The sequence below is a fragment of the Thamnophis elegans genome, chromosome 4 (genome assembly GCF_009769535.1).
Source record: "Thamnophis elegans isolate rThaEle1 chromosome 4, rThaEle1.pri, whole genome shotgun sequence".
Taxonomy (NCBI): domain Eukaryota; kingdom Metazoa; phylum Chordata; class Lepidosauria; order Squamata; family Colubridae; genus Thamnophis; species Thamnophis elegans.
In genome coordinates, this window is record NC_045544.1 from 35,578,584 (window position 1) to 35,722,762 (window position 144,179).

General features: G+C 38.6%; 4 protein-coding genes across 8 annotated transcripts; 3 read left to right on the forward strand and 1 right to left on the reverse strand.

The window, feature by feature from the left end:
- Positions 1–2,983: 2,983 nt before the first annotated feature.
- On the forward strand, positions 2,984–20,715 carry VGLL2 (vestigial like family member 2). Of its 2 annotated transcripts, none has more exons than XM_032214972.1 (4): positions 2,984–3,064; positions 7,442–7,748; positions 18,587–19,093; positions 20,675–20,715. In XM_032214972.1, exons 1-4 carry the CDS (start codon positions 2,984–2,986, stop codon positions 20,713–20,715), a joined length of 936 nt encoding a protein of 311 aa, XP_032070863.1. The 2 variants fall into 2 exon arrangements, with proteins under 2 accessions (XP_032070863.1, XP_032070861.1); XM_032214970.1 differs by lacking the exon at positions 20,675–20,715 and adding an exon at positions 20,528–20,571.
- A 28,095-nt stretch (positions 20,716–48,810) lies between these two features.
- Positions 48,811–86,217, forward strand: DCBLD1 (discoidin, CUB and LCCL domain containing 1). Of its 2 annotated transcripts, none has more exons than XM_032215400.1 (15): positions 48,811–49,100; positions 55,884–56,096; positions 64,519–64,653; positions 65,820–65,871; positions 66,981–67,050; positions 70,969–71,102; positions 71,831–71,871; positions 72,464–72,679; positions 73,559–73,683; positions 74,860–75,007; positions 75,101–75,217; positions 76,090–76,180; positions 79,039–79,088; positions 80,421–80,540; positions 83,789–86,217. In XM_032215400.1, exons 1-15 carry the CDS (start codon positions 49,025–49,027, stop codon positions 84,286–84,288), a joined length of 2,088 nt encoding a protein of 695 aa, XP_032071291.1. In that variant the 5' UTR covers positions 48,811–49,024; the 3' UTR covers positions 84,289–86,217. The 2 variants fall into 2 exon arrangements, with proteins under 2 accessions (XP_032071291.1, XP_032071290.1); XM_032215399.1 differs by having other exon boundaries at positions 66,978–67,050; positions 83,789–86,216.
- Positions 86,218–90,755: 4,538 nt separating this feature from the next.
- Positions 90,756–111,079, reverse strand: GOPC (golgi associated PDZ and coiled-coil motif containing). 2 transcript variants are annotated; one of them, XM_032215401.1, is made up of 9 exons: positions 110,033–111,079; positions 102,320–102,484; positions 101,343–101,366; positions 98,011–98,186; positions 96,437–96,602; positions 96,016–96,111; positions 95,519–95,683; positions 93,753–93,930; positions 90,756–93,138 (listed from the first exon to the last, which is right to left on the reverse strand). In XM_032215401.1, the coding sequence occupies exons 1-9, from the start codon at positions 110,366–110,368 to the stop codon at positions 93,026–93,028; spliced, it is 1,419 nt and encodes a 472-aa protein (XP_032071292.1). In that variant the 5' UTR covers positions 110,369–111,079; the 3' UTR covers positions 90,756–93,025. The 2 variants fall into 2 exon arrangements, with proteins under 2 accessions (XP_032071292.1, XP_032071293.1); XM_032215402.1 differs by lacking the exon at positions 101,343–101,366 and having other exon boundaries at positions 110,033–111,075.
- Positions 111,080–123,093: 12,014 nt separating this feature from the next.
- Positions 123,094–138,338, forward strand: NUS1 (NUS1 dehydrodolichyl diphosphate synthase subunit). 2 transcript variants are annotated; one of them, XM_032216762.1, is made up of 6 exons: positions 123,094–123,719; positions 130,002–130,124; positions 131,039–131,191; positions 132,448–132,547; positions 134,620–134,754; positions 137,778–138,338. In XM_032216762.1, exons 1-5 carry the CDS (start codon positions 123,320–123,322, stop codon positions 134,708–134,710), a joined length of 867 nt encoding a protein of 288 aa, XP_032072653.1. In that variant the 5' UTR covers positions 123,094–123,319; the 3' UTR covers positions 134,711–134,754; positions 137,778–138,338. The 2 variants fall into 2 exon arrangements, with proteins under 2 accessions (XP_032072653.1, XP_032072651.1); XM_032216760.1 differs by lacking the exon at positions 137,778–138,338 and having other exon boundaries at positions 134,620–134,850.
- The last annotated feature ends 5,841 nt before the right edge of the window (positions 138,339–144,179 follow it).

Below are 144,179 nucleotides of genomic sequence, written 5' to 3' on the forward strand. Positions count from 1 at the left end.
TGACATGCATCCAAAATATTTTAATGACAATTAGGAATGTTTTCCTGCTTCAGCTTGTGTACCTTGCTGATGTTTGCAAGTCATGCTAGCACTATTTCAAATGTCATCACGCTGCCTTCCAGCTCATTTGGGAGAAGTGACTCTACAAGGCCAGCTGCCAGGAAATCTTTGGCCAAATACATAGGTGAACACATTCTTCTTTCCAATTCCTAGCTAGAAAACAACCGGTGGCAACTCCTATTTCCTGATGTCAGCAACCATGTATATTCAAGCAAGGAGGACCATCAGCTGAGCTGATCGTAAGAAAAACACAATCAATGATGATGGTCATTTGCCAGAACTAGCAGCCATTATAAGGTATTTCCAAAATAGATATTAAGCTATTGCATCAGTTACCACCTCTAATATTGTTTAATGAAGAAAGGTTCTCTGCAATAGGTGGGGTGTGATGCTCATGGGGACAGGAGAGGGAAATCTATCACCAGCAACCAAATCCTATTCCTGGATGGAGAATCTAGCTAGGGTGAGTTGAGGTTCAGAAGTGCCTTCTCTTAACAAATGTTGGAGTTTGGCAGGAGGTCCCTGATTTTTTTTTTTTCAGAATGCTGGTTTTACATTCATCTAGGTTGATTCCTAATGCTGAATTTCCATATCTGAAAACTAGATATGGATGCAAGGTTCTTCATGGGATTATCTAATCTTACCGAATGATGTGCCCATCACTACATCTTTGTATGGCCATCTTTAGGATGACCCAAAATGTGATAACCACTTCTACTTGATTTGAATGGCACAAGAGTTTCATAGTGGACATCAATATTGACTCTTTTCTTTCATTTAAAGGAAAACATTACCTTAGATTCTTAATAGAAAGCATGAGCCTTTGTTTGAGACAGCAGTTATTCCTTTCACCCACCTTATTGCCTATCATAATCTGTTCCTCGCAGTAAAGGTAAAGGCATTCTCAAGTTAAACTGAACTTCTAGGATTATATGAGTGGAAAACTCAGCCCATGCCCTTTTCTTGACAACATTATGGAACTGGTTTGTTATTTCTTTATTCCAAGATGTGTTCTCAACTTTCCAGTCTAATCTACAGTCCTGAAATTCTCAAGGGATCTCACATCCAAGGTCATTTCCCTACCAAAGACTTATAACATCTTCATTCCATCACTCAGTTATTGCTGCACTGAAATGATAAGATGTCTGTCCTTACTACTTTTATTCTGGCACAACAATGATTGGATTATTCTAGAATACCCCGGGGTGCTACTGGGGGGAAAAGTATTAACCAGGGCCAAGTCATTTTAGCATCCAAACTGAGACGAGATTGACCAGGTGCTGCTACATACTGAGATGCCTCTCCGAAATACAGTAAGGATATGCTATTCTGCATATACAGGAAAGAGAGAGAGAGAGAGAGAGTGGGAGGGGGAGAAGATATGCATGACTTATTATGAATTGATTTCATTTTTTGTATTGACTCTGGTGTGAAGTTAATTTGATCAGTTCTGCCTCGTTTGTTTACAACTGGTGTGAGGTAGATACCCATACCCTGGACCAGCCTCCCCTCTCTCTCCCAAGTTGGCAAAATGAACATGTTCTATGCACTGTTGTATGTGTTCCTGTTAATTTCATTTCTACAAGGCTATTTTGTTTTATTCTTAATTTGTATTGCTGCTATAACTCATTGGCTTTAAAACTAGTATTCCAGGTAGATGAATAAGGAAATGAAAGAAAAGAAAGTATTTAGTGTTGAGTTTATTGTGCATATACATATCTACACATCACACATATACACATTTTAAAGTCAGAACAGATTTTGAAATAGATAAACTAACATTGGTATAATTTATTAACATTAGTATATTACAATAATGTTAATTCATGGTTTCATAATTTGCTATGATTTGGCTGGAACAAAAAGAATCACATTAGTTTATTAGAAAAGAAAAAAGAAAAATAACCTAAATGTCACAAAAGATGTGTAACTTTCAGGTTCTCCATTTCAACAAGAAAGGAAGGGTAAGAAGCAGAGGATAAGAGCAAAAGGTAGTAGAAACTTCCAAAGTTAGGTTCCTTCTGGGTCCCCTTTACTAAATTAGCATCTTAAATTCTTCTGCCAGCCAAGGACCAGTTAATCATCAGTTCTCTATGCACAGATCCACAAAGTAAGCTTCACATTGTACAAACCAAGATTATGTGGTTACTTTATGGTACACAGTGTACAGAACCACAGCACCCCAGTTAGGGGAATCAAGTCAATCTATTAGCTGACCAGAACTAGGAAGGGATCCAAGCTGTACAACTGGGGGTGGGGAGAGGGTTCCACCGCCTTCAATCCCTTTCCAACGTCCATGCATTTTCAATCTGAATCTATCAAGGCATCCAGAAAACTCTTCCTAGTATGGAACGAAGAAGAGTCGACCTCCATCGTTCGGCCTCTATCTACTCATTCACCCCAAGCTCTCTCACTGCATTTCCAGATTTTGCATTTTTCTCAGGTGTTCGTGAATTGGAGGACTAGGGATGCAACCAATCGATCCTCGGCGAAGCCTCCAAAAGACGTTGCCGCCGCTGTTCTTCTACAGGGAAGGACGAGAAATTCAGCACCGCCCGGCCAGTACCCCACTCCACAACAGCCCAAAGCAGCGCGGCACGAGTGTCCGCGGCGCACTAGGACGTCCGGGGCGCGCGCGCACGCGGCTTCCCCATTGGTCCCGCGGGCTGGCCCGTCTCCGCCTCCGCTTGACGCCGGCCCTGCCGTTTAAATGCCTCCCGACGAGCGCCCGCCGCGCCTTTGGGTCCTGAGCTGGTGGGCTGTTGCGGCGGGCGCGTCGAAGGAGGGAGAGCAAAGCACGCGACTTCACCCCTTCCTAGTGGCCGAGGGGCTCGGCTGCTTCCCAGGCAGCCCCATGAAGAAGCCGCCCCTTGGCTTGGCCTCCTAGCCCGCTTTGCGGCGCCAGCCCCAGCCGCCTTTCGCCATGAGCTGTCTGGATGTTATGTACCAAGTCTACGGTCCTCCCCAGCCTTACTTCGCAGCAGCCTACAGTCCTTATCACCAGGTAGGTAGTGGACGGGCGCGTCCCTCCAAAGGGCAAGGTTGCGTGGGGGAGACTGGCCTGATACTGGTTCTATTCATCTCGGGGTTTATTCGCGCTGTCGGTCAATAGCTTCCTCTTTCCCGGAACGGATGAGTGCGGGGTGGGTGGGATAGTACAGTAGTCACCCCTATTAAAATGCTCAGACTACAATGGGGCTGGTGGTCTTGGCGAAGGATTTCGTTTCTTCCAGTTCTTTGTGTGGAATCCTTTGCGTAGGGCGCGCTGCTTCCTCCTGCGGACAACTCCGAGGGCAAATCCTAAGCGTACAGTTGGAAAGGCCTGCCAAATCGCTGGTGTAAAACCTTCTGGACGCCCGCGGGATCCAAGTCGCCACGATTGGTAGCGGCGGAATGGAAGATTCTTCCTTGCAACTATCGGTTAGCTTAGCTTTCAACTTAGAAAGGTGTGTTCAGAGCGCTCGCTCGGATAGCGAAAGCAGTTAAGTAAACCGGAGCCCGGCGCCATCCGAAATTCATCTACGTCAATTATGATTTAAGCAATTGTGGCATTTGTCCGCAAAAGCTTTTGCCACAGAAAACATTTACGTCCCCCTCGTTATTTTAAGATAATGACTTTATACCTAGCGATATACATAGAAGAAGGCGACGGTATAATATCGGGTTTTAGTAGCGGGATCTCACCTGCCTGTAAATCTCTGACCTCGAGATATTCTGCATACGTGTTAGAAATTTTTCGTGGGTTTCTAAAATCTAGCTAACCTGCTTTGCAGATTTTTGATACCTCCGCCCTCGGCATTGCTCTTCATACTGCTTAACCCTTTGTGAGAAAGAGTCGATACGAAATGGAACTGGTTCTTTCGTTTTTATTTAGAACCGCGGTTTCTGGTCATGCAGACGTTCCTATACTGTGCATTCGTGATAGGATATGACTGACTATTAAATCGCTAGCTGGATATCCTTTAGGATCTTTTGTTAAAAACAATGAAACTCCTGTTTTTAATCGCTTGAACAACCTTTAATCCATGTGATTAGAACAAGATTGTGCACCTAATATACCTCTTTAGATAGGATGTGTTTTATCGAATTCGTCCCGAGCAGGCTTAATATTGTTATCGTTGTTGTTTACAGTGACAGAAAAATACTGTTTAATTCTAAACCTGTTAGGATAAAAGAGGATTAAAAGAGGATTCAGAAGAAAATCGCACCTGTTTCGTTTCCTTTCCTCTCCTTTTGTTCAGAAATGATTAAGGAATGGGGCTGTTTGGGCTGCCTTCTTAGCAGTCTGAAGTCGCAGATATGAAGTGCCTAATTTATGCTTCCCAAGAAATCGTTAAAAATAAATTTGGTTTAAATCTTCAGGAAATAAATCAATTTTCTCCATAAAATGAAGTATTGTGAAGGCAGTGTATTCATTTGCTTGTTCCTTCTCCCCTCCACAATAAATTTCTCCCCGCTGCCTTACTTTATTCAAATAGCAACAAAATTACCCATTGCCATTATTCTGTATCGAAGAATACTTACTTGTAAACTCAGAACAAAGGGTCTTCACCGAGAAGATGCTCCATTTTCATTACCTGCTACCTTGTGGAATTCTAGCGGATTTTGCATTGGAATATTGTCAGAGGGTGTTTTGAAAACCAGAATGTTTTAGAATTCTGGGGCTCAGACATTATGATATTAAGGGCTGTAACCTGCAGTGGATTTTCAGAGTAAAAGAAGTAGATATGTGCCTGAGATAATCTGAACATCGGAATGGATGGATTCTGGGAGGGAAAGTTCTTAAGACTGAACAATTTATCAGCTTGTAATAATGTGCTTTCCCCTTTTCTGGGTAGCAGTGGATCAAATGACCTTTCTACATTTTTTCTTATCAGAATCCCCGGATCAGGACCAGTGCTCCAACATGTTACAGTTCCCAAAGGAAGACCGCCTGCAACATGTTGGGATAGGGAGGGCATCAGAATGTACTGGCCACCACAGTTAGTAGCCATTGGTAATAGGTTTCTCAGTGACTGGGAATCCTTCCAGTTGCCCTCACACTTGACTTTCGAGAGAAAATCATTGTTGACGCAGAGATTGGTCCAGCCTTGTTTGTTCGCTGACAAAGTCCCATTTGAAAGCGTTTCTCCGATTATGTTTTCCAGGCACTTAACATTGCATCCGAATCCAAATTATTTGCTTCGGCCGTTCCCAAAAGTAGCAGCTGTAAGCAGCTTAACCGCGGGAAAGCCAATGCGGAAAATGTTTAGCCGACTTTCGAGAACCTGGTAAATATAACCTGTTCCTTTCCGAAATATCTTTTCCCCTCTATTCGCCACATATTTTTTTTAGGAGCAATTTCTCCTCCCCCCCCCTCCCAAAAAAATCTATTTTGAAACGAACAAGTCTCTGGTCTCTTTCATTTCACTGTCTCTTCTTGTAACCAACAAGGGTTTTTCTGCTTGGGCTAAATATGGGAAGAGTCCCGTGACTTCAGGACGTCCACCTCGTGAAACGCCCCTCTCAAAATGCTCGTGATTCATAATGCCTAATTTTTCCCAAAAGAGAAATTAAACTAGGACCCTGCAGGCATTTGTTCTGAAGAGAGGGCAGCCTTCCGCCCAAGAGAGAGCAGTCAACTGGAACTCTGCCCCATGGTCCTTGAGAATCTGTACATTCGGGACAGAAGTCAAGGCTCTTCGAAATCTATTCTTGGTCGCTCATTGCGGTAGAATTGGATCTAATGAATCCTGTAAAAGTCGACAACCACAGTCTTTCTCGGAGGTCCAGGGTTCCCCCGGTTTCCAGAGGGTGAAACTTGTTAGATCCCAGCAGGGGGGAAAAACAGTCTTGTGGCTCTCTGAAGCCGAAGGCACAAAGTATGACTTAAATCGCCATCAGGTTCAACGATCCGTTTCAGAGTAGTTTTCCCTTACTTATACTATTCAATGTGCGGTTTTCTTGGATGCCCCTATGCTTTTCGTGTATTCTGGGCGTTTGATCTGCTAACTCTGTCAACGAGAAAATAAACTTGATTTAGAGTGGGAAATTCTTCGCTGCCTTTGGTCGTTTGGAATCGTTAGGCAATGATATATGGTGGTCGCCTTCCTTCTCCAGATGCGTTAAGTGGATGGCCTCCAGTTTCCCTTGTCCGTGCAGCTCCGCGCAGCCTTCTCGGCTCCGGCAAACAGCCCTCCGGCCCGTTCGAGGCCCCGACGTTTTTGAAAGGTTCCGCTGGCACCTGCCAGCCCGAAAAAGGAGGGCAGGCCGCGCGCGCTGACCGAAGATACAGGACCACGTTGGATTTTCCTTTCTCCGAAATTTCCACAGCGAAGGCGGGGGTAGAAACTCTCCCCGGGGAAATGAACAGGGTGGGCAGAAACTCCCCCGCGGCCAATGGATCCGAAGCCGAGCAGCCGAAGCTGCGGGCCCCTTCCATCCGGGCTTCGGAAAAGGCAGCGGGCGCGTCCTGGCCAGCTTTGAAACCCTTGAGAGGCGAGCGTTAGGCTAATATCCGTCCCAAATTGCCTCCGTCGAAGGAGACTTTCAAGGCAAAGACGTCGCCAACGAAGCCGCCACCTTGAAAACCGACCGACGGCTTATGGCTGTCTCTTTCTCTCTCTAGCCCTTTGCTTTCTAAATGGGCTAGACTACCACTCCCATAAGCCACGCTCCGCGTGGGGAGGAGTCATTGGAATTAAGTTAAGGACGCCCAAGCAGCTGCTGCTTCGCGCCTCAGAATCCCAGGCTCTCTCCTATTTTTCTCTAGGCGTGACTGGCGTCCCTGCCTGGCGTGGGACTCGTGGCAGCGGGAAGCCCCGCGCGCCTTTCTGACAACTCCTTTCCTCGAAGGCGGCGGGTGAGGGGAGCCTCTAAGTCGGCCGGCTGATTGGCGCGGCAGAACGGAACCCTTTCCTCGATGGTTTTCCCGCGCTTTCGCGGGCGTGTGTGTGATAGCTACTACAATTACCGCGGTGGAGACTCTCGATCAGGTCTCCAGGCGGCCACAGAGCTCGCGAGGGTGGTGACTATGTCAGTTTGCCAAACTGCTTCGCCTCTAATGGTTTTTCGAGTAAGCTTCACCCAGCCTGGTTGCGCTGATAAATGGTGTCTTATTGGCTTGAGGCGATTAGATGAGCTGAAAAAAAGTAGCTCGGGCGGGGGGGGGGGGGTCGCTCCCTCTCCGCCTCCCCCACGCAAGAGTGTTGTGGGATTGAAAATGAGAGCAGACCGCTGGTAAACCGCCTCGGGCTCCCAGAGGAAAGACAGGAGAGAAGGGCAAGTGTATTTTGTCGCTCCGAGACAGACACACACCCCACGTGTAGGAAATACTTGAGGCGGGAGGAGGGGAGGGCAGCGGGGGATCCCTGACGCTGACCGTTTTGCCTCCCCTTCACAGAAATTAGCCTTTTACTCGAAGATGCAGGAAGCCGCCGAGAGCGCCAGCACCAGCGGCAGCAGCAGCTCCTCCTTCTCCAACCACGCCGCCCCGGCCAGCATCAAGGAGGAGGAGTGCAGCCCGGAGAAAGAGCGCCCCCCCGAGGCCGAGTACATCAACGCCAGGTGTGTCCTGTTCACCTACTTCCAAGGGGACATCAGCGCCGTGGTGGACGAGCACTTCAGCCGAGCCCTCAGCCAGCCCAGCAGCTACTCGCCCAGTAGCGCGAGCCTCAAAGCCGTCGCAAGGAGCTCCGCCCCTTGGAGAGGTGAGCTGGGTAGTCTTCTTCGTCTCCGGCTGCCTTCGGGCTCGCTTTGCCCCTGTCACCTGAGGCTCAAGAAGATGCAACTCGCAGAGCATGGGTCAAGCGGTGGTCAACCTGTGGCCTTCGGGTCCTTAGAGTTCTAACATGAGAGTTATAATCTAAGGCAGGGCTCTCCAACCTTGGCAACTTTAAGCCTGGAGGACTTCCAATTCCCAGAATTCCCCAGCCAGCAAAACTGGCTGGGGAATTCTGGGTGTTGAAGTCCTCTAGGCAAAGTTGTCAAGGTTGGAGACCCCTGATCTAAGGCATCTGGAAACTGTTGCCTGCCCCATGTAAGTGGTTCCTTTTAGCATTGGCCACAAACGGGTATATTTCTCAGCTTGCTGGGTTTTGAGAGATTGTAGTTATGTGGAGATTTTAAAAACTAAGAAACAAAGAGTGTTTTTGTTGTTCGTGGATAGGTAATTGTTGTGCTATGCAAGTTTGGAATACTTTTAAGAGAAGAAGAATATTCCTATGACTGTAACATCTCCACTAGCAAATAAATGAGCCTTCTTTGGATGCATTATTTCATAGAATTCTGACCAGGACTGGCCCTAATGTTAGCCAGAATGAGACAGTCCTCTCCAAAAAATCTACGTTGCTTTGGGATGTAATCAATATTGCCCCATCATTTGTGTTGAAGAAAAGTTTTGCTATTCCTGATATTTGAGGACAAAAAGGCAGACGTCTTGCAGCAAAATGTCTTGGGCCATCTGATAACAGCTGCTGAAGAAATGAGGACTAGCAGGGTAGAATTTATATCTAGGGGATAAGTCTCTGAAATTCCCTTCCCTCAGCAGCTTTCCTACATGGTTAGAAACTTCCATGCTCATACTACCAAACTAAGGTGGGAATCTGTGATAACTAAGATTATTTTCAAATATAGATTGCTTTAAAGTACAGTATGCAAAGGAGATCAGAACTGATGGTCTGTGGGTTGCTATAATATACTTTAGTTACTATCAAAATGACTAAAGGCAACCAAGTTTGTGAGACTTACTTCATTTTAATAGAACTATCAATCATAGTCTGACATGATATAAAATGATATAAGAATAAAAGAATTTGAACCCAAGAATATGTTTTGAATGCAGAACTGAAAGAACACACACACACACACACCACACACACACACGATTGTCTCTTGTATATTTCATTTCCTAAGTAATTTCTAGAGGGGGAAAGAGAGACTTATATCTCCAGTCTCTGTGATAGAACTGATAAAGAGATTTATGTAAGCAACAGAATACTTTATTCTCAAATGTACCCACTGCCTGCTTCTGTTCATGTTCAGGGTGGATGGTTGGAGGGCGGACCAGTGATATTTCTGGATAAAGATTTATGGTTTGATCTGCCCAGCAGCCTCATCCATATAAAAACTTGCTTTGGAAAAAGAGAACAGAAAGCAACCTGCTTCACTTCACTTTCTCAGAGATAAGAAAGACCCCTGTGACTTTGCTCAATCTCTCCAGCCCTTCCCCCCCCCAAAAAAAAATATAAGCCCTGGTTCCATCCATTAATTAGAACAGCATAATTTTTCCAAATTACCCTCTCCTAAAATTAATTTCAGGCATGTTTAGAGGTAGGAAAACTCTTTTGTCTTCTTACGTTGATTGCTGTGTTCCTGTTGGCCACAGTGAAGAAACTTATTACTGTGTCAGAATGGTGCTCTGCTTTGGTCAAATAGAATTGTTTGGAATCTTTTCCACTGAATATTGGGTTGTGGGAATAGTTAATATTAGCTGAAAAGGTTGCCTGGTTCATGGATTATATTAAGCTATGGATTAATTTTAGCTTAGTGTCAGTGTGAGCCCAGAAGCTGTGGTGGGAAATCATAGTTTTATAGTTTAGTACACGGTGTTACTTAGCAATTCTGTTAAACAAATCATGGTCAGGCACATATGAATTAATATATTTAGAGTCATGTTTTAATAAAGCTGTGAAGTTATGTAGAGAGGAAAGATTGGTTAAGTAGTAATTATATCTTTTTTTTTCAAACAGTAAACTATGGTAGGTACATTCATTTATAAATCAGTTTATTTGGCCACCCATCTTGCAAATGCAATTCTGGGCAGCTAATAATATGTTATAACAATAAAAACCGATATTTGCAAGTATAAAAATGAACTCTGGTTGCTAAGGATGGATCCAATAAAACAACAGAGGTTGGTTTTTTTTCAGTGTACCAAAAATACTGCTATTCTTATAAATCAAGTGCATGAAGTACATACCAGCTTTTTACTTATAAAAAGGAAAACAAACAGTATTAAATATAATGTTCCTGTATAGAAAGATGTTTATAAAATTATAATGCCTTAACCAAGATTTGTTGAATAAGCCACAACATTCATTGTTGAAACATAACAGGCATTCATTATTATCTTTACAAAAATATTGCTTACACCAGGGGTATCCAAACTTTTTGCAAGGAGGGCCAGATTTGGTGAGGTGAAAATATGTGGGGCCGACCATTCAGCCTGACATTCTTTGAACCATTAACATTAATGTGCAGTGAAGGAAAAAACGCCAGCTGGCAGGGATGAGTGACAGACTGAGCCGGCAGGGAGAAGAGGCTGTGGGCCACTCAAAATTTGAAAACTGGCCAGGAGGGAGGATCCAATGTCACAATGATACAGACATGCGGTCCCGATGTTCCGAGACCGCAGCCGATACTTTTGCCGCTGGGTGGTCCAATCGGACCTAAACCGTCCCGCAGAGACAGTGAACAGGAAGAATATGTCTTGCTGATCTCAGGGACATCGCAAAGTCCCTGATCTATGCAAGAGAAGTTCTTCAAGCCGGCGACAAAAAATCTAGCCAAGGCTGATGAAGTTAGGGCGGCTCCAAAATGGAAGGATATGGAAAGAGAAAGTGTTTCCAGCTGGTGAGGAATTTTTACCATTTTAAAAAGAGACTGCCTATAAAAAAAATTAATTTAAATTGGAGAACAGAAGAAATAAGTGGTGGAATTAAATTTGGAATGGTTTTGGACAGTGGGTTATCTTACTTTTTAAATGCTATCTTCATGGATGGAATTTATGCAAGCCTTTTAAAACGAATGGATTAAGTTTTCTTCTAATTTTTTTTCTTTTATTATTCTTTGTAACCTATGGACTAAAATTCTCCTCTTTCATTACTGTGGGTGTTCTTCTAACTCATTCAAGAATCAGCCTTTTTTAACTTGAAATACAAAAAAGATACAAAAAGAAACAAAGAAAATTGCAACAATAACACTGCTACTCGGAGGCTGGAAGGTTTGTGTATTGGAAATGAAACACTCTTGTTTTTCTCACTGATTATCCTGGCTTGGCACTCCAAGGTCTTGCTGCTTGTTTATAGAGAGTGATAAGAAGAAAAGCATACAGATGTCCCTTTGAAGTATATCTTTAACCAGAGAAAAGTGAAAATAAAATGTTATTGTTAATCTATGCTTAATCTTATTAACTTTCCAAGATAGAGCAGCAGTGTTTGTTACCTGGAGAAAATGGCACAATTTCAACAGCAGAAAGAAACTTTTAAGTCTGCAAAAGATATTCTCAGAAATACAGAAATTATCAAATACATATGAGAGTATAGAGAAGAAGCTGGAAGACTTAGAGCATCTAACAGAAAAATATGATGGAGAAGTTGAGGATGTTTATCAAGTGGAAAAAGTGGTGGTTAAAACCCTAAAAATTGAAGAGGAAAATGAATATAAATAAATTAAATTTGCTGATATTTATGGTGATTGGTTTGTCTCTGAAAATGGAAAGAGTGGAATACTGAAAGAGGAACTAAATGGAGGAGAAATCTACCCCAGATGGCAAGATACAGAAGAAGAAAAAACAAAAGAATTTATGGATTTAAAGAGAGAAATTATATTAGCTATATCATTGATAACACTACTGACAATCAAAGATAAGCTGATTAAGGAAACAGAAGAAGGGCATCGAAATTACATGAGAGATTTTATAAGCAAGGAGTTACTAAGAGGAGTCCATACAAAGTTGATTAAGGAGATGTTTAGAGGACTGACACCACAAATGGCAGAAGATATGAGACTGTTTTGCTACTGGAAAGATACAGATGGAAGAGCACAATTTAAAACTAGTTAAACAGTGAAATTTGGTGGCAATAGATATAGTTAAATAAATAATTGATAATGTTACTAATGTATACAATGTGTAGTGTTTTGATAAGTAATAATTGGATATGAATATTGAATGGAACCGATGAAAGGAAGATTAGAAATCCTTTTGGATTATATATAAACGTTAATAAAAAAGAACTAAGTTAGATATAGTTAAAATCTTGATTATTAGGGGGGAAATGTTATGATACAGGATATAGTTAAATAAAGGAGGGATAAGGATAACAACGTATATATAGGCATGGGTACAACATAAGGAAACTGTATGTAAATTGTAAACAGTGATTTGGAAAGGAGGATTAGAAAATTTTGTTATTAAATATGGATGTTTAGCTAGAATAGGACATAAGGACTCAGTGTTAATGGAGGATTTTAGAAATAGTAAATGAAATGCCAGTATGTGGTTATGTATTAAATCTTGGTATATTTTATGATGAAGGACGTTTAAATAATTATAGTCAAATGAAAATGGAGGTATGATGATGGTAACATGTATAAATATCTGAGTTAAAATACTTGAGTTAATATGAATTGTTTGTTGACTGTGGAAGAGATGCACGAAAATCTTTTTGTAACCAACTGATACACTTTCTACAGTATGTAAAGAAGGATGTGTTGTGTTTGCTTTGAAAATAAAAAAAAAAAATTTAAAAAATTGAAAACGGGCCGCAATTGGCCCCTGGGCCAGACTTTGGACATTAATGGCTTACACCATATATTCTGAGAGAAATGGGGAAAAGAGCTAACCAGTCAATGGGCATGTATGAGATGCCCAGATGAGAATATTTCCTATTGCCAAAATCTTCTAAGAGGGTAGTTCTGGGGCTAGCTCTTTGCTGGGAGAACAAGACTGATTATTTTAGTGAAGCAATTGGTAGATGTGGGGGACATTAGGGTCCATCTTTGGCACAGTGAGTATAGCACTCAGGAATTGGGTCTTCTAGTAAATGTCTATGCCATTCTGATAATATCTGAAGACAAGCAGGTAGAGGAGGGCATTGGCATTGTTCTATGACTAAACTCATCTGGCTTTATTTAAGTCTACATAAACATTTTTTGGATGGAAGCTTGAACTAACTTGAAGGACTCTGAAGCTCAGCCCTCTTTCATTCTGTTTTGAAATGAAATGGAGCATCTGAGTGTCCTGCCTGATCATGGAGAATCCCTTAACATAATCCCAACATCACTTCATAAAAATTTGTCAAAGTAAAGTAAGTGTAAGTTTAAATGGAAAGCTTTTGCAATCACTGTCTTGATTTATTTCGTGGGAACCAAACTTCCTAACTGGAAAAGTGTGTCATTGTCGGACAGTGCTATTTCAGAAGCACCAGAGTTTCAAATTTCAGCCACAGCCATGAAGAGTGCTGTGGCACCTGAAAGACGAACACATTTATCATCATGAAAACTTTGGTTAAAGAGCAGTTCACCTTTAGGAGTCAAAACAACCTCTTTATTTTTATGCCTGAAATTTGTGCTGCTACAGCTGCCCGTTTCCTAAACAAAGCTAGGGAAAAGATATGTCTGAATACTGTTTGCCTCCCACTGGATATCACTGTGTCATTATTTTATAGCAGCAATACCAACATGCTTTTATACTGTACTGTCTTTTTCTGGATATTTTTTTTAAATTCCAGCCTTTGTATTCTCATCCAAGTACTAATCAAGGCAGCACCACTTAGATTTCAAGTCCTGATGAGATGCTCATAGAGAAAATTTAACTTAAATCATCTTCTGAGAGCCAAGCTGACATTAAAACACATTGTTCCAGATATATTGATCTTTCTTCCAGACTTGAATTTTTATGGAAGAGCAGAATTAGTAGTCCCTATTATTGCTTTTTCTAAACAAATAAAGAGAAACAGTATTCAAAATTAGCATGCAGTTTTTCTCTCTCTAACAGAGTTGGAGAACCTTTTCGGCACTGAGTGCCATAATGGAAGTGTGTGTGTGTGTGTGTGTGTGTTTGTGCATGCAGGAAACTGGAAGAGCAGCTGCCCAGTGAGCATGTGCATGCTGGGGAAATGAGCTTTCCATTTCCAGTGCGCACATGCGCAATGGCCAGCTGGTCTCCACACGCACATGCATGCCAGAAACCAGAAGAGCAGGTGGCTGGTGTGCATGCACACACTGGAAACTGGACTATCATCTTCCCAGTGTGTGCATGCACACTGGGTGGCTGCTCTTCTGGTTTCCAGCACTCCTGCGCATGTAAAGACCAGCTGACTGGCGCACCAGAACCCAGAAGAGCAATGGGCAACAGCCTGCATGCCCAGAGAGATGGCTCTGTGTGCCACTTCTGGCACATGTGCCATAGATTTGCCATCACGGCTCTATAATGTAACAACATACACAATAATGTATGACAATTCTGCCTGGTAAAAATATTATGGGTCTTAAATATTTCTGATTTAAAGCTTTAACATTCAGGAAAGTAACCAATTTGAAAGGGGAGTTTTAGACTCTTATGCTATCTTCCCTGGAAACAAACCCTGCTGAAATCAGAAATAATTATTTTTGGCCAAGTATGTATTGATTTGTATTCTTACAATGCATTGGTCTATCACGCCAGCCAGCCAAGTCTTGTCTTGGGGCACCGTCTGCCTGGAATGCAAATTATTAGGCATATATCTGCTCCTTGAAGCATTTGAGAGGGTGACAAATTCTCACTTAATCATCATAATTGCCATCACATACACCTTGGTGTAGCTCATTAAACATGGCTTGCCTATGAGCAGACCAAATTTTAATTCCACACATTATGCTAAACCAAAACAAACAAGTGATACTGAGGTAAACTATTATGTTTTGGGGTTATTATTATCATGCCATAAATAGCACACAATAGTTTATAAATTCTGGTATGTATGTTCATATAATGTGTGTGAACCCAGCTAAGTAGGATGGATAAAACATACCTTAGCAACATCCTTTGATTCCTTGCTGCTTAGCCAGCAGTTCCCAGCTCTTGCAGTTTGATGGATCAATTCATCTTTTAACATTTCCAGAATTTCATCCTAAAATACCTCAGAAAACACTTCTTTGGGTCTCTTAAATAATGAACTGTCCTCAAGTAAAAACTTTCAGTTAGAAAATGATATATGTCCTGCCATTTGGAAGAATTCACCACAACTTTAAGTAACCTTTTCCAAATCCATGTCCTCCATCTAGGAGTCTTGCATTACAGCTCCTGCAAACCCCCAATTAGCTCAGCTTTTTCACACAGCCTGGAATTATTAGAATTGTGGTCCCTTACTATTTATTTATATGTCACTCCACTCCCAACAACTGTGATTTCAGATAAAATTGTTAAAAAAACAAGGAAAAAAAACCCAACAATATAATTGAAGGGTGCCACTGAAGACTATTGTAATGTTACTCTTCAAGATAGAAGTTGGGATATTCCTCTTCATGACAATTTGTTCTCTTCTCCCTTCCACTAGATCAGAGCTGTCAAACATGCAGTCGGCGGACTGCTTGCCATGTCCATGCACAGTTTAGCGAAGGGGAAAAAGTCACAATATGTCATGTGATGACATCATGAAGACGCGGGTTTGACATCCCTGCACTAGATCCTAGTGAGCATAGTAACGTTTAGTTTCAGATGCATGACTGTAGTTTCATTCTGATGGCATGAGGTCAGCTGCAGAAACAAATCTACATGACTCACTACAGTTGATCCATTAGTGTAATACCCACTCCTGCGCCTATGGTTTTATGATTGTGAAGAAACATCAAAAACATATTTATTTGATGTGAAAAGACCAGTGGTGGGTTCCAGATCCTGTTTTAACTGGTACGATTGGAACAGGCCTGGCATTGCCCACAGTGCGCGTGTGTTGTACCTGCCTGTGACACCTCCGCAAGCCTCCATGACGCTCCAGGTGCTCGGCGGAGCGTCACCCAGGTGCCATACACTCTATGCACATGCACGGAAGCGCCAAAGGCTTAAAAGACAGGTAAGGGCAGCTGGGCCCTCTGGAACACCATACCGGAACAGTATTCAGTGCTCCAGGCAGGCTCCGGTATGCCTCTACCAGGGCGTACCTCCTGCAACCCACCACTGGAAAAGATCATCAAATACAGTACAGCCTTCCAGTGCGCACTAGGAACCTAAAGCAACCAGCAACACAAAGGATGGTGAAATGCCGAGCCAAGGGGAGTCTTGTGCTAATCTTATGCTGTTTAGGTGATTGTGTCCACTTTGTGTGGCTAATTCTGTCACAAAGTATTTTTTGAAAAAATTGCCAAGAAAACTGTAGGGACTGGTGAATCAAGTTGTCAGCAATCAGACTCAGTGGTGGCCACTATAGACACAGAAATAAAAAGAGACTGGTACTAAGAATGATTTTTAATTGATTAGTAACAGAACAATTTAATGCACAATACCAAACATTCATCTGATCCCAGTTCACATGCTATTTTTAAATGTAAGTATAATTTTTAAAATTGTGTAGAAATTTATATTTTGATTTGAAGCTAATGTGAAAGAATAAAAAGGTACATCGGCTTCATTCTTTGCATCTAGTCATGTTTTGAATAAGTCAGAAACAGCATATTTGTACTAAACTATGTTTTATGTTAGAAGTGCATAAACCATGATTGGGTTAACACCAAGTCAAAATATAACACACATTAGAGTTTCACATACAGCAGTGTATGAAACCAACTGTTGTTTTAAAAGCATCAAAGTCTTGACAATTCTTTTGTGGTACTAAACCCTTTTCATGTGTTCAAAAATAATATCCTACACATTTTCAGTGACATTCAGCTTGGGAGGAGAAAATTCACCTTCAAGTTGCATGTAAATACTCTCAATTTTGAACACCAAGGTTTTAAATTTATAAAGAATTATAACTATTTCAGAATTGAAAGCACAGCTCTGAGCCTTCCATTCACAGTTTCATGATATTCACTTCTGAAGAATATTTACTTATAAAGTATGGCATAGGGCCTGGGAATCTGAGAGGCAAGTTGTCTCCAAAAGTTTTTGCCTAGCCAGTATGTTTCTGTAGAATGGATGTATTCCAGTTCCTTTTCTTCAGACGCATGCCTCCTCTGTTGCAGCCCCTCCCTTCTGTAACAACATCCCCCAGACATAAAAGACAGCATCCTGTCTCCCAGGGTTCCAGAAAGCTTTGAAAACTTGGCTTTGGACCAGGGGTGGGACTGAAAAATGTTAGCAACCAGTTCTCTGCCCAGTTGTTGGGTGGGCATGGCCTACTCAGCATTCATCCTCCTCAGGCTCCAGAGGCTTTTCTTGACCGCCAGGAGGGTAAAAATGCCCCCACCCCCAAGCTCCAGAGGCCAGCAATAGGCCCATTTCCGGACTTTCGTAAGGCCCATTTTTTACCTTCCCAAACTTCCCAGACTTCCACGCAGGCCCTGCACTTACCTGGCATGATGAATGGGCCGCATGGAGACTCCTGGGAGGGTCAGGGCGGGGTGGGTGGGTCCAGCTGGTCCTTGCAACAACTGGCTCGGCAAACTGGATGCAAAATTAACATTGTGCATCCAGTTTGCCAGTGAATCGGCTGAATCCCATCCCTGGGGTTAAGTTTTATGATTTGTTCAACAGCCTCTGTTTTGTTTTGTTGGTTTTTTTATTTCGCCCTGGGCTGTCTGTTGTTATGTTTTCTCTAGTTTTGTTCATTACCCAGAGTCAGGAAGAGACAGTGTGAAATGAAGCACAGACAGAAGTTATTTAAGCTTTTATACCTGCATGATGCAAGTAGTTTTTATCATATTTGTTAGAACAAATGCTCAATGTGTTTTATTCAGTTTAGAAATATTAATAACAAAAAAGAAAGCATTCAAGTGTCACCTGAATAATCTAATGAGTCGTTTTACGGTAATTGCTTTTGTTTTAAACTCATATCTTGTAAGGATGCAAAAGGCTGGATATGTCCGTCTATTTGAGAACTCTTAGAAGAATAAACTTATTGGTCTTGGTTACAGAAGAAGAAATACCTAGAACAGTGATGGTGAATCTTTTTTGGCTCTTGTGCCATAAGGGGGAGTGCAGGGGGGTCATGCATGGGCATGCCACACCCATAATGCAATGTGCGACACCCCCCAGTGGTCGTGCATATAACAGGTGCTCCCCCCATTTTTTGCATGCTTTTTTCACCCTCCCCAGGCTCCAGAGGCTTTATTGGAGCCTGAGGAGGGCAAAAACAGCTTCCCCTATCCCCCCAGAGGCCCCCCAGAGGCCCTTCCCCGAAGGCTCCAGAGGACTAAAAACATCCCTACAAGCAAACTGGAAGTCTGTTCCCGAACTTCCGGTTTGCTCGTAGGGCCGGGTTTTTTGTACTCCTGAGGCTTCAGGGAAGCTCCTGAAACCTCCAGAGGGCTTCTCGGGGGCGGGGGGCTGTTTTCGCCCTCCCCAGGCTCCTTTAAAGCCTCTGGAGCCTGGGGAGGGCAAAAAATGGCTTTAAAAAAGGCTGAACTCAGCTGGCCAGCACACGCATGCACGCTGGCCAGCTAACAGGGCAACGCTTCGCTTTGCCCTGACAAATGGCTCCACGTGCCACCTGTGGCATGCGTGCCATAGGTTTGCCATCCCAGACCTAGAAGATACACGGTTGGTTGTATGTAAATGACAAAGAATAGAAATAGTTGTCGTCCTATCCTTCTAATGCTGCCTGTTTTGTCCTTATCTTTCTTTGTACAGAGGGATCTTTTCCCATGAGCCAGCGTAGTTTCCCACCCTCCTTCTGGAACAGCACTTACCAACCTTCCTCTGTGCCTGCCTCTTTGGGCAGCCCACTGGCAGCTACTGCCCACAGTGAACTGCCCTTTGCTACAGCGGACCCTTATTCTCCAGGCTCACTACACAGCCACCTTCATCAGGGCCCCCCGGAACCTTGGCACCCAGCTCACCACCACCATCATCACCATCACCACCCATACATCGGTGCACAGAGTTCTGCTTACCCTCGGCCCACCACAGTGCACGAGGTCTACAGCCCCCATTTTGACCCTCGCTATGGTTCGCTGTTGGTGCCTGCTGCTTCTGTGCGTCCCCACCGCCTCACTCCTGCCTCGGTGCCCACTCCAGTAAGCCCTCAGTGTGAGCTAGGCAAGAATGAGCCTGCCACATCAACATGGACAACGCCAGCTCCTTTTGCTGGTCCTGCGGGAGAGATGGCACAGAGCTTAGGGCTGAATGTGGAGACAGGTAAGACCTGGTAGGAAAAATAATTTATTGTGATCATGGGCTTTTTTTTTGTTTCTTTGTATACCAGAGACTCTAAGTGCAAATTAGGTAACTTAAGTCTTCTGCAAGCTTAAAGAACCATTTCAGCCCTTAAAAATCTTGATCCTCAGCTGACAAATATTCTGTACCCCAGCTTTAAGTTTTCATGTAATTTACTTGGCTGGTATTACCTAGAATGTGACCTGTTTTGTTACTCCAGCCACTGTAACTTGCTAACCATGCTTTGTGGTTTAGCATAATGTTAAGAACCCAGGCACAGCAGTTTTTTCAATCATCCTTGCTTAAACAAACCACGGCTTGTCTAACACAACGTGTGAACAAAGCTGTTGTGTTTCCTCAGCCCTCTCCACATCATTGGTTCTTCATGAGGGGACAAGGAAACACTCAGCATGATGACATCATGATTCATATTGCATCATGTTACCAGGAAGACAGGAGAAACAGAACACCAACAGTGTGAGGTCTTTTTTTGTTTCTTTCAGTAAGTGTCCTGAAACTCTACTGCAGTGTTTCTCAACCTTGGCAGTTTTAAGATGTGTGGGCTTCAATTTCCAGAATACTCTGCTGGCTGGGGATTTCTGAGAGTTGAAGTCCATCACTTCTTAAAGTTGACAAGTTGAGAAACACTGTTCTATCGAATGTTATTGTCCATTACTGTCAACTTCACAATAACACTGCAAGTTGATTTTATTTTTTTCCTATTTACTTTGGTCAAGGATCACCATGGCAACTATTTTTGATGCCAGAAGTTATATAAAAAGTCTGAGATTTGGCATTTTTCTATTTTTTTTAATAAATGAAGAAGTGAGTCATTTGTAAACAACTGTTTGAATACAGTATAGGCTATAATGTTTAGTAACTTGCCCAGTGGTTGTGCCTTCAAACATCTTAGATTTTGTAAGTTCTCACATGAAGTTAATCCATACCAGAGGCAGTATTCAGCAGGTTCTGATCAGTTCTGGAGAACCGGTAGTGGAAATTTTGAGTAGTTTGGAGAACCGGTAAATACCACCTCTGACTGGCCCCGTCTCCATATATTCTCTGTCTCTCCAGTCCCAGCTGATTGGGAGGAAATGGGGATTTTGCAGGAACTTTCCTTTTGGAGTGGGGAGGGAATAGAGATTTTACAGTATCCTTCCCCTGCCACGCCCACCAAGCCACACCCACAGAACTAGTAGTAAAAAAAATTGAATCCCACCACTGATCCATATGCCTTTATTCTTCATTTAACACTTCTTCTAGAAATAAGTTCTCGTGCTTTAAGTAACTTACTCTATTTTTGCAAGCATATGGGGGTATTTGGCTCTTTCTGTCTTTATTTCATTTCTTTTCTCTTCCCTATTTTTAATTTCCAACTTCTCTTTTTCTTTTTCTTTCTTTTCTCTCTGTTTTCAGGTTTGCAACCTCAGGATAAAAGCAAAGATCTCTACTGGTTTTAGATTCCACCATGACTTCCCTTCTAGTCAGACTTTTGCCTATGTAGGAGTGGGGACAGAGCCAAAGTCAAGTCAATTTGTAACAGCTTCTGATCTTGGTTTTCAGCTCACCATTATTCCTACTGTGCTGGATCGCTCCTGAGCTGAGCTGCTGGTTATAACCCTCCCTTCCTACGCACAAATGCCAGCTTCGTTCTTTGCCTCACGGTTCTGATAGCAGCATCTCACATCGAGACAAGAAAAGCAGAATGGCAAAGGAGCTAAAAGGCTTCTTCAGCTTGGCATTTCTTCTCCTAAAATGGCAAAATTGAACACAACAGCCTCACATTCAGAAGAACTGAGTGAAATGAATGAGGATGTGAAAAGCATTGACGTTAGGAAGCTGAAGGGTTTGTTAATATTAGTGAGGACAGAAATCGTACTTATCATTTGGCATTTAAAAAAAATGGAAGCAGCATGGAAGATATTTAGGCATTGTGAATGAAGCAAAGTAATTCTAAACTCTTAAATACATTTGGAACATTTTTTTCATAAAAGAATGGATCTTTCTAACTTCAGCGTGGTGATGAGTGGCAAGTGACTAGTGGGGCCACCTGCCTCCAGGCTTACACAAATGCAGCTGTTCAAGAGACAACTGTTCCAACTCCAAGAACTTGACAATCAAGGTGGCACTTCTCTGAGTTTGGCTCAAAAACTGCATAGGATAATACTTATATACATAGTTGTATATATAAGTTTTTTTTATACAAAAAACATTTAAGATGATAGAAAATATCCTTTAAAAAAACTCTTCCAGATTTCAGGAGAAACAACTGGAGTGAGTGGGAGGGGAGGGCTAACGGGGTAGACAAAAGACTTCATTTAATTATGACTTATGTTCCCTTATGACTTTTTGTAACAACCAGGAGACGGTCTCTCCTGTCTCTTGTTTTGAAAAGGATATACAGTATAAGAAGTGTTTATTTGCAGGGAAGATAATTAAAAATGTCTCCTTTAACTTTTGATTGTATTTGTTTTATGAAGTAGAGGGTGGAGATTTCAGATGCCCATTGGGAATCCCAATTCTCCGTATTTTTTAATTTAAAAAACTCCATTGATTTGTTTAACATTGATTTTGAAACCATCTTGATCAAGCCAAATAGCAAATTAGTCCAATATCTTGTTTCCCACCATGACAAAACCTACAGATCAATGGATAACAAGCCATAAATAGGCTATAGAGATGCAATAACCCTCTCCTTTTATCTTTAAGCTACTGCTACTCTTGAGATACAATGCTTCTGAATCTAGTGGTGACATAAGTATCCTGGTTTAATAGCAACTGACCGTCTTATCATTTCATTTCATTTATTCAATTTAGGCACTACCTGGCTCCAAACTGACTCTAGATATTCAGTAAAACCAAACAAAATTGGAATATACATTATAATAAAATTATAAAGTGCAAAGGAATAAGAATTGGGAGTTTTAAAAAAAAGAACAGATAGTGTTTTTTATTGACACCTATATATCCTCAAACATATCGAAGAAGGGGCATCAATAATCATATCCCAAGGCCTGGGAGAACATTCAAATATTCAAGGCTTTCTGGAAAGCTATCAGAGTGGAGTCACCTGGATAACATAGGAGATGGGCGGTTTCTCATATAATTTGGTTTTATGCCATGTAGGACTCGCAATCAGTACCTTGAATGACAGTTGGAACTAAACTGACAACAGTGTAACTCAGGGAGCAGAAGTGCCACATGGACATTCCTACTCATTCCCATTACTGCCAATGCCCCTACATTCGGTTGAAGCTTCCAAGTGATTTTCAAGGGTAGACCTATGTGTAACATGTTGCAGTAGTGAAGCCCTAAGGTAACAAGGCATCCGTGACTTCTCTTCCTGATCCAGTAAAAGATACAACGGGTGCACCAGATGAATAAAATTCTTTTTAAAAAATTGCCTAAGATTATATTTCCATATCATAGTGGTATCAGTATTTTTTGTTTTTACTTTGGATCCCCCACTGTGACTGTCATGAGGAAAAACATCTGTCCACTTTTTCCATACTCTGCATCATTTTGAATAAAGCATTACCACATCCTTTCTTACTATTCTTTCTAAATTTTAAAAAAGTGGACTAGAGTTTCCTCAAAGGTGAGTTGATTTTATCATTTGCTTGTTCTCTATATTCCCTTCCTGCAATACAGACAGAAGGAAGCACTCCCAAGTATTGTCCCAAAAATGCTTTTTCAAGAGGTAGCTGGACAAAGTTTTTCTTTGAAGACATTTTGCATTTCATCCAAAAAGCTTCTTCAGTTCTGGAGGATGGGAATGGAAGGATTTATATTCCTAGCAGAAGCTGGTCATTTCCATTCTTTTTAGAGAGTTGTTGAGACCACTTGGAGTTTGGGCTCACAAACCTCCAAGCAGTGGCTGGATTCAAAAATTTTTACTACTGGTTCTGTGGGTGTGGCTTGGTGGGTGTGGCATGGCTTGGAGAGTGTGGCTTGGTGAGTGTGGCTGAGGAAGGATACTGCAAAATCCCCATTCCCTCCAGATCAGTTGGGATTCAGGAGGCAGAGAATAGATAGGGACTGGGTCAGTCAGAGGTTATATTTACCGGTTCTCTGAACTACGGTACTCAAAATTTTCACTACTGGTTCTCCAGAATTGGTCAGAACCTGCTGAATACCACCTCTGCCTCCAAGTGTCTTCAACAACTCTAAAACAGACATGTCAAACATGCAGCCCATGGGCTGCATCCATCCCATGATAGGCCCAGAGTTGTCTCGTGGGTCTGTCCCAGAGATGGCAAGGGACCGGCCCCTGGCTTGGCATGCCCACCCAGTTGGATGCAATAAACAGGGCACACTCACCCCAGCCCCCAAGGGTAAACAAAATCCTGATACGGCCCTCAATGGGATCGAGTTTGACAGCCCTGCTCTAAAAGAATGCAAATGACCAGCTGTCTGCAAGGAACATAAATCTTTCCATTCCCTACCATCCAGTCAGAGCTAAGCTTCTTGGATGAGAAGCAAAATGTCTTCAAAGAAAAATAGGAACATCCAGTTGGCTCTTGAAAAAGCACCTTTGGGACAAGCACATGTATAGTATTTTTCCCAGAAATAACTTTAAATATACTATTCCAAATGAAGCTGGCTTTCAGCTGAAATTTTAGGGCTGTTGAACTTGAAATGTGATGCCCCCATGTCCTATTTGTGGTAGGTGACACTGACGACAGGTGATTTATTATCCCCACCTGCATTGCAGTTTGTTAGTTGCATTTCCACTTTTCAGTAAACTTGCTGAGATTATTCAGGCTGCATACAGAATAACTGTAACATAACAGTGGTTTGAACTTTATTTAAGAATACATTGATCTACATTATTGGTGCACAATAGGATGGACAATTTATTTTCTTACTGTATTGAAATTCAATTATCAGCAATGTAGGTAGCAAGGGAGATTCAAAGTTGTAGGGCAGGAACAATTAAGAAAGCCATAGGTTGCCCTATCCTAAAAGATACTCCTGTGACTTTTCCACCAATCTTTTTCCCTCTACCCATTCTTGGGCTATTTCCTACCTATTGTTTTTTTTTCCTTTCCTCCAAATCTAGAGTAACAAAAGCAGTTAAAGATAAACCCCAGCAGGTTATAATTTCCTATTTCATAGTAAATTTGGCAATAGGAGGTTTCCTCCATTCTCAACTTTTGTAATCTTTCCCATTTTCATCCAGTTTCATCTCTTGTCCTTGCTGGTAACTAGAGATAGCTGAAGGGAACTCTATCCTTGTTTGTATTTCAAATGTTTTTTCATCTAGTTGTAAACTGTGCACAACTGTTCTAAGATCTATATTTACAGAAGCCAAACTAGCTGTCTATTGCCATATGATGCCTCATTGGAAGAAGAGCACCACAAACAAGACAAGCATTATTGCAAAAGAGTCAACGTTTTCCCCCACGTGACAAAAGTCTGGATCCTATCTGAACATTCCCGCTGGCTATAATTCAGCTCCAGTTTATGAAATATGAAATACAGCCAAACAGAAACAGAGATTTGCCAGAGGTTCAGCTTAAGAATGGGTATCTGGAGCTTTGCAAGCATAGGAGGTGATAGGTACATGGGATAATTATTTTAACTAGATAAGGGTTTGCTGAATCTCTTTCTAAGCTAAGTGCTAATTATGAATTTCTTCCAGTGTTATAAAAACCCAATAGAGCAACCTCAGTAAAGAGAATTGTGTGCTGATTGAGTATAGATCTCACCAACTGTATTTTCAGCTTCTGCTCCTTGTACTGAAAACAAAGGAGGGGGAGGGAGTGGAGGCCAATTACACAGATCATTCCACACAGCCTGAATACTTTTTTTTCTATCTCATATAAGAAGTGGACATAATATTTGAAAACATGCCTAGTTCAACACAAATTGAAGACAGCAATTCATTTCTTATTTTGCCCTTTAAAAATCAAACAAAGGCAGTTATGGAGCTCAAAAAGAGCACCAAGGTTCTTGCGAAGAGAGTTTTAAAATACCAAAATGAATTTTGGATGTACTGCTAAAATATGTACAGACAGAGGTATCTTTAGGGGAAAAATACTTTTAACTGTTGCATTCAAAACAAAGCATTGTTATAGTTCATTCTGCATTTCAAATGTTCAAAATGGTCCATATTTACACATCTCTGGGGGAAGGGAAGGCCAATATTATCTTGGTACTGCAGAAGGGAAGAAAGAGACTGCACAACAATTTCATATGTTAAAGTAGTATTTGGAGCAATTCAAGCTACTGGGCTAGATCAATGTATACAATAGCACAAGTTCTACAATAGGGAGGGAAAAAAGACAGCAATTTTCAAGGTCACCATAACATCAACTTTAAAAACCACCACAGCAGAAATGTTAACAAAAAAAAGCAATCCATTTGAAACAGAAACAATCTTTTGGGAGGTGAATTGTAATAAGATTGCTCCCAAGAAGCCTGTTTTGCACAGACCAAGAAAAGCATACACAGATGAGAGTTTAAGGATACAGAGAATCCTGCTATTACAGTGTAAACTTTTAAAGCATTTACACAGATACACAGCTTGTCACGTGCTTTCTCTATGTAATTGTTTGCATGGACATTTGACCAAGTTGGTTCCTACAAATCCCAGGACTAGCTTATTTTGAATTCAAAAATCCAGCCAGACAGCAAAAGGCAGCAAAGAAACATAAGAAACGTGAACTTTTTGCTGGTATTGAGTGAACCACTAAGATAAATGCAACCAGCCAGGAAATGTCTCACCTTAACAAACTCAGTCTCCTATTAGATGAAAGCATCATATCATCATGATTGATAATATGCCATTTATTCAGAGCTTTCAAATATCCAAAATATTTATAATCTTAATAATTCTTTTAACACTGTTGACCCATCAGTAGAGACTATACAGAACAGATTGCTTCATGATTTGCAGGAGTCAGATTCAGCAGAATAGTGAAATGACTTACATGCCTCTTCATTGAACATTACAACTAGAAGGTATGACTTTGTAGCTCATCGGCCAACGACTGAAATAAGATCTCACCAGTGAAACTTTTCACTTCATCCATGCTAACTCACAGGAAGGCAGACTGCACTTTCAGCTGCAGCCTGCTGAGAAGGGCAGTACAAATTGACAGATGTGTGGGTGTAGGTAATTCAGAAATTCATCACTGGTTCAGCAGTCTCTCTCCAGGGTTTTTGAGTAAAAGAAAATCCAGCTATACCTGAAGATTAATCTTAGCACATTCTATGAGCAAAGCAGGTGTTTTCTGACTAAGTCTTGACCTAAAGCTTTTGTTCCATAATCCTTTCTTTAGGAGAAAGCCCCACTAAATTGCAGGCAAATAACTTCTAAATTGTTATGGCTGGGCTTTTATTTTAGTTGGACCTGGACCTGCATTTTAAGTTCCCTTTTTTTAAAAAAAAAATCCATCTTTGTTTCTTCTATCTTTCATGTACCTGTTTGTCTTTCCTCTCCATTTCATCAGTAAGAGGGCAATGGAATTATTAGATTGATGGCAGGGGTTGTTTTTCTGTTGGTGGTTTGGTGTAACTGAAATGTGGATATATAAGTACATAGCAGGAGATAGATCAACAGAAGCCTCCTCTAGTCAGGTTCAACCTCTTCCATGCACTGCAGCCCCCAAAATCCAATTGGAACCTTAATTTGGTATCTGTCTCTCTCCCCCTCCCCCAGCTTCTTTGCAACCGAAGCCCTGTAATGCTGCTTATTGCACAGTAAGATGAAAATGATTATTCTCTCTTGACAGACCTGCACAGCTCTCTCTGCATTTAACCAGGGCCCTTACAAGTTGGATCAGGGAAGAGACACTTGATAGCCGAGGCTTCCATGGTTGAAATATTTGTGAAGTTAACGCATAATCTGAAAGCAGAAGCTAATAAATTATAAGGTGCTAATTGGGGCCCGAGTGGAGCCGTCAATCACATTTCCCTAAACACACAGAGACCCTCCTAACCTAAAAAGGCAAGAGAGTCTCCAAGAACAGCTCCCAGTTGTCACCAGCCATGACATCCTGATCCGTCTCAACAAGGGCATACATAAGCTGTCAAAGCAGACCGTGTTCAAAGACGTTAGGTTGCAATCCTATGTGTGCTTTCTTGGCAATACCATTCTACACAGTACAGTAAAGCTTTTTCGGAAAATGTATCCCAAAGTTGTTTTTTCCAAGAAGTTCTTGTAAAGGTAAAGCTTTATACCTGGGAAGGTACTCCAAATCTAACTGTAGCAAGCAGCCAACTCTCCGTTTATCAAACATTTAGCAATCCTCCACCCACCCCTCCCTCCAGGAGAAAATTTCAAGGACGAAAACTCCAGTCTTATAACAAAAAAAAATTGGTTTTATTTCTTTGTAGAATTCTACAACTCTACCGCAAAGTTGGTGGTTGTTTTTTTTCCACGCAGGCAGCTGTTGATAGCAAAACAAATTGGTGTTCATATGCTGTCCCAGTTAATAAATTCTCCTTGTAGCCACACTACACAAAATGACATCTCTGTACTGAAATCTTCAGTAACAACTTATCACCTGCTTCAGTCATGAAATACTTTCCTACCACTAAGTATTTTCAGCTTCAAATGCATAACATTAAACCTACCATAACACAGTGGGAATAGCATAAGCTGTGAGGTGGAAGATCCCAGGCCGAATATGAACTTGGACTTGAAATTCTAGATGGCTTTCTCTAATATAAACACTTGCCTCCCTGATTGGGGCAAATGCCCAACATATTTTTGAGCAAACCTCTTGCACCTTGTGAATTCCAGACACATTTTTTCATTTACAAACACCCCGAGTACCCCAATAGCAGTTCTAGTTTGCGAGACCCCCTACCCCAAAACTTAGCAGACTCAGAATTTGTTTGGGTTTTGCAATATATACGTTAAATAAAGGAAGAGTTAAAATCATCAGTGAAGATTTATTTACTGTTTTCATTAACTTCCCTGCAAAAAATCTGTGTGTAGCTTTTTTTTTTTCCCCTGATAGAGAATGTCTTGGCAATGCAGTCAGGCATGGTATTTTTTTTTTTCTGTGGAGAATGAATCATGCGGAATGCTGGAATGCCCGCTTTTAGTTGAAGTATCTTCAGTTCTTCAATGTTCAATTGATAAAATCCGTCTTTTATCTCAACTGAGTGTTTGCTTGAGTTTTCCTCTGAGATATCTTGGATTAGGTTACATCTTCCAGTGTTCTTTCATTCTTTCTTTTTTTTTTTTGCTTTCCCTTCAAGATCATCCAATAGGAAAGAGGGGAAGGGGAAAAAAGCTAGTACCAGGTTAAGTAAAATTTCTAGAACCGATGACCGTGCACTCCTCTGTCATAAGGATTCATTCAGCTCACTTCCTGTTCAAGAAAGCAGCAATGAGGGTTGTCCTGAAAGTTAGAGCTTATCTATCTGGTTGCATTTTATTGCATTGTTAGGTCAGAGGAATAAACTAATGAAGTTTCTTTGAAACAGGAGCCTTTTAAAATAGCCACATCATGGCTTCCAAGTATACAATGATACCTTGCTGTAATGTTTCTGTTAGCTGAGCTATATGGAGGAAAGCAGCCATTATTTCTTGCTATATCTGGAGCCACTTAAGTCTATTTCAAAAGCTGCTCAACCATCTGATGCAGATTTTCAGGGTTGTTATGATGGAGAATTGACAGTGAAATAGCACTTTTAGATTCAGGCTATTGCTTTCTTCCCCCCATTTTTTTATTTTTTATTCTTTTGCATACCATTTTAAGTATACATTCACATAATATTCTTTTTTACATTTATCATTCTTATACATTTGTTATTCCATTTAATAGGTTATAATATACAGTTTGGGTTGCTTTATTTACCATCCCTTCCGCCTGTTGCAACTCCACCTTATTTTCCCTTTCTTTCCTCCCTCCTTCCCATTTCTACTTTCTTCCTTCCTCCTCTTCTTCCCCTTCTTTCTTCCCTTACCTCTCCCCTACTCCTACTCTCCTCTATCTCCTTCTCTTTCTTCCCTTCCACCCTCCTCTTCTTACCTCTTTCTTCTTTTCCCCTCTTTCTCTCATTCTCTCCTCCTTTCTCCCTTTCTTTTTCTGTTGTTATAAGTGTCTCTTTCAAATCTCAGTTTATGTTTACTTGGGATGGCATTTCCGCAAACCCAAATATAATTTAGTATCATTTCTTATTCCCTTACCTTTGCTAATCTATCCTATGTTCCTCTCCCTTTATATCTCGCTCTTGAATATATACTTGTATATTTAATATTTTTTTCCTATTTTCCCCTTCCCCCTTTTTTTTAATTTAATAGTGCATCGTCTGGGTTCTGTACCTTCTCCTTACTTTCTTTTCTAGCTTCCTTTCTCTAGCCAATCATAAAATCTTCCCCATGTCTTAAAGTACACCAATTCCTCTTTATCCTTTATTTTCAGTGTCAACCTGTTCATCTCTGCACAATCTAGTATCTTTATTATTATCTCTTCATCTGTTGGTAATTTATTTAATTTGCAATTTTGGGCAAATACAATTCTCACTGCTGTAGTTACATGTATAATCAAATAAGTATCCTCTTTCCTAAGTTTCTCTGGGATAATACCTAGTAAAAATATCTCTGGCCTAAATTCTATTTCTTGTTGTAACATTTTCTCTAGCCATACTCTTATTTTAGTCTAATATTTCCCTCCTTCTGCATATGCCCACCACATATAATAATAAGAACCTGTTGCAGGCTATTGCTTTGAGGACCAGGAAAAACTGTTTTATAAATATAGAAAATTTAATCAATTTTATGGGAATAAACATTGGGATTTTACTTCATATAAGAAAACAGTGATGAGGATGCTTCTCTTAGTGTAAGATCTAAGGAACAAGGAAGAAAAGTAATGCTGCAGCAGTGGTGGGTTTCCATTTTTTTTTACTACCAGGTCACTGATGCATGCAGGCGATGATTCTGTGCATGCGCACAAGCGTCCAGGTGGGTGGGCGGAGCCTCCTGCCACAGCGACTACCAGTTCGTAAAATCGAGACTGAAACAGCAGAAATCCACCTCTGTGCCGCAGTGCTGTGCATAATATATGTCCCTTCCAATTATTAGGATAATTATTGTTTTTAAAAAATCAATAATTTACCTTCTCCCTTTGCCTATCACTTCACACACATGGAGATACTGTACATGACAACTTACACTTTAAAGTGCTACAAAATAAAAGTTGGAAATGCTCGACTATATAAGGATAATTTTTCTGCCCTCTTTGAGCTATTTACTTCTTAGCTTCATGTATGTAAAGATTTGTGTCAACAAAATAATTGCCATGCAATTCAATGCATTGTTATAATATATACTGCAAGCATACCAGAATATCTGATGTTACATATGACAGTTTTTGCAAAATATAAAAGAAAGGCATATACTATCTTCTAACCACCTTCTTATGTTGTTATGCAATAATACCCATAGCTTTGAACTTTTAGACCTGGGGAATTGTGTCTGCAATTTTGGCATGTTTAGTTCTTTGTGCCCAGGCCCTGTTTTCACCAGTAATCTAGAGCATCTTTTAATTTAATCTAATCATTACTGTTGATATATAACAGAAATGACAGGCTTTAGCAATTGCTGGGTGTAGCAATAGCAAAAGCACTCAGACTTATATACCACCCCATGGTGCTTTGAAGGACTCTCTGAGTGGCTTACAGAGTCAGCATATTGCCCCCAGCAATCTGGGTCCTTATTTACAGAATAACAGAGTTGGAGGTCTTGGAGGTCTTCTAGTCCATCCCCCTGCTCAGGCAGGAAACCCTGTACCATTTCAGACAAATGGTTGTCCAATCTCTTCTTAAAAACTTCCAGTATTGGAGCATTCACAACTTTGGATGCAAGTTGTTCCACTGATTAATTGTTCTAACTGTCAGGAAATTTCTCCTTATTCTAGGATGCTTCTCTCCTTGATTAGTTTCCATCTAATTCTTCTTGTCTGACCTTCAGGTACTTTGGGGAATAGCTTGTCTCCCTCTTCTTTGTGGCAACCCCTGAGATATTGGAACACTGGTATTATGTCACCCCTAGTCCTTCTTTTCATTAAACTAGACATACCCAATTCCAGCAACTGTTCTTTATATGTTTTAGCCTCTAGTACCCTGAATATTTCCCTCTTAACATTAAAGAAAATGATGGGTGAGAGAGTTTGATCACTTTACCAACTTCGGAAGGATTGAAGGCTGAGTCAACCAGTTCAGGATCAAACTCCTGGCAGTGGGAATGCAGAGTTAGCCTGCAATACTGCATTCTAACCACAGCTCTGGATATTGAAAGATAACTATAAGTGACTAATAGGAGAAATGGAAATGGAAGGCTGAGTCAACATTGAGCCTGGTGAGATTCGAACTTCCAAACTGCTGGCAGCCAGCAGTCAGCAGAAGTAGCCTGCAGTACTGCATTCTAACCACTGCGCCACCACTGCTCCTTTACAGGTAGTCCTCGACTTACAACAGTTCATTTACGGTTAGGGTTAGTTACAAGTTACAATGGCACTGAAAAAAGTGACTTGTGGCCATTTTCATATTTATGACCCTGTGGTTACGTGATCAAAATTCAGATGTTTTGCAACTGATTCATATTTATGATGGCTGCAATGTCCCAGGGTCATGTGATCTCCTTTTGCAGACTTCCAACAAGCAAAGTCAATGGGAAAGCAAGATTGACTTAACCATATTAGTAACTTAATAACTGCAATGATTCATTTAACAATTGTGGCAAGAAAGGTCATAAATGGGGCAAAAATTACTTAATAAATGTCTCACTTAGCAACAAAAATTTTGGGCTCAATTGTGGTCATAAGTTGAGGACAACCTATATTTGTGCCTGTAACCAGGCTCATCAAGATAAACTGGGTTTATCTTGGTCCTGTCTCCCCTACTTTTCAACATCTACATGAAACCGCTGGGCGAGATCATTCGGCGGCACGAGATAAAATACCACCAATATGCGGATGATACCCAGCTGTATCTGTCCGCCCCGTGTCAACTCAATGAAGCGGTGGACGTGATGAGCCAGGGACTTGAAGCTGTTAGGGACTGGATGAGGGCTAACAAACTTGTGCTCAACCCGGATAAGACCGAGTGGCTGTTGTGTTTCCCTCCCGCCAATTTGGCAAATATTCCATCTCTCAGGCTGGGGGGTCAAACATTATACCCCTCAGACAGGGTCCACAACTTGGGAGTCCTCCTGGACCCACAGCTGACTTTCGAACACCATTTGTCAGCTGTGACCAGGGGGGCATTTGCCCAGGTTCGCCTGGTACACCAGTTGCGCCCCTACCTGAGCCGGGAGGCTCTCACAACAGTCACTCGGGCCCTTGTGACCTCTGGGCTGGAGTACTGCAATGTGCTCTACATGGGGCTGCCCTTGAGGAGTATTCGGCGACTTCAGCTAGTCCAGAATGCAGCCGCACGAGCGATTGTGGGTGCACCTCGCTTCACCCATGTAACACCTATCCTCCGTGAGCTGCGCTGGCTACCTGTCGATCTCCGGATACGCTTCAAGGTGCTACTTGCCACCTATAAAGCCCTTCATGGTAGTGGATCTGGGTACTTGAGAGACCGCCTACTGCCGATCACCTCCACACGACCCATTAGATCTCATCGTTTAGGCCTCCTCCGAGTTCCATCCGCTGGCCAATGCCAACTGGCCACCACGCGGGGGAGAGCCTTCTCGGTATTAGCCCCGACCCAATGGAACGATCTCCCCGTGGAGCTTCGTACCCTCACCACCCTCCAGACCTTCCGCACAGCCCTTAGAATCTGGCTATCCCGTCAGGCCTGGGGCTAAAGATTGTAACCCGCCCGAATGGTATGAATATTGCGTTTTAATCATGTACTGTCTTATATGTAAAAATCTGTCCCCCCCTTCCTTTTGATTGTGAGCCGCACTGAGTCCCCCCAGGGAAAAGGGCGGCATATAAATAAATAAACAATCCAAACAATCCAATCCAACCTGTGATAACATTTGTTTATTATTTATACCAACTACTCAGTAGGTGAGTTATTTTTAATTAATCTCAGTGCTACTGCAAAAGGCAATGTAAATCTGCAATCATTTAAGAAGAAAAAACAATATAGTTTCTTTTTGCGGGATTCAGTTTTTAAATTAATTTTACATGGTTAGACAATGGGTAGTACTGCTAGCTAAAGTTATAATTCAGAAAGATATATTTCTGACCCAGCTGAAAAGAAGGAAACCTGTTTTTAAACAAAATAAATTCCTCAGCCATGATAACAAAAAGCTAAGAAAATGTTTCATACTTGCTTTCCAGTTAGAATCAATTAATTCATTCAAACCTTTTCCCCAAATATGTCATTTAAATTTTTGATTAATGAAGATTGTCACAGGGACATAAAGGACAGACTATCATAAATAGACCCACCTAAGTATAGAACATGGAAAAGCAGTCACATTTCTTCCTTACATAAATAAGTAGAGGTGATGAGGTTAGCTAAATACAAATACGTATGATGTCACTGTGTTTTACCAGATATAGTATAGATTGTTTATTTTATCAAAATGACCACACAATAAATAAAATACTGCTTATCAACCCTTAGATTTTCCTCCTGGTTCACTTTTAAATAGTGCAAATTTCATTTTGATAAATGAATAGTTGTGATATTCACTATATGATACAATCATACACTTACAATCACTTATCAACCAGATGAAACATATACAGTTAAACGTATTTGTATACTTAAATACTGTATATGATTAGAAGTGTTTGTATACATACTATATACAGTTAAAAGTATACCTGTGTAAGTATACCTACATATACCTATGTAAGCAATTTCACTTATCTGCTCCTGCAGATCACAACATTTCATAAAAACAGTTTTTAAAACAGTCAGCATTTAAAATGAAATATGTTCACCTGATCAGGAATGCGCACACACACACACACACACACACACACACACACACACACACACTGCATGTGCATCAATAAAGAAAATCACACTGAAATAATATATTTTTATTTTATTAATCTAGTATTTTCCTCATTTGTGGAATTTAAACTTTCTTCTTTCCCTGTACCAAATATTTCTTGGAATGCAGGTCATTAGTTTCTTGGCCACATCATTGTACATCCAATCACCTATAGCTATGCTAGGAAATGATGCTCTCTGAGCAAATATTTTGCAGTGGAAATATCCAAATTTATCTATGTGTGTTTATCTCTATCCATAGCCATATACACATGCACACTTAAAGCCACCTTTATGGGAAAGAAATGGAAAACCATCTGGACTGCCAGTTAGGAATTCTGTGTTTACAGAAGACAAATGTATAAATTTATTGGGGAAGGCAGGAGTAAAAAAGAGAAGGTATGATGCTTTCGCCAGAAATATATTGAGAACAAATTGTTCTCAGAGATTAAGGACTATGTACAAAAATACCATAGTATGGGCCAAGAAGGAAGATCTACAATACAGATGTTGGTAGGAATTCAAGTATGTTAAGTGTGGCACAGCAAAGCAAGTTCTCGCTCGAGAATTCCAGCAGGCACCCAATGATAGATAGATAGATAGATAGATAGATAGATAGATAGATAGATAGATAGATAGATAGATAATAGATAGATAGATAGATAGATAGATAGATAGATAGATAGATAATAGATAGATAGATGATAGATAGATAGATAGATAGATAGATAGATAGATAGATAGATAGATAATAGATAGATAGATGATAGAATAGATAGATAGATGATAGAATAGATAAAGAGAGGGAGAGAATTTAAGATTTCAACCATATTTTCTATGGCTTATCCAAATCACATCCAAGAACCCCATGGACAAAAATATTTGTGTGCTTCGGGTGATAATTTCGACATAATACACACTGAAAACAGAAGAAGTATTTTATTTCATTTAAGTTCTGATGTAGGGGTAAAAAACAAACTGATGATACGAGATGAACTTCAGAATTTTGCTCTAATCTCTGGGCTACACCCTTTTTCACAAATCAAATTATGTGAGCTGGGCAAAAATGCTACAGTTTGAATGTTTCGTTATAGAGTGGACCATACTCCAATCATGGCTGTGTATCAATCACAGGTTTAATAAATAAATATTTAACTTTGCTCTTGTTTATCTGCACAACAACTCTAAAAGGCATGCTAGGTTCTCAAGAGAACGCACCTAATCCCCATTTCACAGGCAGCTTAATTCAGTACCATTTTGCAGTCTCTCTCAGTCTAAAATAAGTGTATTGTTTTCTAGCAAGGACAAGGTGAAAAGGATTCAGTTCCCGTTAAGTAGGAATGCAGATGAAAATCCTTTTAGCTCAAAACAGATGCTGATTGAAGAGGATGATGGTGAATGATGAGAGTCAGTCAGAAATGGTAAGATAAAAATAATAGTCGTTTTCAGCTGCTCTCACAGACCATTGATGCATAGTGGTTACTTTTTCTAATGGAGAATTTCTGGAACAGCTGGTCCCTGCAGGGAACTCTGGGATCTTTTCAGATCAGGTTGCATCCAGGCTTGGCTAAGCACCAGAGGATTTTAGGATTTAAGCAGCTGTAAATGTGGATGGCTACAGCCATTAACATGAATGGGGCAGTCGATGCTAGGCATGGAAGCATAGAGTAAAAGGCATGGAAGCATAGAGTAAAAGGACTAGAGGGAACTAAGAGTGATGTGGATGATGAGAAATAATGAATGGTCCAAAGTCACCTTTGGGGATTTGAGCCAGAGATTTGAAAATCTCAGTCCAGCACTCTAGTTGTTATACCACTATGGAACCAAAACTATAATCTCTCTCCCACTTATTTCAAAGTGGCTTATACTGAAATCAAATCACCCATTCATCTTTACAGGTAGTTCTCGACTTACGGCCACAATTGAGCCCAAAATTTATGTTGCTATGTGAGACATTTGTTAAGTAAGTTTTGCCCCATTTTACGATCTTCCTTGCCACATTTGTTAAGTGAATAATTGTTGTTGTTAAGTTAGTAACATGGCTGTTAAGTCAATCTGGCTTCCCCATTGACTTTGCTTGTCAGAAGGTCGCACAAGATTCCGGGACACTGCAACTATCATAAATATGAGTCAGTTGCCAAGCACCTGAATTTTGATCAAATGACCACAGGGATGCTGCAACAGTCGTAATTGTGAAAAATGGTCATAAGTCACTTTTTTCAATGCCATTGTAACTTTGGACAGTCACTAAATGAATGGTTGTAAGTTGAGGACTACCTGTATTTATTAACTTCTGTCATCATCTACATTTGTTTCAGTGGCACATATAAACGGATGGATGGAAAGGTGGATGGATTATAAACTGACAGGCAGACAGATGGATTGTTTCTTTAAAGTATTGTTTTACATAATTACAATATGGCTACTTAGTTGATCTATAATATTACAAATCATTAATCAATGATTTTACAGAAATATCAGTGATTTTAAATTTAATGAATACTTTATTAAAATAATAGCAAAATATTGTCTCACAAAACTGATATGTTAATGATTCCCTGATTTAGGATAGACTGACTGAAAGAAAGTCCTGTGATGTACCTAAGATTTCAAGCCTAAATAGTACATAGAGTGGCTACAGAGGATACCCAGTGAATTCAGCAGGATACCCATTAAACAGATTCTGGACCACATTATATATTTTCTACTGAGAGTGCTTTAAGTTCTGTATTGCACAGAAACTTCTAAGCTGTATTAATTTATACCAATGAATTGTAGCTATAACTATTGAGAGTCACCCATTTCTAGACTTCTGATTTAAAATGTATCATTTTATACAGATCAGACTAGATGGGATAATATATTTCTTATCTTTTTCAGATCAGCCCTAGCTGTTTTAATTCTGTTCCTATGGCACTTTTGCCCTTCATTTTAAAGTTTGAGCTCCTGATTTCTGAGCACATGTGAAAAAATCTGTCCTTTATTTAGGTGCCAATTTGAAAGCTGAACCCTTGAAAACCTAGCACTAGGTATCTGTGAAAGATGAGTCAACTTTTCCAGGCATCAGGCCCAATATTACAAGATGCTAGCCACTCACATCTTTTATTAATTTCAAAGGGTACTCTAAGTTCACAGCATCCTGGAAGATGGCTATATACCTTACTTATATGCTTCAGAGCAGATGGGGTATCAGATAATCCAGCTGGCCATAAATTATACTCAGATCACAATTTTGCTCTTGCCTTTCTTGAGAAATACAGTCAACAGATGACATCCAGCAGAGGTTCTTTGCAGGTTTCACAATTAGAAATAACAAATTGAAAATATTCAGTTTTGGCTTCCCTATACCTTCAGCCAATCATTAAGTTATCACCTACAATAGACTTGAATTGATTTGAATTAAGGAACTCATTATTCTTTTATCTATACATTATAAAAGTAAAATACCACTCCTGCATCATCACAAAATGTCCAGAACTGTAAAGTCTACAAACTTGAAATTTGGCCTGTATGTTCCTCTTGGCTTCTAGGTGCTCGCTTAGAAAGGATTTTTCAAAATGACTACCAGAGCAATAGTATTTCCTATATTATTATTAAAACACTCTGATGCTAAGGAGTTACACGTTCTACTCCCCCTCCCACCTGAAAAGAACTCTGTTCCAACTGCACTTGGGTGTAGGCATGAGCGTAGCGAGCATGACTCATCCAGCCTGAGGGCTGGGAGTTTGGAGAGGATCAATGGAGCCAGCCTGAGGGAGAGAAGGGGATAAGATAGAAGAGGCTTCTATGGAGCAAGCCTGAGGGAGAGAAGGGGAGATGAGAGGGCGATCATAACTACTCATTAATGTTCAAGCTTTAACTGTCAATTAATCAAGCTCAATCACATATTTCCATAGCGAAGCACAGGTATCCAACCGACTAGTAATATATAAAGAATATATATGCCAGCAATGAGAGGCATTACATTTCTTCACATAATTTCAGTTCTATCTTTCAACCTGAACCTCTAGACAAAATCTCCCTATGTTATTCTGCATCTCCAGGACTGCCTGCTAGCAAAAATTTGCCCATCATAATAATATACTGATGGGAAAGGATCCCACACATCTTTAGCCTGGCATAGAAGATGACAGCATATTCCCAATTCAGAAAGCAGGATCATTCTTTGTACTCTTTTTAGTTTTGACCCCTGTGGCCAGGAGGTCAAAATCTGTTTAGTGTGTATGTGTGTGTGTTTTATTTTTTGAAGCAATGCACTTTGGTTGTCTGACTCCACAAGAGATTAGTTGGCTGCCCAAGATCCAAGAGTTCTTTTCCTGTGGAAGGCTTAACTGGTTGAGAGAGAAGGAATGGCATGACCTTGGCAGGAAAAGCCATCTCAACTCAGCCAGCAAGTTTCTCATACTTTTTAGCTGGCTGTCAAGTATATTGCTGTGCCCTTCTACAGGGTTTCATTTTGAACTGTCAAATAATATGATCCCCAAGGAAATGAAAGTTACCAAGTCAGCGGAGAAAAGCAAGATTCCACATCAGAATTAGGGGCTGACTGATATTCCATTGCTAATGGAGAGCTGAGGTTTATCCATAGATGCTCATAACACCTCTCCTTCTTGGATTGTTGGAGCAACTTAAATGTGCAAATAATAATGTCAGCCACAGCACTAATGAACAAATTTTATCAGTCTGTACATTTAGTCTGTGCTTCAATGCTATCCTGCAGTATGTGTGGCAATAGCAGTTGCCTGGTTTTAAAATTTAGGCTGTTTGGGGTGAGGGGAGTGAAAAACTGTTTTATTATCAACTTGTCTGAATATGTAGCATTTCACATTGGCAGTGTTTTATTTATCAAAGGTGGCTTGGAAATTTAATAGAAGAACAACCCAGTTATTTGTTTCAAGATTCTTTCAGAGGCATATTTTTGTGGGATTGTAGAATAAAAAGCAATACTCACCACAAAAATGTGCAAAACAAACAAGAAGGCAAACAAAAGGATCCTATAGGATCAATCCAACTACTTACAATTGCATGGAGAAGATGCACTGGATTGCCGTATTTTTGGAATATAAGACGCACCAGAGTATAAAATGCACCAATGTTTTAAAGAGGCAATTTTTTTAAAAAAAGTTTTTGCACTCTGCAGACCTCCCAAAAACGGCCCCTTTTTCGCAAAAACAGGCCCATTTTTTTCTAAAAAGGGGGGCATGAATAGCCTTTAGGAGGCTTGTGGAATGCTTCTGGGGGCGGAATGAGCAAAATGCCCCGTGTTTTGCTCATTTCTGCCCTCCCCAGCCCCCAGGAGCACTCTGCAAGGCTTCTAAAGGCTATGCACAGCCATTTTGGTGAAGGGGGTGGGATTTCAGGAGGCAAAAAATGCTGTATTCAGTGTATAAGACGCATCCAGATTTTCAGCCTCTTTTTTGAGGAAAAAAAGTGTGTCTTATACTCTGAAAAATACGGTATATGAAGCTTCCTTATGATGAATGAGATTTAGACCCTGGTCTAGGTAATGTTACCTATTCAGATGGAGGTTCTTTAGGATTTTTAACCAGCATTTTTCTTGCAATCAAACCTTCTTAGTTATATCGCTAAATGTCTACGGTGATTCTCAGTCATCCAACTCATGGTTGTCCCAAAGGAGCTTTTTCAAGAGGCAACTGGACTTCCTGTTTCCTTTGAAGATGTTTCGCTTCTCATCCAAGAAGCTTCTTAGTTATAGATACTGAAGGACTGGCACATGGAATCTATCTCCAAAGGGGAATGAAATTTATTTACTTAAGAAAATTTATACTGCTGCCGAATTCACTCTCAGTGAATGCCGGGTGGCTTACAGGGAGGAAATACCAATACCAAACAATACAGCAAAACAAAACAAAACCCAATAACCCCCCACTCCATGGTGACAACTATGAAACAAGCCATTTATTTATTAAATTCATACAAATCTTTTCCTCATACGAAAACGAATTATTAAAAACTCAGGAGACCATGAGTTCGGCCATGGACACAAAGCAATCTGAGTGACTTTGGATAGTCACAAAGAGGAAGGCAATGGCCAAACCATTTTTTTGAAAATATTACCAAGAAATCTGCTGGGATTTATCCATGTAAGCATCAGGAATTATGTCTGTTTCAAAGGCATGTGCTTTTTTTCTCATATAAAAACCTTTTGTGTTATGAATGACAGCCTTCATTCCAGAACTAAGTGCTCTTGAAAGTTTTATGTTAGTAAAGAATTCCAAATATATCTCTAGAATGCAAACTCACTAAGATGCCACTGGAAAGGCACAAATTGTCAGTCAACTCAAAATCCACTAATTTTAACATTTTAACATCCATATTGAAAATTTCATACATACCCACCCACCCTTTCTGTTGTCCAAAACCAAAAAATTAGCTGAGTTGCTTGCAGATAGAAGGAAAGCTTAAGAATTGGGTGGATAGGATGGATGGGTTAGAACTACTGTGGTTTGTTAGAATCTCCTACCCAACATCCAGAACCAGGTTAAATAAATAAATAAATAAATAAATAAATAAATAAATAAATAAATAAATAAATAAATAAATAAATAAATAAATAAATAAATAAATAAATTCAAGACATATTAGTACATTCTGAGTTCAGAAATGTTTCTTCAATACCAGAATGTAACCAAGCTCCAATCATTTCATACACAAATCAATTCCTGTATTTATTTCATGAGCTTTCTTCATTTCCATTGTATAATTTGGTGAGGAAATAGATTTGATTGCTAAATCAGTAATAGGAATGTGATAACGGGGGAGGGGGTGGAATCCTTTCATAAATGGATACATGCTTATTTTTTAATAGATAAATAGAGTCTTGGGGTTGGGGGGAACTTTGTGAAGACTTACATGGGCAACCAAAGAAAAACTCTATATTATCATAGCTAGGTCAGTATTTCCATATATTCACAGACCTCTATGCTACTGGTTTACAGCACCAGGAAAGTATGCCTGGATGAAAGCTTACACAGCCTCAGATATGTTTAACCATGTCATGGCTGTCAATTCTCCATATTTCATAAGCATGTTATGCCTTAGTAGCAAAAGAGAAAGAGGTGTATGCACACGTGCATGTTTAGAAAAGTTCACTGCTGCTCCAAAACAAACATTGGAATAGCAAGATGGTTTAATAAACATTACCTCATTTTTGTGAACATGGAGAGCAAAAGAATGGAGAGAGAAAAGTACCATCCAATTCTTTGAGTACTGCATAGAGGAAAGGGTAAAATTATTTTGTGAGAACCAACATATAATAGCAGTTTAAGAAAATGCTAGTTTCAGTCATTTCAATATTTAAACTGAGCTCATAATTCCTAGATTCTTCCGTCATTCCTATTTCTCAGACTAAAAGTATTGCAGGCTTAGAATTGTGTGAATTCTAGTTGCATCTAACTGGAACAACAGAAAGAGAGATGTTCTTCTGTCACAGAGTCAACATAATTATTATTACTGACACTTTTGTGGCATTTTCTTCTTGGTTGAAGCATAAGTTCTCTTTGCATTCAAGGACAGTTTCCAGCCAGGCTTCAGAATCCTACCACAAAATCAGTGATTCAAATTCCTTCTTACAAAGAACAAATATCACAGAAGTCATCTGAGACATAATTTATCTTGTAAACAGATATTTTCATTCATAATCTCTCTTGCTGTATATGATCATATGATGTTCAGGCCAGCTCCTATGTTTTTAATTATTATTTAATCTGATTATAAATATTTTGTTATGCAAATGATTAATATCCATACAATACACACACACACACACACAGATAGATAGATAGATAGATAGATAGATAGATAGATAGATAGATAGATAGATAGATAGATAGATTATATATATCAATCTTACACGGGGAAAGACCTGAATACAACAAGACTAGCATATATGCTGGTCTTGTATTTGGGTCTTTTCACATATACATACATACATACATACATACATACATACATACACACACATACATATATGTGTGTATACATACATATATGTGTGTATACATACATACATACATACTATATACACACACACATACACATATATACACATTCTCTCTCTCTCTCTATATATATATATATATATGTATGTATGTATGTATGTATGTATATGTATATGTATATGTATATGTATATGTATATGTATATGTATATGTATATGTATATGTATATGTATATGTATATGTATATGTATATGTATATGTATATGTATATGTATATGTATATGTATATGTATATATGTGTGTGTATACACCTATGTATTATGTCACAACCCCTGGTATGCCCAAATATGGGAGGAAGCATACTGCTTCCTTTCTCTGTCTATCGGCTCACCCCAGGAGACGATCCAGACAGAAAGCCATTATTTTTAATGTTGCCTTTTTGTTACATTTGTGTTGCATTTGTGCTGATAAGTCTCCCTTTATTTATTTATCAGCACAAATGCAACACACACACACACACATATATACACATACCCACACATACATACACACACTCTATCTATCTATCTGTCTGTCTGTCTGTCTGTCTGTCTGTCTGTCTGTCTATCTACCTACCTACCTACCTACCTACCTACCTACCTACCTACCTACCTACCTACCTACCTACCTACCTATCCATCTTATATATTATATTCCCTTCCCTCCCTCCCTCCCCCCCTCTCTCCAGTATACATATATGTAGGATAATGGTGACACCCTGTGGTTGGAATAAAGTATGACATAGTTTTGTCCCATTTCCTCATTTCATATTCTGCTCCTGGAAAAGGGTGTTATTGATAGAGACTTTAGTGCAGGGATGGGCTGCTGGGGTTCGCAAGGGTTCAGGAGAACCTCTAGATAAGATTCTGTGCAGTTCAGAGAACCCCCAAATCCCACTCCTGGCTGGCCCCGCCCACCCCTCCCACGAGTTCCCATTCAGCCCGTTTTTGATCCAGGTAACTACAGGTCCCATGTGGAGCTTAGGGAGGGTGAAAAATGGGCAGGAAGTTTGGGAAGGCCGGAAACAGGACTGTTTCCAGCCTCCAGAGCCTGGGGGGGGGCATTTTCGCCCTCCCAGAGACTCGAGGAAAGCCTCCAGAGCCTGTGGAGGGCAAAAATGCCCCCCCAATGGTGCAGGAGGCCAACTAGGCCATGCCTAACATGGCCAAAGCCACCCAGCAATCAGGCAAAGAACTCCTTGCTAAAATTTCTGAAGCCCAACCCTGCTTTAGTAATAGTGTCAGTCCAAAACTGACATCAGAGGATTCCACCCACCAGATGTTTCTCCTACATAAGTCCCACTTAAATAGGTGTAGCTAATGTCTGAAATGCATGAATAATTTCTTAAACCAGTGGGAATTACTTGAATCACCAGGCAGATCAGAACTTCTTATAATCAAGCATGCTCAGATACTACATTTCTAGATGTTTCCATCATTCATAGAGTAACACCCATATCTGGGCTTTGTAGCACAGGGGTGTCAAACTCTATTTCATTGAGGGCTGTGTTTGACCTCAAGGGGCCAGAGTGGGTGAGGTCAGGGTGGACGTGGCCAGCTCGATGCCACTTTTGCTTGTATAGTAGAAACTCTGGTCACGAATGTTTCTGACCACGACCAAATTGGGTTCCGACCAAAACATTCACAATTTTTCTCCCATGGTCGATTTCCCCCTCTGCACCATTTTTTTGTAAGCACCAAATCTCCAAAATTCGGTTCAGGTCACGACCAACTCAGGTTGTGACCAAAGTTATGGAACAGATTATGGTCGTGACCAGAGGTTCTACTCTAGTTTGTTTTGTTAGTACTCTGCTAGTGAAAATGAACCTCATGAGGGTCGCGTGCGGCCCACCCATACTTCATTTTTGCTGGCAGAGGCACCACAGGCCAGTCCTTCACTGTTTCCAGGGCAGCCATGCAGGCCAGATACAAGCATCCCACAGGCCTTGAGTTTGACACCCCTGTTGCAGCACGCTTCCTCCTTCAATTCTATTCCCTTTAAGCCAACTCTGAACAGCTTAGGGATTGGTAGGATTCTTGTGCCATGCATGACATGATAAAGGGGACAGGGGACGGAGGCAGGAGGGTGGGCTGGGGCAAGAAAAGTACCGAACTCAGAGAGCACCAAGGACCCCATAGAAGAATAAAGGAAATTCTAACCTCAATTCTAACCTGTCTGTTCATGTAAGATGTTGATTTCTCTCCTTCTGCATCAACAGTGTCAAATTTCCAGATCTCTGAGATCCTTTTGCAGAATTTTTTATTAGCATTATCACCTCCGATGATTACATTCAGCAGCTTGTCCTCTTCTTAGCTTAGTCTTTTCTGAGGCCACTTCTCCCTAACACAATGTTATGATCCACTTTTGTTCTACCAGCTGTGTAGTCCTTCTTCAGGACAATCCCTTATGATAATGTCACATTAAGGCAGACAAAAAATGCACAGTATTCAGTACCCAAAACCACTGAGTAGCCATCCTCCCACTGGTCACAAAACCAGATACAATTTTTCCACAATATCACAAATATTAATCTCTAAGTATAGCATACTGTGAAGATCTGCAATGTACTTCTATACCAGAAGGTGCAACATAAATTTAGCCTTTAAATATAAACATTTCCCAAAAAATTACAATTATCTCTGTTAGGAAGAATCTCTATGGAAAAGATGACTACTCTCTAGAATGTTGTTCTTATTTCAGACACTGCCTGTTTTGAGAACTGAAACAGAGGCAAAAAGCTATATCTAGATTTATAGAGCAGAGGACAAAACCAAAGGTTAAATACAGCATTCTCCAGGAACTGAAAATGGATAATTGCAGTTACCTGATTTTTAAACTCTATTTTGCTGCCGGGTATTTGGTTTGGATGAAAGAATGGTTTTTGTTAGAAAATTAGCAACTCTTAGAATTGTAAGATCATGGTCTAAGCCTTGGATGGCATGATTATTTATGGTATGCTAAAGTTAAAAGAATATTTTAAAAAATCATTTTCAGGAATGCCATATGACAAATATGGAATGGCTATAAACCCAGGCTATGCCTGAGAAAACCTTTGTTGGCACAACTCAATAAGTGTTTACAGAAAAGAAACAACAGGCAAAGACAAATGGCTAATATACAGTGATAAGTTATTTTGTACAGTAGCAGAGGAAGAGAAGCTTAAAATGAAATCAAGAGAACAATTGTTTGCACAGGGATTTAGTTTTCAGTGGTTCTCATATTAAGAGAAATATTTAATATAGATTTAAAATGTACTGGGAATAAAATATGTTAAATCAGAATTTGAAAATGAAGTATTTGCATGTACAAGTGGACTGGATGACCTTCTTTGCACCAGCAAAGAGGAAAACACATTACTGTTGTGGTGAAGCCAAAAATGTCAGAGGAAGGTCTGGGACAAGCTGAGGTTGACATCATACATCCCTGCTCTTCTAAAATGGCAGGAGGCCTGTCCTCACCTTGGGGCAAATAAGTCATGATTGGCCATTAGAGATAAAAGCAATGCTCACTGAAATTCTCTAAGTTATGTCTATATATTACAAAATCTATATACAAAATCTGGCAAATGCTCCAGAAGCCAAGTTTTCTTCCTGGCTGGGAAGCCAATATAAGATTTATTTTGCTTTCCAGCAGATGGCACTGCAACATGCTATCAATTAGATTTGGTAATAAAAAGGAAAGTTTAAAGTCCTGGATTCTTTTGATTCCCCCCCCCCCCTTACACACACACACACACAAACACACACACAAAATTGCCTTCTTGCTCCTATGGGTGATATATTTCTTCTTCAATCTTGGATACTCTATCTGAAAGCTTGAGCGTTGCTATATAAATAATTCTTCATTTTTGCTACTCTTTTGTTTTGTCATTGGTGTTTTCCTTTGAAATTTTAAAGAAGCAGCTAATTTCTTTTGTAGATCCAATGAAACAACCTTTTCTAAGTCATTTTTTGGCTGTCAATTGTATATCCACACTTGTCTCTGCCTTGACAACATTTGCTAGATATCTGTCATTTCTTCAATAATGACTTTTGGGGCAAAGTCTATCATAGAAGGGACACAGTGGCTCAGTTCACTCAAATCCCTTGCAGTGCGTAATGGAGTGAGCTCCCGTTACTTGTCCCAGCTTCTGCCAAACTAGCAGTTTGAAAGCACATAAAAATGCAAATAGAAAAATAGGGACCACTTTGGTGGGAAGGTAACAGTGCTCCGTGCACCTTTGGCATTTAGTCATGCCAGCCACATGACCATGGAGACATCTTCGGACAGCACTGGCTCTTCAGCTTTGAAACGGAGATGAGCACCACCCCCTAGAGTCGGGAACGACTAGCACACATTTACCTTTAGAAGTAAAGATAGAAGTAAACATCATTACTGACATTATGGATATGGTGGCTACTCTTTTCTGATTTCATTCTTCAAAAGTTCTCCTACAGTACTTTTATTGTTAGAATATTTTGCAACATTTTGAAGGTTTATAAATTTTTCTTCTACCTAAAAGAATTAGTCCCTTGCATTTGCCCAGTTTTTGAAATTGTAAGATTTTTATCTTGTTGGACCTTGCCAAAAACTAAACAGGATCTATTTCCTATGAGAAGCTGTTTGTTCTTTGTAATTAATTACAAAATCTTATTGTAAAAGTTTCAATATTCCAGTTTTTATCTGACATAGTCTGTTTACAACTTTCTAAGCTCAAACTCTTATTTACATTTTTGCTGTTGGTTTCAGATTCTTTACATTCCTAAGCTTATGATTAAGTATTTCTTTCAGTCGTGATTGAAGGCAGACCCATCCGATGTTTTCAGACCTGTTGGTCTCAAGTTATCTAATAGCTTAGAAGTAGTTAATGAGTAATTTTTGAAAATGATTAGAAAATGAGATTTATGAACTTAAGTGTTTTTAACAGTTCAACCTTGTTGTGAGCAAGATGGCTGATCCCGTTATCTCCAGGTGCTTAAACCTGCAGAAAATCATTATCTGGTGTCTCCTGGCAAGGAACAGTCTCCAAAGCACATATGGGCAATCTCCCAACATTCTCCTTATCTGGAGAGGTTCCAAGGTCTTCTCACTGGCTCTGTGGTTTCTGCTTTTGTAGCGCTGTCAGTTTGCCATGACTTCTCCAGAGGATTGAAGGATGATTTCCACTGAATATTCATATTCTTGAGACAGTGATATGGGATTCTAGTTTATTATCCATTTCTTAGCAGATGGCCATACTTTGTGCACGAAGCAAGATTTCTTACCCAACATTTTTTCTAAAACTATGAATGTTACACTGAAAAATCATCTTGGATGAGAAGCGAAACGTCTTCAAAGAAAAACCAGAAAAACCAGTTGCCTCTTTTTTTTAAAAAAAAGCACCTTTGGGATATGAATGTTAAGATTTGTCCACTTGCTTATAATAAGCATAAAATTTTTTTGCCAAAAAGGAGAAAAATTAAGAGAGGAGAAGGGTGCAATTTATAGGAATCTCTAGTGGTCCCTTACAGACATTTTAGTGTTAACTACATGTTCAGTAATTGCTCAAAACTATTTTTTAAAAAGCACTTACTACATGCTCTGTAACAGCAATGCAATATCAAACGCACTGTGCTTGCGTCTCAGTGAGAGAGGATCCAGGATCCAGAAATAATCACAGTATTTTTCACTGGGAAATAGCGGGGGTCGAGGGAGAATTCAGGGACTCCTGCTTAGGAAATCGAGCTTACTATTAAAAGAATACTGCATCCAGTTTTGGTCACGACCACACTATAAAAAAGATGCTGTGACTCTAGAAAAAGTGCAGAGAAGAGCAACCAAGATTATTAGGGGACTGTAGACTCAAACATATGAAGAACGGTTGCAGGAACTGGGAATGGCTACTTTAGTGAAGAGAAGGATCATGGGAGACATGATAGCAGTGTTCCAATATTTGAGGGGCTGCAACAGAGAGGAGGGGGTCAAGCTATTTTCCAAGGCACCAGGCAAGTAATAATGGATGAAAACTGATCAAGAGAGATTCAACCTAGGAATAAGGAGAAATTTTCTGACAGTGAGAACAATCAACTAACGGAACAGCTTGCCTTCGCAAGTTGTGGGAGCGTCATCACTGGAAGCTTTCAAGAAGAGACTGGACTGCCATCTGTCAGAAACAGTGTAGGGCTGTGATGGCGAACCTAATGGCATGCGTGCCAGAGATGGCACACAGAGCCCTCTCTGCTGGCACATGTGTGGTCGCTCCAGATAACATCTCCATGGCGTTTCTTTCGTGAGCTTCCGTTTCACTGCAAACGATGAAACAGAAGGTCACGAAAGAAAACGATCTTACCTCTTGCCGCACTGTCTGTGTTGGGATGCCAGGCCAGCCGGTCTTTGGGTCTTTGTGTGGCATGTATGTGCGCATGCATGCCAGCAGCTTGGGCACTTACATCATCACAGGTGTAGCGTCTCTTGCTTGTGTGAGTGTGTGTGTGCGCGCGTGTGTGTTGGACTAGATGATCTACAAGGTCCCTTCCAACTCTATTAATCTGTTCAAGTCTACGGTTCGATCCGCTTTCCTCCCCCAACAACCGAGGCGTTTTTTTCCTTCCGAGAAAGCCCGGTTTTTTTTCTTTCCAAATGCCTTGATAGCGTCACCTGTACGTGGAGGAAGGGGGGTGGGAGAAGTCGACCGGCCGCGCTGTGAACGAGAAGACTACAGATGCTTTTCCTACAAGGACCCAGGGGGAGGAGCCTGGCCATAGGCTCCGCCCCTTTCCGACATCCAATCCGAAGGGCCGTGCTCCTCGCTTTCTTCCTTCCTCGTTTCCTTCGCCCCACGAGAGTGGGGGGAGGGAGGGAGGTCCGCCTGACTACAGCCAGGAGAGAAGCGCTGCCCATCTGGGGTGAGAGTTGGACGCCTCCTTGGAAGAAAAACGGGCGGCGCACAAATCCTTCCCCGGCCGGGCGCGGGAGCGAGTTTTGAAAAGTGCCGGCGGAAGCAAGTCAGCGAGAAGGTCCGGGGATTATGGGCCGCAGTCGTGAGCTGGGTGTCCTCCTGTTGCTGCCCGCTTTGTTGTCGGGGAGCTCGGCGGAGAAGCTCGGTGAGTCGGCCGGCCTGGCTGCCGGTTCGCACGTTTGGCATGGGAAAGTTTAGTGGAGCGAAGAGCGGGGAAGTGGGGGAATGAGAGACTGAAGGTGGATGGACGCGCCCGCAAGAGGCATTATTCTTATCGGGCAAGATCCACTTCTCTGTGGACCGAGCGAACGAGCACTTTGCATGGTCAGATATTTCTTCGGCCGCAGTTCTTTTTATCCCGGAGATCGTAAGAATCTCCAAGGTTTCTAAAAGGTCTTTGAAACCTTCATCTTAACTTTGATCTCAGCGCAGCTTCCAAAAACCTTGGAATCGGAACGGTGGGATAAAACCTTCTTTTGCTTTGTCTTGTTTTGGTGTAACGGGCTGCTCTTTTAAAAAGAAAACCTCGAATTGAGACGCAACCTAAGGCTAGAAGTTGTTGATGGAAATAATCTGCCGGAGTTCGGATTTGTGTTGTTACAGTATACACTCTGCAGCTTTTTTTAATCTTGTAGTTCCCACGCGTATGTTTCTTTTTTATACCCTGCTTTCAACCTCGGCTTTCGCGGGGGGGGGGGGGATAAAACAGCTGACTTTGTGTCTATTCTACAAATACCGGTAGATAACAGGTCTCTTAAAGTTTCTGATCCGGCTCTTTGAACTTCAGCAGTCTGGAAGTAGAGGTTTATTTTTATTTTTATTTAAAAAAAAACTTCTTGGTTTCTTGAATGTAATAAAGAAGGTTCTTGTGACATGTACATCTGAATCCTTCATTAGCCTCACCTTGTTTGTAGGGTATCTTGATATATTAGAGATGGGCACGTGTGTTGCTGAGAAGTGAGGTAGCCATATTGAGAGCTGTGGAGTTCTACTGCTTTATAAATTCTTATCCTTTTCGCATGGAGCAAGAAAAATCAGAATCGGCATTCAGTTTCTAGTTTTAGAATATCTACACAGTCATGTAAATGGTAGAGATTCCACCTGACTGCAAAAAGAGACTTGCATTGCTACAGTCTCTTTTCCAATCTCCCTGAGCTTTGAAAGCTATGAAAAAACCTGTGAGAAAGTTATGAGTGGAATGAATGGAGTTAGCACATTCACGTTTTATGAATGCCTGAATAGGGTTGTGAGCCATGCTGAGATAAGATTCTGCTGGGTCTCACTCCAACTTGTATACCTAAAACTTGATAAATACTGTGTAGAAATGAAATATTACACTGATAGTGGTACCAACACTGGTTAATTCAAGCATGTATTACCAGGCATTTTATCTTCTAGAAGCTGGGTCTTATCTAAAAAAAAAATCATCTGCAAGTCCCGGAAATCACACCCTTTAAAAAGCATGGTGTGTGAAATGTATTTCTTTTAAGGTGTTTGGAATTTGTCACTTCAATTCCTCTAGCATACCTTTCAGGCTTTCCCTGCAAAATTAAATCTCAGAATGTTTGCGGACCTGTTTTAAGCAGCCTGATTTAAGATTAGCAATTCCTCAAGATGCTTGCTTTTCAACTTCAAACTAGTTTTTTCTATAACATAGTCTCAAAAAGAAATCCTGCTGGTTAGTGAGATGTACTCTTAATTTGCTTTCCTTTTAGAGGGATTACCTTTGAATGATTATAGATATGTTCTTCAGGTGAACTTTGCTATTTGTACCTTGTGGGAATTTCCACTTTCAGAACAATCAGTTGTAACTCAGAAATAGATGATTGGTGGATACAGGTTAGCACATGTAAGTAAGTGGTTCCCTTAAATGAAACTAGAAATGCAGTGTTCTAAAGTTGCTGACATTTTGACATGCAGAATGGTTCGTATTTCCTATGAAGTTATAAACTTCCACAGTTTTAGAGGTCTTTTTGTCTTTTAATTAAGAAGTTGCTGTAGTTAAACAAAAATATTGAAGGATATATGTAGATCTCTCAGATGATGGCCAAATACTCTGCAGCAGTGGTTCTCAATCTTTTATTCCCCATGGACCCACTTTAAATGCCTTTGGTGGCCATGGACCATGGATAGACCCCCAAGACTTAACTCATGATTTAAATCCTAAAATTCTAGCTGTCACGGACACCCCCTCCCCCATCATGATATTGTGGAGCTCCTAGGGATTCGTAGACCACAGGTTGAGAACCACTGCTCTACAACAAATTAAAAGGAGAGAGATTCCTTTTTTTTAACCTTTGGTTTGTCTAATACAGCTAGAAAACATGGCTTTGCAAATAGAACCTTGAGTTTTACTATATTAGTTGATTTATATTGTTTGACTGTGTTAATCCATGACAGCTTTATCTGTTTATCTAGTTATAACATTGTAAAAGAACTATTGGGGGGGATATAAAATCCATAGTTTGGTCAATACATTCATTAGAACTTATTGCTGTATTTGCTAAAAAAAAAAGTGGGGGTAAGGTTCCAAATTCTCAAGAAGATAATACACAAAATATGAGATAGGAGAAAAATGTGTTTAAGATTTGCAATGAGTTTGGCAGGTGGCCTTGGGCTGAGCAGTGCTTGTATCTCAGCTTCTTCCTCATCAGCATTACAGGTGCATAATTAACTGCCCATCATATGGGACTGTTGTAAAGAGTAAGTCAGATAATGTGATGTTATGCTTTGTATTAAAAATAGATAACTGCAAACATTTATCTGATGTGTGGCTTGATTTGAAATAAAATGGAAGATAGACCGATGAGCAAAGATTCTCTGTCATTGTTTGTGCATATTATGTAAAACAGTAGTCAAGAGTTCACTGCTAACCAGTAAAACAGAGCAACATAAAATCATAGAATTCGGAGATGGAATGGACCATGAGCATCATCTAGCCCAATTCTCTTCAGTGTGCAGAAAAACGAATTAAGATGCCCATGAGAGGTAGCATCCGGCCTGTTCTTTAAAGACTTAACAGATGGTGAACCCCGAATAGTGGACTGTTCCACTATTATACAGGCTATGCAGGTTATATGTTATACAGTATGATTTATTTCTAAGGTTTGTCAGCAAGATTTCATGCATAATGGTTGATTAGTATAATATTGGTTTCCCAATTATGTTTATTTAATAATTACCTGTAATTTAGAAAATTAGTCCTTGTCATTTTTTAAAATTATTCTTACAAGGAGTAGAAGGCAAGCCAATGGTAGGAATTCAACCAGGGTGAGAATTAACATTTTAACTTTAAGTGATCCTTCTTGAATTTCAAATATGTTAAGAACTGTTCTTCTGTCTTACTGTGGCTGAATGTTTTTAGAAAGAGTAAAAATGGTGCAGAGTGTCGTATTATCTTGGGTAGCGTCCCAAAAATAAAATTTAAGAAAAATATCCTGCATGATTGCTTTATATTTTAGCCTGTAAAACTGAATAAGATGATGATTGGGTTCACATATTGCACTAAAACATAATTTGTTTAACCCCATCACTTATTAAATATATCATAGTTAGTTGGATTTGTCCAATATTCTAAACCATAAACCTTTGTTTACAAAGTTTGGTTGTTATATAAGATAGCAAGCCAAAATTTGGCATAAGAGCTGTGATGGTGCGGTGGTTGGAATGCGGCATTGCAGGTTAACTCTGCCCACAGCCAGGGGTATGATCCTGACCAACTCAAGGTTGACTCAGACTTCCATCCTTTTGAGGTTAGTAAAATGAGGACCCATATTGTTGGGGGCAATATGCTGACACAGTAAATTGCTTAGAAAGGTCTGTAAAGCCCTTTTTATCCAATGTGTTCTTTAGCCCCATCCATATTACCATGTGATGTGACCATCAAGAGTCCAATTCTGCAAGAATGTGTTTCAATACAGTAGACTGAACTCTCTGACAGAATGCTATAGAATATACACAAGAACACTGTCTCCATCAAATAATTTCCCTCTCTTTTCTGTAAAATATACTGAGCAATTACTGTAAGACCAGTAGTTTCATAATTATTTTGGAAGCAAGCAAAAGTGGAAATCACTGGTCCTATTTAGTTTGGGCAGATGTTCCAGTGGTGGGATACGACTGGTACGCCCTGGTATGGGCGTACCACTGCCTGCTGAGAGTACCAGGTACAGTTCCAGTACAGTGCTCCGGAAGAGGGCTGAGGTGGCGCAGTGGTTAAATGCAGCACTGCTACTTCAGCTGACTGCAGTTCAACAGTTCGGCTGTTCAAATCTCACCGGCTCAGGGTTGACTCAGCCTTCCATCCTTCCGAGGTGGGTAAAATGTGGACCCGGATTGTTGGGGACGATATGCTGACTCTGTAAACCGCTTAGAGAGGGCTGAAAGCCCTATGAAGCGGTATATAAGTCTAACTGCTAAGGCCCACCCACCCACCTGCTCTCCTTACTGCTATTTGAGCCGATCAGAGCTTTCGCGCATGGAGAGTACGGCGCCTGTGTGACGCTCCACGGGCGGTAAGTATGCTTGCTCGCGCTGCGCACATGCTGCACGCATTCACATGGTGGAAGCTGGGCCCCATTGCAGCATACCGGTTGCAACGGGATCCGGAACCCACCATGAGATGTTCCTTCCCATTCTTCCTTGGATAAATTCAGGCAAGGAACTATTAGTTCTCTTTAACATTGCTGTCCTCGTGAAAAGAAAATGGCAGAGAGATCCAATCTGAGGAACAAAAGAGAAGAAAGAGTTAAGCCAGAAACAATGCCATTTCTTGAGGCCCAATATTTCTTAAATTGAAGGCTCCAGTCAGAAAAGAAAACTGGAGCTGTTTCCTGAAAAATCTGCTTGAGAATTTAACCCCTTAGCTTATTTAACATGGAAGCCAAAGTAGATGAAAATCTGGAGATGAATTTAAGCTGCAGTAAACACCACCCACTTCCTATTAAATGCTGACATTCTCCCTTTCTTGTCATTCCATTAATTGAGGAAGACAAGCATTAACAAGTAGGTATTATACCTGTACATATCAGAGCATTCAAAAGTCTTGTGACTTTTTAAAGATTAATCAGTTTATTATAATGTGAACTTTAGTGGATCACTGCCCAGTTTATATGATGCCCAAGCATTTTCAGTTGAAGAAATGAGATTTAGTGCATTCTCAAAGCCAGGAATCGGTGGCAACTGCTTGAAGCCATGACTGTTTTGAGGCTCACCCAAGATCTTCTGGATGTGGATGTGCCTGACCAGGAAACACTTCCACCAGAGCCAAGCAGAATATCTTCAGGGCATACATGTATCCTGTCCATCCAGCAGACCTTAAAGCAACTTTGCCTATCTTTTAGTCAGCTGTGGCTGCTTTTTATATTTCACCAGCACTGCATTTGAAACCTGGAGCTATGTTTCTTTTTTGCCAGAGGAATCTTGATTGCAAGCTTTCTCCTACTGCTAGCTCTGTCCACAGTAGAAAGATTTTAGGTCATAGCTTCCTCCAACCTTATTTGAAATTTTGAGAGCATATTGTGGGCACTTTCACCAAATACTTACTATGAGGAGTTGGATAGACAACAGGTGGGTACGGTTGTTTCCCATCATTCTCTCAAGTTTCTCATGCTTTCTAGCATGTGATGTCAGTGTAACTTGTCTCTTTTCTAGGCTTCTGGGCACATTATTAAACAGAACACCACACTGTAGTCACCACCATTTTATTTTCCAAGAATGTTCTGAAGTGTTCATAAGGAACATCAGCATTGATATAAAGATACTTCCTATACTTTCATATGGGAAACACCGAAGCGCTTCCATGGTGATATCACTGTTGCCCGGGAGTTGGGGGCTCCTTTAACGTCCTCGTTAACGAGCCCACTGAAGTGGTACCTAATTATCTACTCGGATGTACATGCTTTAAAACTGCTAGGTTCTGCAGGAGCAGGATCAAATAACAGGAACTCACTCTGTCACACAGCAGCTTTGATAAAAATAGATGTTGTAAATCTATCATAAAGCCTTGATAGATTGAGCTGTAAAGGATAGGCAGTCTAGGAGACTGACTTCCTATAATAGGGGTTCATGCTTGCTGGCATCCATTTTTCTATATTCTATTCTATACAATAGTTCATTGGTCTATAACTGTTTTTAATGTACTTTAAATAATACATTATGTTTTGCTTTGTAGTATTTTGTGGCTTGCTAAGAGATCTTTTCAAGAAATGCCATGGGATGGGTTACACTATTACACCAAGCCATTGTTCTAACTGTAGTTTAGCATATTTTCTCTAGGATATTTTGTTTGTTATATATTTCCTACAATTTTCAATATTCCCTTTGTATTTTTAGAGATAAGTAGGGAATAGTAAATAATGTATAATATGTAATATTTTGTAATAATAATAATAATTGCTGATTATGTGTGATGTACATCGCATATCATTAGGACTACTAAATTTTAATTATATTTACTATGCCTATAAGTTATAAATAAAATCATAAGTTTGATGTTCAAATGTGTCTTCTTTGCCCGCAAACTTGCCTAAAAAGCATGAAATTAAATATTTATTAAAAGGCTTAAAATTAATAATTTCTACTTTATTTTTATTCTTTATTATTAAAAAAAACAATTAAAAGATTTTCATGGGCCCTGGGTATTATGCCTCTTGTGCCTAATGGGTAAATTGGTTCTAGACACACTTCTCACTATTTTTGACAACAAAGAACATTTTTCATGCAAGCTTAGTAACCTCTGAACTGGTGATTCACACCTCCCTTTCTTTTTTAAGAGATAATTGAGAACCTACTTTAAAAATAGATGTTCAAATCTAGAGAATAGTATGTAGGAAGTGATATTTTAACAGAGTTGAATGTGTGGTGCAGTGCAGGAGATATATACCTATTGATGTAGACTTCTTAAATTTTCATCTCTTTCTTCAAATAGGTGATGGATGTGGGTCTATAGTCATCTACCGAGACAGTGGAACTCTGACATCCAAAAACTATCCAAGAACTTATCCCAATCATACTGTCTGTGAAAAGAAAATTCAGGTACCTCATGGAAAGCAGCTGATTTTAAAAATTGGAGACTTGGATATAGAATCCCAGAAATGTGAATCTAACTACCTTATCATCTACAATTCCACAACAGTATATGGTATGTAAAGAGGTGATGGTACAACTGATTTATTAGAAGACTTAAGGCATTATCCACAATACTGTTGTCACTCCTCAAATCATCAGAATCATTTTCATGGAGACCCATAACTCATCCCCACTGCAGTTTCCAAATTATTTAGATGAGGTGTCCAAAGCTCCCACTAACTAACAATAAGGGAGTATAAAATCAGCACTCTATCTTAATCTTTTCTTATTCTTATCTGCATTGTGTTTACCCAGGAGTTTGGCTTTTTTTCCCCTTTAAAAAAAGAGCACTAATCACTGAGTTGGAACTGAGACATACAAGGGCACTATGATTGTCTGGTGGTTAATCAGCTACAGGAATAAGGATGAGCCAAGAAGATGAGTTGGGAGTTCTCATCATTGCCTAGTGATTCACTTCTTTTTTTTTTCTTTTTTTTTTTTAAAAACCAGCCATAACACACAACTGAATATTCCTTCTGGGTTAGACTTATGGCATAACTTAGTTGATGCAAGAAATGATGATTAAAGCATTTAGAAAAAGGGCATGTGTATGCAAAAAATACAAAAATAGTGGCCAGGTCATCACAACGATCCAACTGGTCACCCTAGGCCTAATTCTGGAAGGCAGGATTTCTGAATCCAATTAGAGCTGATGCATACCACATATATACTTGTAGAAATGATATAACATCCAACAAAATGGAACTAATGACTAGACTAAACTGAAAATGTGATGATCAAGGAAAATAGGTAGTAGATATGACTAAATAGTACTCATTTTATCGTGGCATTAGAGTATAATCCTTTTGCAAGTTGTGTTATTTTTACATAAACTACCACACAGTGATTAGTATAACAGAACAATACAAGATTCATTCATTCATTTCATTCATTCATTTATTAAATTTCTATGCCCCCCAATCCTGGAGGACTCCGAGCGGCTTACAGAAATGTAAGAATGTTCCATTGTATTCTAATCTGTCAGCTATGAAAACATGTGACTTAGTCAATTCCAAACACACTTCCCAGAGAGCAATTACCATAGAAAGTGGCTCTTATTTTTAAGTAGACTTGGTCAGATTTGTGTTATTAAATGAAGAGCCGAGGTGGCGCAATGGTTAGAGTGCAGCACTGCAGGCTACTTCAGCTGACTGCAATTCAGCAGTTCGGCTGTTCAAATCTCACCGGCTCAAAGTTGACTCAGCCTTCCATCCTTCCAAGATGGGTAAAATGAGTACCCGGATTATTGGGGGGCAATATGCTGACTCTGTAAACCGCTTAGAGAGGGCTGAAAGCCCTATGAAGCGGTATATAAGTCTAACTGCTATTGCTATTGCTAGAATAAAAGCTGGAATGAAACTGCCTTCTGAACCACAGAGTTGCTTTTATTTTGAATTAGTGCTTGCTGGGTAAAGAAAGATTGCAAGAATATATGATTACAAAGAATTAAATAGGGAAAATGGAGGCTTTCCTAATGTATATAATATGGAATATTGAAAAATATTGCAAATTATTAGAATTTTCAGGTTACATTTATATCATTCATGCATAACAGAGAAGATGGGGGATACATTTGTCAAGGAGTTTTGTTCAAGTGGTTGTTTTCATGCAAAGTCTTGGATTCTGAGTGCCGTTCAGATCTAAATAATTGTATATTTTAACACCATTGCTTTTCACCTTATTAAAAGAGACATAGTTCTTCTTCTGCTATACTAGTAAAATGTACAGTTTTATAAGACAAATATTTCTCCCTATTAAATATAAAAATACTGACATTGTTATGGGATAATAGGCTTTTTAAATTAGCTTGGAAAATAGACTTACCATATTTTTCAGAATATAAGACGCACCTTTTTCCCTCAAAAAAGAGACTGAAAATCTGGCTGCATCTTATACACTGAATACAGCATTTTTTGCCTCCCGAAACCCCGCCCCTTCACCAAAAAGGCAGTGCATAGCTTTTAGGAGGCTTTCAGAGGGAAAGGGGACTGGGAGGGCAGAAATGAGAGCAAAACTGGCTATTTTTTGCTGAATTTTGCCCCCCCCCAAGCCCCCAGGAGCACTCTACAAGCCTCCTAAAGGCTATTCATGTCCTTTTTTGGAAGAAAAACGGGCCCTTTTTGTGAGGTCTGCAGAGTTCAAAAACTTTTTTTAAAAAAAATTACCTCTTCAAAATCTTGGTGCATCTTATACTCCAGTGCATCTTATACTCCAAAAAATACGGTATTTAAATACTGTCATGGTCAATACAGAAAAATAATTAGGGCATTATTGCAATACATAGAAACACTCAAATGAATTAACTATTGCTGAACTATATAACTTCTTAACATCATGAAAATCATTCATTGGGTCATTTAATACATACTGTCTTCCTTGACAGTAGTTCTCCAAGATCTTGAACAAAAGCTTTCTTCACGTTTTGCAATCTGAGATTCATTTAAATAGAAAGGCATGTTTAATTCTGGGACTATGTCACATATGCTTTAATGCAAGATTTTATTACTTTTCAAACGTTCCTTCAACAAGAGTTTGAGTTCTCTGAACTAGATACAGTAATACTCTTCAGCTTTCCTAAAATTAGATCTGTATTGTTCACAACCTTTATGATGAATTATTGAGACTCCTTCCTTTACCTAATACTTCTTTTTTACAGAATTGTTCACAGTATTCTTGCTTGATCTGGTGATTCCGAGACTGTTGGTTCACTTCTTTCACTAGTGCAGGCATGTCCCTTTTTTTTGCCAAATTTCTTTTATAGTATTTGGAATAGAGTTCAATATGTTTCCTAGCCCCAGACCAGTCAACTTCAGAATGAATCAGCAGTCTTAATTACTGTACACTTGAGGACAAGACAGGTCATTGGGAAATATAAGAGATACAAGAAATGTACCTCTGGGAAAATGTCTGGAGGGGCAAATTTAGTCTGGGAAAAAGGAATGGGGAAAGTCTTTATTTCTCTTGTAACTTCAAAACACAAAAATAACAATTTCTTTCCATTCTATTTTTTTAAGTATGTTAAGTGTTTATCATGTTGCAAATTTATTTTCATTCATTAAACAAATCAATATATAGCTAACCATCTACCAAACAGTACACTTCCAAGTATTGTACATAACCAGAATTCAGTGGCTTTGAAAGTATAGTTTTCTTAAAATAGCAATATATAGCAAAACCTGACAATCAGAACAGGTTTATTATTTATGGGCTTAATGCAGTGTATGTGATAAATACATATGTAATAAATATGTAAATAAATATGTAAACATGTAATAAATACATTCATAGTATATGATTTTTTTTTAGTTCTTGGTTTTAGTTGTTTATTATTTTATGATTTGTAGTTTTATTTTTGCTATGAATTGTCCAGAATCATGTTTTAAGATAGCCATAAATCTTTTAAGTACATTAATACATCTAGCACTATTTGCAAACTATATGTTCACATTTTGTTATTTCTATTAAAAAGAAAAGCAGTAACCTTTCCCCTTATTTTCTTCCTGTTTTGAGAAATAGTTTATTAAAAATTCAGTAACAATTTTATTTTTTTACATTGGAAATTAAATACACTAAACATGTTTATATCCAAACTATATAGCATTATACAATAATACAATAGCAGAGTTGGAAGGGACCTTGGAGGTCTTCTATTCAAACCCCCTGCCTAGGCAGGAAACCCTATACCGTTTCAGACAGATGGCTATCCAACATCTTAAAGACTTGCAGTGTTGGGGCATTCACAATTTCCGGCGGCAAGCTGTTCCACTGATTAATTGTTCTAACTGTCAGGAAATTTCTCCTCAGTTCTAAGTTGCTTCTCTCCTTGATTAGTTTCCACCCATTGCTTCTTGTTCTACACTCAGGTGCCTTGGAGAATAGTTTGACTCCCTCTTCTTTGTGGCAACCCCTGAGATATTGGAACACTGCTATCATGTCTCCCCTTCTTTCTCTTAAACTAAACATACCCAGTTCCTGCAACCGTTCTTCATATGTTGTAGTCTCCAGTCCCCTAATCATCTTTGTTGCTCTTCTCTGCACTCTTTCCAGAGTCTCCACATTTTTTCTACATCGTGGCAACCAGAACTGAATGCAGTATTCCAAGTGTGGCCTTACCAAGGCATTATAACACTTCACGTGATCTTGATTCTATCCCTCTGTTTATGCAGCCTAGAACTGTGTTGGCTTTTTTGGCAGCTGCTGCACACTGCTGGCTCATATTTAAATGGTTGTCCACTAGGACTCCAAGTTCCCTCTCACAGTTACTACTACTGAGCAAGGTACCACCTATACTGTACCTGTGCATTTCATTTTTGTTGCCTAAATGTAGAACCTTACTCTTTTCACCATTGAATTTCATTCTATTAGATAGTGCCCAATGTTCAAGTTTGTCAAGATCCTTCTGTATCTTGAGTCTATCTTCTGGAGTGTTGGCTATTGCTGCCAGCTTGGTGTCATCTACAAATTTGATGAGTTCCCCTTTTATTCCCTCATCCAAATCATTGATGAAGATGTTGAAGAGTACTGGGCCTAAAACAGAGCCTTGGGGTACTCCACTGCATACTTCCCTCCATGTAGATGCAGTTCCATTGAGAACTACATGTTGAGTGCGGTTGGTCAGCCAGTTACGAATCCATCTGGTGGTGATGCTGTCTAACCACATTCTTCTACTTTATCTAGTAGTAGGTTATGGTCTACTTTATCAAATGCCTTACTGAAGTTCAAGTAAACTATATTGACGGCATTCCTCTGGTCCACTCATTTTGTCACATTATCAAAGAATGCAGTAAGATTAGTCTGGCATGATCTGTTTTTGACAAATCCATGTTGGCTTTTGGCTATTACTTTGTTTGCTTCTAGGTGTTCGCTAGTTCGTCGCGTGATTATTTTTTCCAGAATCTTTCCTGGTATTGAGGTCAGGCTGATAGGTCTGTAGTTTCCTGGATCTATTTTTTTTCCTTTTTTGAAGATGGGAACCACATCAGCTCTTTTCCAGTCCTCTGGTAGTTCCCCGGTGTTCCAGGATCTCTGAAAGATATAATTCAGTGGTTCTGAGATCTTGTCTGCCAGTTCCTTCAGAACCCTGGGGTGTAATCCATCCAGTCCTGGTGATTTGAACTTGTCTAGGGTAGACAGGTGCTCACTTACCATTTTCTTCCCTATTTCAATTTGTGTTCCTAATCTGATTTTTGTGGTGCTGGTTTTTGATAGGTTTGACTGTTTTATCCCTTTGTGTAAAGACAGATGCAAAACATGAGTTAAATAGTTCTGCTTTCTCCCTGTTGCTTGTCACCTTCTTGCCACTTTCTCCTAGCAATGGACCAATTGTTTCCTTAACTTTTTTCTTGTTTTTAACATATTGGAAGAAGCTTTTTTTGTTAATTTTTAGTTTTGAGGCAAGCCTTTCTTCATTGTGAGCCTTAGCTTTCCTCACTTCATCTTTACAGGTTCAGGCTATTTGCTGATATTCTGCCTTAGTTATGTCCCCCTCTTTCCACTTTTTATACTTATACCTTTTGTCTTTCAATTTGCCAGAGAATTCTTTATGCAGCCATGCTGGTTGCTTTTGGGAGCTGTTATTTTTCTTCTTCATTGGTATTGTGCTAGACTAGGCTTTTGTAATCTCATTTTTCAAAATTTCCCAAGCTTCTTGAGTTGTTTTCCCCTTGAGGATTCTCATCCATGGAATTTTTCCCAACTCTCTCTAAGTTTATTGAAATTAGCTCTCTTTATAATAGAACCAATTTCATTAATTAAAACATTTTAAGCTGGTACTTTTTATATTTGAATTCTTAGAAAATTTGGAAATGCTTTTGCTGGCTTAGTTCACCATTTTATCTAACTATAGTTTTTAATAATTAATGCAGCATTACTTTCCTCAAAGCATTATTTTAAAAATGTTGGAAAGCAAGATGAAAACAATTGGAAATGCTAAACTTAGAGTAGTGAACAATTTGGAGATATAAATAAATTGTAAAAATTAAGGAAAAAGTGATAGGAGATCTATTGATAGAGAAAGAGAGTGAATAGTAATTCATAATATTGTAAAATAATAGCAATAGCAATAGCAGTAGACTTATATACCGCTTCATAGGCCTTTCAGGCCTCTCTAAGCGGTTTACAGAGAGTCAGCATATTGCCCCCAACAATCTGGGTCCTCATTTTACCCACCTCGGAAGGATGGAAGGCTGAGTCAACCCTGAGCCGGTGAGATTTGAACCGCTGACCTGCTGATCTAGCAGTAGCCTGCAGTGCTGCATTTAACCACTGCGCCACCTTGGCTCTAACATTGTGAGCAGGATGTAGAACAGTATTATTCTAGAACCAAAATCTCTTTTGCCATGTTATTCTACAATGTATAAAAAGAAGATTTCAATGTCCGCAAAAACAAATAATTCAGTTTTTTAAAGGTTTCACTTATTGAAAATTCTGTAGGTATAAAGATTGTGAATTAAGTTGATTGGTTAGGAGAGAAAACAAACAGAATGTTTCAGAAACATATATGTGACCTCATTTTAGCATAGAAGTTGACCAGACCTGTGTACATATCAGCTGCAAATCAATTCAGTGTTGTATAAAATACTTGAAGATAAAGTTATCTTTACTGTAAGATTTGAGTGCAAAATCCTCAAATGATCACAACAACCAAGTTCACATGCAAAACAGAGGGTTTCAAACTCAAAACAGGATGTTTCAAATTCAAAATGGTTTGAATTCAAAACATTTTGCACACACCTAGGAATTATTGTCTCCTGTCTCCAGTTAAATTACTAAGACCTTAAACATTCCTTAAGGCTAAAAAGCCATTGCAGGATGTAATTATGCTTAACAGTTTTTATTTTAATAAAAGACAGATTGGAGGAAGTGTGAATTATGTTAGTAGAAGGCCTGAATTACAGCCCTCCAAAAATTGTAGCACACACTTTTAAATGTTCTTACTTGCTTTAAGAGTTAAGAGATAGGTGGTAAAACATAAACACAGCTTGTTTCGCTGTAATCAAAAATATTTTATATCATTAGAAACCATTTCTACCAGCCTTTTGCTATTAATACTTCTAGGTGATATTACTACAACAAAAATAAATGTTATGGTTTAAAAAATGACAACTGAAGGCAGAAAGGCCTGCAACTGACCCATCAAGAGAAGCCAAATAAATTAATACTGGCCATAAAAGTCTCTGGAGCACTAAACAGTAGAACCAAGGAAGCTTCCAGATGCAGCCTAGATTCTTCATGAAAATGATATTATTACATCAGAGAGACTGAAACACCCCAGCTTGACTGTCCTTCATAATCATCCAGGGTTTGATTTATCAGTTCTCAACGTGTGTGTGTGTGTGTGTGTGTGTGTGTGTGTAACCTATTCCCAAAGTTTTCACAGCTGCATTCCCCCATGCTCACATGATTGCATATGGAGTGCTTGTCAAACCAGTACAGATTTACAGCATCCCATAGTCATGTGATCATGATTTTTTAGAGACGCAGGTTCATTTCATGACTATGGCATTCACTTAATAAGTGGGCATTTACATAACAATTGTTGCAAAAAAAAAAAGGTTATGAAATTGGGTGTGATCACATGATGCCCTGCCATGACTTACAATCGTAATTCCGGCCTTAATTATGATTATAAATCAAGGACTACCTGTACATATGCACATTTTCTAATTTTCTAAAGAATTCAAATATAAAAAAATAACAGCTTAAAATGTTTTAATTAATGAAATTGGTTCTATTATAATGCTCTATAGTTTGGATCTAAAAATGTTTAGTGTATTTAATTTCCAATGTAAAAAAATAAAATTGTTATTGAACTTTTAATAAACTATTTCTCAAAACAGGAAAAAATAAGGGAAAAGGTTACTGTTTTCTTTTTAATAGAAATAACTAAATGTGAGTATATAGTTTGCAAATAACTTAATAGTGTTAGATATATTAATGTATTTAAAAGATTTATATGGCTATCTTAAAACATGATTCTGGACAATTCATAGCAATAATAAAACTACAAATCATAAAATAATAAACAACTAAAACCAAGAACTAAAAAAAAACATACACTATGAATGCATTTACATACTTATTTACATATTTATTACATATGTATTTATCACATGCACTGTATTAAGACCATAAATGATAAACCAGTTCTGATTGTCGGGTTTACTGCTCTTTTAATAAAGCGATACTTTCAAAACCACTGAATTATGGTTATGTACAGTACTTGGAACTAAAATAATCTAAAATGTTAATATTAGTGTTTCTTTTTTATTGAATGCAAGGTGGCAAGAATTTAGCTATTTAATTAGCTTCAAAGATTACAAGTCAAATATGCATAAAATTGCACATAGTAAACTAAGTTCTATGGATTTGTGGGTTTTGTGTGTGTGTCTCTGTTGCATGGAGCAAATCTCCAATTTTACTTGTTCTATTTTTAGGACCTTATTGTGGCAAAGTGCCCATCCCCAAAGAAATCATCCTGGATGTTCATGAAGTAACCATTCGCTTTGAGAGCAGGTTCCATGTATCTGGCAGGGGCTTTCTCCTGTCCTTTACCAGCAGTGATCATCCAGGTAAAGTGGAAAACGTCAAATGAGATGAGCTGTCAAGGGAACAATGACTACAAAACCAGCTCAGAACAGTGACTTCTCATTCCTTAGTTTTGGGAAGCAAGAATAACTTAAATGCTAGTAATCTCTAATCACAATGTGTTAGTTGACTGCCTGCTTGTCTTGCTCCTTATGTCAGGGCTCCAAATAATAGACCCATAGCAAGCAAAACCCTGAGGCAGATGAATTCCTCAAAGAATAGCTTTATTGGATATATTATATTGGCACACATCTGGTGAAAACCAACTCTGAAAGTTCCCACAGTTTTCACCTAATTAAAAGTAAAAGTTTTCCCTCAGTCACATGGTCCAATCAAGATGCTGTCTGGTGGCCTGGTGACCTCACTTCTCCTTCCTGGGGCCAGGTGTGAGAATATCTTTGGTTCCCAAGTGAAAGTATTTTATTTTGGCTACAAAACCCCAGCTATCTCTATCCCTCAGCTCCAGTGTGGCAATACTGAAGCTCCAAAATGGCTTCGGTCAGATCAGCTTCAGGGTTGACACCTTATGAAAATGGGAAGGTGGCCAGATTGCAGTGAGAGTACCTTCTTGCTGGCATGCCAAGCATTCTGAACAAAAAGGAGATGCAAACAGAAAGAAATTGCTTTTTATCTTACTATTTCAGCACTAATGGTTGCAGTCAGACATTGATATTGAAAAAAATCTGTGTGTTAGCATGAAATAATGTGAACCTCTACTCTGTAGCCAAGTTGTACACAAAAATCTACCTTTTCTTATACTTGATTTATAACACAGCATATAAGTCTGACTGGCTTATCATTCCATGGATAAGATAGTTCTTGCTAAACTAGAATTTCACACAATGTAAATTCTGACATTAGGGTTCAAACAATGACTCTTCCCTCAAGACTTTTCTTAAATTGAAGTTTTGCCATAATTATTTATTGGGGGGGGGGGGACACGTAGATCCAATTGAAGAAATCTAGGGAAAGGAAGATAAAACAAAGGTTATGAAGGGAGAAACAAATGTTGCAAGGCTTCTGTGGTTATTAATTCTTCTTAAATGATACTTTATCTTTAATTGATTAAGTCTGAATGTATGGACCTATGAATGTAAATTCACAAGTACTCGTATCTTCCAGATTGAGAAATAACTTTTATTTTGAACAGATCTAATCACATGTCTGGAGAGAGGCAGCTACTACGCAGAGCTGGAGTATAGGTAAGTATAGGCTTAAGGGCTAGACTCTCTGGCTGTCAAGTTGCATCTTGCTTGTAACATATGTATTGCTGCAACCAGATAATAGACATGACCATAAGCCAGGAACACTACTGCCAACCACAGGAATGTGTTTTTCAGGAGATACTTGAAGGCATCTGCCTATGTGATTATCTACTGGACGTTTGTCTGAGTGAGGCAGTAAAGTAAAGACTTATTTGGGAAGACTTTACATTCCAAACGTAATGAAGGAATGCTGCAGCAGAACAGTGCACTGTCCTAATATATAATATAGTGACTTGTGATGCCAAAATAAGTTGGGACTATGCTTTTGGTATTGAGGATGTCTGGCTTCTAACCACAGAAAGAAGTGTCTCATGTGGTAGCTTTGAAAATAAAGGCATCCAAGCAAGAAATAGTTTCAGAAACAGTGAAGATGGGTATTTTTTTTAGCTGGACTTGGTACTGGCTAATGTGTTGAGGGATATGCATATGACCATGCTGTTATTCAGAGCATTCATGCTTTGTTCACACCCAGCAAAATCTTAATAAGGATGAAAGAAAATTGTAGACCTTGAAGCAGAGTCTCAGGAATCATCTCCTCTTTTTCTTGCCTTTTTTCCCCCAAATTCATTGTAACCTCCAGAAACAGTGATGTCTCGGATAGCTGCTGCTAGTGGACTCTGTGATGAAACAGCAGCACCTTACAGAGCTGTCCACATCTGTAAAAGCTGCAGAAACAGTTTAACATACAGTAGTTCCCAGGGAAGCTGCAAACGCTATCAAGATCTAATTAGCCATGTGGTAAAAGCTAGACCTGGGTGGGCAGGTAGAACTATGACAATATGTAGTAGATTATAAAAACAACTCTTGATACATAACATCCAGTTCAAATATGGCAACAAGAAACAAAGAACATGCATTCCAGTTGCCGCTGTTGTGGGCGTTATTGTATTCCATAGAGTGTTTGAATCAACTGGAATTTTGAGGGGGAAGGCTTTGATCTTAGCATTGTTTGTGTTTATGCCTGTATTTATGAGTGTGTGTATATACTGCATACATTACTAATCTCTACTTCAAATAATGAGTCCTCTTTTTTTCCCTGGTAGCAGATACTGTCCTCCTGGTTGCAGAGATATAATAGGAGATATTTCTGGTAATATCATAGAAGGCTACAGAGATGTAAGTATCCCAGTGTAAGAGCGGATTTAGAAGGGAAAAAATGGCAGTGCTGTTTTCAAGATATTTTTGATTAGTCAATAAAACATTTAACTTAAGTCAAAGTGAGTACAATAAATTATTATGCAACATGGAGCATATTAAGATCTGGAAATAGTGATATGAACATGTGCAGATAATAGCAATAGCACTTATATACCGTTTCATAGTATTTTATAACTCTCTCTAAGTGGTTTACAGAGTCATTCTATTCCCCCAACAATTTGGGTCCTCATTTTATCGACCGTGGAAGGGTGGAAGGCTGAGTCAACTTTGAAATGTCAGGCTTAATGAGAAACACTTAAAATGTTTGTTTGTTTTTTTTGTTTAATTAATATAGTTCAGGCTAAATGGTTGGTAGTCTGGCTGATAGAACTGTTTTTCTATTAAACTAAAAAATTCATCTGTTGTCATCTGAAAACTTTTGAAAGTTAGGTACAGTAATATATTTTGCAGGAATCTTATTATGAGTGAAGATCAAAAAAACTGGTATTGAAGGTGGGGCTTAACGTCGCAACAACAAGACATGCAATCTTGGGACGCCAGGATTGCTATCAATATCTCTGTTCCTGGACGGTCCTTTTGGACGTAAACTGTTCTGAAGGAGCAGTGATAGAGAAGAGCATGTCCTGCTGATCTCAGGGACATCGCAAAGTCCCTGATTGATCCAGGAGAAAGCTCTTTTTGCCAGCTACAAGAGAAGCAGCCAAAATGGCTGCAGACGATTAGGACAAGCCCCTGAAACAGCAGTACAGGAGAGACAGTGTGGTGAGAAAAATTTTATTATTAGGGAAGGGAAAACCCAAAAGACTTGGAGTTTAAAATAAAATTGAAGACAGAAGAAAATAAGGTGCGAATTAACCCTGGTTTAAAACTATTGTGTTATCTTTTCTACCTTAACTTTGTTTGTTTTTTATGGATGGACTTTTTACAAATGCCTCTTACTTTTAAACTGGACTGGTCTCTTTTTTTTCCCTTCTTCCTCTATACTTTTTCCATTTTTTGTATTCATGGATTAAAAGTTTTTTCTCTTGTAAGGCTTGGACGGAGCGTAATTTTTAAACATTTTTTTCCTCTTCCGGAAACTTTGGAGTTCACAGAGAAAGGCAAAAACAGATGGAAAAGAGGTAACACTGCCATCTAGTGGCTAGTGGCTTGGTGATATCTGATATTACAAAGCTATAAGCTTTGTTTACTGAAAGGGTCAGTGGAAAACATTTTGTTTATACAGGTGTTCCTTTGAAGGAAAGAGAAAGCTTTGATTTGAAAAACACTGAATTTGTTTGAAACCTAAAAAGTCTCAGATGTTTTGGCAGTGTCTATAACCTGGAAAATGGCACAATGAGAAGAAGAAAAGGCACTAACTTTGCAAAGAATTTTCTTAGAAATTCAAAAAGTTTTAATAATCACAGAGAGAATTGAAAAGAGACTTGAAATTATAGATCAAAATACAGAAAGTACGGGGACAGTGATGAAGTTTGAGAACAGAGCTCAAAAAATCACAGAGACATATGAAAGTGATAAGAAAATTGTTGACACTGACAGCAAACAGAGTGGAGAGAAATGACAAGTGTGAAATATGGAAAGGAGAGATTGATGAACCGGAACTTTATTTCAGATGTCAGAACATAGATGAAGAAAGGAGAGAAAATTTGGCAGAAATAATGAGAGTAATCTCGGCAGAAGTTAGGCTGATAAAAGGAGAAGATAGAGGGTTTCGAATCCTTATAAGACATGCAATGAACAACAAGTTCTTAAGAGAAGTCCACATAAGACTTATCAAGAAAACACTTAGAATACAGACTTTACAAATGGCAAGAGATATTGGACTACACTACTTCTGGAAGGATACAGGATGATGAAATGAAATGTCACAATAAAATTTAGTTAAATGTAGTTAAATTTTGAGTGCTATGTACAACGTAATAATAGCTATAGTCAAATAAATGATTAATAATAATAAAGCATGTATATATACTAGATTGATAATATGAAATTTTATACAAACTGTAAGTGAGCTTTATGTAGATGATGTTGAAAAGCCTTTTTACAAAAGATAAACAATTCTATATAGAATAGAATAATGGATGATTTCAGGATGATGTAATAAAATGTCATAATATAAATTTACTTCAAATTTAATATGCCTTATGTTGAAAGGATGTAATAATAGCTAGGCTTAATGGATGTTTAATAATTATAACAATTTGTATACATGTATATTAGATTGATGATACTAATAATGGGAAAAAACATGGAATTGAAAATTATTAGAGAATGTTATCAATGCTAAAATAATAGAATGACAGAATAGGATAAAAAATAACTCCTTATTATTGGATATATTGAATATGATATAATGAAATTATAATATTGGTTATATATTTAGAATACCTTGTCTAAAATGGAGAGACAATAGTGATAATCAAACAAAGGAAGCATAACATAACAATGTATACAAAGATATCTTGATTGACAATATGTGAATTTTGATAAAATTCAAGTGATGACTATGGAAATGACGCAGAAAGACCTTGTAACCAATCGACACACTGTATGTAGTTGAAGAGGCTTTTATGTTGTATGTGTTGTGTGGTTGTGTTTGTTTGAAAATAAAAATTTTATTAAAAAAAGAAATAAAAACTGGTATTACACCACTGCATCAGGCTGCATAAAACATAAAACAGTTTATGGTCAGTGTAGGAATCCATTAAGATTCTGTAGCAGGTGGCTATCCAGCCAAAACAGCTCTGCATGATGCTGCTTCCCCATGTTCAGCTGGTAGTCTAGTACGAACCCTAGATCCTCCTAGGAGCCTTATTGCCCAGCTAATAAGCCTGGTATCTCAAATCCTTTATCAGAGGATCAGCTACAGAAGGCACCGTGAACACCTTTAAACACTCAATTGGATTTAGATTAAGGCTTAGGTCAAGGTTATTTTGATTTTGCCCTCATCTACAAATATGATAAGCCTCCTTATCAGATCATTTTGCAGAGGTGTCTCAGGGTTGCTCAGTGGAGCAAAGTAGCACTGCAAATCTATGAACGTGTTCTGCCCCATTGCCTCTAGTTGATGCTTTGAGACAGGCCACTTCATGTGTTGTTTTGCTTGAATGAAAATGTCTTCTTGCACATATGAAGAAAACAGCCATTTAAGACAATTGCCTCGCTACAACATTGCAGCTTCGTTGTAGGGCATAGCAAAAGAGGTATAGCTTCACCTGAAGAGCTGGACTGATGGGGGCAGTCATAGAAAGATCAGTTGAAGCTAAGTATATATTTAGGTTTTGCACACCGTTTGGAAGTACAGAGAGAATTACAATATGTGCATTTTGATCTGGTCAATATAATGACTGGTTGTTCTTTTATTATCATACTCCTCATGGTGTTCGCTTCACATGTATTTATGTGGGTGTGTAGTTTCATTTAGATCAATGCCAATTGAGATAATCTTCACATGCCATTTCTTTTGATCCAGTTTGCAGATGAGGCTTAACAGGCTTTTTTAGGCAATAATTCCAAGTCCTCCTCTTCATTATAGAGTATCTTCAACTAAATAACCAGAGCATGTGGCATTATTCTTCGCCACCTGTATTTTGAGGAAATGGCACTTAATGATTTCTGAGTAAGGAAAGATTACTGCATTGTAAAATATTAACCTTAGAGCATATTTACCTAACAGGCCAAGTTTTTGCAATCTTTTCAGAAGTAACGTTGCTTCTTCTCCAGTTAGATAATTTACAGAGAAATGTTACTTTCCTTTTCTATTAGACTTAATTTCTGAAAGAGTGGGCTCTATTATTGGCTAGATGGGTATGAGTTATTTAAGTATTAAAACACAATCTTTGTTAATTGTTTGTTAATTTGACTTTATTACACCAGACATCCCTTTTGTGCAAATCTGCCATACATGCTGGAATCATTGCAGATGAAGTGGGTGGCCAGATCAATGTAGTTCAGTTGAAAGGAAAAAATCGGTATCAGGGTATCTTGGCCAATGGCATCCTTTCCCAAGAGTAAGTATTGTTTTTGGTGCTTGGCTTATGATATGCTTACTTAAAGCCAGGATATAGCCGTGTATAGCCCCTTTCCTTCTCTTTCAAAATAAGTCATAATTAAACTAGGAAGCCTAAATAACCATAATTTGATCTGAAGTAAAAACATGTTTGTGTATGCTATTCTTAACATAATAAGGAGACCTATAACTGTATGTTCCCATAAAAAGCTGTTTCCTTTTTTTTTTACGCAATTGGTCTGTACCTCCCTTACCATGAGCAACTCTACCTTATTGTCTAATGTTAAATATTGTTCTGTTAATGCAGACTTCCCAATTTACTTGCTGAATTGTTCAAAGAGAAAAGCCAATTGCGGGCATCAGCTTTGTTCAGTTTTCAGCCTATTAAGTGAAGATATATGTATCAAAATTCAGTCATTGGTTACTAAAGTGTGATATTAAACTGGCTCTTGAACGAAACAGAACTAAACTGCATTTATTAGTCAGGGTCATTTGCATAACCTCAATACTATAATTAAATAATAATAGGCATCAGATCTGTTACCGTTACTCTAAGTTAGGGAAAGAGTTCATTCTTTGAAATAGAACTGCTAACAAAATCATACATAAGTAAATAGCTTTGAATGGTTAGTTGGTTGATTGGTAAAGATATACAGATAGTACCAATACACACAAACACATATCTGTGACAGTAGATAGTTAACATTATGGTATCTTTTTTCTTGACAGTGGATCTCTATCAAACAAGCGATTTATTTTTAACTCAAATGGTAAGGAGTATTATTATTTTACTTTTTTGCTCAATAAAGCATAACTTTTAATTAGTACTTCAAAGCTGTTATCATTATAAATATAATTCAGATGTTACTCAAAACTACATCCACTTACTTTGCTATCAGGTAGGTGTTTATACAAGTAATCCTTAATTTACAACCATTTAATGACCATTCAAAATTATGATGGTGCTTGTTATTATCCTTATCAGAAGTTATAGTTGTTGCAATACCCTCACATAATCAAGATTCAGGCACTTGGCAATCCACCCATCCTAGTAATTGGTTAGAGCACTATAATTGCCCCATCCTATCTATCTTCCCCCCATTTCACCAGCTCACCAGCATTCAATTCATTTAGTGTCAGAATAATACCATCTTTGGAAATCAAAGCCTTCACTTGGGGAATTTATCCAATTCTGATAAATAATATGTAAGTTCTTCTTATCCATAATTAAATTCAGATGTTGGGTTCTACATTTGAGTAGAGCATTAAAAATGTCCAGGATAAATGTCCTACTGGACAAAGCAAATATTTTTCTGATATGTACAGTGATAACAAAAATGCACATTCTTTTTTTATTTAAAGGTTGTGACAAAGCACTGAATTTAGGAGGTGGAGGGGCTTTGAATATTCAGATAACTGCATCATCATCCTGGGATGAAATCAATGAAGTTGGGGAGTTAGTTGAGTGGTCTCCTCAGAAAGCTTGGCTTAAAATTCCTGGACCATCTTGGGCAGCAAACCAGAGTAACCATCAGCAGTGGCTGGAAATTGACTTGGGAGAGAAAATTAGAATTACAGGTCAGTTTGGAGGCTTCCTGCTCAGTACAGCAGCATATGCCTTTAATATGTTGTGATGTTGTGTACAGTTATAAAAGTGTGGCCTTTGCATCATGAGGGCACAACCACTGTTTTTTTTCCCATTTTGAGTGTTGGGTCCTACAGATGCTTCTGGGTTATTCATGGAATAAAATTACTTGCCTTCTATAATTCAGTGCTATGTTCAGACAATATGGTAATCTAGAGCTAAATAATTCTGGCTTTCTATGGAATAAACTACATGTTGATGATTTGGGTTCAAACTTTATCTTGGCTCTGATGCAAAACAAAGTGGCTAAATAAACCTAAATGGCTATGTCCCACAAGAAGAGCTCATGTTTGTATACTGTTCATATGGTCTTGTTTTGTTTGCTTTTGTTTGCATTTGTTTGCATTTGTTTGGTTGTTTGGTTGCATCTGCACTGTGTTTAGAAATTCTCTCCATAATGTTTTGCATTCTGAAGCCTCAATTTTGTTTAAGAACTATATAAACCAATCTGATACAGATAATAAAATATAATGATCTTGTCTTGTGAAAATTGCCCCTAGTTGTAAGCCAATGAAATCCTCTATGCCTTATTAATGGGGGTTGAACTATAGTCATATATAAAATCACAATACAGAATTTGCATATTTTTGGTTATTATTATTATTTGTGGCAAATTGGGCTTCTTAAATGAACAGACGTTTTTATCTATTGATAGAAGTATGCATGTAAATGAATGTTTTAAATGTGAACAGTAGTGGAAACGGTGATAAAATATAAAGCTAACATATTGAAGTTTGGTCTCAATATATTAATTTTATTTGAAAAAAGTTTAGCTTCATGTTTATTTATATTCTCTTTTCTTTCACTGCAAGGAATTAGAACTACGGGGTCTACTGTGCTTCATTTTAATTATTACGTTAAGACATTTGTTGTGAACTATAAAAATAATAACTCAAAATGGAGAACCTACAAAAGAATCTTAAGCAATGAAGAAAAGGTAATCCTGGTTAGGGGATGGACAAAAGAGGGAGAATGCGGTTATTGAGATTTTTTTTTTCTCCAGTACTTTTTTTATGATTGAAGCAGCAGTGTTAGTCTGATCAAAATCCTATTGACTGAAATGAGCTTCAAGTGCCCTTAAGTTTGGCTGAATCGCTTGCTGTATTCCTAGCATTCATAAATTAGTGGTAATTGCTTCATGGTAGAACAACTAGTGAAAATATAAAGAGATTATACTTTTACAGATCCTGAGTGCCCTAACAGTAGTGAAATAAAGAGGTTTTGTTAACAAATTGAAAACATTTTAAACTGCACACAAATACAACAGAAAGGTTTATGCTTATAAAGCTATTTTTTCATGTGGAAGGCAGCACACGGACAGTGTGTCTGCCATTGTTAATACCATAAAAATGTACAAACATTTAATAGTAATTTGTTTATTCAGGTGCTTCTATGCAAATTTAACCAAACATGAATCTTGGTGGCATTTATTTATTAAATCCTGGCTGGGGCCGGGGGGTGGGGGGTGGGATCCAGAATGAAATGGTTCCAAATGGGTTGGTTTTCTCCCCAATTCCTTTCAACAGGTGGGAAATAATGATGCAAATGTCCAGTTTTCCAGATGGCTAGGTTTACAGTGGCACTTAGTTACTCTGTAGACTTCATTACCATAAGACATAGCAATAGCCACTAACTTGAATGGCTTTAAAGGGGGACTGGATAAACATTTATAGAGGATAGGACTATTAAGGATGGCATTTTGAGTACCCCAAAGTTGATCACTATGAGAAACAAAATGGCTGACAAAACTGGCCTAAAACTGGAGGGCTTTTTGTTGGTTGTGCTGACTTATTGTGCTAACTTGGCAGTTTGTGTCATCCAGGTTCAGATTCTTCAATTCTATCAAGTAGGTCTTCTCTATGCCAGGCACTTCTCAAATTCGGGCAGTGACATAACATTTGCTATTAAGCCAGTCAAAAACCCCACCCCATTTCTTATGTTGTAGTCATAGACAAAGCAGATTTGACTTGCTCAGTTTAACCATCTTCTTACCATATTTCCATGAAAGATTAATTTCATGAATTATGTTATTTGTTTTTCATAAATCGCCATTTGTTCCTAATTTTCTATCAATTGTCCTGTTTCTGTGTGTGTGTTTCCTTTCATATTGCAGATATTCAAAGCCAACTCAAATCATGGAGATGTAGTTCGGAATAATTTTATTCCCCCTATAGTAGCTCGCTTTCTGAGAATTATTCCACAGACCTGGCACAAAAGAATAGCCCTGAAAGTGGAACTTATTGGTTGTCGAGCAGCCCGAAGTAAGCCATTTTTATCTTTACAGAGCTTGTAAAAAATAGAATCTGATTGTCCCACAAATGGGATGTTGACTTTTTTTTTTCATCTGTTTGTAGGTAACAGTTCTCTTATTCATCCACTCGGACAGAGACCAAGTCAAAGCACAGGCGTTTCCATTAAAAAAGATGACCAATCAAGCACAGAATATATACCTTTAGTTGAAACCAACTTAGGTATGACAATCAGTGCAATCCTATGTATGTGAAATGGAGAAAAAAAGTTGGGAACAACTATTCAAAAAACAGTCACACCGTCCACGGTCAAAGGCAGGCAGTTCTCATCCATCCCATTCCCTCATCTCCCCTCAAATACACATATTTTTTGTACCTATCTGCTTTCCTCATATTTTCCCAGCATTCAACTTGTGGCTTCTGCTTCCTGAGCTGCTATCACTGCAGTTTGACAGGAGAGTAGCAGACTTTGTGATATATTTTGCTTTCTTCAAAAATAAAACGGAAGAGGAAGTGGACAGCAGTCTGCTCCCATTTTCATCCTTAACACTCCTTCCAAGTGGTCTGAAATCACGCCATTGGAATTCTGCCATGTTGGCAGCATCGTTTAATCGTAATGGGCTTGAATAGAAGCAATAATTTGATAATGAGCTTATTGAATAATAAGCTTACTCCAATGTGATCCAATTATAGAGGACAAGATATTGGGCACTTAACACTAGCCATTTTTCCACCAATTTCTGTGATATATATATATATATATATATATATATATATATGTATATGTATATGTATATGTATACGTATACGTATACGTATACGTATACGTATACGTATACGTATACGTATACGTATACGTATATATGTATGCATGTATGCATGTACACACACAGACACACACAGACACACGGTTGCATAGCACTCCATCAATTTTGTTTTTCTATTAAAATAAAGTGTGCCTGCTTTACAAGAGATGTACTCCTCTATGTGAGAATAAATATGATCATTAGTATGTAGTGCAGCTCGAAAGTCAGTTTTCTAGCCTTGTTTTCAACATTTTTTTAAATCTTGGTTTTTATTTTACTTTTTTTAAGGATTGAATCTTATGGCTATCATTATTCCAACCTTGGTGGTGCTTTTGCTGCTCCTGTTATTGGGAATCTGGATCTTTACTGCACTGCGAAAGTAAGTGGCTTATTTTTTTTTCCTCATTTGGAATTAGACACATGATCACTGTCATCATTTGGATAGGTGCAGCCTCTTTATTCATTATGACATTTCAAGAGTAATTGGTAGATAAAAATAATTCCAATGGGGAATTATTGTTTTGTTTAATGATTTTATATATTCTTTAAACTGTTGCATGTCTGATATCTTATTTAATTCCCAACTGTTTTAATTAGTCTGGTTGATCAGGCTTCCACAAATCTGAGTCTCCAAGAGATGTATGGCTTTCTCTGTCTCCTTCCCTTAGCGCTCATTCGGATACCGTATATACTGGTGGATAAGCCCATCAGCAAATACACAGAGTCTTGAATTGTAACCAAAATACCATGGAAAATTTGCCCGGCATGAATAAGATGCTCCATATTTTTGAATGTTTTAATTTTTACAATTGACATATTTATGGATGGTATATTTTTCATAGTATTTGGTTTAAAAAATTCCAGGGTTGGCTTATCCAGCAGAATATTTGGAATCTACAATTCTTGGTTTACCTGTGAGAATATGTGATCATTATAAATTGCACCTAAGTAGAATGGGGAGAGCTGACTGAATAGCTTGACAAAGTGTGCTTGCTTAGAGAGTTCTTTCCACATTTCATGGGCAAGCATAGCAGAAGAGCAAGATCAAAGTATTGTTTCAAGATGCTTTCAGGAATCTCTGCCAATTCATTAATGTTAATTATTTGCATGGAGAATTAGCTCAGAATAGGATAGCTGCATTTGGTTTAGCCTTGAAAATCATTTTTTGAAAAACATGGACTCAATCATTAAAGGAAAGCTGAGGTAGAGGGAAAAATAATTATGCTGAGCTTTGTTTTGTGATGAAGTATTGTGATTTCTGAACACAGACGGGAAAAAGTAGCTTACGAAAAAATATCCTCCGAGCAAGTATTTTTTTCTCTTCCTTTCTCTCTCTCTTAACGGACGCACTGCTACATAAGACTATAGTTCGGTGATTGTTGGCTGATCATGGAATACAAACCTATTTACTGTGAAATCTTAATTTTAACTATCACTGTTTATCAAATTTTATATGCAGAAGACCAAATTTCAGTCTGGATGTCCACTGACAAAATGGACAAATACTCTAAATCAAGCCTGTCAAACTGGTGGCCGGTGGGGCGGATACGTCATGTACAGGCCACGCTCACCTGACTCTGCAAAGGCAAAAAGTATTGCAATATGTCACGATCTGGCCCATGACGTGGTTGAGTTTGACACCCGTACTCTAAATGCAAAGTAGTCTAGATAAGACAGATATAGTTATATTAATTTTACCGTAATTTCCAATATCTGCAGAGGTTCGTGACCCAGATTTCCTTATGTGGTATACATTTCAATTTGCATATTACAATAACAAAAATCACTGTGATTATGTACTGTACTTTTCATATTTAATAGACATTTGGGAGTATCCAAAACCCACTTCCTGCAAGTGGCCTATAAAAATAAGGTTTCGCTGCCCTGTAGTTTTTAACAGTGCTTTCTTTCTGAATTGTATTGTACATCACAATAAGCCAAGAAAAAAAAAGTTCCACAGAGCTGCATGGAGATTGGTTTTTGAGTTAGCACATGTTCAGGCTGCTGATAAATAGAGACAAATTTGTAGACATGGACACAGCCTGATTGACACACTGTGTTGACATCCTGTCCAATCATCTTACATTCCACTTTCCTCTTTGCCAAGCCATCTAGCCTTAGTGAAGAAAAAACTTTCTAGCTCCTCTTCACCCTGGAACCTAATGAAAGGAATAGTATTACTGATGCGAACCGGCTCCTTATCTTAAGTTATTTTTTCAAATAAAGAATGAGTAGGCACACCCTGCTGTTTTACCAGCACAAAAATGATACATGTCACATGATTGCCTCAGCCATGTACAGCCCAAGTTTAGATTCATGAAATGAATTCTATTATTTGTAAACTATAGCTTAATCATTGGTACAAATATTGATTTCGGAAGCTACATAATTATCAGAGCAGCCTTAGCTTACACAAGACATTAAACACATTACTAGACTATCTGGCTGGTTAACAAACTAAAACCATCTACCTTTTTATGATATATGCCAGAGGTTGGGAAAGATATTCATCATAATGTCAGTTTCATTCAAAAGGTGCTAGACTAGGGCTGGGGAGACCCAGGTGCAGACATTACCTACCCTACTTATGAAAAGATTAAGTTCCAAGAGGCTCTTTGCAAGTTGAAACTGGTGTGTGTGTGTGTGTGTCTGGGTGTGTGTCTGGGTGGATCTGCAAACAGCATGCCAGAAACTAACCTTGTCCTGCCTTCCGGGACATTTTAGGATGGACTTGTGATCAGATTTGCTCTTTGAAATTTGAAATTCATAAGTAGGGCAATATCTGGGGCTGTCTTTGAAATAGTTGTTCTCTCTAGTCCAATCTACCTGCAGAGTTCATGTGCCAATAAAACAAAGGGAGATCTCCATTTTAAGCCACCTTGAACTCATGAAGGAAATGTTATAAATTGAACAAATAAAGGGAGAAATTGTTAGCTTCTTGATTTGTTTGTTTAATGATGCCCTGAATATAAATAAAAATGATTTCAATCAAAACCCCATATTCCCTGAACTTGGAAATCTAGTGGAAATGTAGTATGAAAGCTATGTATCTGACTTCTAGGAAAAATAACAAATCTGCCCATTTGCCAATATCCATAGTATATAACAAACTTAGGAAGACATAGGTCTGAAAATTCAAAATTGCATGCAGTTTGGAATTTACCAAGTTAATAGATTCTGTGAAATCTATTTGAACTGAAGCAGGAAATGTGTAATTTATCTTGTTCTTTCTTACAGAAAAGGAAAGAAAGGTACTACGTATGGTTCATCTGACACTGGAAAACCAAGTTAGTGGCAATCTTTTGCTTTTGTTATAGAACAAGGAATAAAAAAATGTTTCCTGCTGATCAGTATTATCTTTTGGATTCAGTAGGAAGAATATCCTTGACCTGTTCCACCTTTCTCTTTCCTGACCTCTATCCATTACGTTTTTATATATAGTGAGTTGAACAGACCTGGACATTTAGAGAGCGCTGGTACTGATATCTCTGATCCTGCTCATCCTGTTTTTCAGCTTCTCTGACTGCTCTGTGGGAATCTGTGGATAGGTTCTTATATTTGTTCCCCTGCCGTTTATGGTTGCATGAATGATTTATGATGCTATACAACCACCAAGGTTTTTATAGAGCACTTTTAATATGTAATGCTGCTCCTTTGACTCTCTAGCTGATCCAGCTTTGATCAGAAACACGGCAAGACCTAAATTTCATTAGCACTAGGATTTTGAAGGCATATTTAAAAAAATATAATATATATTCATGACTGTACAAGAAATAAAGTGCTGCTTTCCACAGAGTATTTTGAAGAGCTAGAAATCTTGTGTGTACAAGCTGAGCTTTTGCTATCTCCCTTGAGAAATAGCTTCCCTACACTAGTTCTTTGCCATCTAAAAAGGAAAGTATAAACTTCCATTACTATAGAAAAACTAAGAAAACTAACTGTGTCCTAATAGAATTCATGCCTAGTAGAAAGCATGGAAATGCTAGTAGACTTTGGTCGGAAGGTAGCAGTGTTCCATGTATCATTGGTGTATAGCAGGTGCCCCATCACCTGGTCAATGGACGGCACCGGTCCTCAGCGTGCTAGAAACTGGGCCACGCAAACAAGTTAAATCCTATCCGTGGGATGCAGGCAACAAGTGAAACCACACACCCTCCAGTCCATGGAAAAACCTCTCTCCACAGAACTGGTCCCTGGTGTCCAAAGGGTTGGGGACCATTGGTGTATAGTCATGATGGCTACATGACTATGGAAATTGTCTTTAGACAACACTTGCTCCTTTGGCCAATAAACTGAGATGAGCATTGTGCCCTAGAGACACCACTGACAGGAGGGAAACCTTTACCTTAGAATTTCATGCAAGTGGGCCTTCAAAATTTTGACCCTTACAGTGATAATTTGGTAGAGCTAATGCTAGTAGTGAAGATTCTGATACAAGCTACAATTAGTATCGTAATTGGTTTTCCAAATCATTTTAAAGGCAATTTTATGATAGTCAATATATCTATATGCCCCCAACAACTTAGAGTAAATGGACTCAATGCATGCAGTGCTTTAGATTAATTTATCTTTTGAGATTAAACATAGCTATGATCTAAATGTCTAGGTTTCTGTTTTAGGTTTCTGGAAACAAATCCAACCACCCTTTGTCCGATATCAGTCTGCAGAATTCACCATCGCTTACAATAATGAAAAAGAGACACCCAAAGAACTGGAACTGATCACAAGCAAGATAGCAGGTAATTCTTCTGGAAACTATCACTGTTTCTGACACTATAATATGCAAAACATTTGATTTCCCCTTCCTTAATTAGGGAAAGGCAGTGTATTTCACAGGTGATTGATTATAATGATTTTTTTTGTTCAGAAAGGCTTGCTTTCCTAGATTCTAAATGCATTACGAGAAACTTTCCTGCCCTTTGGCAAAGTTTTGGATGTTTTGAAAAAGTAATGTACAGGCAGTCCTTAAGTTATGATCATTCATTCAGTGATCATTCGAAGGCATGTCGCAAAGGTGCTTTTCCAAAAGGCAACTGGACTTTCTTAGAAGTTTTTTTTTAACACATTTTGCTTCTTATCCAAGAAGCTTCAGTTCTAACTGATTGGTGGGGAATCGAAGGAAGGAAGTCCAGTTGCTTTTTGGGAAACCATCTGGTGCTTTCCCTCCAAAGTTATGTCCATTGCAGCAGCCTCAGTCATGGGATCAAAATTTGGATGCTTGCAATTTGCTTGCACTGCAAACTACAGAGGCACTTCAACTCCCCCCATCCATCTATGACCCAGCCCGCTTTTGACTTCCCTGCATTCCACTGGCCCCGTCAGCCTGCCACGCTGACCGGTGTGGCTTGTCAGTAGAGGCAGAAAAAAGACAGCAAAGATCAGATGGAGCAGTCGGGCCAGCAGGGGCATTGAACACAGGACAGTGGAGTACAAGGTAGCCAGAAGGGCAGAGATGGGGAGGGAAGGAGGTGGATCAGAAGAATTGAAGAGGAGGCAGCCCCTTACCTTACCAAGGCTCAGGACTGAGAGGGATCAAGCTGCAAATGGCTTGGATCATGGTGGGACCTTGGCTCAGAAGCAGTGGGATTCAATTAACAGCAACCAGGACTGCTGTCATTAAGGACACATGACCTCATGCTTTACAATCACAATTAGAAAATTCAATTTAGAAAATTCTAATCCCGATTCCTATTGCATTATGTTTTTAAAAAAAACAACATTGCTAATGTATTAAACTGTTCCCATTCTTTTCCTCAATCGTTTCTTCCATTGCTGTTAACATTTACAAATATTTATAAACGTGTAGAAAGTTGACTAAAAGGATTCCTTTGGCAAGAGACTAGGTGATTCCCTGACATTTAAGTGATTTCTATTCATGATTGAGGTTTGTTGAAATGTTCTAGATGTCAACCTTAATGCACTCTGTCATGGGGCTTTTGCAATTCACTTGCTCTAATGCAAGACACCATGAAACTTTGATTAGCTCAAATAAGCAGATGGGGAAGTAAAAATGGATGGGCCTTCTTTCCATACTTGCTCGTGTCCATGCATCATTACCTTAATTGAGCTATATGTATAAAATCCCAAGGCAATTTCTATATAGGGGGATAGAATTTTGTTTAGTATCTCTTACCACCAAAAGAAGAGGCCACGTTCAACTTCAGATGTTCTAAACAACTTTGGAAACAGGAACTTTCTCACAAAATTAATTTTATAGCTTTATGAAAGATGCAAATCTCAATCTTGCAGGCCCATTCCAACAGCCACTGAAAACCTAGCAAAATTAACAGATAGCCCTCAACTTGCAGCCATCCCTTTAAGTGATTATTCAAAGCAACAATAGCACTGAAAAAAGTGACTTATGACTATTTTTGACACAACCACTGCAGAATCCCCACAGTCACATGAACACAATTTGGGCACTTGAAAACTGTCATGTATTTATGACAGCTGCACTGTGCCAGGTCGTGTGATCACCCTTTGTAACCTTCCCAGCTGGCTTCTGACACGTAAAGTAAATGGGGGAAGCCAGATTTGCTTAACAACCATATAATTCACTTAACAACTGCAGTGATTCATTTATAGCACTAGCACTTAGATTTATACAGTATATCACTTCACGGTGCTTTACAGCCCTCTCTAAGAGGTTTTACAAAGTCAGCATATTGCCCCCAACAGTCTGACTCCTTTTACTGACCACAGAAGGATGGAAGGCAGAGTCAACCTTGAGCTGCTCAGAATCGAATTTCTGGCAGTGAGCTGAATTAGCGTGCATTCAAATTTATGTGGCAGTAAAGGTTATAAAAGGGGGCACAGATCATTTAACAACTGTCCTGCTTAGGAATAAAAAATTTGGGCTCAATTGTGGCCGTAAGTCGAGGACTACCTATATAAGTTTGGTTGAGAAAGGATGGTTTTGGAAGCATTTTTTAAAATTTGTTCTTTTTTTACTTAAAAAGACTAAAATAACCATATTCAATTTTTTCCAAATTTAATGCATTCTGTTAAGGGGTTTTTAGTCTAATTCACATGATTTAACGCAAGATATAGTGCGTAACATACCTTCATGGAATTTTTTCTTTTGATTAAGCTACCAAAACAGCACTGAATTTCAGTTCTTGCAGCCTAACTTTGCAATTTCCAGCTGTGTTCCATTGTTCCTTTCTTCCACTGTCTCATGGAAGATAATCACAGAGATTTGAAATATTTTTAACAATATGTTTTCACTACTGAAAATGTTTGCAAAGTGTTACCTGAATTTGTATGTACTTCTCTATAACTCTTAAGAACTCAACTTCTCTTTAGAGTTAAGAGAGACTGGTTAACATTGCCTCTTTCAGATTGCCAATAGTTTTTGTCCCTAGTTGGTGGAGCATGGGATCTCTCTTTCTGTCTGTCATCCATTTTTGAGAGTCTTGCCACCAATCTCTCCTTAAACCTGCAACCCTTCAGCTTCTAAACCTGCTGTTCCACTAAAGTTCATAAGCCAACACTGCAAGGTTTCTTAGCCATCACTATTCATACAATGCAGGTAGTTCTAGCTTAATTACAGTAAGTAATGTAACCAGAATTTCCATCACTAAGTGATGCAATTGTAAAGTGCACAGTATCTGGTTACATCACTAAGCAAATTACCACGGACTGTTAAGCAAAGAACTTATGTGACCTTAATTTCCTATTGGCTTCTCATTGATTTTATTTATGGGAAGCCAACAGGAAAGGTTGTAAATTGTGATCACATGGCCAACATAGATTGTTATGATCAGAAATCCAGGCTGACTGCCAAGTATCCAGATTATGACCATGTGACTGCAGGAACTCTATGAGTGCTGAAACTTGGAAGACAGATTGTTAAGTGCCATAACATTCAGTGCCATAACAAATTCACCAATGTACAGCGAACTATTCAGGAATTAGCGCGGAATAATGTGGCTAATACTCAATCTGAACTGGAATTTTAAAGATCTTGTTTCTGTCTTCTGTCTAGATTATCAACAGCCCATCATGATAGGAACTGGGACAGTTACCCGGCAGGGATCTACTTTTAAACCAATGGATACAGAGGATGAGAAAAAATGTCTCTCAGAGAACAGAAATCATTACAACCGCCCACAAAGAAGAAATCACCATGATTATGCGCTACCTTTGACCAATCAGGAACCGGAATATGCCACCCCTATTGTAGAGCGATGTACAGGAATTGAAAATGATTTTTCTACAGATAATTGTTACAACATTCCTGCGGTTTCTTCTTTTCCTTCTGGGACTTTTCTTGCCTTATGCAAGGCAGATGGAAACAGTGAAGATTATAAAATACCACAAAACATTAAAGAGTATGATAAACCTAAAAGTAATATCTTGCCCATAGTGGACTATAATACATGCTATCAAAAACCACAGGCCGAATCCCTGACAAATGAGGGTTATTCAACACCTAGATACAATCTCAAACCAATAAATCAGACTGCAGTGACAGCACTCTTATAATCCCAGAACTCATGAAAAATTGATAATCCAGGAAAAGGAAAGGACCCAAGACTACTGACATTCCTGCAGAATTTGAGTAATACCCACATTTTCCTTCTTTTCACCATGAGAAACCTTCAGATAAGGTCTGCAAGCAGTGGGTTCTCTACAGCTGAGTTGTTGGTGCTCCATTTTAATACTGTGCAATGTGTACATACTGTTTTAATTTAAAAGAAATAACTTAAAAGTATCTTTCATTTGTTTTCTCTCTGCTAACAAATGCACTGATTTCTAGGTGAGACAGCATTCTAAATTGACATAATGCTCATTCTTGGGAGATCATATTTAGAATGGTTAAATAGACATATTTTAAAAAATTGCACTTCCCATACAACACAGATTTTATAAGAAAAAGTGTTTTGCAATTTATGTATGTTGTGTGATAGAAGTCATTTTTAATTTATTCTTGATAGTCACGTGGAAGATAAGGTACAGAACTTTCATGATTAAAAAAAACCCGATCATTTGTTCCTCTAAAGATTTCCATGTGGCTTCCTATATGTTAGCAATATATATTCAGGAGTGGCAAGAATTAGAAAGTTTTGTTTTTAAATTAAAGTTTAGATTCTCAGGGAATAGAATTAGACACCACTTCAGTGACATGCGACATTCCTAAACTCCCTCAAAATCTCACAGATCGCATAGTGCTGTTAGCATCCAGATCTGAGTAGCATATATACTTGAACTGAATCTGCCTTGCTTTTCATTCTAAGCAAGATACAGTATGCTTATTTCTTCTTTGGGAAATATGAAAAAAAATAAACTGCCTACCAAAGTTATGTAAACTTCTACCTTTGTTCTTTTTTTTTGGGGGGGGGGGGGCTCCAAGTCAGTTTTTTTATTACTGGCAACTGCCTAGACTAGTCTGTGTAGTTTTCTTTGTATTGTTTCAGAAGTGGTTTGGACTTTGCTTCTTGGGACTGACAGAGTGACTGGCCCAAGTTCACTCAGCTGGGCTCATGCTTAAGGCAGAATTAGAACAGATTTGGGTTGCTGCCGGTTCCGAACCTCTGTTCCAGTAGTGGAAATTGGGCCTGGGTTGCCGAACCAGTAGTGATGTCACCGGTAGTGATGGTTGGCTGGCTGGCCACATCCCCAAGCCACTTGGACACTCACCCTGCCTCGCTTTTGTCACATGGATCCACAGAATAGCCTCCTGCCTACACACAGGTAAGCAGCATTTACACTAGCCTAGCTGTCCCCCTCCTCTATGGCTGCAACCCGGGCCCCGCCTGGTCAACTGGATGACTGGCCGAGAAAGCTGGAAGCGAGCGGCCGGGACCGGCCTGGCCTCCAATGCTCCGTCTGGCAGAGGCCGCGGCAGGGAGCAGTAAGGAAAGCGAGCCCTTGGCCAACTTCCCTGCCTCTGAGAGCCAGTTTGAGGGATGGTGAGCCTCCCCACTGCTGCCCCCTTCCCTCACCGCCCCTGCTGGGCAGATCATTGGAGGCCAGGTCAGCTCACCCACTACTTTCCCAGCCAGCTACCCAGCTGACTAGGCGGGGCCTGGGTTGCAGCTGGTGGGAGGGTGTGTGCGCAGGGTGAAATAGGAGGCACCCTGCTGGCAGAGGCTCTGCATGGATGGCAACAGAAGGCCGTCCCCCAAGCCGGATCTCAGAGGAAGGAGGCAGGGATTCCGGTCCAGGGTTCTCTTCCTTTACCACTCACAGCCACTGCCCATGCTGGATGGAGAGTTGGAAGCCAGGCCAGTCCAACCTACTTGCCCGCAGTTGGCAGGGCACCTCCCCTGCCGCTGCACCCTTTCCTTGCCATCCATGCAGATGGAGCATTGGAACGGCGGTGGGGAAAGTGAGGCTTCTTTGTCAGCCTCCCATCTGGCAAAACAAATTTTTGCCAGTTCTGTGGGCATGGCTAGGTGGGGGGCATGTGACTGAGTGGGGATGTGTGTGAGCAACATCAACTTGGCCATGCCCACATGCTCCCCCACCTAGCCACACCCACAAAACAAGTAGTAAAAAAGTTTGAAACCAACCCCTGGATTAGAACTCATAGTCTCCTGGTTTTTAGACTGTCATCTTAACCCCAACACCATTCTGGCTCTCTCACCTTTATTCTCTTATGTTAGTTTTATTCTTTTTTATTCATTCTTAATATGTGCATTTTTAATTATATACTGAATATAAAATATATAATGACAGAATGAGCAGAAAGCAGTATTTTCAAATCTACTTTTGCAGCAAATTCAGAACATATACTAAGTTGCAATTCAGTGCATATACAAAGACATATTTATAAATCTCATACTGTTTCTTAATAAATATACAAAAATGGGTGCTATGCATTGCTTTCATGTGATAAAACCTGTATTTTGTGTGCAGAATGTTAGATTCAATTTCTTAGCTCCTGAAGCTAAAAAAAAGATTAATGTCCAGATTTGAATGGCAAAATGCAATTCAAGATGCATACATTAACATCTGTTTGGAACATCTTAAGCCATATGCATTTCTTGTCAAGAAGATGTTACAGCTGTGGAGTTCAGTAACCTGCTTTGGAGTATTCTATAGATTCTATAGAGGCTCCAAGCTCCAATCATATTTTGCTCTTCAAATCCAGATCTCTGGCCAGCTCTATAAATTATGGCTATGACAGATGATAATTTAACTAGAACCACCCAGCCCATGGGAATTAGCTAATGCCTCTGTTGTGAACCATGTAAATTGAATAAATCATGAATGTTGTTTGAAAGCATGCTATAAATATTGGCTTTCTCCTCCAAACTTTTGGGGAATGTAATTTCCATAATTGTTGACTAGGATGGAGGGTTGGATGAAGTGCTACTTGATTGTACAGTATTATCCAGTCAAGAAATCTTTCTATACAACAACTAAATACAACGTAATGAGAAAATTTCCAAAGCGTAAGCTTTGACCCATCTCCATTAATTCAGAGCATAGAACAATTCGAATAAAGAATAGTTCACAGCAGATGTAAGTAACATTTGGTCTGCTATGAGACATCTTTGTTCAGCTAAATTGCTTTAAAATCTGATGTAGGGAGCATTCTCATGGCAGTTTATCTACAGAGATATTTTATTTTTGGTCCATTTATGCAGAACTCTACAATCTTTGGAACTGTTCTCTGAAATAGTACCGTATTAGTAGCTCAATGAAACTACACTGCTAATGTATTTTTTTGCCTTGCCTATTTCTGCATCATTTAGCCAGAACTACACTAAAATCATAATCAGTTAAAACAATGGGTGGGGGAGGAGTAGGAAATTCAATAAATAAAACCATGGTAGAAAAAATGATCCCCATGAGGCTGGATAATACTATGTAAGTGCATCAGAAGTTTCCATGTGCTGAAAGATTATCTTTTATTTCTTCCTTGTAGTACAATCATAAAATATTCAGTGAGATACAATAGACTGACTGTGGACTAGATAATCTTAAGTGCTTCTTATTGCAGTACCCATTTTTTAAAATCAGCTGTTGTATGCTGATGTACTTCTCTGAGAGACATAATGCTAAAAGCCCATAAATAGCAAAGAATATAAAATATTTCTCATTTTAAGCCGTCAGACAGGAACAATAATTTGGCAAAAAAACAAAAAACAAAACATGGCAAGTGCCATGTTGTGATGTAGGGCAGCTAACTAGTTCTGACAAGGTACAAATAGGCAGTGAGATAAGGATTGGTTAAGGATTTATTTCTTGAGATCAAATCCTATGCTTCAGAACCTTTATAAACAGTTTAGCTACATGTTTAATTCAGAGCTTTGCTCTGGATTTTTTTTTTTTAATGAGACAAAATGTACTAGAAACTGAATGTTTGGACTTGAAAATCTTGATGTAGATAACAATACAGCCAAAACTACTATTCACAGGTGTCAGATAATGCAGTGACCCCTGGGCCCATGCATTTTATCTAAGAAACTGCAATCATTTCAATGAGACATTTCAACGGCTTTTGTTGTTCTTTGTAATTCACTGCATTATCTTGATGTAGTGGTTAAAGTGCTGACCTAGAAACCATGAGATTTGAGTTCTAGTCTCATTTTAGGCATGAAAACCTGTGGGTGACTTGGGTTACATTCTCTCTCAGCCCAATTCATCTCACAGGGTTCTTGTTATATTAGAGAAAACAGGAGTAGGAAGGAATATTATATATGTTTGCTGCCTTGAGTTATTTGTAAAATAAAGGGGATAAAAATCTGGTAAATAAACAAATAAAAGCAGGCTAGGTAGTAAGAAAAAAAGTCACCGCTCTGCACTAAACTGAGGTGAAAATAATTTAGCTTTGCAATACTTGCAGCACAGTGTAGACAAGCAAATGGCTCCCCATAGATTTCAAACAGAAGTGTTTTTCCCCGTTATCCAAAAAATACTGAGCTGTTTGACCAATGTTCCACAATAAATCTTTTAAATTGACTGTAGGTCTACTAAAATATACATGCAGTAGGCTGTGGATTTCTCAAAGGATGTATTTTTAAAGGTTATAATGCTCAGGCAGCATCCAGTCAAAAACAATGATAAAGTATATTAAAATCAGTATTCCCTTGACTGAGAAGAGCAGCTTCAACACATTAAATCAGAGCTATACAATATTACTGGTGATGGCAAATGGCAAACATTTGGCATTTACATGAAATATAATGGAGTAGGCAAAAAAATTGTATTCACTCAACTTCCTTTACCAGATTACATACTATACGAGAGCCAGTCTGCCTAATGTTTAAAGCATCAGGCTAGACACAGGGAGGCCATGATTCAAGTCCAGCCTTAGCCGTGAAAGCCAACTGGGTAATGTAGGGCCAGTCACTCTCTCTCAGCCCAATTTAGCTCACAGCGTTGTTATGGGGAAAATAGTAGAAAGAAAGAGTACCGTTTCCCCGAAAACAAGACAGGGTCCTATTTTCTTTTGACCTCCAAAATAAGCGCTTGGCCTTATTTTCGGGGAGGTCTTATTTTTGTGATGCTGCGAGGCTGCGAGCATGGTCACCTCATGACTGCTGCTGTGATGCAATATTTTTGGGGAGGGCTTATTTTAGCCCATATACTCAAAAGCCCGATTGGGCTTATTATTCGGGGGGGATCTTATTTTCAGGGAAATAAAGTAGTAATGTTCACCACCTTGAGTTGTTCGTAAAAAATAATCAAGGCAGGATACAAAGTGAGTGAACATAACAATGCAGGAGTCAAAATAGGATGTACATTCCACTATGTTGCTGAAAAGATGACTGAAGAAGTCTAGCTCAAGGTTGATACAAAATCATGAATATCTACTTGATGTAAATGACGATGGCATATTTTGTACAGGAACACAAAGCAATGTACATAGTTCTTCCTTTTGTTTGTCCCAACCAGCTGGGATGAGAAATAGCAACTAGTCCAAAGTTGTGCAGTGAGCTTCCATGGCTGAGGGTGGACTAATCAGATCTCCCTGCTCCTAGTCCAACAATTTGGCCACTATACCACACTGGCTCTTTATACAGACAGGTACTAATTGTTTAGTAACATTTGTTAATTATCTAACAAACTAATTTTTTTAGAAAATTAGATAATGGGGTGCCAACACTCCGATCAAACCCCTATTACCTTTACCAAAACATGAAGAATGGTTAAAACATCACATTTATGGAAGGTAGGATTATTCGAGGGAAGAACTAAAACTTTTTTTCCTAATTGATCCGTAGTGATGTATGTCTTCATGCTACTTTAAAAAAAATGTAACTATTTGGAAGAGAATCCATAAAACAGTTTGATTTTTCACATTGCTGCAGGAAGGGGGGGCAAATTACAACATAATAGAAACATATGTTTGGTAATTGTATTTCTACCTAGTCAATTTCCTGCTGATTTAAAGATGAGCATGCAAATTTATTATACTAGCATTTTAATGAAGAAATTAACTATGTAATATGAAGTTTCTACATTCCGACAGCCACAAACACATGTTCACACATCGTCATGTGATCACATTTTGGGCACTTAGCAACCGGCTCACATTTAGAGCCATTTGCAGAATCCTGTGGTCATGTGACTGCAATTTTTTACCAGTTTGTAGCATTTACTCCTGTTTCCAGCAAAATGTGCTCATTAGTGAAATGGGATTTGCTTAATGACCATGGCAAAAATGGTTGTAAAATCAGGCATAGTCATAGGGTGATCTGCCTAACTACTAGTCCAATTTACAACCATAATTGCAGGCTCAAATACAGTTGTAAGTTGAGGACTAGCTGTAAGATGAAACAATACATTTTTTCATATGCAACTTCATATCCCTTTTTTCAAGAGGTAACCGGACTTGAGGCAATTGGAAAAAAGCACCTTTGGGACACATGACCTGGATAATTGAGAATCTCCATTGACATTCTATACATTTTATAGTCTCATTGCCTAACTGAAAATGCTTGCTTGCCTAGGAAATAAGTATTCTGGTTAAGATAATTTTAACAGTGAGACATTCATTAGGGCAGCAATTAAAATTTACTGCAAATTAAATACAATTCCATGAGCAAGTGAGTGAAATGATGCACAAAAGTTATTTTATGAGCAACATTATAAATGGCAAAATATTTGCATACAGTATTTACATTTTAAAGTTCTCTATAAACATGTATATAGTGCACCTAGAAGAGACATATTTAACTGTGTTTCATAACACAACATTTTAAACATTGAACATAAGGTTAACTGACATTACATTAAAGGCCTTTTTATACGTTCTCCATTTATGTACAGTCAATAGAAAAAAAACACTTACAAAGTTTCATGTTACATTATTTCCACTCTCAAAATACATTTTTAAATATTACATTTCAATTGCCTGCAGGAAAGTGAATGGAAAGCAGGCATTTCATGCTTTATCCTATAATTTAAAAAAGCTACATGGTTTTTAACCATTTGCATACAGAGAGAGTGCAGTTTTAATAAGTCACATATGTATACATTTATATGTGGGTATGTGGGTGTGTAGGTATGTATACACACATGTACCTAAAACACACACGCACACATACACAGCAGTACAAGAATTTAGTCAAGACAACCCCATTAATACCAACATACTCTAAAAGTGCCTTGAGCATTTTCAGGTTTTGGAACATTAGAGTTTTTAAAAAATAATACCAAAAATATAGTTCTGTGAAGTATCAGGGCTTTAATCATTTTTCTGCTAGTCCTGCACAGTCCTCCTAAGATACAGAATATGCTTGACTCTCCCTTTTCAGAGATGACTCATGTAAACGTCCTCACGTAGCATGACACGAGTCACTGATAACCTTGTGACTACTGATTAGTAATCTGAGTAGTGATTATTAATCACCCATCATCATCATCGTAAGTAGAGAACTTCACCTAGAATGGTTCTACTCACGGAATGGACCGTTAGCTTCTGACAAGACTGCTACTATAATCTTGCCTGCAATGTATGATTGGTGCTTGCCAAAAGTTTATATTGGAGATGACTTGGCCAATGATTACATGGCCAACTACCCCACATAAACTGATGACCAGCCATTAACTGTTAACTTACAATGAGGCAGTGCTGCTTACTATGTGCCCAATAAATTGCCTCTTAGGTGCCCAATAAATCATCTCGTGTGAACCTTCTGCCTTTGCAGAGAATTTTAGTAGCAAATTTAAATATCCTTTCCTCATGCCGTTATTAAAATCTCCCCTCCACAATTATCACTAAGAATACAATCAGATAGATTGTGAATAGAAACTGAATGATCAGTTTGTAGTCATCTACAATATGATCAGGACAAAGGTGAAAGTGGGACCTTGGAACAGCCCAGAGCTAATTTAAGTGAGCTACATTTTACAACTTTAGAAATAAACTAGAATTACTAATCTATGGAACACTGAATTCCCTCAGACAAGCTAGTTCCTATATGAATGTGCAGTGATATAAAGTTATTGAGCAGTAAGATGAACAACTATATGAATCCAACCTTACTCAGCTCGGAGAAAATGGACACTTGTACAATTTTTAAGGGCAGATTTAAGTAAAGTAAGTTCATTTCACATTTACTGTTTGTTTGTTTGTTTGTTTTTAATTACCATAATATTCTGCTTGATGCTTTAGGAATATATTCAAATCCAGCATTGACAGGCAAGAATATTTGAAAGGAGAAAACTACATATTCAGAGCTAAGTAAGATTACTTCAAAATAAATAATTAATCATTTAAAATCTTACATGTGCATTTTAAAGCAATATATATATTTATTTTGAATATTATGTAGTTTGTTTGGTTGGTTTTTGGGTTTGTTTGTTTTTTTTACTTTTTACCTTCCTGCAAGGTGTATTTTTAAATCGTTAGCCATTCTTATTTGTTAGCTGCAGCCTATTTTATTAGCAAATGGATACCATTTTATTTGTTTTTGGTATATGTGAGAGGAATCAAGCATTACAGCTCCTCTGCATCTTTCTATACTTGCATTCATAGGTACAATCCAAAATGAACTCAAGAGAAGTCTTGGAGGGAAAATAATACTTTGGTGCTAAAATTCATGGGCAACTTTTTTGAAAAATGGGACATTTTGCACATTTAGACTTGTTCATAATGAAGCCCTGAGGTAACCAACCAGAACAGATTTGTTTACAGACAATGGTAACACAGTGTCTCTTTACCTTATGAACAGTCCTTCATTGTAATTTTCTGTGGCATTTATCATATAGAACAGCCCATGAAAACCCATCTTAAAGGAGATACTAGTCCCATTCAGAGGGGTTAGGCTAAGCTCTCAGAAGACTGGGCTAGTTTAGATACAGTCTCTTCAGTTTCAATTGTATTCCCCAGGTCTCCATTTTCATGGCCATCAATACTTGCTTTCTTATCAAATACTGTAAGAAAAAAAATAATGAATGAAATGAGCAACTTTTTTTGACAATGATTAATGTTGCCAATATTTGGTCCAAGCACCAACTGTCAAAGATAGCATAAATCCCAAGAGAAAAAAGAAAGAGATACACATATACTTTAATTCTGAGGTTCTATGGAAGACATATAAGGGCACTTTGATGTTACAGCACCCAAGAGAAATGACAATGCACTACAATTTAAAAAGACCATCACCTTTGTTTCCTGGAAAAGAAAGAAAGCTTGTTTCACTGCTGCTTTAAGAATATATACTTTTAAGAGTTCTGGGTAAAGGGATACATACACTCCATATATATATATATATATATATATATATATATATATATATATTAAAAAAACAACAGAAATGATTAATGCCTTTTTGATCAACTCTTCTTTCTGCTATTTATCAATCGTGTTGTGTTATTGAGGTGGCAAAACCTTTCTAAAGACAGAATCCTAAGTATAATTGGAAAATAAATTTAGTAACATGCAGGGTTTATTTTAATTAACGTTTATCAAAACAGATATATGAAAACCAGAATAATTTCAGTCTGATCTGGTTGACCTTTATCTGTGTTTCTTTAAGAAACTTTACCTTGTAACGATTTATCTCCACTTCCATCTTTTCTACCGGAAGCACAATTGCTACCTTCTTCCAATTCATCAAGATACAAACGATAGCGGTGTCCACTTTCATCCTCGTATTCTACGTTTTCATCGTCTGAGTCTACTTCAGGAGCAACGTATACAACTTCAAATTCGATTTCTCCTCTCTAGAATACAAAATAAAAATCATCTTGTTGCTGAAAAACAGATAGTTTGATATATAAAGCAACGGAAGAAATCCTGAGCTGTCAGTATAAAATACACTGCAATCAATTTATACATGAGCCTCTAAAACAGGGGTGTCAAACTGGCAGCCTGCAGGCCAAATGCGTCAGGCACAGGCCACATCCACCCCAGCTCCACTAAGGGAAATAACGTCGTGAAACGGCACCTAATGACAATGTGATGCCGCAAGTTGGACACCTGTGCTCTAAAAGAACAAAAATAACTGAATTTTAGATGTTCATGTCCACCGTGATGAGCAAGCTATAAGCAAAAAAAAAAAAAAGTAAAATTAAATGTGCACCTCATCTGTCATCTGCTCATGCACTGGTTTTCCCATCTTAATTTAAACATCAAGCAATGGATGGTTAGAACCACAGAAAGTATGTGATAAAATAGCAAAGAAAAAAAAAGACTAAGAAAGATTAAGTTGCAAAACGAGACGTCTTGAAATAAATACCTATTCACAATATTCACTGACAGACCCATCAAGTAGCCTTTTTTGGTTTTTCTGAATTAAAAGCCAGAAATGCATGGATTGTTGCTCAGCTTTACTTCTGATCTATGGGAATATTTTTGGGGATGTGAGCAGTACGCATGAAATTTATTTATTTAATTTTTATGCGGCTCAATCCCAAGTTTCTGGGCACTGTATAAACAATATAAAAAGGATTCAGTTAAATCTTACTGTATCAGTTAAATCTTACAACTCCAAAAAACATATTATCAAATGCTTGTTGTGAAAGTTTTCCAAATTTTCTTGCATGCCAGAAGTGAAGAGGCAAGGCACGTCTCCGATGACAGCATATTTCCATAATAGGGGGCAATATTTAAAACATTTCTTTTCCATGCTTGTCTCATTCCCTCCTCCCTACTAAGACCAAATTATTCAAAATAATTTGTTCATGAAACCAGAATTTCAAAGAATTTGGATGATTATGAAAAAACAAGTACAATAATATACAAACCTCAATCCTGTTTACTTGATTTATCCCTTCAGAAATAGATTAATAAACTGTAAATTCCTTCTATGGCAGGGAGGGAGAATGTCCTTGAAGGATAGGAGGAAGAACTGTTACCAAGGCAACAGTAATATAAAAGGGGCATGAGCCTGAGCCAAGAAAGTAACCTGAGAAAACATTTCCTGTCAAGTCCCTCCTTAATTCACATGAAGATAAAGGGAGGGAGGAGGAAACACATTCAGACTTGAAAGAGTGATGTCAGCTCTACAAGATAGACCAGATTTAAAAAGCAATGCCACATAGTACTATCTTTATTTAACATATTTTTGCAATTGGAGAACCATACATCTACATCCTGGTTTACAGTAACTCAAAGAGTTCTTGGAAATTCTGGTTTCACAGATGTATTTAATAATAGACAATTATCATTTTCCATAACTAGAAAACATGGTAAATAAAACACACCTCATATATTGAAACTGTAAATAAATCTTCTGCTATACTTATTCCAAAAGAATAGGAAAAATATAGGTATAGTATATGAATTTTGTATTAACATATACAAAATTACCTGTTGCGAAAGAATAGTTACAGCCTCTTTGTGTTTGGCGTCTCTCAGATTAACTCCATTAACTGCCAGAATGGCATCTCCAACGTGCAGACCTCCACAGCGATCAGCAGGCTGACCCGGATGAATTTCAGAGACCAAAATGGGAACACCATGCTCCTTTCCTCCCTATCATGCCAATATTTAATACGTCAAAAATTTCTTCATATAAATCAGAATTCTTCACATTAAGTTTTTTTTTTAATGTAGAATTTATACTGCTATGTAGTCAGCAAAACGCACTAGCATAATTGCTACTCATTATTTAATGCATAACACAATTAGGAAAGCTTTATATTTTTATAGTGAATTACAAATTTTGCAGTTTTGATTAGAATATTAATATGGAACATTAGATAAATAACATTGGCTAGTATAACATGAAAGACATGCAAAGCGATATTTTTTTAAAAAACATCATTTATGAGACTAGAAAAAAAGAAAATAAATTTAAATATTACTGTAATTGAAATGCCTAGGCCTTCATGATCTTCTTTAACCAAGAGAACTTTTCTGATTGGACCAACACCTTGGCTCTTCTTTAAGGAATCTGGATTCTAATTTAGAAATTAAAACAATATGAAAAAGTGTATGTAGGCTTTTGGAATAATTATAAAATAGCAAATAACAATTCATTATCTTTTTGTTTAGTCTAGCTTTACTTAGATACTGTATGTTCAGAGTCATAATTTCTAAAAAATTAGCAAGTACTATTCTAATTAAGTTTTAGCTTAAGAATATGAAAGTGAGGGGCCTACTAAGATTCTCACAGGTAGCTGTTGTTTTATGTTTTATAAAATTTATGGGATCAAATATATGGATATACACAATATGAATCATCAAAAGCCAAATATACGTAAACAAAACCTAAAATCAACTTACATGCCCTGGGGGTGCTTGCATGGGTCGTTTCAGATCGTTTCGACCTCGGCATGCCCTGATTACAGTTTTGTGCCGGTGCAGATGGATTTCAGCTTCTAGCTGATTCCAAAGTTTGTCATGGGCAGGTCCTTTCATATCTCTACCCAACAACTGAATTTGTTGAACCCTGAAAATAAAATGTGATATATATATAACACAAATGTAACAAAGGCAACAGTAAAAATATCGGGTTTCTGTCTGGATGGTCTCTTATGACGAGCCAATGGACAGAGAATGGAAGCAGTGAACTTCCTCCCATATTTGGGCATACCAGGGGTTGTAACTGGCCCTCCCACCACACCCCTCCCAGGTGTCTCCACACCGCACGTTTTGGATGCGAGGTAAGTGCAGGGCCTGCGCAGAGGCTTTGGGAGGCTCGGGGAGGGGGAAAAACAGGCCTCCCAGAAGTTCCAGAAAGCCAGAAAGGGACCAATTTCCAGCCTCCAGAGGGCTTCCGGAGTCCGGGGGGAGGTCGTTTTCACCCTCCCAGAGGTATGAGAAAAGCATCTGGAGCCTGGGGAAGGTGAAAACGCCCCCCCCCCATGGTGCAGAAGACTGGCATGGCCACACCCACCATGGCCACGCCCAACATGCAACCGGGCAGAGAACCCACTGCTGAAATTTTTGAAGCCCACCCCTGTCCATTTCTACCTCTATTATCCAACCATTTATAAAAGAAGTCCCATGTTTGAAAATACTCTGTATCTTTTTTTTTTTATCTTTAATGTCAATCTGTCCATTTCTGCACAATCTAATATTTTTTTAATGACATCTTCTTCTCTTGGTGTTTCCTCATTTTTCCAGTACTGTGCAAATACAATTCTTGCTGCTGATGAAACATGTAATATTAAATGCAAATTCCCCTTATCATACTTTTCTGGTACTATAACTAACTAAAATATTTATGGCTTATAATCTATATGCTGCTTTAAATTTTTTCTAACCAGGTATGTATTTTTGTCCAATATTTTTTTGCTTTCACACATGTCCACGATATGTAATAGTACATGCCCAGTGCATTAACAATAGTTTTAGTGAGAATCATATCAACGGCAGGAAGGAGAGAGCAGGGTTTAGAATAAAGGAGTTGGCAATATTTTGTGCAATTGTCCAACTGCAATAATAATCCCCCAGGGGATTATTATTATTTTTTGAAAGTTTTTTCCCACAGATTTCAGCCCGATTCAGCCCATTTTCAAACTTGTTCTTTCTTTTGCCATTTTCTCCCCCAAATCAAATTTGGACTTTTGTTTGGTGCTAAAAGGCAGCTGACTAGCTAGATAGCGGATCCTGTCCTCCTCATGTAATTTATTTCCGTTTTGCTGAGTTGAAAAGAATGAAAAAGGCTATTGGACTAGTCCACAGCTAAAATAGTATGTCCGTGGTCTCACCTCTTTTCGAGACAACTACATATTCTCCCCACCACAGGTACTTTTAAATAAGTCCTTAATTATAATAGCTGGAATTTTTACAGCAAATTCCAGGTGCATTCTCATAAATAGCTATATGGTAAGTGCTGTTGTTGTCAAACGTACCTTCCAGCTAGTTCTTTATCTAAATATTTAGCTGCGAGTCTGGCTCCATATACTTCAGCCTGAAGCACAGCTATGTGTCGACGTAGAGCCTCATTTTCCTTCCGTAGCAATTTCACTTCAGCTTCAAGTTGGGCTTCTTTCACCTTTTCTTTCTTGCTGGCTTCAAGTTCTCTCTCCTGGAAAAAATTAAACAAGTTCTTAATAACTTCCATCACAAAATTAACAGGCTCACTCTATATATATGAACAGTACTAACACATCAGTGGGTTGTTGTTTTTACAGAAAATTACCTATGACACAAAGCTGCATAACTGAATACTGCACTTTCGACAGTAAAAGCTCTTTCCTAAAAAAAACCACTCTAGTAACATAGTAAAACAGTTCTTCATCTAAAATAAAAATATGCAAACCTCCACAAAATGTTCGATAATCTAGCTGCCAATTTCTCTGTAGAACAGAAAGCAATTTGGCAGAAAATCTGAAAAGCTTTTTGTTTAAAAATAAATAGCTATGAATTATAAACATGTGCCCCTTAAATCCTACTATGCTGTCTCACTTTGGGGGAGAGAGGTTGTTTCTGAGAGGGATAAGTGAAGCCATTAGCAGCATACACCAAAAGTGTATGTAGACCCCCTAAAGCCTGAAGGTCATTCTAGCTACCCATCTAAAGGAAATGGGGTGCCTACATTTGGCTGCAGAGATACAAGAAGACACGGGAGTTAGATGATCACATTAGTGACAATGTCACAGATGTAATTTTACACTGCATAGGAGAAAGCTATGCTAACCACTCTTTTACCAAGAAAACCACAAGTTAGGCAATATAAAATGACTGATAATATAGCACCAGATGATGCCAGACATCTAGTTGCTGATGCTGCCATGCAGGAAAAGAAAATCTAAAGCTGCAAAGACAAAATTACACTGAGAAGACGGAACATAAGCATAAACATGGGGAAGCACAACACAGTGAATGATCTACACATTGACATCTTTGGTATCAGTGAATTAAAATGGATTGGAATTAGACACTTCAGTCAGAAGATCATACAACTGACTTACGATATAAAAAAACTTAGAAAACAAAGGACATAAAAAACAAAGAAGGAACAGCATTGCTTTCATAATCGAGATGGATATGGAAAAGAGAATACTCAGGTAAGAATGCTGTCAATGATCAAATAGTATTAATTATCATATTTTTTCAGACTATAAGACGCACCAGTATATAAAACGCACCAAGATTTCTAAGAGGCAAGTAAGAAAAAAAAGTTTTTGCCTTGCTCCAGCCCTGCTGAAGCCTGCAGAGTGCTGCTGGGGGCTGAAGGAAAGCAAAAAAGCCTCAGTTTTTACAAAAAAACGGGATTGGGTGGGGGGGCTTCAGGAGGCCAAAAATGGCTGTATTTGGTGTATAAGACGCACCAACATTTCCACACACTTTTAGGGGGTGGGGGAAAAGGTGTGTCTCATACTCCCAAAAATATGGTAGATTTCAGATAACCTTTTAATATGACAATTATCCAAGTTACTGCTACAGTCACTGATGCAAAATGAGAGATTAATGAATGTTACAGACAAGTCCAATCTAGAATTGATAGCACATGCCAAAAGGTGAGTTGCCTATGATGGAGACTGGAATAGCATATAGTTGGAAATAGCTAGGAGGAAATCATAATTGTATTATGTGGCCTAAGAAATAGAAATGAAGCAAGATAATGACTTAACTGTTTCTGCCAACCCAACCAATGAATTTTTTTTATTGCTAACATAGTCTTCAAACAACCAAAACAGTATTTGTCTACATAGACATCACCAGATGGAGCACATACAAATCAAACTGACTAGTAACAAGGAGATGGAAGTTCTTAGTTCAAACAGCAAAAAATATAGTAAGGGGCAGATCATATATAAGTTCCAAGTAAGGTTAAAGTGAAGCACAAAGCCAACCAGTTTCTACAATATGATTACCATTTCCATCAGGAATCATTTTGAATTCCTGAATTTCATTGACAATGAACCAGTGGAACAATGGAAGAAAATTAAAGCTGTTAATGATGAATGTGAAATAAAACTGCCAAAGACCAAGAAAAAACAATAGCAAACTGGGTATCAGGACAAATGTGGAAATTGCCAAGAAGAGAGGAAAAGCCACAGACAACAAAGACAAAAATCTCAAAAAACAAGTATATAAAAATACCTTCTAGAACAGGGGTGGTCAAACTCACATTGTCATGTGATGCATCACGACTTTTTCCCCTTCACTAAACTGAGTGTGAACAGCGTGTGCTCCATCCGTCCCACAGGCTGCGGGTTTGACACCCCTGTCCTAAGGTAAAGATAAAGGTTCCCCTTGCACATATGGGCTAGTCGTTCCCGACTCTAGGGGGTGGTGCTCATCTCCGTTTCAAAGCCAAAGACTCAGCACTGTCCAAAGACATCTCCGTGGTCATGTGGCCGGCATGACTTAATGCCGAAGGCACAAGGAACATTGTTATCTTCCCATCAAAGGTGGTGCCTATTTTTCTACTTGCATTTTTATATGCTTTCGAACTGCTAGGTTGGCAGAGGCTGGGACAAGTAATGGGAGCTCACTCCATTACACGACACTAGGTATTCAAACTGCCGAACTGCCAACCTTTCTGATCAACAAGCTCAGCGTCTTAGCCACTAAGCCACCACGTCCCTATTCCCCTATCCTAGAATATTCAAAAATGTCTCAATTTGAATTTTTCCATGAGCTATTTTGGAGATTCTGATAATCAACAACATATCCATACATATATCCATACATCCAACTGTGTAATTAGGCAATTAGGTTAAGTCATGAAGCTAATGTTTTATGAAGACAAATTACCTAGAATACCATCAACCAATAACAAAAGAGAGAGAAAAATCACTTCATCTATATATTATTGAGACCGCAAAACATTAAATACACCAGATAATTATTCTTTTAAGAAACACTTTGTTTTGCACGTGTTTTTGAATGACTGTCTACCACACTAAGTCACAGAAACTTTTGTTCAGAGTTTAAGTGCATTATGTTGCTATTATAGGTAAGCTAAATTCCAAACCAATCGCCTGTTTAATAAATTTCAACTTAACTTCAATAATCCCTTCAAAAAAAATTAGTTAGTCATAGCAATTAATATCAGCAATATAATCATGCATATTGGATAGAAGAAACATCCAATCTAACAATTGAACCTACAAGTAGTTGGCTAGGAAGTTACAGAAAAGCCAAAAATATATTTGAGATTAACTGTCAGGGCCAAAATAAGTACAAAACTCCTTTGAGTTTAAATATGGATGAAGGCATCAAATGAACTTACCATATCCTCCAAAGAACAGGCAGACTTAAGATGAGAGAAAAAAAGTATCATAATTAGAAATATTGGCCAAAGTATCAAACTAAGTTAGATCAAACTACAATAACTCTAAGCTTGCAATCTAACTATAAAGTCTGGTGAAAAACTGACACAGTGAAACTCAACACACTATTTATTTCATTTAATGTGGTGGTATCAATCCTGTTATCCAAACAATTACTATCTATATCTCTCATTTCCAGAATACAGTCTCAATTCATCAAAATAAAAGTAATAAGAATCATCCTCAATGAAGTATTTTCAACAATAGAGCAACCCCATGCAATCTTTACATAGAATATATTCTTTTTCTAAGTTTATATTTCTTATATTATTAACTGCAGCATAAAGGTTAAAAAAATCCATTAAAATTAAAAATGGCACATCCATCTCTCTCCATACAAAAACTGCAGCACAAACAAGAAATGCAGAACTATTTCCCCTCTTTTTTAGGGTTCTCTCAAGAAGTGCACTATTGATTCAAGAACCTTTAAGAAAATGAACCAAGCATATTATGCTTTGAGGATAAGCGGTTAGAAGCAAACTGGGAGGGAATTTTTATCACTGACACTGTTATTGAGTTAAGGAATAGAAAGGTATATAAGGGAAGATAGGTTGCCGTGAGAAAACGTCAAAAATTCCTCTCATCTCACATTGTTGCCTTTTTGCCTTGCTATTATAACATTCTGACATTATCACATTAATTTAAAGGTTTCCATTTTACATGTTTAATTTGCGCTGTGGTAAACTTATGTTGTTAAAGAAAATAGATAAATATATAAAAATGGCCTCGGTAACCTAAAGCAGACAAACAACATATACATTTCCCCTTGAACTTCTTAGAATGGGCAAGGTAAAAACTAAAATCTGTAACAGGCACGCAAAATATTTTGATGTTTTTAAACTATAAGAATACTTTTTTCTTTAACAAAAGCACTCACCAATTTTGCCTTTATTGCCCCGGAATCAACGTTCAGACCAGTCTTTGCATGAAGCTGAAGTTGAATGGCATGGAGTTGCAATAGTTGGTCATGCACTTCTCTTTCTAATACTGCCTTTTCAGCCCGAGTTTCTGTCAGTTCTGATTTCAGATCTACTAGTTGAGCCTGGAACACATAATGTTATTAAATAATTAACATCACTGAATATCTACAATACTCAAAAGAAATGTAATCCTTAAAGCAATACAAGAAAGGTCATAAAATGGGGAAAACTCCCTTAACAAACGACTCCCTTAAGAACAGAAATTTTGGGCTCCATTGTGGTCATAAGACGAGGACTACCTGTAGTAATATTTCAAATTCACTTGTTTGTGAACAATTAAATTATCACAATTTTTCATGTCTATCAGGTATACATTTTTTCTAATTTTCTTGGAATTGGAAACATATTTTTAATCATTTTTTTTAAAAAAATACTTGATTAAGTTTCAGCAACAATTAATCTTTATGCCGAGCTTTATCAACTGTCACAAGACAACTATTTATGGTTAGTTTTCTGAGTATACACTAAATATACCCTAAAGATTTTTGGATAAAAATCAGACATACTAAGAGATACAATAGGAGTCCTTGGACTGACTGATCAAAACTATGTGTAGAACAGTGCCTGTTTAAATTCCAAGTAAATTTAGAAACATTCTAACAGTTAGAACATAAAATTCTAAGGCTGTGAATGGTTAGTTTTACTGAAGCCTCACAAGCCAATAGGGTGCTTCAGCAACACATTTGGAATTCAAATTAGTTATTTTCTATTTAAAATGTACAGGGTCCAAGTCCTTGGCTAAGACCTGTGTATTATCTTTATAAGCATCTAATAAATTTCAGGGTTTGAACCTGAAGTTTAACCTGAAGTACACGATCAAGTTCACAGCTTAAGCATCTTTCAAAATATTTATTTTATTTATACCCTGCCCATCTTGCAGTTTGGGGCAACTCTAGGGGGCTATATTTCAATGTAAGTAGTAGATAATATTAATTTATTGTTTTTCAAATATGTCTGATATTATTGTATAATTACAATTAATGCAAGCTTGTGTTTTCACACAACTTATTTTTATTGGCATTTCAGATTCCAGTGTTCTACTCATTTACCCTGGATTTTTTTTTTAAGATTTTTTTAAGATTTGATTTTCCAGTAACTACTGAAATGGAAAAACAGGAAAACTAATTTCAGGTTCACAGGAAATGTTGAACAAAATATTTAGGGTAATCATCCACAAATAGGCTAAATCCTATCATAATCTAAACAATAGCATCATGTTAAAATCTATTATCATTTTTTAAATGTTGATTGCTCTCGTGGTTGTAAGGATGTAAAAAACAGATCTGCCTCGGAATGAATTATGTTATAGTTTCGAATTTGGGGAAATATATTGCATAAATTTGTATTTGTCTATAAAGATATCAAAATAGTGAGGTTTTTTTTTCCTTTCAATTCTTTAACAGGGCTGATTTTCTGTGAACAAAATGTTGTCCATCACTATAAAGACATGCATATCTTTATTGTAGAAATAGAAGGAAAAGGTAAGTATACATTTTAAAGCTGTATTTCATTTTATCCTGTCCTATATTACAAAGATCCATATGGCATGTCAAAGAAGTGCTGGTTAGTGCTTTTGGAAGTGCTTAAGCAATGAAAGAAAATCAGGAAAACTTAACTCATGAACCATTTTTTAAAAATAAAATTTAGGAGGCTGGTATTCACTATAAACACTTAGTTCTCATCAATAGTAATACACTGCTGAAATCTCCTAGGCCACAATGTAAAGTCAATATCAAAATTCTTGTAGACAATAATAAAAATGCCCGAACAACAACATGCTGTAGATCCAAAGAGATTATACTTGAAGTAGCAGCTCCCTTTTCTATCTTTTGCTCTAATACTACAACTCTTCAGGGATTTCAAAGCTGGGATGTTGCAGATCCAAAATGATGAAAATGCTATAAAATGTAAGGAGTCAAATGCTTGAACATTTTTCAGCTTGAATATTTTTCAACTGTGAAAAGGTCACAGATTAGTCTAAATGCCTAGAAATTCTAGGAACTGTAGCCCCATTACTTCAGAGTCAACAATTTAGGGATTGTATTTAACATACGGACACTACAAGAACTAGTATGAATAAAAACAGATAGTGAGGCAGAAATTTTTCAAAGATTTCATAAGATATAACATATACCGTATTTTTCAGACTATAAGATGCACCTGTGTGTAAGACACACCAAGATTTCAAAAAGGTAAGAAAAAAAGTTTTTGTCCTCTCCGGCCCTCAGAAGCAGGCTTCAGCAGGGCTGAGGGAAGGCAAATGCCCCTGTTTTTCCCCAAAATGGGGCTTTTTCCCTTACCCCAGCCCTGCTGAAGCTGGCAGGGTGTTTCTGGAAGGTGGGGGAAGGAAAAAACACCCCTGTTTTGGTGAAAAACAGTCCATTTTTTGCCCATTTTTCACAAAAATGGGATGCCGGAGTGGGGCTTTGGGAGGCCAAAAATGGCTGTATTTGGTGTATAAGATCCATCAACATTTCCATGCTCTTTTGAGGGGGGGGAATGCATCTTATACTCCGAAAAATATGTCATTATTTAGTTAAAATATATAAATGTATTTTATTTACCCATCATGTCATAGCATATACTAGCATATATTTTACCAGTATAGGGAAACAAACTATCCTGATAAAAAAACAAAGGTACAGTCAACCATGGCCTTATTTTCCTACAGGAAAATCCTGGAAATACAGATAATCCTCGATTTACAATAGTTCATTTAGTGACAGTTCAAAGCTACAATGGCACTGAAAACAGTGACTTTACCGTTTTTCACATTACTTTGCAGATCCACATAATCATGTGATCAAAACTCAGATACTTAGCAAATGATTCATATTTATGACCATTGATGACTTTATGACTTTATTTATGACTGTGTCCCAAGGCACATGAGATCACCTTTTGTGATCTTCTGACAAGCAAAGTCAATGGGGAGGCAGATTCACTTAACAACTGGGTTAGTTAACTTATCAACTGCAATGATTCACTTAACAATTGTGGCAAGAAAGGTCATAAAATGGGGCAAAACTCATTTAATAAATGACTCCCTTAACAACAGAAATTTTGGGCTCCATTGTGGTCATAAGACAAGGACTACCTGTAGTAATATTTCAAATTCACTTGTTTGTGAACAATTAAATTATCACAATTTTTCATGTCTATCAGGTATACATTTTTTCTAATTTTCTTGGAATTGGAAACATATTTTAATCATTTTTTTAAAAAATAATACTTTATTAAGTTTCAACAACGGTTAAAATACAAGGAAACAAAATCAGGTAAATGTTGAGGAATTATTTTCTAATATGATGGCTGAATTCATTACGGTAAGTCAGGTCTGCTTAACAACACTGACTGTTGTGGAACCACATAGCTAAGTTCACATAATACATTAAAACTTAAACTGCTATTTCTTAAACTTTTTTTCCCTCTCAGAACCTCTTCTTTTTTTTATTATTATTATTAATTTTTTTTTATTTTGTTACATAAACAACACATGCCCACACCAGTGGGAAAAGAAAAAATCAAAACACAAAAAAGATAGAAAACAAAAAACAAGGCAAGGGAAAAAAAAGAAAAAACAAAAGAAAAAAAACACAGGTATATATTATAAAAAAGTATATCAGCTGGTTACAACATGTTTTGGTGCATCTCTTCCATTAATTCATATTAATTCAAATATCTTAACTCAAATGTTTACCATATTGACATCATTATACCTCCACTTTTAGTTGACTACAGTTATTTAAACATCTTTCATCCTTAACTATGCCAAAGATTTAATCCATAACCATATGCTAGCATTTCATTTACTTGTTTGTAAAATCCTCTATTAACATCAAATTCTCATATCCTGTTTTAGCTAAACATCCATAATATTTAATACCAAAAATTCCATCTTCCATGTATATAGTTTATTATCATTCTCCTTTCTTTATGTAATTATATCGTATATTATAACAATTTCCCCATATTAGTTAACATTTAACTGTATATAATTTTATTTTATTTTTTAATAGTGATAATTATTGTGATTAATAACCTCTTCTTTTAATAATTATGAAGGACCCAAAGGATTTTGTTTTAATTGGTTACATTTATCAATATTTACATTTAAAAATTAGAATTGATGCATTCAATGCTGTGCCTCACAATTGTTTGATGTGATTTCAATATTTAATTATGTTTCAGCATAGGCTGACAAATAATTTTGTTTTCACTCATCCCTGAGAGTGTCATGAGGACTTTTACATCAACACTAAGACCACACTTTAAGAAACACTGCAACGAACTACCACATTAACAACATTAGAATGAGAATGTTGAAATAAATGCAAGAAATGGGAAGGAACTTCTGGGCCAATATTTAAACCTTCATTTTAGCTTGCATTATCTAAGTCTTTCTAGTTGTAAATTATCTTGTCTCTCCTCTAGAAGTATCTAGGTAAAGTAATCTGGTGAAACCAAGGTGCTGTTTCAGAAGAAATAATTCTAAAAATCTCCCACCATTTCTTTTAGGCATAGTTCTTTCCAGGTGAAATTTTCTGAACTACCAAGAAATTCTGCAATTGTACATTAGAACTTTTCAACTATCACTGAACGATCATATTGAAGCTGATACTTTTTCTCCAACATGTTAATACCAATGCCTGTTACCACTTATTATCGCTGTATTCTTATATTTTTTTGCCTTTTGACAGTAACTACTGTCTTGTCAATAATTATATTTATAATATGGATTTTAGAGTTATCAGATTATAACATTCTAGTGAATAAATAGTATTTTACCATCTCAATACTTCAATGCCTTCAGTCATAATAAAATATAATATGCCACAATATATTGAAATTACTGTAAATGTTTAGCTTCCTTATAGAGTCTCTATGAAACTACTCAAGTAATTATTATACTTAGCACATGTTTGAAATAAAAGTACAAATTATAACAAATGCATGTCTATTTATAACTTAGAAAAATAACTTAAGATTGATACTTTTCACTTTGGCAGAAAGTCAATAAAGAACCAAGAAATATCTAACCTACCCACGCATACTTAAAATAGTTCAAGATTATGTTTGTTTTTATCAGTACAGTATTTCTGCAAAGTAGTTGGGAAAAGAGAAAGATAATTGATAAAGATAATTCATCCTCAATTTGTACCATTTTTCATGTATCTGGAGCAGAGGTTCTACTTTATTAACATTAGGACAGGTATATCCTTTTCTTATGACAACTGAGCCCAAAATTCCTGTTGCTAAGTGAGACATTTATTAAGTGAGTGTTGTCCCATTTTATGATCTTTCTTGCCACACCTGTTAAATAAATCACTGCAGTTGTTAAGTTAATGAAACAGTTGTAAAGTTAATCTGGCTTCCCCATTGACTTTGCTTGTCAGATCGCGAAATGTGATCACATGACCCCGGGACACTGCAGTCATCATAAATATGAGTCAGTTGCCCAGCATCTGAATTTAGATCATGTGGCCATGGGTTGCTGCAACGGTTGTAACTGTGAAAGTCACTCTTTTCAGTGCTGTTGTAACTTCGAACAGTCACTAAACAAACTGTTGTAAATCAAGGACTACCTGTGTTCAGAAAATTAATTGTTGCATTAAAAACCTTGCTACATTATAGCATTCCAAAAAGTGTTACCTTATATATTGTTTCTGTCTATTCAGTACAGTATTTATGTCTACAAAATTAGTGATTTTCAGGTCACTTTCTTTATTGCTTTTTATAATTGATGCAGTTTATTAAATGGCGCCATAGTTCCACCACCAATTTGTCTACATAAATATTGTTGTTGCTTAGCAAACGTGATATAGTACTTACTGACCTTGGGAGAGTTTGGCTAGACACCTAAGTTATTTCCCTGCCGCCAAGTGTCCCTGGATGCTTAACTGGCAAGTTTATTTAACTAGCATTTACATTGATATTTACCACAACAATGAAGATATTTAGGCTTAGGGACCTCAAATGGCTATTTTATTTCTATTTTCCTTTCCCCAACTTCTGCTACAGCCAATTATACTTGGCATGATTGAGTTTTTAAAATATACAGAGCTCTACTGTAGCATGTTTGTGTAGTATAGCTTTTTAAAATTAGCAATACTTTTCTCCAGTAGCCTGAAGTAGAGAATATTTGACCTCTGAGATCTTCACAGCATAAATGCTTACTGCATCACTTAGTTAAAGGCCTCACTGTGGTGTCAATTTCACAACACAAACACATTTACCACTCTATCCACAAAGATATCTTCAGACAGATCACACACAGAGGCAGTATGTCAGCATTATCTTTTTTCTCACTATCATACAGTATTACTTCCTAAAATATCTTACTAAGCCTAAGGGTTAGTTAAGTCCCTCAAAAGTATGACTATTTGTTTATGACCCAGGCTCCACAGACTGGGTCAGAAGATTTTTTAAAATCAGGATATTGTTTTCTTACACTTACAATTACCCCAGGCTTGAATAGGCTATAAAGAGAGCAATTGATCCTTAATCACTAAGAGATACACAAAACATATACTTCAAACATAATCACTCTAGAAAACAATGCTCAGAGAGCATGTAGGACCACTCATTTCAACCCTGAGCTACAAATATTCTCCTTTATTGGTATATAGCCCATGACAATACAGGTAGTCCTCGACTTACGATCACAACTAAGCCCCAAATTTCTTTTGCTAAAGGAGACATTTGTCAAGTGACTTTTGCCCCATTTTATGATTTTTCTCACCTCAGTTATTAAGTGAATTGCTGCAGTTGATAAGTCAGTAACTCGGTCGTTAAGTGAACCTGGCTTCCCCATTGTCTTTGCTGGTCAGGAAGTCACAAAAAGTGGATCACGTGATCTTGGGACACAGCAACCATCATAAATCTGATGGTTGCCATAAAGTTGCCCACCGTCTGAATTTTGACGACACAACCCTAGAGAGGGTGCCACAGTTATAACCGAAAAACAGTCACCGGTCACTTTTTTCTCTGTGCCTCTGCTGTTAACTCTGATCGGTCACTAAATGAACTGTTGTAAGTCGAGGACTAACCTGTAACATGCGTTTCAAGGACTGGGGAAATCACAACAGCAGAGATTACATGAGTAATGTTACATTCCTTCCCCGCCTATTTAACAAACACAAAGATCTATTTCCTATTTCAAAGGGGAAAGTGAGGGGTGAGGTCTCAACTACCTATCAATGACTACTTCAGCTTCAACCACAATAATACAGGAACACACAATAGATATAAACTCAAGATAAACCGCTCCAAACAAATACGACTTCAGTAGCCGAGTGGTCAATGCCTGGAATGCACTACCCGACTCTGTGGTTTCTTCCCCCAAGCCCCAAAACTTTAACCTTAAACTGTCTACTATTGACCTCACCCCATTCCTAAGAGGTCTGTAATAAGCACCAGCATGCCTAGTCCCTGTCCTAACGTTTCTTTTTGTTCGTATCCATTTCATGTATCAAAAATCATGTTTATACTTATATATGTTATCCAATACATGCTTGACGAAATAAATAAATCTATCCTTCCCGCGGGCCCACTATCTCTGGGAACCGGGCAACCCTCGCTCTCTCCCCCCCCCCCCCCCCCAAATTCACCTCCAGCTTGTGGTTGATCTGGGACACCGTTTGCGCCTTGTGGCAGAGCTGGGCGAAGCAGGAGCTCAGGCTGGTCATCTTCTGCCGCCCTTCGTAAGTGATGTCCGCCTGATCCGGGTCGATCTCGCCCAGCAGCAAGTCCACATCCACGAAAGCCTTGTCGAATTCCTTTTCCAGGACTTCCAGCCAGCGGAACATCGACAGCCCGCCGCCGCTGCCCCCGCTTCCACCGGGGGAGCAGGAGGTGGAGGAAGAGGAGGACGAGGAGGCTGCCGCTCCCCCTCCGCAGGCCCCGGAGCTCGATCCCCCGCAGGAATCCATCCCCACGCCGGACATGGCTCGCGGGTGGTGGTAGCCTTGCGCTCCTGCCCCCGACACGCTACGGCCCAACTTCGGCAGGGCTGCAGGACGCGCGCCCGCCCTCAGCGCTGGCGATACGAGACGCGGCGGCTGCGGCGGCGACGTCCTGCCTGCCCCGAGACGCAGGCGGAGAAGGAACGGCGGCGATTAGAGAAAGCGACTCGCTCTCGCTCTCTCCCGGGCGCATGCGCTAAGAAAACGTCTGCGCTTCTGTCACCCGACCGGCGGCTGGAGAAAACCCGCCGTGCGGGAAGATCGGCGATCGACTTCTTCGGCCTGCCACAAGACAGCCGAGTTTGCCAAGGCAAAGTGGGACGATGCCCCGATTCGTCGAGCGGAGGCGGCGTTCCCTTCCGCCTTTGACTTAAAAAGAGGGGTGAGAGAAGCAAACGGCGCTTCTGAGCGGCTAGGAAGGATGCCGGGTCAGCGGGTGGCTTTTGGGGAAGCTCACAAAGCATTTAATTTTAATTTATTTATTTTGTCAAGCATGTATAAGTTAACACAGAGGTCTTCAAACTTTGATTTTTACAGTCTTTAAAACAAAAACCAACCTGGACTCGTTCTTGTGATAGAGAAAGGCTGACAATCAAGTCTGAATTTTATGCTGATTCAAGAACCAGTGAATGGCATTTTTAATGTGGCTTTCTGATTATGCTCTAAGAAACTACTACTCAAATCAATCTCTACAATCACATAGCAAAAGACCATCACATCTCCTTTCTGCTAGTGTACTTATGGTACATCAGTTTTAATTGCAGTGGGAAAAGTTCACTATCTTTCACTAACTATCTGTTAGAAGATTATTTTGTTCATTAAAAAAATTAGCAAATTAAGGAGCGAACTTTTTGAAATATAAAAGGAGTAGAAATGAATTAGAAGTGTTGTTGAGAAGCTAAGCTAAAATAAATAGAAGCTAGATGAAATAGTGTTAGTAATGTCTACTACTGATTTCCCAAACAAGATAATTTTACAAAATCCCCTCCAGCTGAGTTTAATATCTAGTGATAACATGGTCACATCCTTGCAGTGTTTGTAGTAGAAACATGGCATCAGTTTGTCATTGCCTTCTAGGATTCTTTTTTATAATTTTCTCATTCAAAGCTATTGCCTTGACATTTCTCGATGTTCCCAAATACTAAGCCCAACCCTGCTTCACTTTTTCAAGGTCAATAAGGGTTGCCCCCTGCTCCAATGTTTTCCAAAAACAAATAGTTAATCTTTCAGGGGGGATCTGGACATCTGTAAGGAGACTAACAGCCAAGTATGCTGCTTCGATTAATTGATGTTCCCTCTGCAAGCAAACAAGCTCAGAGAAGAATCAAGGACTCCATAATGGCAAACTTGAGGCAGGCCAACCTGTACATTTTTATATATTCAGAGAATGCAAAATTCTTGCACTAATAAAACATGTAAGTTATATTTCCCCCCTACACAAAACACTGTTTATATTATGGGGAAAATACAGCTCTTTTTTCCATTTTCCACAGAACAATTATGATTGCAGAATACAAATACTGTATACCTTTAATTACCCCTGCTTTTCACACTTTTAAAAGCCTTCCCTAGAAATAGAAATAGCACTCATACACTGCTTCATGGTAATGTACAGCCCTCTCTAAGTGGTTTACATTGTTAGCAAATTGCCCCCAACAATCCTGGTCCTCATTTTACTGACTTCAGAAAGATGGAAGGCTGATTCAACCTTGAGCTAGGCAGGATTGAACTCCTGGCAGTTGGCAGAATTAGCCTGCAATACTGCATTCTAACCACTGCACCACAACAGACTGTGGAGAGTGAGTGCAAAAGACTTTGTTTAGCAACTTCAGTTGTGTAATAGAATGTTGCAAGGAGGCGGATTCCAAAGAGGGAGGAGTAAGAGGCAATTCAGCCTGTATGTGTGCAAAATAAAGAGGGTGAAGACAACCCTTCCCTAACATTAACAGTGTATACTGTAGATCAGTGTTTTTCAACCACTGTGCCGTGGCACACTAGTGTGCCGTGACATAATGTAAGGTGTGCCGTGGGAAAAACACCTGCCTATAGTCAATATAGGCACAGAGTTAAATTTTTTTAACATTTTCTAATGGTGGTGTGCCTCGTGATTTTTTTCATGAAAAAAGTGTCCCTTTGCACAAAAAAGGTTGAAAAACACTGCTGTAGATCAGTGTTTCTCAATCTAGGCCACTTGAAGATGACTGGACTCCAGCTCCCAGAATTCCCCAGCCAGTCCTGCTGTAGACAATAGAGTCCTCAGACCAGGAAGATTTTGTCTATAGGTAGGAAACAATAATTTAAAAAAAAACTCAGAAAAATTACCTGACAAATTGGGACCGTAACACAGTCACTAAGTGAAAAATCACATAACCGTGCTAATGATTTTCCTTCAGCTTTGTTTTAGAGCATCAGAACAATATGAACCCAAACTACAGAAAAAAATTCTGGAACTCCACTCATGAAGAAACTCTGTAAAAGAGCAAATCCTATAGTCCTATTCCCCCACCCCACCCCCTCCTCAGTGCTTATCCCAGTGCTGGGATAATTAGCAAGAAGAAAATGGATGTTTGCATTTCCACTCATTGGTAGAATGGAATACAAGGGGGTAAGCTGGCACACTATGAGGAATATACAGTGAAAGCAATTTGACTATTTGCCTAAAGGCAAATAAAAGTCTTTACAGCTATTTAGGCACCGGGAACCAGTTCCGTGCTGAGAGGTTTTTCCGAAGACAGAGGGGGCGTGGTTTTTCTTCCTACCTACATCCCATGGATGGGGTTTTGCTTGTTTGTGCAGCCCAGTTTCTAGTATGCCACAGCCCAGTGTCGGTCCACAAAATCCGAGTGGTTGAGGACCCCTGCTTTACAGTACTGCAGTGTGAAACTAATAAACCTCTTGTCAATTATAGGAAGCAGCTGCAAACTTATAAATTGAGGTAGTAGAACTGAGCTTGTTAACTTGCAGTTAACACTTTAGAGGGAAGTGCTGCATTGCAGAGAACTAACAGTTCAATAAGAGAGATTTTGTTTATGCGGTCTCTTCACTCTGCAGGGAAAGGGGGGAAAACCCGGGTTAGGTGCAGGATGATGCATACTGTCTGATTGTAATGGCAAACATAGACACTGTGAAGGTTGCAAATGCAAGTATTATCACAAAATTGACTTTTCATCACCCTCTTAACTTTGAATGGTTGCTACCTGAGTCAATTACTAAACAAGATCTACCTGTATTCCATCTTCCTTCTTTTTGCTACTATAGTTTTGCACTTTGTTCACTTGCAAGACCACATATCTCCAATGAATTTGTCAATCCTATGAGACACACGGGTATGGTCTGGTTTCTTTCCATTGTGGGAAGTTATCATCCAGCCCTCTCCCAGAGAAGTAAAATATCCTGGGAAATATTGAAAAGGCAGAATATTTCTCTGGATGTGAAAAGAAAGAAACATGCTTTAAAAGACAGAATAGTTGCCTGTAGCTTCCTGCCCACCCACACTTTGTCAATAGGCCATTGAGAAGACCAGGCTAGCCCACTTTACATAATAAAGACTTCCCCACTGCAGCTGCAGAGGGAAGGGATATTTCACAACTCTCCACATGGCATCTGAGAACTCATCTATATCTGGATTTAAAACAGCCTAGAGAGTAGTCCCCTGCATGGCACCATGGGAGTCTGACAACCAATCAGAATACATTTCTTACACAGGAACAGGAAACAGAGAGGTGGGACTAAACAGGGTATAAAAAGCCTAGCAAGCCCCTTCCTCAGCCCTTTTATCTTCTCCACCTACATCAAAGCATGTGATCACCTTTTCTGGTCAGGGCTCAAGCCATGTGGCCCTGTCCAACAATAAACCATCTTTCCAAGCAGCCTCCATGTCTCCAATGTCTTCTTCCCCACTTGGAGCCGAACCCAGAAGAAAATTTCTTTCAACACCATAAAACAATGTAATCTGGTGGGACCCAGGAGGTCTTCTTTGTCATGGCACCTACCCTCTGGAACAACTTACCTTCCTCTCCCCAAGATTAAAATAGTCCTGACCTTGAAGACCAGGCTTCCTCCACCCTGTGTTGAAGCTGGATGGTGGATAAACCTATCCACAATGGTTTGGCATGGAATAACTATGAATGGGCATCAGCTGTGTCATGCTCCTAGAATTACAATTGTCAGCTGAGCAGTCATATACATTGATTGACTGATTAAACATTTTTAATATTTAAATATCATAAACCACAGAAAAGGATAGTACTGTCAAACCAGAGGTGGGTTCCTACCAGTTCAGACTGGTTCAGCTGAGTAGGTAATAACTTGGCCGCCCACAACTCTGAACTGGTTCTATTGGCGGTGCCATAGATGACGCCATCTTGTTTTTTGCTTCTGCGCATGCGCAGAAGCAATCTTTTCACTACTGTGTATGCACATGTAGCGCGCATCTTGCATGCACATCAAGCATGTGCATCAAGTGCACCCCTGAGCAAACCAGCAGTTAAAGAATCTGGAACCCACCCCTGTGTCAAACCAAAAATTGTCTGGTAGCAAATCTGTGTTACTTGAGCTGTATACACACACACACACACACACACACATTGTAGTGTTACTAGCACTATGTGTAAATTCATATTCTTGTATGTCTAGAATCCTGCATGATCATGCAGGGAAAATGATACAAGTTAGGGGTGATGCCCAAATTGAAACCTGAAAGTTTCTGATGTTTTGTTCTAAACAGAAGTGTTTTGAGAAGAGCAGAGAAGAAAACTACCGACATGGATGGCCAAAGGGAAGAAAGAGAATGGGGAAAAAATGAAAAAGAGAAAAAGATAAACAGGGCTGATGGGCTTTGTTACAGTAGAAGATAATTGGTGACTGAGGATAGGAAAGGAAGGTTCCTGGGCAGAGGGGATAGAGACTATCAGGATGGTGGAGAATATTGTATGGAAGGAAGACATTGACATGCACCAGCCAAGACCTATTCACTAAGGATTCTGTTTTATCCCAACCCCTAAATAAGCATTCTGGGTTTCTGCTGTGCTTAACTGTGACTGACCTCGAATCATTGGACAGAACCAATTAAATACAGTGTTTTGTTCTGGGTTTGCAACTAATTTTCCCTAATTCAGCACACCCATATTCAGGAGCAATTTAAATTCAAGCATGTCTTAAACTACATCCTTAAACCAATGGAGCCATGGCTTCAATTCCACAATAGTTGTGACTTTGCTGACTGGAAGAAAAATCCTATCCTCCTTAGATGGACAGGGAAAAAGAGTAGCTTCCTTTACATTGTTTGGGATGTTTTTATCTGTAGAGCAGATCAGCATAAGACAACCAATCCCTTGTCATGTAAAATATGGGTTGTAACAGCACAACAAACATTCTCATGTAATAAAGTTTATTACTGCTAACAGGTGCAGTTCTTTCAATGCCAAAATCCAAGGGCAAACCTCTGTTCAGCACTTAAACACACACACACACACACACACACCAGGTATGCTGCCCTTAACCTAAACATTCAAGCTTGCCTTGTATGAAATACCTTTATATATTACCTTTCCAACACAGTTCTCCTCCCCTCCCTGAATTTTATCCATGGATAGACTTCATTAAAACCATGTTGTAACTGAGTGTGAACTTTTAAATCCTTCAAAAGATATGGCACCTTGAAAGCTGGTCCATTAGCTAGAAACTCTGAGGTTACGGCTGTTCATTACAAGGTGAACTTCTTTCTAATTTGTGAATAAGATGAAAGGTAAGAGGAAGAACTCCTAGTAAAGAACAAGGGAAGATTAAGTTGATAACTGTTGTAACTGTTGTAACATCTAGAATCTGGATACAAAATAGATTTTTCTCAGTGGGCGAGATGCCTAAATAATCAGTCTTATGTTTCCCACATAATAGATAATGCAGTGTATTTTCCCACTTCTGAGTTCTCTATATATACTGTGTTTCCTCGAAAATAAGAGCCCAAAATAAGTGCATCTTATTTTCAGGGGATGTTTTACCCACTTACCTTAGGACCACCACAGCCACTCCTCTCTCGCCCTAATGCCTGACATGCCGCTGCCCAACTTCTTTTGTATCTGATTGCAGCCACTTGCAGGCAGACGCCATGTGATGCATCACGCAGGTGCCACCGCTCATGGCTGGATGCCACATGACTCGTTGCATCAGTGCCACCACTCGTTGGCAGGAGGCTATGTGGTGCATTTTGCAGTAAATTATTTCTATTTCTATGGGGGTGGATATCGTAGAAATACCCACCCACAAAACAGTGAGTATCAATGTCAGGTCCTGGAAACCATAAAGGAAGCACATTTTGCGCAAGACTTGCAACTTGGTAATCTTAAAGTTAACTTTTTGTCAATAACAAGTATGAGAGACCACTTTAAATATTCTAAATCTAAATCCTGTGACTAGAAAGGTTTCCTTGATTATTTTTAACACAGGATCACAAAACATGCAAATATTTTATAGCCCTCTGTAAAATAGTTCTTTATCTTTTTTTCCCATCTCATTTTGTAGTCACTATCACATTTAACCAAAACAGGGAATTGTAGTAGTAGAACTGCTTGCTGATTAAATGCCAGACAATAAATCAGATTAATGTTCCAGCCAACCATAATAAAAGCTGCTCATCATGATTTTAAACCCTTGCTCCTCATGAAGCCTGCTGATTTTCCAACCTAGTCAAATTAAGAAATTGTCTTTTATGCCTCTCCATCCTCTTTGGCAACCAAAAGTTGTTGATTTAGGGGGCTTTGTCTCCCAGTCACCAAGAACTGCCCTAGGCAGGATTTTACTTAGACTGCAAGAAAGCTTACATACCTTCCTTTTACAAAACTATCTGCCTGCATATGTGCTACCTGAACAGCACTTTCTATAATATGCATTAGGGCTTATGTGAGGTCCCTATGAATGCTAGTTTAATGGTCTTTGGAATGGTTCAATAGTTTGGAATAGTCTTTAGTGGGTCTACACTACACAGAGACCTGATTTAAACCAGGAAAGTTCTGTCAACATTTGATACAATTAAAAGGTGTTTTATTGGCAAGTGATTTTATTGTTTTTATCATATTGTTTTTATCATATTATTTTTAATATGTCTGAAGACTCGTGCAAGAAATCTATAGCTATTGCCCTGACCAGATAATGTTCCCAGAATGGGTTACAGGCAGAAGTGGGTTTCTGCTGGTTCAGCCTGGATTCAGCGAACCAGTAGTGGCGGTGGCAGGAGGCTCCGCCCACCCACCTGCATGCGCAGAAGCATCACATGTGTGCGCGAGCCTGCAGGGGCGCACGAGCAAATCGGTAGTAAAAAAATGGAAACCCACCACTGGTTACAGGCAACTGTAGTTCTGGCTGTTTGTGCACGATAACATGGGTTTGTATGTCCCCCTTGGAGAGCAGTGCATCCTTTTGTCTATTTCATTCTGGCTTTGGCAGTATTATATGCTATGGTTGCAATTGGCCCAGCCATAACAATAATAACTGAAGAATTCTCCAAATTTCATGAATGTCTATGATTATGATATACTATATACTGAAATTGAAGTCTAAATGGCTATTGTGTATTCTTTATTGGCCAAGTGTGATTGGACGCACAATTTGTCTCTGGTACATAAGCTCTCAGTGTACATACCAGCAACAAGTGATAAATCATGATCGTAATCATAAAATACAATAATCATAAAGTATAAGATATAACACTCAGTGATAGTCATGGAAAACTAAATAAGAATATAAATCATAATAGAATACTAAATAAAACAATCAACATAAATCATAAGATACAAACAATAAAGTTATAGTCATAAGAAGCTAAGGAAAGATGTAATAGGAAAGATGAGAAGAATAATAGTAAAACAGCTATATTAAGTGGTTTGACATCTCAGGAACATAAGACAGTGTTGTGGAAATTAGCTGTTTAGCAGAGTGATGGCATTGGGAAGGGGAAACTGTCCTTGTGTCTAGTTGTTTTGGAGTGCAATGCCCTATAGCATCATCTTGAGGGAAGAAGTTGAAACAGTTTATGTTTCAGTCCAGGATGTGAGGGGTGTGTAGATATTTTCACAGCCATCTTTCTGGTTCATGCAGTATACAGATCCTCCATGGAAGGCAGGCTGGTTGCAATTATTTTTTCTGCAGTCCTAAGTAATTGTTGAAGTCTATGTCTGTCTTGTTTGGTTGCTGTGCCAAACCAGACAGTTATAGAGGAGCAGACAATAATTGCTTTGTAGAATTGTATCAGCAGCTCCTTGGGCAGTCTGAGCTTTCTGAGTTGGCGCAGAAAGAACATCCTTTGTTGTGCTTTCTTGATGACATCTTTGATGTTAGATGTCCATTTTCAGTCCTGAGATATTATGAAACCTAGAAATGTGAAAGTGTTTCCTGTTGATACTGTGTGACTTAATATTGTAAGAGGTGGTAGACTAGAAGGGCTTCTTCTAAAGTCTATTATCATCTCTATAGTTTTGAGCGTGTTCAGTTCAAAATTGTTCTGACCGCACCACAGGTCCTGTCTGTATGCAGGTTCGTCATATTTGTCTCATACAAAGAAATGTCTGTTTGCTGATTGCTATAAAATATAATTGTACTTTTTAGAGACAAGAAAAATAGTATTTGTTATGACAAAAAAAGAAAAGTGGGTTCTTTGACCTCATACTAATAGCTCTATGAATTAAATTTAAAGATGCATATCTTGCAGACTAGATTCAGACAAATGTGATTTGTTCTCTCCATGTCTCCAGAATGAATGTAAATATGCTGCTAATGCTTTATAATGTAATATAGTAATTAAATTGTTAAATCCAGATTGAGGAAACTCAGATTCAAGCTAATCCTCTCATGGAAAATCATTGTGTAACGTTGGATCATCTCTGTTTTTCAATCCAATCTCCCCTTATTTTAGAGCTAAATTAAGAAAAACTTTGAGCTCTTCTGGTGAAAGATGTGGTGATGGTGGTGGTGATAGTGATAATGATGATGATAGGATGGAGATAGAGGAGAAACAACTGGCTTATTTCATTTTACTTCTCCCATCTCCTGATTTGTGCAGCATCTCATCTGATGTTAAGTTCTGGAGATTCAAGTTTTTAGGCATTTTGATTTGTTCTAATAAATTAATATCTCATCATGGATTTGGGCCATTTGAATTTAGTAAATTCCACTGAATGTGAAGGGATATACTTCTGCAGAACACTGGCTTAGGGAACTGTATTATCTATTCCCACTGATTTGATGAACAAGATTCTATGCCAGTATACCAGAGATGGTATTCAGCAGGTTCTGACTAGTTCTGAAGAACCAGTAGCAGAAATTGAGTAGTTCGGAGAACCGGTAAATACCACCTCTGACTGGCCTCACCCCCATCTATTCTCTGCCTTCCAAGTCCCATCTGATCGGGAGGGAATGGGGATTTTGCAGTAACCTGTCCCTAGAGTGGAGAGGAAATGGGGATTTTGCAGTATCCTTCCCCTGCCATACCCACCAAGCCACGCCCACCAAGCCATGTCGCACCCACAGAAGCGGTAGTAAAAAATTTTGAACCCTACCATTTCAGTATAGTCAAAAGTGTATTTCATAAAATTCAATTGTTATCTCTTTTCAGTTATGCTTAGACTTGTTATAAAAATGTCACGTATCCTATAATATTCCTCTAGAGGGCCTCAGCTTGCCATGGAACTATAGCACATATCCCAGTTTGACATGATTGTGCTCTGTATTTTGATACTCTGGTATAACTTTTTTAATGGCACTTGAATACATTTCTTGATAATATATGCCTATTCTGTGGAGGTAGATGATTGCTGATTGAATTAGTTCCACATGGATTTTGTCTTCAGACTAATGACATTTATTGAGAGAGAGTGACTGGCCCAAGGCTACCCTGCAGGCTTTCATGCCTAAAGCCAGATGAAAATTCATGGTCTCCAGTTTGCTCTAGCTAGAAACCAGGAGACCATAACTTCTAATCTTGCTTTAGTCAGGAAAGCCAGCTATGTGATTTAGGGCAGTCACACTCTCTCAGGGCAACTCAACTCACAGGGTTGTTGAATGGGTAAAATAGGAGGAGGAAGGTGTGCTGGAAAATATTTGCTGCCTTGAGCTACATGTAAAAATAATAAAGGCAGGATATCAATACATAAATAAAAGAAAAATGGACTCACAAATCTACTTTCTTTCCAGAAAACCTTGAAATACTATACTGTATTGAAACCTGGGACAATTTAATAATTTTTACATGAATCTGGTTTTGAAAGTTTTTTTTAAAAAACTTAACAAATTAAATTAATTAACAAATTAATTTGATTTTGGTTTTCCCCTCCCTTACTAGTTTAGGGAGATTGACTTTGGGTGGAAATAACATAGAATCTGTCTCTTAGTCGATGCTTAAACTATCTTAGCATGGCAAATAGTAATTTGCAATCTTTTCAAGAAGCTTTTTCACACCTTTTTATAATTCGTTTCTTAATTTAAATGGTAATCTCCTTCTGATCAGCTAATACTATATTGTCATTGAAGCTGGAAAAGAGCCAGTTGAAAGTGGTAAAATTTGGAGATGTGAATAAATTTGTCAGAGATCTGCTTGTCTGAAACCAGCTTTCATCAGTTGATATGCAGCTTTCTTTCAGGTTTAATGAGGATGGAGCTGTCAAAGAACAAACTCCAAACAATATCACTCAGATTGCCAGTCGCATTACAGAAAATTGATTTCACAAACAATCTGAAAGCATTAGAGCACAAAAATGGTAGAATATACAAAACTTCAACCAATATAATTCCTTGACAATTATATTCCTACTACATTTGAAGATGGAGCACTTCAAAAAAGTGTACACTACTATCTAATTTAGCCCTTGAACAAAATTAGCTTAATTCTATTCCAGTAAAATAAGTAGCTAAGCCATGATGGCGCAGTCATTAGAGTGCAGCACTGCAGACTACTGCTGACTGCTGGCTGACTGCAATTTGGCAGTTCAAATCTCACCAGACTCAAAGTTGACTCAGCCTTTCATCTTTCCAAGGTTGGTGAAATAAGGATCCAGATTGTTGGGGGCAATATGCTGACTCTGTAAAATGTTTAGAGAGGTCTGTAAAGCACTGTGAAGTGGCATATAAGTTTAAGTGCTATTGCTGACACACAATTTGTCAGAGACTTGGAATTAAAAAACGTAAGTTGAATTTCATTGTGAAATCAGGAAATATATCATCTGTGCAATAAAGAGCATGCATTTTTGTAATATAAATATATTCAATTTCAGGATTGAAGAAATCAATTTGGTTTTTAAAATTAAAAAAAAAAAACCTGTACTGCCAAGGCTAAATTCCTGTAATGTCATTCATACAACTACACCATGAAATTTTAGAAAGGCTCAAATTACAACATAGTTTGATTTGCAGTCCAAAAGCCTGTTTGGCTAGGAAGCTAAGTAGGTGCCATGTTACTTATTTCTCATTGAAATAACGGGTTGTTGTGTGGATAAATAGTTGGTTTGCTGAAAGAAGTTATAGAAGTGATAAACAATGTTTTTCTTCAGAGTCCCACATGCTGTAACCAGACTAGACTTAAAAAGAAATAATGTACGAAGTATTAAAGAACAAGAATTAGCAAATTAAAAATGTCCAAAGGTGTTAAATCTACAGAACAATATCTACTCTTAGTTGCAATTTCCTAACATCCCTTATCTCAGAAACCTGTATTTGGATGGCAATCCATGATTTGGGAACTTTTTCAAATCAGAAATGTGCTCTCCACCAAAGGCATAGAAGTCAAGGGAGGGTCATCACTAGCAGAAACCCATGATGAAAGCTGGATATCTCCAAGTATAATCTTGCATTTGTAAATATATAACACCTTTATTCTGGGAAGAGAGGAAAGAAATAAGCAAGTACACAAATGGTGATGATATCTCTATCTCTGAGTAAATATGGGTGGTGATTATGATTATGAAATAAAGATGAATCTAAGATACACTTTTGTTGATATCCTTCCTCTATGTGAATTTAATTCAGTTCTATTTAAGGAGATCAGTTTGTGCTTTGTTGTATAGAATCTAAGTCAACTGTCTCCAAGCATGCTTGTGATGGCCACATAGGCCACCACTTAAAAGTAAATAGTGTAGTTGAATTTGGAATGTTTAATTTATCTTATATGCTAGCTAGACTCATGGGGTTACCAATATTTTTTCAAAAGGTGCATATATAGTACTGTATATGAATATGTGCATGGATTCAACGGTTGACCATCTTTGGAGAATACACTTTTCTAAGAAATATATTTCTATGCATTTATGGGAAATGTGTGAAATAAGGATGCAAATGGACATCTGCGGCGCACAAATAATGTTTTAGTTCGGTGCATATTTCTTAACGTTTTAACTCAGTGCATATATTCACAGTTCACCTTCACTCCTGATTAAGAAATAAGCCATTTCAGGAAGTTTTTGTCCCATTCATTTCCACAATTGGCAGTCCAGTTTGAACAAATAAAGGACGCAGTCATAACATTTGATTTCTTGTTTAACTATCGCGCACACGGCGACCAAGCCGGCAGTTTTAACCACTCACGCGCTTCCGCCACTAGATGTCGCAATAGAACATTAAATCTGTAGCTACAAAAAGACATCCTAGGGCTTCCCTCTTCGTCACTTTCCTTCGGGCCACGTCATTTATTCTATCAAGCCGGAAATGACACCACTCCGTCGCTGCGACCAATGAGCAGCAGCTGCGTAGGCTAGAGGGGAAAGGTCAGGGCAGGTACAGAGAGAGAGATGGTTGCGGTACGGAAAGTTGCCGGGCAGATAAAGCCGTCTCCGTGAGGCAAAAGGAGACGAGATGGTGCGTTCTTCGCGCTGCGGCTGATCCGCCTTGAAACTGCCTCAACCGACGGGTCACCGCTCCGCTCCTCTCGCGTCTTCCCCTCCACCGTCCGGGCCAATGAGCGTCGCCTACGAGCTGCTGTGGCGTTTGCTGCACGTCCTCTTCAGCGTCCAGCGCGCGCTGGTCGCCTGGGGCCGCGGTTGGTTCGGAGGTCGCGGCTCGTGGCTCAGCCGCTGGCGGCAGCGCGCGACTACGGCGGCCAATGCCGCCTCGCGGGCCCTCTTAACCCCCGCGGCGGCCGTCAACCCTTTCGCCTTTCACAAGCCGGCGGCGGCCGGGCGGAAAGTGGTGGCCGCCGGCAGCCGTTGGCGGAGGGATGCCAAATCTCTGCAGAAGTTGCCGGGCCACGTGGGGCTGGTGGTGACCGAGGAGGAGCAGAGTTACGCCGATATGGCCAGCTTGGTGGTGTGGTGCATGGCGGTGGGCATCTCCTACGTCAGCGTCTACGACCACGAAGGTAAGTCGCTTAGTCAACGGCCGAGTTCAGATCTCTCGCCCTTTCCCCAACGCGGCGACGTCGACCTTGAAACGATCCTGGATTATTATTATTTTATTTTTTTACCTTCCGTCGACCCTAGTCACGGATAGTCCTCGATTTACAATACTTCATTTAGTGACCATTCAACGTTAACAGAAAAAGTGATTAATGGCCATTTTCCACATTTAACGATGTTGGAGGCATCCCCAAGGTCATATGATCAAAATTCAGATACTTGGCGACTGACTTATATTTGTGACGGTGGCAGGGTCCCAAGATCATGTGATCTATCGATTCTGACAAAAACAAGTCCATTGGGGAAGCCGGATTCACTTAACAACAATGTTACTTACTTAATAACTGCAGCAGTTCCTTTTAAATAACTGGCAAGAAAGGTTATACAATGGGGCAAAATGCCCTTAAATAAAGTGTCACTTGTCAACAGAAGTTTTGGGCTCAATTGTACATGGACCTATATTAAATGCCAGTTAAGGCAACTAATGTTTTTTGAGACAGGGAGCAGCTTTATTACTGGGTGTATTTTCCTTACCTAGCTTGAGCTCAGTACCAATGGGTTTGACTGGTACAGAAAATATAAACAGTAGTAGTAGGTTAAAGGATGAAGGTCAATAAAAAACTATTTTCAAGAATGTTCACTGGTTGTATTGTTTAGCTATTATTTGATTATGGGACTTCTTGATCCCAGACTGGCTCTGAGCAGATTTTTCTGAATCTTTTTATTAGTGGCTATTGAATACAATTATTTTAATGCCTATATTATATTTTACTTCTCTGTACTACCATTTTGATTAACTGTTTTGAATACATTTTATTAAAGTAAGCTTAATTATAGGAGAAGAAGGCCAATGTTTTTAACATTCAGAATTACTATATATAATATATAACACCTTTCAGATATAAATCGGCAATTGGAATCATGGTGGAAAAGAAAACTTTAGACAGCCAGAAATTATTAAAGTATATGTGAAAAAATGAAGTCTTGAAGAATAGCTTGAGTTTAGTGAAAATTTAATTACATGATTTGACTCAATCAAATCCAAACAGGTCAATTTGAAAATTGCTCAATTTGTTAAGGAATAATTACATGCATATTAAAAATGAAGCATCACTAAACAGATAACTAAGAAATATTTGCATTTTCTGTTTAATAAAGAATACACTTTTAATTTCAAAGCTGTACTTTAGAATCTCTCTTTAACTCCACATTGTAAAAGGATGTATACTAACATGTAAGCAAATTTCTGCCAGATTTTGTTTACCTTTTTAATACAAAGACTTTAATTGGTAAACTGAAAAGACATTTTAAGGTACAGGTACTTTTTTGTCTATATATAAGAAAAATTATAAATAAACTATAGAATGACATCGCAAGAAACATAGGAATGCTGCTTTTGAATTATATTTTGTGGATAGATTATTGACCTGCTTTTGGTTCTTGATTCCTGTTATGGTAGAATTTAAAAAAGGTTTAAGGGAGTGCTAGGCAATCTGAATGGAAGCTTAAATGTAAAAAATGTTCCAATATATATGAAAAGAAAAATACCTTTCCCCCCTCCCCCAATTTAGTTCCATTTCTTATAGAAATGATGGAGATTGAGACAATATAGTTTTTCAGGAAGTTGCCTAGCTGTCTTTTAATCCTAAACAGTACATATGCATTGTGTACATCCTCAATTGCCCAAGTAATCCTTTACGCTAGTGGTTCTCAATCTTTTCTTCACCATGGACGCTCTTTAAATATATGTTGTGACCATGGACTCCTAGGGCTTAAGTCACGATATAAATCATAACATTTCTTCAAACCTTGGTAGATCCACTGTGATGACATTGGGGCCCCCCAGGGGTCAATGGACCACAGGTTGAGAAATTTACAGATATATATTTAAAATATTAAGTTAAGACACTACTAAAGTAACTCGAAACTGCCTGCCTGATTTTGTCCTGGCTTAGATGCTAAGAAGATATGAGCCTATTTAATACACAGATGTATGGTAAAGAATACAAAGGGTTAGACTAGGAAGTTGAGAGTCGAATATAAATTCAGTTTATTTTATGTTAGTTACTCAAAGTTTGAAGAATATTGGCGACTCTTTCAATACCTGATGAAAATGTTTTCCTATTTCACTTTTAACCTATGCAAATGTTTGTAAACAAGGGAAGTTGAAAACATTCTATACTAAAAAATGTTGAAAGTAGTTTCTATTCTAAAACAAAAATGTAGATATTCCTTGAATACAACCTTCCATTTAGTGAATGTTTGAAGTTACAACGGCATTGAAAAAAGTAACTTATGACCATTATCACATTTACGACTATGCAAAATCCCCATGGTCATTTGATCAAAATCCAGACTCTTTGAAAACTGACTTACATTTATGGTAGTTGCAGTGTCCCGGGGTCTTTTTATCATCTTTCACAATCTTCTGACAAGCAAAGTCAGTGGGGAAGCCAGGTTCACTTTAAACTGTGTTACTAACTTAACGACTGCAGTGATTCAGTTAACAACTATGCCAAGAAAGCTCATAAAATGAGGCAAAACTCATGGTAACTCTCTCACTTAGCAACAACTGCATAATTTTTAACTAGCTAAAACAAGAATTCTGAAGTAACATTCAGCTCATAGTCTAGTCAGAACTGAAATTGTGTGTATGCATACCTTATATCTTTGTATGTGTATGTGCATGTGCACACTTCCAATTAGTTTCTTCTGTCTGAGGAATCAGTTTTTTGACTCTTAGGGCTAATCAGTTGCCATACATCTGAATTTTGATCACATGACCGGGGGCTGCTGTAACAGTTATAAGTGTGAGAAACAGTCATAAGTCACTCTTTTCCAGCTTCACTAACTTTGAAAGGTCACTAAATGAATGTTGCAAGTTGAGGACTACATGTACAGTGGCAGCAGTTGACATTCAATGGAAGGCTTCATCATTCCTATGATATATATGTAATTGTCATTATTTGCAGAAACGTTTTTGGTTTTGAGAAAATGAAACTTAAAAGATACATGTCCAAATTACCGTATTTTTCGGAGTATAAGATGCACCAAGGTTTTGAAGAGGCAATTTTTTTAAAAAAGTAGGTAGGTAGATAGAGGGATAGAGAGGGAGAGAAATAGAGAGAAATACAATAGGGAGGGAGAGAGAGTAGGTAGGTAGGTAGGTAGGTAGGTAGGTAGGTAAAGAGAGAGAGAGATACAAATAGAGAGACATAGAGAAATACAGTAGGTAAGTAGGGGAGAGAGAGTGTAGGTAGGTAGGTAGGTAGAGGGATAGAGAGAGAAATAGAAAGAGAGAGAGAAATACAGTAGATAGGTAGAGAGGGAGAAAGATAGGTTGGTAGGTAGAGGGATAGAGAGAGAGAAATACAGTAGATAGGTAGGGAGAGAGAGGATAGGTAGGTAGGTAGGTAGATAGAGGGAGAGAGAGAGAGAGAAATACACTAGGTAGGTAGGGAGAGAGAGTAGGTAGGTAAGTAGATGTTTCCAGGTGTATTTATCCATGTGCTGGAGAAAGAAATCGCTGACAATTTGCAGCACCTAAGACTTTGTTTCTGCTGGCACAGCACTTGATCAATGAAATTCTCATCAATCAGTTAAAGAGCTTTCCAAAAAGAAAAAAAAAGTTTTTGCACTCCGCAAACCTCCCCAAAACAGTCCGTTTTTCGTGAAAATGGGGCTGTTTTTTTTTAAAAGGCATGAATACTTGGGAGGGCTTGCAGAGTGCTTGTGGGGGGAGGCAAAAATGAGCAAAAAATTTTCATGAAAATTGGCCCGTTTTTGTCAAAAAAAATTGCATGCATAGCCTTATGGAGGCTTATAGAGTGCTGCCGAGGGGGAGCAAAAACAGCCCGTTTTTTGCTCATTTCTGCCCTCCCCAGCCCCCAGGAGCTCTTAGAAAGCCTCCATAAGGGTATGCACAGCCATTTTAGTGAAGGGGGGGAGGGCTTCGGGAGGCAAAAAGTGCTGTATTCAGTGTATAAGACGCACCCAGATTTTCAGCCTCTTTTTTGAGGAAAAAAGATGTGTCTTATACTCCAAAAATACGGTAAGTAGAAGGCCTGTGTGAGTTATAACATTTTATAATGCAAAGTCATTCTGTAACTCCTGTTATGGTTCAAACCAGTACCACCGGTATAATAGTGGTTCTTACCTGCATCCAAGAATGTGTGCTTGTTTTTTTGTTTCTCTTTAAAACAAAAGCCTAGTTTAGTTATCTTTAATACCTATTGCTGCTCCAAGTGCACACAAGTGCTTGGAGAGACAGATAAACAGATCAGGATAAAAAAAAACCTGAATCAAATTACCTTATGAAATTAACCTTAGAATTTGCTAGGAAGAAGAAACATAATATTACATTTTATTTAAAAGCTGTGATTTGCTTGTTGCTACCCTGTTTTCCCGAAAATAAGACTTCCCTGGATAATAAGCCCAATCAGGCTTTTGAGCGCATATGCTAAAATAAGCCCCCAAAAATGTAAACATTGCAACACAGCAGCAGCCATGAGATGACCATGCTCGCCTTCGCCTGCACCTCAAAAATAATAAAACCTCCCCAAAAATAAGGCCAAGCGCTTATTTCGGGAGACACAAGAAAATAAGACCCTGTCTTATTTTCAGGGAAACATAATAAACCAGAACCTGAAATTTGGATGTGTAAGAATAAGTCAGCTATCAGGTTTGGACCTTGTTGTAAGGGTCCCCTCCCACCCCCACCCCACCCCACACATACTGATTACTGATTCATTTTCCTTTGGTGTGAGGAGCTATGTTATAATCACAGAGTGGAATATATTAAAATATTTGTTCCAGAACAGTAGCCAAGACTATCCCAAATTCTTATCTTTTGTGTATATTCTGTGTAACTAAAGGCATCTTGAGGTTGTGTGTACCAAATAGCAACTCTCCCATGCTGAGTTCCTTAGCATCTGACTTTGGCTGTGGAAGCTATGCAAATCTGAGCCTACTTAGTACTCAGATGAAAGATAAACAATGTAAGGAAGGTAAGCTAGACTGGATAGTTGAGAAAACATCCCGAAAGAGAATGCAGTGACTAAACTATTGACGTATCCCAGAAATCATCAGAAGCTGAACTCAATTCAAGTGAGATTTTAACTTTACTATATTGTGCAACTGATTAATTTCTGATATGGAATGAGGGAGTTTGTTCATAGTTAGAAGGGATGTCCCTAATTGTGTGGGTTTTAAAGTATATGTTTTTAAAATTCAATTAAAATTCATAGTGATGTGTACTTGTTTCTAGTCTCAAATGGTTGAATATACAATTGTGTGAAGAAGAAGTTGCTTGCACAATAGATATCTTTCAGGTCTGTCTGGTATTTAAACTCTCTTTTGATTGTCAAATTTCATGAAAAATAATGGCTCCAAATAAGTGTCAGACATTTTATACAACTAGAATCTGTATATATCCAAATTCAGTTTTTGAATAACTTTTCCTGGACTATACCCCATACTGTTTTTAAGGACAGTAATTGCAAGAAGTGGGAATCTCTTTTGCAAATGGCCAACCAGTTGTGAAATTTAGGGTGGGTATTTGGAATATAGAATTTAGTCACTGTTGTGCCATAGTATTTGCTTAGTATAGTCCAAAAGAAGTTTTAATTTGTTGATACTCTTATAATCAAATAAGCATTTATTTTATGATGGATTATGGTTACTTTTTCAAGGTACAAGATCTCTGTACTACCCCAGTCATAAGACTCTGAGTGGCTTATAATAATTGGCAAACATTGGCCTGTAATAATTGGCAAAAGCATCCCTGTAAATTATATACATACATACATACATACATACATACATACATACATACATACATACATACAATAACAGTGAGGGGAAGGGAATCTTTACATTAAGGCATATGTTCTAAATGTCTTGGGCAGTCATAACAATAACAGATTTCCTAGTCCCCTTCCCCTTACTTTCACAGAGAGTGGGTATGCAGTATACCATCATAATTCAAATGTATGGAACAAATAGATGTAACCTACAATAACCAGCACTAAGTCATGAAGAGTTTTAAAGGTGATAAACATTTTGAATGAAATGTATAGCTAACATGTCAGAGAATGGAAAAGTGTTACTCTGATGAATCGACTTCTGTTAGAAACTACACCAAGTCAAGTTTCTGAATATTCCACCTAGGCAGCTCCAGATAAGCTAAATATAATTTCTGCAGCAAAAAAATTAACAGCACATGTTCTTTCTTCTCTTTTTCCAAGGTATTTTCAAAAGAAATAATTCAAGGCTGATGGATGAAATTTTAAAACAGCAGCAGGAATTGTTGAATCTTGACTGTTCCAAATATACAGTGAAATTTGCAAATCAGGAGAAAACAGATCAAGGTAAGGTAATTTAAAAAAAAAACCTTATATTGTTATAGGGGACTAAAATACATTGAGTACACAAAACTAATCCATAAATACTGGTTACTTTATTTCTTCAATGGGAAATTTTCATGAGTACTAATTCTTAAAGATCTGGGTGTATACAAATCAATTGAATGAGACAGACATATATAAATTAAAAAAAAAATATTCTAAACTTCTACTGGAGTATTGTTTTAGCAAAGATTTGCAGATTTTCTACAAAACATACTTTAGCAGGATTATTTAAACAATAGCACTTAGATCACTTAGATTTATATACTGCTCCACAATGCTTTATAGCACACTATGAGCAGTTTACAATGTCAGCATATTCCCTCCAACAATCTGGGTCCTCATTTTACCGACCTCAGAAGGATGGAAGGGTGAGTCAACTTTTGAGCCAGTCAATGCTGCATTCTAATCACTATGCCACCATGGCTCACCACTAATAGGAACTTTGAGAAATTGTAGAGTAATGGGAGAAATGTTAGTTTAAACTAGAGAATTGTAAGCATCTACAACTGTGATGACGCGTGCCACAGGTGGCATGCAGAGCCATCGCCGCAGCTCAGCTCCACCTAGCATGAATGCATGGCTCCCGCCGGCCAGCTAATTTTCAGGTCTCTGCCACACACGCGCGGGGCACCTGAGGGAGACGTGTGCACATGCACGTGGAGCAGAGATTAAGTGTGCATACGTGGGGGAGCATGGGGATGTTGCACGCACGTTGCATTATGGGTGCAGGTACATGTGCGCTGTTGCGCCCACACGCTTTCTGCACAACAAAAAGTTTAGCCATCACTGGTCTACAGTAACTTTAGAAAAAACTGATTTCAAGCAACTGTTTCTGTTCTTCCACTTTCATTGTTATATTTTCATTTCAACTGCAGTTTTAAATTGCCAATCTGTTCTGAACGTGTTGTCCTCAGAGGATGGAAAAACAGATATTGTAAAAGCAGCTCAGAAATTCTGCAACTTAGTAGCACAAAAGCAAAAGAAATGCACAGATCTGGATATGAACATCTTGGAGAATTTATTAAGTAGTAAGTGTTAAAGCAGAATTTATTTACTTTTTTTTAGTATTTATAGAAGTGCAAAATGGCTAATCTAACAGCAGTATTTTGTTTAAACACAATCTAACTCTTGGTGTAAATATTTGGATTTCCTACTCACTACAGGTAGTCCTCAACTTATGACTGATTGTTTAGCACCCTTTTGAAATTATGACAGACACCCAAAAGGTATTTACAAACCAATTTCGAAGTTACAATGGCTGCATGTCCCTTCACAGTCACATGATCACAACTTGGGTGCTTGGCAATCAACTCAGCTTTACAGCTGCTTGCAGTGTCCCACCATTACATGACCACGATTTTCAATGTTTTTTGCCGTTTTCCAAAAGAAAACACCATTGGCTATTATGGATTCCCTTAATGACTCTGGTCTTCACTTAAAGACTACCAGGCTGGCTTAATGACCACTTCAAAAAGTCTCATAAAGTCATGTCCGTTATATAGTGACCTGCTTAACATCTGCAATAACTTATGACTGTAATTCCAGATGGTTATAAGTCAAAGACTACCTGCATTCAGTTTCTACATTCTTTGGGGGTTACTTTGTAGAAGATCCCCAATATGTCTTTGTATAGTCTTGCTGTAGAGGTATACCATGCCAAATAAGTGGAGTAATTATGGGCACATAGAAAAAATGCATGAAAATCCATAAAAAAATTCTCATTTGTCTTCAAGTTTATATGCAGGGGATACAAAAGCTGGACCTGATAAATTATTTATTTTATAAATTATATTCAATTGGTTGCTGTTTTCTTTTAAGCACTTCCTTATTCATTTAATGTTTGATTTTCAAATATTCCTAACTAGGGTAACATTTTCTTTGGACACCCCCGCCCCCATGATTGGCCTTTGCAGCCTAACTTTTAGGAATACTCTATGCGGTGCTGTGCATTAAATCTGTCAGTCTGAGCATTTATCTTCCATGATTACTCAAAATTGCCTATTTAACTGCAGATACAGATACTTAAAAGCAGTGTTCTGAATGTGAATTTATTTGTTTTGACTAAATTACTTACAAGCTGATTAATGTTTTTTCAAAAATCCATGTGAGATAATTGGCCCCCCAGAATTTCCCTTTCTGTGAATATGTTATTTGGCTATCATTTATTCTGCTGATTAGGATATTCAACTCTATGCATGAAGCAGAATGTTATGGCGAGACTGCGCTATACCTCTGATAAATTAAGTGGTCTTGACTCTCCAATACTATTCTGCCCTTTTTCTAGGTACTAACGGCTTTCCTGATCCTGACCTAATATTAAAGTTTGGTCCTGTGGACAGTATCTTGGGATTTCTTCCCTGGCAAATTAGATTGACAGAGATTGTGTAAGAACATATAATTCTTATGTATTTTCAATAGTTCTGATTCTGATAAGAAAGTGTGGATATTGTAGTGTATCACATAAAGAAAATTGTTCTCACTCCAACTATGTTGAGAGCTAAATAAGAAATGCCTCACAATAGGTATTAAAAATACATTGACAATTTTTCTCATACCTTTTGGCAAGCAAGGGTGATCAAACTGCAGCTTCAGTGTTTCTTGTCATTCTAGCCAAATTGCAATAGCTCACTAATTTTCTTCTGTAGACTAACAAAAATAGATGCGTTAAGCTAAATTGTACTTTTAAACACTTCCCTCAAAAGTGGAAAAAAGGATTCAACTTCCTTGATATCATTCCCCATCCCTGCCCCCTATCCAACACTGAAAGCATTAGGGAAAAATGCTTCTTCCAGCCTCAGAGATTGTCACTTGCTGAAAGAAAGGTATACACTAATGGACAGCTCAAATTAATAGTGTGCTTGCTAATACATACTTTAAATACTTCATTCTTGCTTCAGTATATTATCATAAAAGATGGTAAAATTTCTTGATAATTAGTATAATATAGGTTCTGTCAGCTTGCTAATATTCCACTTGTCATGTGGAATGATTTGTTCTCTACAACGTGCCTGGCACTCACACACAGGCAATTTAGGAATCTTTAAGAATCCTTTGTTTTATGTTTGACTCCTCTAGCCATTAATTCCTTGTAATAGTTGCTTTTATTCTCTTTTTATGACTGTTATAAACCACTTCAGATGTTTCTGAATTATGAGAAAAGGTTTGAAAATTGGGGCTGTGTAATACTCTAGATCAGTGATGGCGAATCTTTTCACCAAAAAGGTGATGCAGAAACATTGTACGTGTGCTCGTTGGCGCCATGCTGCAGAAAAGCTGAACTTCTGGGTTCTAGCGTGCATGAGCGCCCAACAATCAGCTGGCTTGTGTGCATGCACAGGCCAGTTTTTGACACTAACACGCACGCAAAGGGATCGCGCTCCGGAAAAGCCAAATTTCCAGGTTCTGGCGCGCATGCACACCTGATAATCAGTTGGCTGGCGTGCATGTGCCCACCAGTTTTCAGCACTGCTTTGCGAACAAAGACAGCTGATCATGAAACCTGGAAGACAAACAGGCAAGGCCACATGTGCCAGGCAACCTGGCTTTGTGTGCCACTTTGGGCATGGGTGCCATAGGTTTGCCATCACGGCTCTAGATTTAAAGGAAAATTTATTTCAAGACTACTTGGATGTACGCTTTCTTAAATCCAATGCATCTTTGCTTTACATATTACAACCACAGCTGCACAAGCCCAGAAAAGACTTTCTATGAGACATGACTACATGAGTATCCCTAAATACTCCAAATCACTTTATCCCTCTGAATCTGGATTGGACTATTCACCAATAAAAATTCATTTCATAAATAAAGTCCTTTCAGATTGGCATCTCTAACTTCTACATATTTAAAAGTTATAGATATATTTAAACAGGTTGCAAAGCTATTTAATAATGAATGGTCAACAATGTCCAGAAGAATCTTGTTGTGCTTCAGTTGTTGTAGAATAGCAACCTTCAGGCTAATAGTGAGCATGATGAGAGCTATGATTCATGAACATCTGGTGGGCTACAGGTATCCCATTCCTGCAGTAAATTTGTTTTCTTCCTATTAATGAATCTTTCCATCATTTGAGGGAAGTAAAATTCATGTTGAATATGAGCTCTTATTTATATTCCATGAATAAGAATATTCTTCCCATAAGGGAACCCCTCTATGTACAGTGTGCTTTTGCACATAGGTATTGCAAGTTAGGGAGATCTTGTGGAATCTTATATATTAAAAATCGGTATCTGTATAGCCAAGCAATATTCACCTGTTAGCATATTCCTTGGCTATAGAGTGGATAGAAAATTTAAAATACTCTTAGGTTCATCTGTTATTATAAGACTTCTATTATTTGTCATATATCATTCTGATTCATAGTCCAAAGCAAATTTTTAGGAATGTGATAGCAAATTTATGTATTGTATATATTCCCAATTATACTTACTTTTCTTTCAAATTATGTTTTTTTCAGTTCTTTGCCTTCACATGTGAATGTCAGCTATGATGAATTCTTCTCTGCCCTTTGTTACTATGCATCCTGTGATCAGCGTATTGGAAAATGATTTATTGCAGAATTCTATCAGGATTTCTTTCGAAAGGACCCAAGGTCTCTGTTTACAAATACCTGTGATTCATACAAGTCCAGTACATAGTCTTTTAATTTATCAAATTCAATAAAGTGTCTTATCCTTTTTAGAATGTGTATGTGTGTGTACTCATAATCTTTGAAGGTGTGAGAAAGCAATGGTTTACTACTGTCTAATAATGGTACATCATAAAAATAGTAAAAATAGTTGTTTAAAGATTTCAGGCTTATTTTTTTCAGTGATCACATTCTTATCAGAAATATTTACATGCAATTATATATTTAAAAAGTCAAAGTAGCACTTCAGTCAATAGAGTGCACAGTCTCAATTGAAGTCACCTCATAAATTTCTGAAATCATATTTTACATCTTCTTTACCAGACTTATGCTTGACTTCCTAAGTCTAGATTCTAGGAATACATTGAATTGATTACCTGCAAACATTTATAAAAGTGTCTGCCAGGGTGAAATTGGATAGAGGGAATAGCTAATGTTAAAATTCTGGATTCAGGCCTGGCTTCAGCACGGAAACCGCTTTGGTCGCACTGACCGATGATCTCTGGAGAGCCAGGGATGGAGGTCATCCCTCCATCCTAGTGCTTCTTGACCTCTCAGCGGCCTTCAATACCATCGACCATGGTATCCTTCTGCGACGATTACGGGAGGTGGGGGTGGGAGGCACCGTTTTTCGGTGGTTCTCCTCCTACCTCTCGGACAGGTCGCAGTCGGTGTTGGTCGGGGGGCAGAGGTCGACCCCTAGGCCCCTCAAATATGGGGTGCCGCAGGGTTTGGTCCTGTCCCCCCTCCTGTTGAATATCTACATGAAGCCGTTGGGTGAGATCATTCGGCGGCACGGGATAAAATACCATCAGTACGCGGACGATACCCAGTTGTATCTTTCCGCCCCATGCCAACTCAGTGAAGCGGTTGACGTGATGTGCCAGTGCCTGGAGGGTCTGGATGGGGGTTAACAAGCTTGCGCTCAATCCAGACAAGACCGAGTGGCTGTTGTGTTTCCCTCCCAAAAATTTGGCTAGTACTCCATCACTCAGGCTGGGGGGTGAAATTTTACGCCCCTCAGACAGGGTTCGCAATTTGGGAGTCCTCTTGGACCCACAGCTGATGTTAGAACATCATTTGTCGGCTGTGACCAGGGGGGCATTTGCCCAGGTCCGCCTGGTGCACCAATTGCGTCCCTACCTGAACCGGGAGGCACTCGCAACAGTCACTCATGCCCTCGTGACCTCAAGACTGGACTACTGCAATGCGCTCTACATGGGGGCAGCCCTTAAAGAGCATTCGGAGACTTCAGCTCGTCCAGAATGCAGCCGCGCGAGCGATTGTGGGTACACCCACGTTACACCTATCCTCTGCGAGCTGCACTGGTTACCGATTGGTCTCTGGATACGCTTCAAGGTGCTAGTCGTCACTTATAAAGCCCTTCATGGTATTGGACCTGGGTACTTGACGGACCGCCTGCTGCCAATTACCTCCTAAAGACCCATTAGATCTCACAGGGTAGACCTCCTCCGGGTTCCATCTACCAGCCAATGTCATCTGGCTACTACCCGGGGGAGGGCCTTCTCTGTGGCGGCTCTGGCCCTTTGGAACAAACTCCCCGTAGAGATTCGGACCCTCACCTCTCTCCAGGCCTTCCCAAAAGCCGTTAAAACCTGGCTGTGTCGGCAGGCCTGGGGTCCATGAGTTCCCTTCCCCTCTCGAATCGTGTGGCTGTTGGTTGTTTTTAAATGCCCTGTACTTTTGTAGTTTTTGTGTTTTTCCCTTCCCCTCCTTGAGTTTGTGTGCCGCCCTGAGTCCCTCCGGGAATAGGGCGGCATATAAATAAAATGAAACTCAAACTCAAAACTGATTAAATAGAATAGGGCCAAAAAAAGGGTAAGTGCTTTCTGGAATGTGGGGATGTTTTAAATCATAGGCCAATACATGTTTTAAATGAGCATTTGAATTATGGGTCTTATAACTATGGAGCTTTCTGTCTTGGGGAGCTAAAGTTTAAATAGTATGGTGGATTGTTTGGAAGAATACATGTGGGAATGGAGCATCCTCATGTAAGCTGAACTTTTCCAAATGCAACATGAACTGTTGGGCCTCTATATTCTATTTTAGAATAGAATATTAAGATCTCAGAATGCAGGTAAGTTTTTTTAAAAGGCTTGTATTTTCCTTTACAAAAAGGATTGATTCCATTTTCAACATGAATATCCGCCATATTATCTTCACTTCAACTATAAATTAACAAATCTGGATGAGGATGAGTGAGGTAGAATACACTCAGTTTATGTCTGGCTAAGAAACAATAGCAACAAACAGTGAAAGTGTTAATTCAATATCCACTGATAACTTTTTAAAGTTTTGACATTAATACACTGTAACATGATTACCTGTTACCTGTAACATGATTATCTGGATAAATGATTAAGGCAGTTATTGTGTGACAGTGTATTAATACAACAGTACAATAAATATATGAAGCTAAAATTCATTAATTTGTCAGCTAATTTCCTGCAGCAACTTTGTTATGCTGCTTAATATATATGGTATGAGATTTTTCTCCAAAACTCTTAACTTAATATTATATCCCTAAGTCTCTGCCAATTTTTAAACAAACTGTCCAGTGAATATTCTATGTTTCAACTGCATATTTTTAAGAATAGCAAAACCATTTTTATTATTGTATTTTGGTTTAAAAGGGAACAGAAACCTAAAATCTATTTGTGAATGGCCTTTTTTGTAAATATCTCCACTTAGTGCAGCAAAATATTGCAAATGATAATAGCATTTTTCTCCTTTTTAAATATCAAAGTTGTACTTGATATATCTGTGACAAAATTATGGATTAATTGGTTTTTTTTTAAAAAAAAGAATGCTTACTACTATGAGCTTATGATGTAAATGGGCATCAAGACAATATATATACCTACTGGAATTTCAGAATCTATCTTCCAATTTCCACTATAGAGATCATAAACATGTGCAATATATTTCAGGAATGTTCATGCATTCATTTCTATGATGTCTTTCAGGAAATGGCATTTTAATGAAGACAGATTTTGGAACATATTCTACAGGAAATAAGGAAAATTATGTCATGGTGTATGTAAATTAATTGAAGGACTTAAAGAGAACTGACATCTAAATATCGAGCTATGAGCTTAGCAAAACGATTCTAGTGCTAATTATGAGAAATATAATAGCAAATTTAAGATACTTTTCTACTTGATAGGTTTTTTTGAATCTTCAAATGCCAAAGAATAGTTTGAAGAACCACCTGCATTTTGTCCACCATTGTGACATTTTTTGACAACAGACTACTGTATGAACCAAGCTCAGTAGAAAATATGAAGTTAGATGTGCCAAAAACACTATGCATATCTACAATTTATTCTTTGAAAGTACATCATTGCAGTAAACTCTTCCATCTCAAGTTCCGTGAGAAGGTATAGTCAACAGCAGTGACAGACTAAATATATTTGGATACTTGTAAATAATATGTAAAACAACTTTTTATTATGAAGAAATTGACTTAGTGGATTTCATTACTGAGGGTAAAAGGACCTGTAAATAAATACATCTTTTTACAGGCAGTGCTGTTGTATGGATATCTGTATCTGTTTTACATGTAAAGTTCTCCCTAGTGCCTATACTTACTTAAAACATGTAAGGGAAAGTGTTCTAGAAAACAATTCTTGAAGGCTCTTTTGAAATATCCATTTTTTAAAAACAGTATTTCTTGAGATATTTTATATTAGATATAAATTCATATTTGGGTGGACTGGAGAGACTGATCTGTAATTCCTTTTTGAAAGTTTGAAAAAAATATTTACAGTTTAAGAATCCATGAGACACATATTCTTTCTTTCCCAATCAGTTAAAGAGGATGTGGAAATATTTAATCAGTGTCTGGAAGTTATGATATACTGCCTGCAAACATGCTGAAACAGACAAAGCTGAAAAGTTGTACTTGGTTGCAAACCAATCTAAGAAAAGGTGTTTCTACAAAAAATAAATAGAACACAAATATCTAAAACATATAAGCTATAGGATGGTTTTATTCAATTAGGACCAGTGTTATTTCTTCATAAGATCACTGTATTTTCAAAATAGCCGATAGTTATGGCAAACCATAATATGAAAGCCATGTTAAAAATTCAAATTGATACATGACACTAATGACAAAATGTATTCCTATGCTTGCGATGCTCCCTTCTAGATTCTCTGAACTAGATTTTAATTTGATCCTTTTTCTAGTGCTACAATGAAATAATTAGCTTTATGTTGAAATCCAATTAAGTTGCAGTTCCCATTGCCTAATCCTTAAATAAAATGTGTCATGGTTCTTATTCCTCACAGCCATGTTCTATTCACACCATGTTTATGAAAACATTTTCTAAAATACCATTCCTTAAATGAATATGTAAGTATCTTAAATGACAATATCACTGATTTTATTGTAACATGGCAATTGTATAAAATATCTCTCCCAAGTCTCAGGCTTTGTCCGAGTTTTCACAAAACACAACATAGACTTAATGAAAGTCACTTTGATACTCTGGAGAAACTAAGCAACATATAGCCATTGAAGGTTAAGCAAAATTTCAAATCTAAAATATGGAAAACACCAATTTTGAGAACAAAAATATTGAAGCATTCATACGCTGAATGGCTACATCTAATAATTATGGCATAGAAATCGTTCTCATCACATAATCCCATTTCTTTATAGGACAGGAATAAAAATGTTCACTTCCACAGATTTGATTCTCATTGGCTCAAGATTGAACCATCCTTCCGAGGTTGGTAAAATGTGGACCCAGTTTGTTGGGGGCAATGTGCTCGCTCTGAACCGCTTACAGAGTACTTAATTTATATCTGGAAATCCTAAGACTTCCAAGTGTTTCTGAATTACACCATCTGATATGTGTCTCCGCTGGTCATAATACTTGAGTATACTAGAGTTTAAAGCCCAAAAAGATTTGACAGGGCAAAGAGATTTTCTTATGCTGTGACATAGAAATAGATTAGGAGGTGTCAAATTCAAGGCCTGGAGGCTAGATCCGGCCTGCGGAGCCTCTCTAGAAACAGCAAAGAATCGGCCCGCAGTGACTCTGCAAGTGAAAATGGAGCTTGGGAGAGCAAAAGGGAGACGTATTCATCCTCACGCTCACCCTGGATGTTAGGATATCTTCATCCTTATCTGGAAAATAAAGGCTGAGGGATCTTCTATTTAATCCACCACTGATATGAACCAATTGGTTTGAAGTACAAGGAAGCTAGACATCAGGTGAAATATCTGACTTTATAAACTGTCAGTGGAACAGACTACCACTTGATGTAGTGCGTGCTGCTTCTAGAGATTTTTAAACAGGGTGGGTATCATTTATCAAGTGGTGGATCCAGTGAATCATCCACTGAGCAGACAGCTGCAGTAGACAACATCTGTGGCCTCTTCCAATTAGAATCCACTATGATTCTAATTTTGGAGATTAATAGGGAGTGAATGCAAGTAATTCAAGGCCCAAAAAACATTTCAAACAAATCTAGCCACTTCAAAAAGCAAGACAAACATATTGCAGTAACTTTTTGGACTCTAGCCACCTATTTCCTCACTTCCTCTTGCTATGGAACAATTTAGTAATTTCCTAATACAGTAATTAAATTTGTCATAATTTGTAGGAATCTTAATTTTTAGAAATACACACATTAGCAAGAATATCATACCAAAGCACTTCAGAACTTTATTCTAATTCATTTCTCCAGTCTTTCCAGAAAGACAACTCTCCTCCCCCCTCCCACTTTGATGTAGTGGTTAAGTCACTGGGCTAGAAACAGACTGAATTACAAAGCCAGTTGGGTAACCTTGGGGCAGCCACTCTCAGCCCTAAGAAGGAGGCAATGGCAAACCATTTTTGAAAATCTTGCTAAGAAAACTGCAGGGGTTTCAGGAGTCAGTGCTGACTAGAAATCTATCCCGCCTCCCGCCTGTTTCTTTCATACATGTAAGACACATATAATCATATTTAATTCTCTATGTCCAGAAATGTATATAAAATAAGTGCCATATACAATAAGTAAATAAGTCCCGAAGTTTGTAGAACTACCAAATCTTACAGTGAAGATTTATTTTTTAAAAAAGCTGTCTAAATCCAGAAGAATGCATAGAATTAAAAAAAAAATATTAATAGCAATGAATTGAATTGAATTGAATTTATTGAATTTCTATGCCGCCCTATTCCCAGAGGGACTCAGGGCGGCTCACAAACCAAGTCGGGGGGGGGGGATACAAAGAGAAAAAAAAGACACGGACAAAACAATACCACCATTTAAAAACAGTCAACAACCACACCATTCGAGCGGGGACAAGAACTCATCAGCCCCAGGCCTGTTGGAACATCCAGGTTTTAAGGGCTTTGCGGAAAGCCTGTAGGGTGGTGAGGGTCCGAATCTCCACGGGGAGCTCGTTCCAGAGGGCCGGAGCAGCCACAGAGAAGGTCCTCCGGGTGGTAGCCAATCGGCATTGGCCAGTGGATAGAATTTGGAGGAGGCCTAATCTGTGAGATCTAATTGGTCTGTTGGAGGTAATTGGCAGCAGGCAGTCTCTCAAGTATCCAGGTCCAATACCATGAAGGGCTTTATAAGTGACGACTAGCACCTTGAAGCGTATCCGAAGACCAATAGGCAGCCAGTGCAGCTCGCGGAGGATAGGTGTGACATGGGTGTACCGAGGTGCACCCACGATTGCTCGCGCGGCTGCATTCTGGACAAGCTGAAGTCTCCGAATGCTCTTCAAGGGCTGCCCCATGTAGAGCACGTTGCAGTAGTCCAGTCTTGAGGTCACAAGGGCACGAGTGACGGTTGCGAGGGCCTCCCGGTTCAGGTAGGGACGCAATTGGTGCACCAGGCGAACCTGGGCAAATGCCCCCCTGGTCACAGCCGACAAATGATGTTCAAAAGTCAGCTGTGGGTCCAGGAGGACTCCCAATTTGCAAACCCTGTCTGAGGGGCGTACTGTTTGACCCCCCAGCCTGAGAGATGGAATACTTGGCCAATTGGTGGGAGGGAAACACACCAGCCACTCGGTCTTATCCGGATTAAGTGCAAGCTTGTTAACCCCCATCCAGACCTTAACAGCCTCGAGGCACTGACACATCACGTCAACCGCTTCACTGAGTTGGCACAGGGCGGACAGATACAATTGTGTATCGTCCGCATACTGATGATATTTTATCCCGTGCCGTCGAATGATCTCACCCAGCGGCTTCATGTAGATGTTGAACAGGAGGGGGGACAGGACCGAACCCTGCGGCACCCCATAATTCAGGGGCCTAGGGGTCGATCTCTGCCCTCCAACCAACACTGACTGCAACCTGTCCGAGAGGTAAGAGGAGAACCACCATAGGACGGTGCCTCCCACCCCCACCTCCCGCAGTTGTCGCAGAAGGATACCATGGTTGATAGTATTGAAGGCCGCTGAGAGGTCAAGGAGCACTAGGACGGAGGCATGACCCCCATCCCTGGCTCTCCAGAGATCATCGGTCAGTGCGACCAAAGCGGTTTCCGTGCTGTAGCCAGGCCTGAATCCCAACTGAAAGGGATCTAGATAATCGGTTTCATCCAAGGACCGCCGGAGCTGAGAGGCCACCTCTCTGCACTGTAAGATCTCTTACACTTCTATTTAAAATAAGCAAGTATAGTAGCAGGATCAGATCTTTGACAACTTATAATTTACAATTAAATATATACTGAATTTTAGGACTTGCCATTCTCTGACAATTTTTTTAATTTTCTTTCTCACAAAATCAACTGAATTTAATAAAATCAGGAGCATATTCCTGTAACACACAATGCCCTGAGTTCCACCCAAAGTTGTGAGAATGAATCTTTATTCACAGTGGGATTTCTGGCTCTGTTTTCCTATACATTTCCAATCTTAACAGTGCAGGTAGTCCTCAGGCTATGATAACAATTGGGACCAAAATTGCCATTGCTAAGCAACACATTCATAAAGCATGATCATATGACTGCATTACTTAACAATGGCAATTCTGTCAGTCTCAGTTACCATTATTAAGTGAGGACGTTGAGGATCATTATGGAAGGACCTCACATTATCATGGCTTCCAACTTCTTGCAAGCTTCCCATTGACTGTTTGGAGGACATTAGCAGGGAATCTCAGAAATTGTGAACACAATTTTCTAAAACAGCATTTTCTTTATAACAAACCAAAACTCCATCATCTATATCAGTGTTTTCAACCTTTTTTGTGCAAAAGGCACACTTTTTTCATGAAAAAAATCACGAGGCACACCACCATTAGAAAATGTTAAAAAAATTTAACTCTGTGCCTATATTGACTATATATATAAAGTAATTCTCCACGGCACAACCTTACACTATGTCATGGCACACTAGTGTGCCGCGGCACAGTGGTTGAAAAACACTGATCTATATCATTAAATCATCCCTGACAGTTCTCAGAGGCTGAACAAATTACAACCAAAGACACAATCCAGTTTTTTCCATGTTACTTTGTTTTGATTTGACATGTCTCTAGAATAAAACTTCATAAAGTTTATGACTTTTTTTTTACTTATCAGGAGAAATAGTTTGTAGATTAGAACAGCTTTCCTGATAGGAAAAGCTGATATAGTAAGAACACATATAAATAGGCTAATTACATAGTAGGAAAGTACCAACACATTATTTTCTCTTCAATTATCCAATTATCTGATGAATGCTCACTTTGCAAAGAAGCAGGGACACCACCTGTTGTTTATAGTGAGACAGTGGTACTTTATGTGGCTTGAAAAAAAAATAATTGCAATGGAACTAAGTGTTAATATGGTTTGAATTATTTAAAGTGTGATCATGTCAATTTGATATTGGAGGTGGGGAATGAGGCATAATTGCTTTAAGGATACTTCACAGATTTACCATCTTTTTAAAGAAAGGTTTGCAGCAAGAATGGTGTGTGTAAAGATCTTACTATTAACTTCCATGGCATATATTTCCTCTCAGAACACTTTGTTTCTGATGTGTGGAACTTTGAGATCTACTCTGAAATATCCAGGTGATTGTAAATACTCTCTTACCAGGACCCAGATCAGAGGTGGTATTCTACCGGTTCAGATCAGTTCACCTGAACCGGTAGTGGAAATTGCGGGAGGCCCCGCCCACCCACCCCGGCTCTATGGCATCCAATTTAGGCTCTTTTTTGCCAACAGCGCATGTGCGGAAAGCTGTGCGCATGCTCTCATATGTGAACTGGTAGAGAAGGTAAGTGTATACCACCCCTGACTTAGATGTAATCATTTTCAATAATGCAGTGAATCAAATAATGACTTTATAAGATAATCCAATAATCAAGGGTTACTGTATCATTTGCTAAAATTAATTGACTGCTTATCAAAATAAAAACGCATTTAGG

Bases quoted from the DNA above. Each gene is read 5' to 3' on its own strand.
- VGLL2 (XM_032214970.1), top strand. From the start codon at position 2,984: ATGAGCTGTCTGGATGTTATGTACCAAGTCTACGGTCCTCCCCAGCCT. The intron at 3,065-7,441 runs GTAGGTAGTGGA...TCCCCTTCACAG, and splicing joins CCTACAGTCCTTATCACCAG to AAATTAGCCTTTTACTCGAA. The intron at 7,749-18,586 runs GTGAGCTGGGTA...TTCTTTGTACAG, and splicing joins GAGCTCCGCCCCTTGGAGAG to AGGGATCTTTTCCCATGAGC.
- DCBLD1 (XM_032215399.1), top strand. From the start codon at position 49,025: ATGGGCCGCAGTCGTGAGCTGGGTGTCCTCCTGTTGCTGCCCGCTTTG. The intron at 65,872-66,977 runs GTAAGTATAGGC...TTTCCCTGGTAG, and splicing joins TACGCAGAGCTGGAGTATAG to CAGATACTGTCCTCCTGGTT. The intron at 75,008-75,100 runs GTAAGCCATTTT...ATCTGTTTGTAG, and splicing joins TGGTTGTCGAGCAGCCCGAA to GTAACAGTTCTCTTATTCAT.
- GOPC (XM_032215401.1), bottom strand. From the start codon at position 110,368: ATGTCCGGCGTGGGGATGGATTCCTGCGGGGGATCGAGCTCCGGGGCC. The intron at 101,367-102,319 runs GTGAGTGCTTTT...TCTCATCTTAAG, and splicing joins GGGCAATAAAGGCAAAATTG to TCTGCCTGTTCTTTGGAGGA. The intron at 93,139-93,752 runs GTAAAGTTTCTT...TTTTTCTTACAG, and splicing joins TGGAGATAAATCGTTACAAG to TATTTGATAAGAAAGCAAGT.
- NUS1 (XM_032216762.1), top strand. From the start codon at position 123,320: ATGAGCGTCGCCTACGAGCTGCTGTGGCGTTTGCTGCACGTCCTCTTC. The intron at 123,720-130,001 runs GTAAGTCGCTTA...TCTTTTTCCAAG, and splicing joins CAGCGTCTACGACCACGAAG to GTATTTTCAAAAGAAATAAT. The intron at 132,548-134,619 runs GTAAGAACATAT...TGTTTTTTTCAG, and splicing joins ATTAGATTGACAGAGATTGT to TTCTTTGCCTTCACATGTGA.